General features: G+C 41.3%; 5 protein-coding genes across 7 annotated transcripts in view; 1 reads left to right on the top strand and 4 right to left on the bottom strand.

The window, feature by feature from the left end:
• The window catches only part of LOC124263182, a 26430-nt gene extending 1319 nt beyond the window's left edge, over window positions 1-25111 (bottom strand). The window contains exon 1 of the mRNA XM_046697755.1: window positions 24613-25111. Within this exon, the coding sequence (XP_046553711.1) occupies window positions 24613-25111 (499 nt within the window). The remainder of the gene's footprint in view (window positions 1-24612) is intronic.
• Window positions 25112-26488: 1377 nt separating this feature from the next.
• LOC124263148 (tRNA wybutosine-synthesizing protein 5-like) lies at window positions 26489-56188 on the bottom strand. The gene is given in 11 exon segments (XM_046697710.1): window positions 26489-26807; window positions 34556-34627; window positions 36082-36159; window positions 37168-37234; window positions 39401-39577; window positions 39781-39873; window positions 48582-48631; window positions 54891-54998; window positions 55000-55017; window positions 55258-55324; window positions 55553-56188. Coding segments are annotated over 11 exon segments (1284 nt in total). The 5' UTR covers window positions 55993-56188; the 3' UTR covers window positions 26489-26693.
• Window positions 56189-56719: 531 nt separating this feature from the next.
• On the top strand, window positions 56720-63848 carry LOC124263179 (heterogeneous nuclear ribonucleoprotein R-like). Of its 2 annotated transcripts, XM_046697751.1 has the most exons (12): window positions 56720-56845; window positions 57604-57786; window positions 57976-58199; window positions 58408-58515; window positions 59021-59197; window positions 59525-59660; window positions 59853-60061; window positions 60287-60460; window positions 60949-61064; window positions 61685-61791; window positions 62098-62204; window positions 62719-63848. In XM_046697751.1, the coding sequence occupies exons 2-12, from the start codon at window positions 57606-57608 to the stop codon at window positions 63034-63036; spliced, it is 1857 nt and encodes a 618-aa protein (XP_046553707.1). In that variant the 5' UTR covers window positions 56720-56845; window positions 57604-57605; the 3' UTR covers window positions 63037-63848. The 2 variants fall into 2 exon arrangements, with proteins under 2 accessions (XP_046553707.1, XP_046553708.1); XM_046697752.1 differs by lacking the exon at window positions 62098-62204.
• A 12009-nt stretch (window positions 63849-75857) lies between these two features.
• On the bottom strand, window positions 75858-88530 carry LOC124263162 (cornifelin homolog). Of its 2 annotated transcripts, none has more exons than XM_046697732.1 (5): window positions 88482-88530; window positions 82807-82854; window positions 81949-82036; window positions 77996-78135; window positions 75858-76008 (listed from the first exon to the last, which is right to left on the bottom strand). In XM_046697732.1, the coding sequence occupies exons 2-5, from the start codon at window positions 82834-82836 to the stop codon at window positions 75904-75906; spliced, it is 363 nt and encodes a 120-aa protein (XP_046553688.1). In that variant the 5' UTR covers window positions 82837-82854; window positions 88482-88530; the 3' UTR covers window positions 75858-75903. The 2 variants fall into 2 exon arrangements, with proteins under 2 accessions (XP_046553688.1, XP_046553689.1); XM_046697733.1 differs by having other exon boundaries at window positions 88478-88523.
• A 25298-nt stretch (window positions 88531-113828) lies between these two features.
• LOC124263144 (cornifelin homolog) lies at window positions 113829-137438 on the bottom strand. The gene is made up of 5 exons (XM_046697700.1): window positions 137336-137438; window positions 119256-119303; window positions 117561-117681; window positions 116260-116399; window positions 113829-115879 (listed from the first exon to the last, which is right to left on the bottom strand). Exons 2-5 carry the CDS (start codon window positions 119283-119285, stop codon window positions 115775-115777), a joined length of 396 nt encoding a protein of 131 aa, XP_046553656.1. The 5' UTR covers window positions 119286-119303; window positions 137336-137438; the 3' UTR covers window positions 113829-115774.
• Window positions 137439-144179: the final 6741 nt, after the last annotated feature.

Below are 144179 nucleotides of genomic sequence, written 5' to 3'. Positions count from 1 at the left end.
CAAGTTCATCTACTCGTAGTTAAATATGTATTTGAATCATGACCAAAAGGATTTTGCATGACACAACTTGTAACATAACGATTTCCTCCACGGAAGCGAGGTGGGGTCGAAGTGACAATACTACCCGATAAATTTCTTGCTACATTCACGTGGTTAAGTCCACTCACCAGTATGTAGATACTAGTCAATGTACGTCTTTATATTTGGTCTTATAATCCTAATTAGTTTATTATCATACTTGTATGCATTTTGAAACTTAATAAAAAGCAGGCGATCTGCTGATACTTATAGTGAATTTATAACAGGACTGTAATATCTAGACATTTTATAGTTTGCCAATGTGAATCATAATTCGCACACACGCCCTAGTGTATGTTGTCTGTCGCATTACACTTCACGGTGAAAACAATGATTCTGTTGAATGCTACGCCGCGACAAATGAATAAAAACAAAATGCAAATATTACAATTAAAACAGATTGAAGTTATAGGAACAATGTCAGGCTATTACCTTGTTCGAGGAATGTATCCATCAATATCCACAAAAATGAGTGATATGCCATTCATCTGCAGCTGTTCCAAGAGATGTGTCTTTTAACAGTCTAATATACGAAAAAGTGATATATCGTTTCAGGTACATGTATTTCACATTGGTGTATAGTCTCATTGGTCACCCAAGATAGCACACCTGGCAACTAATTGCATAATGTCCACCATTCTTTAAAAAAAAGGTAATTTAGTTAGCCAATAATGAGCAATCAATCAATGTATTGGCGATTAATCCTTTGAAAGAAGGACGTTGTTTTTACACAGACACGACAGAGTGTATTCAGTATAGATTAGTAAATCTACATACATAAACACTACCTTTTGACAAATCCGCTGTGCAAGATAAAAATAATTAATCAATCAGCATGTTATCGGTTAATCCTTTGATCGATGTTTATAATGTAATTACTCCAGACACAAGAAATGCCAAATGGGAACCTTTGTCGAGTAATCTAAGTGGAGTTATTATACCTGTCATTAACTGACCATCAAGTGAATGATGACAAATAACATGTATAGGTTTATACCACCTAACACGGGTTACAACAAGGGAGTATTAATTGCTGTATTGCATGTGAAAACTTATGGGACGACACTGTTTTGAGAATATGAACAGAACTTCATTGTTGCATAAGAAATACATATAAGCATTTGCAGTGTGCTAAAACTGTATGTACCTATTTACCTAAGTAAATTTTCAGATTCTTTTAGCAATGGCAAAGTAGGGTTATTTAGTTTACGGATTCAAATAAATCAAATGTCAATTTTTAATATCATACGTATTAGACATCATATTTTTACATGACATGATTAAATATCGAGGTAAAAAACACAGAAATGGGTCAATTTGAATCAGTCATTATACCATCCAGGCATTAGAAAACTTGAAAAAAGCCCACACTACTTTGATACTTTATTACAATCAGACAAGAACTACTAGGGATATTTTCAAATAACTGCATCTGATGGGCATCCACCCTTCTTAATGTCGCTGTTTAGGTTGAAGAAATTAAGTAACTGTGATTAGCGAGGCTGACCACCCTTTTCACTATCTCTAGCGTCTGGCTCGAACAAATAAGGCCTAACGACACCAAGTGATTTTGACAGAATCATCTATGAAGACAAGTTGTAACTCGGAAACTCGGCAAAGCAGGAGACAACATTAAATGACAGTAGATTGTGAGAACATATAGCTTTCATTTTTCACAACAGTTGTCACGATTTCAGGTTTCTACAAACCTGCATCGGCCCCCATAGCCATACCTGACATGACGTCACAGAGACTCGCCGCTCCGATTGGTTGACATTTCGTTCGCGGGTGAGAATTGTACACTGTTGTCAAAAAGGTCGATGTATATTAATTAAAGATCGAAATGAGTAGTTTTAATGACGGGGTTTCATTTATAACGATGCCAATTAGTGATTTATGTATTTGCACCCCCTAGAGTATATGTGATCTTTAATAGAAACAATGTTTGACAATAAATGACACTGCCACCAAACAAGAGAGCGAACTCTGTTAGAACCGAACACCAAATTATTCATATTAATCTCCCTTGGGGGTGAGAGTTTGGGTGGGGACTTCGGATTCAGTGTCTTTATGTGTAATTTGGGTTCAGATTTAGAAGGAACAGCAAGTAACGTTTTTCGGTAAAGCCATTCGAACATTTATCGTTATTGTCATTCCTTGTAAGACATGACTGTACGGGGACTTGGCCGCTAAATTGCTCAGAATTGCAAGGAAAGTTATACTTTGTAAAGCCATTATATCTGAGCATTATACCTGATTGGGGCATTTTATAACGAAGTTGTTGATTTCATTCTGAGTTTTTATGACTACAATGGCACAGTCAATACAGAACTGACGTGTTTAGCCATTCTAATAACGCACATTCCACAGATATGTGTCCAACTACATTAATTCTGAAACCTTTAGACAGAAAATTTCGTTTTTCCCCGACAACAAATTGCGTGTTGGGACAAGTTGATTGAAAAGTATTTTTTTTCCAAATTCAATTTGTGTATTCTCCTTTTGCGTGAGAGGGGCAGTGACCGCGTTGTGGATATTGCACGTCCTTGACATCCAAGTGAGAGTCCTGTTTGTTACTGGACTGAACTGAACTTTTACTTCAACTCAGGCCGCAGACAGCGGCATATGAGGTTACATATGTGTTAAATTAAATATATCCATATAGTTATATACAATATAATGAATACAGATGAATAAATAATACATGATATATATATGCAAATGGATTGCATAAAGATACAAGTGAATATATAATTCATATACATGTAGAAATATTTAGATGGAGTACTGCGTGGACGAATTTGCGTGGTTCTTGTGGACCTCTTTTGGGTCATTCTGGAGCCTCTTTACATGCTCCGTGCATGTGGTCCACGTATTGCATAAAGATACAAGTGAATATGTAATTCATATACATGTAGAAATATTTAGATAGAAAGCCGAAAAGCTATGAAATCAGAGGGGTACACAAAGTCCGCAGTCTAGACTACCAGTTGTCCGACATCCATCCTTGTGGAAGCCGCGGTGGCTGAGCGGTCTAGGCGTCTGACTTCGTGTGCTGGCGATTAGGTACCCTCCTCTGAGGGTGTGGGTTCGAATCCCGGATGGGACTCAACCACCCAAAAAGTACTAGAATCTGTACTTTACTGAGAAGGTGTAATCGCAAATATAACATATGTTACATTTCACCACTTTCTAAAATGGCATTGTGTATTTTCATAGCTTTCGGCCGCGGGAGCCGTGCCAATTAACGCTTATCAGAGGGGTACACAAAGTCCGCAGTCTAGACAACCAGCTGTCCGACTTCCATTTCTGTGGAAGCCGCGGTGGCTGAGCGGTCTTGGCGTCTGACTTCGTGTGCTGGCGATTAGGTGCCTGACTCTGAGGGTGTGGAATCGAATCCCGGAAGGGACTCAACCCCCCCAAAAGTACTAGAATCTGTACTTTACTGAGAAGGTGTAATCGCAAATATAACATATGATAAATAATACTGATAAACATTCTGTAATAAGGAAGTAGACATTGCCAACAGCTGGTACCTGAAGTTAATTAGTTGTGGGAATTATGAACCAGGTGAATATACGCTGATAGATCTATGAACTAGGTGAATATACGCTGATAGATCTATGAACTAGGTGAGGATAGGCTGTTGTAACTGTGAACTAGGTAAGTATAGGCTGCTGGAGCTGTGAACGAGGTTAATGTGGACTGCTGGAGCTGTGAACTAGGTGAATGTGGACTGCTGGAGCTGCGAACGAGGTGAATGTGGACTGCTGGATCTGCCAACGAGGTGAATGTGGACTGCTGCATATGCGAACGAGGTGAATGTGGACTGTTGGATCTGCCAACGAGGTGAATGTGGACTGCTGGATCTGTGAACTAGGTGAATGTGGACAACTGGATCTGTGAATGAGGTGAATGTGGACTGCTGGATCTGTGAATGAGGTGAATGTGAACGGCTGGATCTGTGAATGAGGTGAATGTGGACTGCTGGATCTGTGAACAAGGTGAATGTGGACTGCTGGATCTGTGAATGAGGTGAATGTGGACAACTGGAGCTGTGAACTAGGTGAATGTGGACTGCTGGATCTGCCAACGAGGTGAATGTGGACTGCTGGATCTGCGAACGAGGTGAAGTATGAACTGCTGGATCTGTGAACATGGTGAATGTGGACTCCTGGAGCTGTGAACAAGGTGAATGTGGACGGCTGGATCTGTGAACAAGGTGAATGTGGACGGCTGGATCTGTGAATGAGGTGAATGTGGACTGTAGGATCTGTTAACTAGGTGAATGTGGACTGCTGGATCTGTGAATGAGGTGAATGTGGACGGCTGGATCTGTGAATGAGGTGAATGTGGACAACTGGATCTGTGAACTAGGTGAATGTGGACTGCTGGATCTGCCAACGAGGTGAATGTGGACGTCTGGATCTGTTAACTAGGTGAATGTGGACGGCTGGATCTGCCAACGAGGTGAATGTGGACGTCTGGAGCTGTTAACTAGGTGAATGTGGACTATTGGATCTGTGAACTAGGTGAATGTGGACAACTGGAGCTGTGAACTAGGTGAATGTGGACGGCTGGATCTGCCAACGAGGTGAATGTGGACTGCTGGATCTGTTAACTAGGTGAATGTGGACAACTGGATCTGTGAACTAGGTGAATGTGGACTGCTGGATCTGTTAACTAGGTGAATGTGGACTGCTGGAGCTGTTAACTAGGTGAATGTGGACGGCTGGATCTGTGAACAAGGTGAATGTGGACTGCTGGATCTGTGAATGATGTGAATGTGGACTGCTGGAGCTGTTAACTAGGTGAATGTGGACTGCTGGATCTGTGAATGAGGTGAATGTGGACAACTGGAGCTGTGAATGAGGTCAATGTGGACTGCTGGATCTGCGAACTAGGTGAATGTGGACTGCTGGAGCTGTTAACTAGGTGAATGTGGACTGCTGGATCTGTGAATGAGGTGAATGTGGACAACTGGAGCTGTGAACTAGGTGAATGTGGACGGCTTGAGCTGTAAACTAGGAGAATGTTGACTGCTGGATCTGTGAACTAGGTGAATGTGGACGGCTGGAGTTGTTAACTAGGTGAATGTGGACGGCTGGAGTTGTTAACTAGGTGAATGTCGACTACTGGATCTGTGAATGAGGTGAATGTGGACAACTGGAGCAGTGAACTAGGTGAATGTGGACGGCTGGAGCTGTGAACTAGGTGAATGTGGACTGCTGGATCTGCGAACAAGGTGAATGTGGACTGCTGGATCTGTGAAGTAGGTGAATGTGGACTGCTGGAGCTGTTAACTAGGTGAATGTGGACTGCTGGATCTGTGAATGAGGTGAATGTGGACAACTGGAGCAGTGAACTAGGTGAATGTGGACGGCTGGAGCTGTGAACTTGGTGAATGTGGACTGCTGGATCTGTGAATCAGGTGAATGTGGACAACTGGAGCAGTGAACTAGGTGAATGTGGACGGCTGGAGCTGTGAACTAGGTGAATGTGGACTGCTGGATTTGCGAACAAGGTGAATGTGGACGGCTGGATCTGTGAACTAGGTGAATGTGGACTGCTGGATCTGTGAATGAGGTGAATGTGGACTGCTGGAGCTGTGAACTTGGTGAATGTGGACTGCTGGAGCTGTGAACTTGGTGAGTAGAGGCTGCTGGATCTGAGAAGTGGGTGAGTATAAACTGCTGGAGCTGTCAACCGAGTGAGTACAGGTTGCTGGATCTGAGAAGTGGGCGAGTATAAACTGCTGGATCTGTGAAATGGGTGATTATAAACTGCTGGAACTGTGAAGTGGGTGAGCATAGGCTGCTGGAGCTGTGATGTGGATGAGTATAGGCTGTTGCAACTGTGAAATGGGTGAGTATAGGCTGCTGGATCGGTGAAGTGGGTGAGTATAGGCTGCTGGAACTGTGAAGTGGGTGAGCATAGGCTGCTGGAGCTGTGATGTGGATGAGTATAGGCTGCTGGAGCTGTGAAATGGGTGAGTATAGGCTGCTGGATCGGTGAAGTGGGTGAGTATAGACTGCTGGAACTGTGAAGTGGATGAGTATAGGCTGCTGGAGCTGTGAAGTGGATGAGTATAGACTGCTGGATCTGTGAAGTGGATGAGTATAGGCTGCTGGATCGGTGAAGTGGGTGAGTATATGCTGCTGGATCTGTGAAGTGGATGAGTATAGACTGCTGGAACTGTGAAGTGGATGAGTATAGGCTGCTGGAGCTGTGAAGTAGACAAGTATAGACTGCTGGAACTGTGAAGTGGGTGAGTATAGGCTGCTGGAGCTGTGAAGTGGGTGAATATAGACCACTGGAGCTGTGAAGTGGGTGAGTATAAACTGCTGGAGCTGTGAAGTGGATGAGTATAGGCTGCTGGAGCTGTGAAGTGGATGAGTATAGGCTGCTGGAGCTGTGAACTTGGTGAATGTGGACTGCTGGAGCTGTGAACTTGGTGTGTAGAGGCTGCTGGATCTGAGAAGTGGGCGAGTATAAACTGCTGGATCTGTGAAATGGGTGATTATAAACTGCTGGAACTGTGAAGTGGGTGAGCATAGGCTGCTGGAGCTGTGATGTGGATGAGTATAGGCTGCTGCAACTGTGAAATGGGTGAGTATAGGCTGCTGGATCGGTGAAGTGGGTGAGTATAGACTGCTGGAACTGTGAAGTGGATGAGTATAGGCTGCTGGAGCTGTGAAGTGGATGAGTATAGACTGCTGGATCTGTGAAGTGGATGAGTATAGGCTGCTGGATCGGTGAAGTGGGTGAGTATATGCTGCTGGATCTGTGAAGTGGATGAGTATAGACTGCTGGAACTGTGAAGTGGATGAGTATAGGCTGCTGGAGCTGTGAAATAGACAAGTATAGACTGCTGGAACTGTGAAGTGGGTGAGTATAGGCTGCTGGAGCTGTGAAGTGGGTGAATATAGACCACTGGAGCTGTGAAGTGGGTGAGTATAAACTGCTGGAGCTGTGAAGTGGATGAGTATAGGCTGCTGGAGCTGTGAAGTGGATGAGTATAGGCTGCTGGAGCTGTGAAGTGGGAGAATATAGACCGCTGGAGCTGTGAAATGGGTGAGTATAAACTGCTCGAGCTGTGAAGTGGGTGAGTATAGGCTGCTGGATCTGTGAAGTGGATGAGTATAGGCTGCTGGATCTGTGAAGTGGGTGAGTATAGGCTGCTGGATCTGTGAAGTGGATGAGTGTAGGCTGCTGGATCTGTGAAGTGAATGAGTATAGGCTGCTGGAGCTGTGAAGTGGGTGAGTATGGGCTGCTGGAGCTGTGAAGTGGATGAGTATAGGCTGCTGGATCTGTGAAGTGGGTGAGTATAGGCTGCTGGATCTGTGAAGTGGATGAGTGTAGGCTGCTGGATCTGTGAAGTGGGCGAGTATAGGCTGCTGGAGCCGTGAAGTGGGTGAGTATAGGCTGCTGGAGCTGTGAAGTGGATGAGTATAGGCTGCTGGATCTGTGAAGTGGGTGAGTATAGGCTGCTGGATCTGTGAAGTGGATGAGTGTAGGCTGCTGGATCTGTGAAGTGGGCGAGTATAGGCTGCTGGAGCCGTGAAGTGGGTGAGTATAGGCTGCTGGAGCTGTGAAGTGAGGAGTATAGGCTGCTGGAGCTGTGAAGTGGGTGAGTATAGGCTGCTGGAGCTGTGAAGTGGGTGAGTATAGGCTGCTGGAGCTGTGAAGTGGGTGATTATAAACTGCTGGAACTGTGAAGTGGGTGAGCATAGGCTGCTGGAGCTGTGATGTGGATGAGTATAGGCTGCTGCAACTGTGAAATGGGTGAGTATAGGCTGACTGACTGACTGTGTTTGGTTTTACGCCGCTTTTAGCAATATTCCAGCAACATCACTGCGGGGGACACCAGAAATGGGCTTCACACATTGTGCCCATGTGGGGATTCAAACCCGGGTCTTCGGCATGAGTGAAGTGGGTGAGCATAGGCTGCAGGATCTGTGAAATGGGTGAGTATAGGCTGCTGAATCTGTGAAGTGGGTGAGTATAGACTGCTGGAACTGTGGAGTGGATGAGTATAGGCTGCTGGAGCTGTGAAGTGGGTGAGTATAGACTGCTGGAACTGTGAAGTGGATGAGTATAGGCTGCTGGAGCTGTGAAGTGGGTGAGTATAGGCTGCTGGAGCTGTGAAGTGGGTGAGTATAGGCTGCTGGAGCTGTGAAGTGGGTGATTATAAACTGCTGGAACTGTGAAGTGGGTGAGCATAGGCTGCTGGAGCTGTGATGTGGATGAGTATAGGCTGCTGCAACTGTGAAATGGGTGAGTATAGGCTGCTGGATCTGTGAAGTGGGCGAGTATAGGCTGCTGGAGCCGTGAAGTGGGTGAGTATGGGCTGCTGGAGCTGTGAAGTGAGGGAGTATAGGCTGCTGGATTTTTCAACTGGGTGAGTATAGGCTGCTGGAGCTGTGAAATGGGTGAGCATAGGCTGCTGCAGATGTGACGTGGGTGAGTATAGGCTGCTGGAGCTGTGAAGTGGGTGAGTATAGGCTGCTGGAGCTGTGAAATGGGTGAGCATAGGCTGCTGGAGCTGTGAAGTGGGTGAGTGTAGGCTGCTGCAACTGTGAAATGGGTGATTATAAACTGCTGGAACTGTGAAGTGGGTGAGTATAGACTGCTGGAGCTGCGAAGTGGGTGAGTATAGGCTGCTGGAGCTGTGAAGTGGGTGAGTATAGACTGCTGCAACTGTTAAATTGGTGATTATAAACTGCTGGAACTGTGAACAGGGTGACTCACTGACCGACTGAGTTTGGTTTTACGCCCCTTTTAGCAATATTCCAGCAACATCACTGAGGGGGACACCAGAAATGGGTTTCACACATTGTGCCCATGTGGGGATTCGAACCCGGATCTTCGGCGTGAGTGAAGTGGGTGAGCATAGGCTGCTGGATCTGTGAAGTGGGTGAGTATAGGCTGCTGGATCTGTGAAGTGGGTGAGTATAGGCTGCTGGAGCTGTGATGTGGATGAGTATAGACTGCTGGACCTGTGAAGTGGATGAGTATAGACTGCTGGAACTGTGAAGTGGATGAGTATAGGCTGCTGGAGCTGTGAAGTGGGTGAGTATAGCCTGCTGAAGCCGTGAAGTGGGTGAGTATAAGCTGTTGGAGCTGTGAAGTGGATGAGTATAGGCTGCTGGAGCTGTGAAATGGGTGAGCATAGGCTGCTGGAGCTGTGAAGTGGATGAGTATAGGCTGCTGGAGCTGTGAAGTGGGTGAGTATAGGCTGCTGGAGCTGTGAAGTGGGTGAGTATAGACTGCTGGAGCTGTGAAATTGGTGAGCATAGGCTGTTGGAGATGTGAAGTGGGTTAGTATAGGCTGCTGCAACTGTGAAATTGGTGATTATAAACTGCTGGAGCAGTGAAGTAGGTGAGTATAGGCTGCTGGAGCCGTGAAATGGGTGAGTTTAGGCTGCTGGAGCAGTGAAGTTGACGAGTATAGGCTGCTGGATCTCTGAAGTAGGTGAGTATAGGCTGCTGGAGCTGTGAAATGGGTGAGCATAGGCTGCTGGATCTGTGAAGTGGGTGAGTATAGGCTGCTGGATCTGTGAAGTGGGTGAGTACAGGCTGCTGGAGCTGTGAAATGGGTGAGCATAGGCTGCTGGAGCTGTGAAGTGGGTGAGTGTAGGCTGCTGCAACTGTGAAATGGGTGATTATAAACTGCTGGAACTGTGAGGTGGGTGAGCATAGGCTGCTGGAGCTGTGATGTGGATGAGTATAGGCTGCTGCAACTGTGAAATGGGTGAGTATAGACTGCTGGAGCTGTGAAGTGGGTGAGTATAGGCTGCTGGAGCTGTGAAGTGGGTGAGTATAGACTACTGCAACTGTTAAATTGGTGATTATAAACTGCTGGAACTGTGAAGTGGGTGACTGACTGACTGACTGAGTTTGGTTTTACGCCGCTTTTAGCAATATTCCAGCAACATCACTGCGGGGGACACCAGAAATGGGCTTCACACATTGTGCCCATGTGGGGATTCGAACCCGGGTCTTCGGCGTGAGTGAAGTGGGTGAGTCTAGGCTGCTGGATCTGTGAAGTGGGTGAATATAGCCTGCTGGATCTGTGAAGTGGCTGAGTATAGGCTGCTGGAGCTGTGAAGTGGATGAGTATAGACTGCTGGAACTGTGAAGTGGATGAGTATAGGCTGCTGGATCCGTGAAGTGGATGAGCATAGGCTGCTGGATCTGTGAAGTGGATGAGTATAGGCTGCTGGATCTGTGAAGTGGATGAGTATAGGCTGCTGGATCTGTGAAGTGGGTTAATATAGGCTGCTGGATCTGTGAAGCGGGTGAGTATAGGCTGCTAGATCTGTGAAGTGGGTGAGTATAGGCTGCTGGAGCTGTCAAATGGGTGAGCATAGGCTGCTGGAGCTCTGAAGTGGGTGAGTATAGGCTGCTGGATCTGTGAAGTGGGTGAGTATAGGCTGCTTGAGCTGTGACATGGGTGAGCATAGGCTGCTGGAGCTGTAAAGTGGGTGAGTGTAGGCTGCTCCAACTGTGAAATGGTTGATTATAAACTGCTGGAACTGTGAAGTGGGTGAGCATAGGCTGCTGGAGCTGTGATGTGGATGAGTATAGGCTGCTCCAACTGTGAAATGGTTGATTATAAACTGCTGGAACTGTGAAGTGGGTGAGCATAGGCTGCTGGAGCTGTAAAGTGGGTGAGTGTAGGCTGCTCCAACTGTGAAATGGTTGATTATAAACTGCTGGAGCTGTGAAGTGGGTGAGCATAGGCTGCTGGAGCTGTGATGTGGATGAGTATAGGCTGCTCCAACTGTGAAGTGGGTGAGTATGGACTGCTGGAGCTGTGAAGTGGGTGAGCATAGGCTGCTGGAGCTGTGATGTGGATGAGTATAGGCTGCTGGAGCTGTGAAGTGGGTGAGTATAGACTCTTGGAGCTGTGAAGTGGGTGAGTACAGGCTGCTGGAGCTGTGAAGTGGGTGAGTATAGGCTGCTGGAGCTGTGAAGTGGATGAGTATAGGCTGCTGGATCTGTGAAGTGAATGAGTATAGGCTACTGGAGCTGTGAAGTGGGTGAGTATGGACTGCTGGAGCTGTGAAGTGGGTGAGTATAGGCTGCTGGAGCTGTGATGTGGATGAGTATAGGCTGCTGGAGCTGTGAAGTGGGTGAGTATAGACTCTTGGAGCTGTGAAGTGGGTGAGTACAGGCTGCTGGAGCTGTGAAGTGGGTGAGTATAGGCTGCTGGAGCTGTGAAGTGGATGAGTATAGGCTGCTGGATCTGTGAAGTGAATGAGTATAGGCTACTGGAGCTGTGAAGTGGGTGAGTATGGACTGCTGGAGCTGTGAAGTGGGTGAGCATAGGCTGCTGGAGCTGTGATGTGGATGAGTATAGGCTGCTGGAGCTGTGAAGTGGGTGAGTATAGACTCTTGGAGCTGTGAAGTGGGTGAGTACAGGCTGCTGGAGCTGTGAAGTGGGTGAGTATAGGCTGCTGGAGCTGTGAAGTGGATGAGTATAGGCTGCTGGATCTGTGAAGTGAATGAGTATAGGCTACTGGAGCTGTGAAGTGGATGAGTATAGGCTGCTGGATCTGTGAAGTGAATGAGTATAGGCTGCTGGATCGGTGAAGTGGGTGAGTATAGACTGCTGGAGCTGTGAAGTGGGTGAGCATAGGCTGCTGGAGCTGTGATGTGGATGAGTATAGGCTGCTGGAGCTGTGAAGTGGGTGAGTATAGACTCTTGGAGCTGTGAAGTGGGTGAGTACAGGCTGCTGGAGCTGTGAAGTGGGTGAGTATAGGCTGCTGGAGCTGTGAAGTGGATGAGTATAGGCTGCTGGATCTGTGAAGTGAATGAGTATAGGCTACTGGAGCTGTGAAGTGGGTGAGTATGGACTGCTGGAGCTGTGGAGTGGATGAGTATAGGCTGCTGGATCTGTGAAGTGAATGAGTATAGGCTGCTGGAGCTGTGAAGTGGGTGAGTATAGACTGCTGGAACTGTTAAATTGGTGATTATAAACTGCTGGAACTGTGAAGTGGGTGACTGACTGACTGACTGAGTTTGGTTTTACGCCTCTTTTAGCAATATTCCAACAACATCACTGAGGGGGACACCAGAAATGGGCTTCACACATTGTGCCCATGTGGGGATTCGAACCCGGGTCTTCGGCATGAGTGAAGTGGGTGAGCATAGGCTGCTGGATCTGTGAAGTGGGTGAGTATAGACTGTTGGATCTGTCAAGTGGGTCAGTATAGGCTGTTGGAGCTGTGAAGTGGATGAGTATAGGCTGCTGGAACTGTGAAGTGGATGAGTATAGACTGCTGGAACTGTGAAGTGGATGAGTATAGGCTGCTGGAGCTGTGAAGTGGGTGAGTATAGACGGCTGGAACTGTGAAGTGGATGAGTATAGGCTGCTGGAGCTGTGAAGTAGGTGAGCATAGACTGCTGGAACTGTGAAGTGGATCAGTATAGGCTGCTGGAGCTGTGAAGTGGATGAGTATAGACTGCTGGAACTGTGAAGTGGATGAGTATAGGCTGCTGGATTCGTGAAGTGGGTGAGTATAGGCTGCTGGAGCTGTGAAGTGGATGAGTATAGACTGCTGGATCTGTGAAGTGGGTGAGTATAGGCTGCTGGAGCTGTGAATTGGGTGAGCATAGGCTGCTGGAGCTGTGAAGTGGGTGAGTATAGGCTGCTGGATCTGTGAAGTGGGAGAGTATAAACTGCTGGAGCTGTGAAATGGGTGAGCATAGGCTGCAGGAGCTGTGAAGTGGGTGAGTATAGGCTGCTGCAACTGTGAAATGGGTGATTATAAACTGCTGGAACTGTGAAGTGGGTGAGCATAGGCTGCTGGAGCTGTGAAGTGGGTGAGTATAGTCTGCTGGATCTGTGATGTGGGTGAGTATAGGCTGCTGGAGCTGTGAAATTGGTGAGCATAGGCTGCTGGAGCTGTGAAGTGGGTGAGTGTAGGCTGCTGCAACTGTGAAATGGGTGATTATAAACTGCTGGAACTGTGAGGTGGGTGAGCATAGGCTACTGGAGCTGTGATGTGGATGAGTATAGGCTGCTGCAACTGTGAAATGGGTGAGTATAGACTGCTGGAGCTGTGAAGTTGGTGAGTATAGACTGCTGGAGCTGTGAAGTGGGTGAGTATAGGCTGCTGGAGCTGTGAAGTGGGTGAGTATAGACTGCTGCAACTGTTAAATGGGTTATTATAAACTGCTGGAACTGTGAAGTGGGTGACTGACTGACTTACTGAGTTTGGTTTTTCGCCGCTTTTAGCAATATTCCAGCAACATCACTGCGGGGGACACCAGAAATGGGCTTCACACATTGTGCCCATGTGGGGATTCGAACCCGGGTCTTCGGCGTGAGTTAAGTGGGTGAGCATAGGCTGCTGGATCTGTGAAGTGGGTGAGTATAGGCTGCTGGAGCTGTGAAGTGGATGAGTATAGACTGCTGGAACTCTGAAGTGGATGAGTATAGGCTGCTGGAGCTGTGAAGTGGATGAGCATAGACTGCTCAAACTGTGAAGTGGATGAGTATAGGCTGCTGGATCTGTGAAGTGGATGAGTATAGACTGCTGGAACTGTGAAGTGGATGAGTATAGGCTGCTGGATCCGTGAAGTGGGTGAGTATAAGCTGCTGGATCTGTGAAGTGGATGAGTATAGACTGCTGGAACTGTGAAGTGGGTGAGTATAGGCTGCTGGATCCGTGAAGTGGGTGAGTATAGACTGCTGCAACTTTGAAGTGGGTGAGTATAAACTGCTGGAGCTGTGAAGTGGGTGAGTATAAGCTGCTGGATCTGTGAAATGGGTGAGTATAAACTGCTGGAGCTGTGAAGTGGGTGAGTATACGCTGCTGGACCTGTGAAGTGGGTGAGTATAGGTTGCCGGAGCTGTGAAGTGGGTGAGTATAAACTGCTGGAGCTGTGAAGTGGGTGAATATAAGCTGCTGGACCTGTGAAGTGGGTGAGTATAGGTTGCCGGAGCTGTGAGGTGGGTGAGTATAAGCTGCTGGATCTGTGAAATGGGTGAGTATAAACTGCTGGAGCTGCAAAATGGGAGAGTATAAACTGCCGGAGCTGTGAGGCGTGAGTATAAACTACTGGAGCTGAGAAGTGGGTAAGTATAAACTGTTGGAGCTGTGAAGTGGGTGAGTATAAACTGTTGGAGCTGTGAAGTGGATGAGTATAAACTGCTTGAGCTGTGAACCGGGTGAGTATAGACTGCTGCAACTGTGAAATGGGTGAGTATAAATTGCTGGAGCTGTGAAGTGGATGAGTATAGGCTGCTGGATCTGTGAAGTGGGTGAATATAGATCGCTGGAGCTGTGAAATGGGTGAGTATAAACTGCTGGAGCAGTGAAGTGGATGAGTATAGGCTGCTGGAGCTGTGAAGTGGATGAGTATAGGCTGCTGGAGCTGTGAAGTGGATGAGTATAGGCTGCTGGATCTGTGAAGTGGATGAGTATAGGCTGCTGGATCTGTGAAGTGGATGAATATAGGCTGCTGGATCTGTGAAGTGGATGAGTATAGGCTGCTGGAGCTGTGAAGTGGATGAGTATAGGCTGCTGGATCTGTGAAGTGGGTGAGTATAGGTTGCTTGATCTGTGAAGTGGATGAGTATAGGCTGTTGGAGCTGTGAAGTGGGTGAGTATAGGCTGCTGGAGCTGTGGAGTGGTTCAGTATAGGCTGCTGGATCTGAGAGTGGATGAGTATAGGCTGCTGGATCTGTGAAGTGGGTGAGTATAGGCTGTTGGAGCTGGGAAGTGGATGAGTATAGGCTGCTGGAGCTGTGAAATGGGTGAGCATAGGCTGCTGGAGCTGTGAGAGTGGATGAGTATAGGCTGCTGGAGCTGTGAAGTGGGCGAGTATAGGCTGCTGGAGCTGTGAAGTGGGTGAGTATAGGCTGCTGGAGCTGTGAAGTGGGTGAGTATAGGCTGCTGGAGCTGTGAAGTAGGTGAGTATAGGCTGCTGGAGCTGTGAAGTGGGTGATGAGTATAGGCTGCTGGAGCTGTGAAGTGGATGAGTATAGGCTGCTGGAGCTGTGGAACTGGGATGAGTATAGGCTGCTGGAGCTGTGAAATGGGATGAGTATAGGCTGCTGGAGCTGTGAAGTGGATGAGTATAGGCTGCTGGAGCTGTGAAGTGGGATGAGTATAGGCTGCTGGAGCTGTGAAGTGGGTGAGTATAGGCTGCTGGAGCTGTGAAGTGAGTGAGTATAGGCTGCTGGAGCTGTGAAAGGGGATGAGTATATAGGCTGCTGGAGCTGTGAAGTGGGTGAGTATAGGCTGCTGGAGCTGTGATGTGGATGAGTATAGACTGCTGGAGCTGTGAAGTGGGTTAGCATAGGCTGCTGGAGCTGTGATGTGGATGAGTATAGACTGCTGGAGCTGTGAAGTGGATGAGTATAGGCTGCTGGTGCTGTGAAATGGGTGAGTATAGGCTGCTGGAGCTGTGAAGTGGGTGAGTATAGGCTGCTGGAGCTGTGAAGTGGGTGAGTATAGGCTGCTGGATCTGTGAAATGGCTAGCATAGGCTGCTGGAGCCGTGAAGTGGGTGAGTATAGGCTGTTGGAGCTGGGAACTGGATGAGTATAGGCTACTGGAGCTGTGAAATGGGTGAGCATAGGCTGCTGGAGCTGTGAAGTGGATGAGTATAAGCTGCTGGATCTGTGAAGTGGGTGAGTATAGGCTGCTGGATCTGAGAGTGGATGAGTATAGGCTGCTGGATCTGTGAAGTGGGTGAGTATAGGCTGTTGGAGCTGGGAAGTGGATGAGTATAGGCTGCTGGAGCTGTGAAATGGGTGAGCATAGGCTGCTGGAGCTGTGAAGTGGGTGAGTATAGGCTGCTGGAGCTGTGAAGTGGGTGAGTATAGGCTGTTGGAGCTGGGAAGTGGATGAGTATAGGCTACTGGAGCTGTGAAATGGGTGAGCATAGGCTGCTGGAGCTTTGAAGTGGCTGAGTATAGGCTGCTGGAGCTGTGAAGTGGGTGAGTATAGGCTGCTGGAGCTGTGAAGTGGGTGAGTATAGGCTGCTGGATCTGAGAGTGGATGAGTATAGGCTGCTGGATCTGTGAAGTGGGTGAGTATAGGCTGTTGGAGCTGGGAAGTGGATGAGTATAGGCTGCTGGAGCTGTGAAATGGGTGAGCATAGGCTCCTGGAGATGTGAAGTGGATGAGTATAGACTGCTGGAACTGTGAAGTGGGCGAGTATAGGCTGCTGGAGCTGTGAAGTGGGTGAGTATAGGCTGCTGGAGCTATGAAGTGGGTGAGTATAGGCTGCTGGAGCCGTGAAATGGGTGAGTATAGGCTGCTGGATCTGTGAAGTGGGCGAGTATAGGCTGCTGGAGCTGTGAAGTGGGTGAGTATAGGCTGCTGGATGTTTGAAATGGGTGAGTATAGGCTGCTGGAGCTGTGAAATGGGTGAGGATAGGCTGCTGGAGCTGTGAAGTGGGTGAGTATAGGCTGCTGGATCTGTGAAGTGGGTGAGTATAGACTGCTGGAGCTGTGAAGTGGGTGAGTATAGGCTGCTGGAGCTGTGAAGTGGGTGAGTATAGACTGCTGCAACTGTTAAATGGGTGATTATAAACTGCTGGAACTGTGAAGTGGGTGACTGACTGACTGACTGAGTTTGGTTTTACGCCGCTTTTAGCAATATTCCAGCAACATCACTGCGGGGGACACCAGAAATGGGCTTCACACATTGAGCCCATGTGGGGATTCGAACCCGGGTCTTCGGCGTGAGTGAAGTGGGTGATCATAGGCTGCTGGAGATGTGAAGTGGGTTAGCATAGGCTACTGGAGCTGTGAAGTGGATGAGTATAGGCTGCTGGAGCTGTGAAGTGGGTGAGTATAGACTGCTGGAGCTGTGAAGTGGATGAGTATAGGCTGCTGGAGCTGTGACGTTGGTGAGTATAGGCTGCTGGATTTGTGAAGTGGGAGAGTATAGGCTGCTGGAGCTGTGAAGTGGGTGAGTATAGGCTGCTGGAGCTGTGAAGTGGACAAGTATAGACTGCTGGAAGTGTGAAGTGAATGAGTATAGACTGCTGGAAGTTTGAAGTGGATGAGTATAGACTGCTGGAGCTGTGAAGTGGATGAGTATAGACCGCTAGAACTGTGAAGTGGATGAGTATAGGCTGCTGGAGCTGTGAAGTGGGTGAGTATAGACTGCTGGAGCTGTGAAGTGGGCGAGTATAGGCTGCAGGAGCTGTGAAGTGGGTGAGTATAGACTGCTGGAGCTGTGAAGTGGACGAGTACGGGCTGCTGGAGCTGTGAACCGGGTGAGTATAGGGATTATGACGTTACTAGTCACATTGTTATACCACTCAGTCCTCAATGGACACGGTCAGGGATGAGGTGAGGTGAGGTGAAATTGGGTTTAACGTCATGCTTGAGAATATTTCGCTCATATGACGACGTGCATGCGTGTGTATGCGTATGTGCGGCTGCTTGTACTAGCCCAGACTTAAGCTGGTTTTATAGTGCTAGCCCACTGAGATACCATGCCGCAGTGAAGCATGAATACCCCACTCAGACACATTATACTGACTCCGAGCCGACCAGTCCTTGTTGTACCCATTAATGCTGAGCGCCAGGCAGGGACCAACAAGTACCATATTTTAATGTCTTTTGGTATGACGCGGTCGGGGATTGAACCCGCGACCTTCCGCTCTCTGGGTGGACGCTCTAACCACTACACCACGGAGGCGGTCCGTCAGGGATGATGACATTACTAGTCACATTGTTGTAATCACTTAGTCCTCATTGGACACGGTCACTGATGATGACGTTACTAGTCACATTGTTATACCACTCAGTCCTCATTGGACACGGTGACGGATGATGACGTTACTAGTCATATTGTTATACCACTCAGTCCTCATTGGACACTGTCAGGGATGATGACGTTACTAGTCACATTGTTGTAACACTTAGTCCTCATTGGACACGGTCACTGATGATGACGTTACTAGTCACATTGTTGTAATCACTTAGTCCTCATGTTTTACATGGGTAAATGTCTGTCATCTGTTGTCTGGGTCTGTACAAGACAATTATATCCTATATTACATAAGGAAGGGTATAAGTGAAAACATTACTCTATTATGGGTGTGACAGTATATCATTATATCACTAGGATATGTAGGGAATTATACTTGTCCTTAGTGTTATGAAAGATCCTAACCATGATGCTTCTTGTGTCAGCTCAACGTGATTGTATTCCTTACAAATTTAAACAACTGACTGACTGAGTTTTAGTTTTACGCCGCTTTTAGCAATATTCCAGCAACATCACGGTGGGGGACACCAGAAATGGGCTTCACGCATTGTACCCATGTGCGGATTCGAACCAGGGTCTTTGGCGTGACGAGCCAACGCTTTAACCATTAGGCTACCCCACCGCCCCACAATTTAAACAAAGAAACATTGAACATATGAATTTATTAAAAATCATGTATAAATTACATTTTGTAGTTTCTTCGACTTGGTACTCTATGTACAAAAAATACAAATGCAAACAGAATAATTTGTCCTTCAAATGGTCACTTTAAGTAGAAGCAGTAAATATTTCAAAAAATCCATGAAATCATTGTGTTGTTCTTTTCAGTTCATCCATGAGAATCAAGGTCCATATTTCCATGTTCAGAATTCTCTCAAATATTGTGTTTAGGTTATGAAACCCACCTTGACCTTGTGGCAATGGCATGAAATAACAACTGGAGATGCTTAACCAAAGTTCCTGACATTACCGATAACAACATTTGTTTGTCATAAACAACTAGAATGTGTTTTTACTCATTACAAAACATGTGTCTGTCCTCTTCTTATTTCTGATAAATTTGACCAAGTCGTTACAATAAATGTGTTTACAAATACAAAAAAACAGTGATGGCAAAAAACTCCATTACAGATTCTTAATGCCAACATAATGGACACAGAACACATGAAAAAAAAGTCTGTTGACTGTATTTGAGAATGGACACCATATTCAAAATATGGAAAATAATATAAACATTCCTAAGGTAATATCTAGTACTTATTTTATGACTCATATGACTACATATCAGAAAAACCATTTAGAACTCCTTTTTCTACTTCATTGGTTTTGCGCATAAATATTCACTAGCTTGTCAGTTAAAAGAAGCGAAAATTGTTTCCATGAAAAAGAAGGAAATAAAACGAAGAAACATTTCAGTATGTTAAAAGACACCAAGTAAGTTGGCTGTCAATGCATATAACAAGAGAAGAAATGGGCTTTTACAGATAATGTTACATGTAACATGGAATGAAAGTTGGAAGCTTAATTTGCCAAGAAAAATGGATTAAGACAAACACAGAAACACAGGCACTGTGTGCTCAAAGAAGTTTCAGGTTTCCGTTTCTGTTCACAGTTACCATCACACACATAAAGGTTCAGCCTAATGAAGCATGTGAACAAAACGTGTGAACTTTTGTGAGGTGAGGTGGGGTAACATTGGGTTTTACGTCGTGCTTTTGAATATTTCGCTCATATGACGACGTGCATGCATGTGTATGTGCGGCTGCTTGTGCTAGCCCAGACTTAAGCGGTTGAACTTTTTGTGAAATTTCTGAGTACATGTATAACAACATGACTGTTACATGAAACATTGCATCCTAAGAAACAAATACATTCAAACATTTAGCTTCTGGAAGTTTCAAGGAAATGATATTTTAAAGCCACAATTTCATTTTGAAACAATGTAATAAAATGGCAAAAAACTGTAAAAGTCAAATGAAGATCAAAATGTACATTATATCAAAAAACAAACACTGTTGACACACTCTCCACATTTCCAGACATAAATGGTATCACAAAATGACAGCTGAGCTGAATATAAGGAAAACCAAAATGTAGCCTCTTGAAGCAACTGTGGTGCCATCATGGGTGGGAAAGAGCCTGTCATGATGGATTTTCCTAAGTACAGTGGTGTCAGAGAAGAAAGACAACAGATCACAGCGACAAAATAAGCAACGACATAGCTGACCCAACTTCACTCCCATGACCAAAAACGTAGAATGTGGTGGAAAAGCATTAATGTCTATTTTAAACTATTATCTCTTAAAGCCTTACTCCATTTGTTCGCTGCTTGACATAGTATTTAATATCTTAGCTTTACATGGCAATAAAGCAATACTTCCAAAAGTATTTGGCATAAATGTGTTTGAGCTGCTAGCCTCACTGACAAAAGGTAAATGTGTGATCAGTTTTTAGAAACGTTTTTTGTTGCTTGTTTATTTGTTGCTTGTTGCTTGTTAATTTGTTTGTTGTATAAGGCAATATTCCAGCTATATTGCAGTGGTCTGGAAATAATCAAATCTGGACCAGACAGTCCAGTGATCAACAGTATGAGCATTGATCTACCCAAATAAGATACCATGACGTGTCAACCAAGTCAGTGAGCCTGACCATCCCCATACCCATGTCTTAACAGGACATATAATGAAAGGTAAATTACTGTAATGATGTTATAATAGTTTTTTTGTATATTATGTTAGATTTTGACTTTAAGCTTCAGAAAGCCATCTTCATTTTTTCACTAATAAGTATCAACATATTTTTCATCTTCAAAACGACGAGAATTGCGAGGTTTTGAGTTGTCACAAGACAATAAAAACAATACGATCACTGTTACCTATACCTTTGATTACATCCTTTAGTCCTTCAAACGTAAGGACAATAATGACAGCCAGGTGAAGAAATGACATAAGCATTCAAAAACATTCATGTAAATCCATTCCAAATTAACCTATTTGTGTAGATAAAAATCACAACAAAAAATAGCAAAACCAAATAAGAATAACACTCATCTGAAAACAGTTCCTTCTCCTGACAATAAAACAGAGAGCTTCATACAGAGTTTCCAATATCTGATTGGACAGAGACAATACATAAGTCTAATGCCAACAGCCATGTCCAATGATATCTTTTTCAAGCTTTTCTGACATTTCCAACAGAGGTTTTACAACCCTACTCTGTTTTAATGACAAGAGTGGAGACAATGTATTAGTGCAGGGTTACATGAGGGCACTTCATTGTAGAGGGACCAGCGTGGCTCAATCGGAACACTTGTCCTTGTGCCTCCAGCATAAACAGTTCAAGTCACATGCTTCTACCTTATGTATGTCTTTTTGTGGTATGAACAACACTTCTATTTCATACAAAATTATTCATTTGTATCTACGAGTCTTGGCTTCATGGTGGTGGTTGAGGGGTGGGAGTGGGTGTCTAAATTTTAACAAAATGCATTTCATTTTAAAACCTTTGACCATCAGTTCAACCTTCTTGCTCTAAAACAGTGAATAGTTTGGGTTCTGTCTAACTACTATCTGAAATTAACAAACTGAAAAGGCCCTTATCCTAAGTAAACAATTACAAAGTTAGACATTTCAATTATCATACATCACAGATTCCATCAAAAATTAACAACAAGTGTAATAAATATTCCACAATTTGTCTAAATGTCCAACTTTAAGCATGAGATCAATAAAATCAACCATTTCCCCACAGCACACAATCTAGAACTAACCTGAATACAATCCTTTACATAACTCATGGAATAACAGATAGAACACACAGGAAGCTGCACCAATCATGAATACAACAGAGATAAATATGTAATATATACCCTCCCAATACACACAGGTGCCAAGCACTAGCAACATGAACAATATATTTGAACAGAGTGAAAATTCATTTAGCACATATTTGCACTGACCCTGCGGGTAACTCAAACACTGGATTTAATCATTGCAGTCGTGCAGGGAATCAAATTTGACATTACTTCTTTGAGTGGCATTTAGAAGCTGGGATGATGAACAGGAACAATTAATTATGGATGGACAACTTCTTTATTGCAATTAACGGATGCGACGTTTCAGTGTGGATGCTAATACAGTTATCAAGCAAGTGATGATAACTTGCTTGGTAACAGCGTTAGAATCTACACTGAAATGTCATCATCACTTGATTGATAATGGTGTTAGCATCTACACCAAACTGATGTATCCATTGCAATAAAGAAGTTGTCTATCCATAAAAAATCGTTTGTTCAAATTTGACATGGGCAAAAAATGAACCACTAGGCAGCTTCACCGCCTGTTTCCCCATCTGTTCTGTCTGATGTGTCATACCTGTATTCAGCACTTTGTAATCAAAACTTTGTTCAAAACTTTTCTCTTAATACCCTAATTTGGCACAAAAATATATTAAGATGAAAAATAATACCACATAAATGTCATCAAGGAACACAATGAGAAGACAAACTGTATGTATGACTTCAGACTATACAGTAATTCGTTGACCACAAATTTTCGGCATTGAGTTTCCTGATAGACAGTCATGGTTATATCAATGACTGTGTGTGCTCCATTGTTCAATGGCTACAATGTTGTTACATATTTACCAACACTATCACATATACACAAGATATTATCACATGATGGATATATCACAGCATGTGTCCTGTCGTAAACTCCTTGTGTCCATGAGATGTATAATCAGTGTAGGATCACATCAAAACAATACAGCAGAATTGTAACAATTAACAAAAATATGACTTGAATTACCCTGACCTGTGTTTGGTTGCAGTGAGAAATCTCTATTGCATTAACAGATAATAAAACCAATCTGTCTCTAAACACCATGAAGGAGCTGACCTGACAGGCACAAATCAGTTCAAGCAAATGTTCAACAACTCAGTCATTAAGGCTTTTTTACCCTCTAGTGTAAACTCAAATTCAGTTTACACCACGCAAGTGTTTATGTCTTTCAGTGTATCAGTTAAACCCTGTTTATTCAAGAGACATTTATTCACAATTTCTATTATCTTGCATTCATCAATATAACACAAAACTAAATTGTGCAAACATGTAAATTTATGACCAGTGTGATCTTGTATATTACCAGCAAACCAGGTGAAAGAGGTGGATTAACTTACTAATGTAATAGGTTTCATGTTCTGCTCTGACAAAACTGTCTCATGCCTGCCCTGTATTTATCACAGCTGACATATACAGCAGAAACTTGTGATGCATGAGGCATAAGGACCTATTTCAGTGACTCCAGCAAGACTAGGTACCAACCTAGGCATCATAGGATGTTCATACAACTGACAACAGCACACATATCACAGAACAAAGATGTCTCTCCTGATGACGCAGTCACATGATGTTTAAGTTGACGTCGGCAAAACGACATCACTAATGAGTTTAGAATAACACCACGTTGAACTGATTTCACTTACAATGTGATGTGTCAGCGAGTTGTGGGAGGACAGTCTGGAGGGAAGTAAGCCTGTTATGGACCTCTGAGGAACCCCTCCACTGTAAGCTACCTTGATCTGTATTCACATATATCAGGGCCTAATAGGAGCAAAGCCCAGATTGTGGCAGGTTGTAGACTTTCAGTACTTGAAACCCACAAAACTGAGGTATTTCGCATACAAACCAAGCAGCATTGTCACCCTCAGACTTACACTCAGATCCACCAACTGGTCTCCTGATCCAGATTCCTCTTTACTACTCTCTGTTCATGCCTCCATCTCTTAACAAGCACATAATTCATCTCGCTTATGACAGCATTTTGATTGGACGTCTATATATATATACTATTCACACTTTTGCTAAGGATCAAATCATGGATTCAACAGAAAACTATGATGTGGGGTCAAATTGGATTTAAATATCTAAGCTTATTGTAAGCATGGATCCTAGATTTCAGTGTGTCATTGCATCTTGTGGATCCCATACCTGCTATTGACAGGTGTTGTTTACTTGTCAATGACTCTTTCCATGATTTGCAAAATGGTTGATTGGTGCCACGAAAACCATTTTTATGGTTACTCATGTATCAAATGCATAAGGTTAGATTAAAGTGACTGTTTGCCTAAAGAGGGGTTACCATATTATTATTTATCCAGTTTTAAATGGATACAATTTTAAATTATGAATCTACGTTTAAGTAAAGTTGTGAATTTTTGTGATCCTTAGCAAAGTGTGAGTAGTATAGTATCATGCCATTTGAATCTGATTCAGGATGACTGACTGACTGAGTTTGGTTTTACGCCGCTTTTAGCAATATTTCAGCAACATCACGGCGGGGGACACCAGAAATGGGCTTCACACATAGTACCCATGTGGGGATTCGAACCCGGGTCTTCGGCGTGAGGAGCCAACGCTTTAACCACTAGGCTACCCCACCGCCCCTGATTCAGGATGAAGCTGCATCAGCAAAGGGGTTCAGTGTATTTAGAATGGACATGTATTACACTGGATAAGGATGTACCCTCTCCATTGTAGCACTACAAAAATACCAGATTCAACAAACAGGTGAACTCTCAACATGCCGTACATTGCTTACATAACATGCTCTCCATTGCCAGTTCTAATTACACTCTGTTTAGAATGCATTGAGCAGGACATAAACAAGAATGTCACAGAACAAAAATAACTATAAAACTCTCCTGACAATGAAGACATACTGGAACCAGATCTGTTAACTGTAGCCTCACCATCTGTCTCACGGTCTGTGTTACCATCTCTCACCATCTGCCTCACGGTCTGTCTCACCATCTGTCTCACTGTCTGCCTCACCATCTGTCTCACTGTCTGCCTCACCATCTGTGTTACCATCTCTCTCATCATCTGTCTCACTGTCTGCCTCACCATCTGTCTCACTGTCTGCCTCACCATCTGCCTCACGGTCTGCCTCACCATCTGTCTCACTGTCTGCCTCACCATCTGTGTTACCATCTCTCTCATCATGTCTCACTGTCTGCCTCACCATCTGTCTCACTGTCTGCCTCACCATCTGCCTCACTGTCTGCCTCACCATCTGTGTTACCATCTCTCTCATCATCTGTCTCACTGTCTGCCTCACCATCTGTCTCACTGTCTGCCTCACCATCTGCCTCACGGTCTGTCTCACTGTCTGCCTCACCATCTGTCTCACTGTCTGCCTCACCATCTGTGTTACCATCTCTCTCATCATCTGTCTCACTGTCTGCCTCACCATCTGTTTTACCGTCAGGCCTTGTTTCGCCATTGGTCTTGGTAACAAAGTTTCACAAATTACATCATAAGGTATTGTGATGTAATTTGTAAAGTATGTGGGGCTGAATTCTAAAGGTAGGTCAACATGAGAGTTATCACAAATTTCACCTGGGGTACAGAATCACATTTTGGGGGGAAAATATGGAACAAACAAATATGAGGATAAATAACATATAAAATAGAACCAATGGAAATATCTTGATCATCTGGCCAGCAACCTGCTGCACATCAATACCTAACAGCTGTGTTTGGAGACGAGTTGACATTCAGTTTTGCACACAAGTATTTGGAATGACAAAAACCAGGACTGCATTAACAAATTGCTTTTTATCTCTCAGCATTGACCAAAAACTAAGCTGCATATATACCAGACAAATTAGACAGTTACGTGTATGATATAACATTTACAGTTCAGTAGCAATCACTAATGTTTACAGAAGCCACCATGACAGACTGTATTCAGTTTCTTGTCACCCGTGTGAATACTGTTTCCACAAGCTTGGAAGTCCATCCTACTCAAATTGGACAGGGAAAACTTGAATTGTGAAAAATATATATGTAGGAGACTTTCATACACTTTCCATGAATACAGACTGGAATGCCATATGACACGTCTCAGGTACATGTCCTTTTCCACATAACATACAATAAACATACCGTCATTTTCTCTTCACTTTGGGTAACATTCCACCCATCTTCATCTACCAGATGAAATAACTTAAACAGCAAAACAACTGAAAATTTGTACAATTTACTATCATAACTCCAAACTAGTCATCACAATAAAGTTTAAGACATCATCCAATATATGTTCCAACCAGGAAACCAAGGAAACACGCTCACTTGCCTGATTAAACCACACACTTACTTTGGCATGGCGAACATTCTGTCTACATAGTTTGCTTCACAGAACTGTCAGCCTGATACAGGTGTATTCCATGTAAGCAGTACCGGTATCATAAACAAAGTTGTGGTTATTAAACACCATGGCCATTTAAGATAATAAGACCTTCATCAGCAGATGTTTGATCAACTGACAGTACAGCCTCTCATACCAGTCTAATACAGCCAAAGGAAGCATAAAGCATTTTATGAGAGCTTCAATCAATATGCAACATTAATAGATTAGGCAGCAGCCGCGTAAAGCATCTAATTGGAATTGAAAAATACACAGACGAGTAAGACAGGTATGTGGGTTTGAAAGACACACTCGACAAACTCGATCATTCTCCCAATAGAAAGGCATTCTGTCATTATGAGATCACATTACTATAATAATTTATTCATCATTTTAATGTCCATAATGCATAGTGTTTAAAACCCTTTCCCATAATTCTCTAAGATTTGCTCATAAACCCTCCAACACTACTTCACATTAGGATGGTATATTAAGTTTCATAGTTGTCATACTGGGATCAAATATTTTCAACAGTAAATACCTAAAAAGACATTTTTTTAGGTCACTGAATTATTTCATACAGACACTCCAGTCTAGTGTGACTGAATGTTGGACATGGTCCATTGTGTATGTATCCAGGTGTAGATGACTATTGAGGACTTCGGGTGTACAGGATTCACAGCTCATCATGGAAGTCCTCTGGGTCGGTGACCAAGTCCTCATCCTCCCCGTCCTCTCTGCCAAACAGTTGCTGCACTTCTGCTATGTACGTCTGAGCATCCCACCAAGCCTGAAACACAGACACAGTCTCAGGACACACTAGGGACAGTGTCAGTCTGAGAGTTTTACATTGCTGTTACATCACATCATGTCAGCATGGTGTATATTTTCTAGTTGTAACATTGCCAGAGTTAAGTGCCCCTTAAACTATCCGACATCTTCACCGGTCTTTTGAATGGCCTGATCAAATTTGTGTGACACAAAGAGACAGATGTCTATATACAAAATGTCGAAGAACATTAATTTCATCAAATTCACATAAAAACGAGATTTGGCCCACCACACGACTCTGACTGATCTAATTTGATTCTCATTATGGGTGTTATATAGCCATTGGACATTCATTAAATCGTGACCCAGTTACACGTATCGATGTCTGCTCACACTCAAACACAGCTAGCAACACACTCACACTAACATGTCATTACAATGTTCACAAAAATCAGTCAAGAGTTGACATTCAGTTAAGAAAAGGGCAGCCAGTCACATAACTGATTGAATGATGTTTATGATAGTAATATTGATAGATCATAAATATATCATGGTGATAAGGACTTTTCTCCTAGTCCTAGCAACCTAGGGTTCGACATCATGAGCACTGATGCTTGATATCTGAGTACTGTGTCAAGGATGCTTGGTATCTGGATACTATAGGCAAGGGTGCTTGAAATCTGGGTACTGTGTCAAGGATGCTTGACATCTAGGTACTATGTCAAGGATGCTTGACATCTAGGTACTGTGTCAAGGATGCTGGATATCTAGGTACTATGTCAAGGATGCTTGATATCGGGTACTGTGTCAAGGATGCTTGATATCTGGGTACTGTGGGCAAAGTTGCTGGATATCTGGGTAGTATGGACAAGGATGCTTGATGTCAAGGATGCTTGATATCTGGGTAGTATGTCAAGGATGCTTGATATCTGGGTAGTATGGACAAGGATGCTTGATATCTGGGTATTGTGGGTACTGTGTCAAGGATGCTTGATATCTGGGTAGTATGTCAAGGATGCTTGATATCTGGGTAGTATGGACAAGGATGCTTGATATCTGAGTAGTATGGACAAGGATGCTTCATATCTGAGTAGTATGGACAAGGATGCTTGATATCTGAGTAGTATGGACAAGGATGCTTGATATCTGGGTAGTATGGACAAGGATGCTTCATGTCTGAGTAGTATGGACAAGGATGCTTGATATCTGAGTAGTATGGACAAGGATGCTTCATATCTGAGTAGTATGGACAAGGATGCTTGATATCTGAGTAGTATGGACAAGGATGCTTGATATCTGGGTATTGTGTCAAGGGTGCTTGATATCTGAGTAGTATGGACAAGGATGCTTGATATCTGGGTATTGTGTCAAAGATGCTTGATACCTGGGCACTGTGTCAAGGATGCTTGATATCTGGGTAGTATGGACAAGGATGCTTGATATCTGAGTAGTATGGACAAGGATGCTTGATATCTGAGTAGTATGGACAAGGATGCTTGATATCTGAGTAGTATGGACAAGGATGCTTGATATCTGAGTAGTATGGACAAGGATGCTTGATATCTGGGTATTGTGTCAAGGGTGCTTGGTATCTGAGTAGTATGGACAAGGATGCTTGATATCTGAGTAGTATGGACAAGGATGCTTGATATCTGAGTAGTATGGACAAGGATGCTTGATATCTGAGTAGTATGGACAAGGATGCTTGATATCTGAGTAGTATGGACAAGGATGCTTGATATCTGAGTAGTATGGACAAGGATGCTTGATATCTGAGTAGTATGGACAAGGATGCTTGATATCTGAGTAGTATGGACAAGGATGCTTCATATCTGAGTAGTATGGACAAAGGATGCTTGATATCTGAGTAGTATGGACAAGGATGCTTCATATCTGAGTAGTATGGACAAGGATGCTTGATATCTGAGTAGTATGGACAAGGATGCTTCATATCTGAGTAGTATGGACAAGGATGCTTGATATCTGAGTAGTATGGACAAGGATGCTTCATATCTGAGTAGTATGGACAAGGATGCTTGATATCTGAGTAGTATGGACAAGGATGCTTAATATCTGGGTATTGTGTCAAAGATGCTTGATACCTTGGCACTGTGTCAAGGATGCTTGATATCTGGGTAGTATGGACAAGGATGCTTGATATCTGGGTAGTATGGACAAGGATGCTTGATATCTGGGTATTGTGTCAAGGGTGCTTGATATCTGAGTAGTATGGACAAGGATGCTTGATATCTGAGTAGTATGGACAAGGATGCTTGATATCTGAGTAGTATGGACAAGGATGCTTGATACCTGGGCACTGAGTCAAAGATGCTTGATATCTGGGTAGTATGGACAAGGATGCTTGATATCTTGGTACTGTGTCAAGGATGCTGGATATCTAGGTACTATATCAAGGATCTTTGATATCAGGGTACTGTGTCAAGGATGCTTGATATCTGGGTACTGTGGGCAAGGATGCTTGGTATCTGGGTAGTATGTCAAGGGTGCTTGATATCTGGGTAGTATGGACAAGGATGCTTGATAACTGAGTAGTATGGACAAGGATGCTTGATATCTGAGTAGTATGGACAAGGATGCTTGATATCTGAGTAGTATGGACAAGGATGCTTGATATCTGAGTAGTATGGACAAGGATGCTTGATATCTGAGTAGTATGGACAAGGATGCTTGATATCTGAGTAGTATGGACAAGGATGCTTGATATCTGAGTAGTATGGACAAGGATGCTTCATATCTGAGTAGTATGGACAAGGATGCTTGATATCTGAGTAGTATGGACAAGGATGCTTCATATCTGAGTAGTATGGACAAGGATGCTTGATATCTGAGTAGTATGGACAAGGATGCTTCATATCTGAGTAGTATGGACAAGGATGCTTGATATCTGAGTAGTATGGACAAGGATGCTTCATATCTGAGTAGTATGGACAAGGATGCTTGATATCTGAGTAGTATGGACAAGGATGCTTAATATCTGGGTATTGTGTCAAAGATGCTTGATACCTTGGCACTGTGTCAAGGATGCTTGATATCTGGGTAGTATGGACAAGGATGCTTGATATCTGGGTAGTATGGACAAGGATGCTTGATATCTGGGTATTGTGTCAAGGGTGCTTGATATCTGAGTAGTATGGACAAGGATGCTTGATATCTGAGTAGTATGGACAAGGATGCTTGATATCTGAGTAGTATGGACAAGGATACTTGATACCTGGGCACTGAGTCAAAGATGCTTGATATCTGGGTAGTATGGACAAGGATGCTTGATATCTTGGTACTGTGTCAAAGGATGCTGGATATCTAGGTACTATATCAAGGATCTTTGATATCAGGGTACTGTGTCAAGGATGCTTGATATCCTGGGTACTGTGGGCAAGGATGCTTGGTATCTGGGTAGTATGTCAAGGGTGCTTGATATCTGGGTAGTATGGACAAGGATGCTTGATAACTGAGTAGTATGGACAAGGATGCTTGATATCTGAGTAGTATGGACAAGGATGCTTGATATCTGAGTAGTATGGACAAGCATGCTTCATATCTGGGTAGTATGGACAAGGATGCTTGATATCTGAGTAGTATGGACAAGGATGCTTGATATCTGGGTATTGTGTCAAGGATGCTTGATACCTGGGTACTGTGTCAAGGATGCTTGATATCTGGGTAGTATGGACAAGGATGCTTGATATCTTGGTATTGTGTCAATGATGCTTGATATCTGGGTAGTATGGACAAGGATGCTTGATATCTTGGTACTGTGTCAAGGATGCTGGATATCTAGGTACTATATCAAGGATCTTTGATATCAGGGTACTGTGTCAAGGATGCTTGATATCTGGGTACTGTGGGCAAGGATGCTTGGTATCTGGGTAGTATGTCAAGGGTGCTTGATATCTGGGTAGTATGGACAAGGATGCTTGATAACTGAGTAGTATGGACAAGGATGCTTGATATCTGAGTAGTATGGACAAGGATGCTTGATATCTGAGTAGTATGGACAAGGATGCTTGATATCTGAGTAGTATGGACAAGGATGCTTGATATCTGAGTAGTATGGACAAGGATGCTTGATATCTGAGTAGTATGGACAAGGATGCTTGATATCTGAGTAGTATGGACAAGGATGCTTCATATCTGAGTAGTATGGACAAGGATGCTTGATATCTGAGTAGTATGGACAAGGATGCTTCATATCTGAGTAGTATGGACAAGGATGCTTGATATCTGAGTAGTATGGACAAGGATGCTTGATATCTGAGTAGTATGGACAAGGATGCTTGATATCTGAGTAGTATGGACAAGGATGCTTCATATCTGAGTAGTATGGACAAGGATGCTTGATATCTGAGTAGTATGGACAAGGATGCTTAATATCTGGGTATTGTGTCAAAGATGCTTGATACCTTGGCACTGTGTCAAGGATGCTTGATATCTGGGTAGTATGGACAAGGATGCTTGATATCTGGGTAGTATGGACAAGGATGCTTGATATCTGGGTATTGTGTCAAGGGTGCTTGATATCTGAGTAGTATGGACAAGGATGCTTGATATCTGAGTAGTATGGACAAGGATGCTTGATATCTGAGTAGTATGGACAAGGATGCTTGATACCTGGGCACTGAGTCAAAGATGCTTGATATCTGGGTAGTATGGACAAGGATGCTTGATATCTTGGTACTGTGTCAAGGATGCTGGATATCTAGGTACTATATCAAGGATCTTTGATATCAGGGTACTGTGTCAAGGATGCTTGATATCTGGGTACTGTGGGCAAGGATGCTTGGTATCTGGGTAGTATGTCAAGGGTGCTTGATATCTGGGTAGTATGGACAAGGATGCTTGATAACTGAGTAGTATGGACAAGGATGCTTGATATCTGAGTAGTATGGACAAGGATGCTTGATATCTGAGTAGTATGGACAAGCATGCTTCATATCTGGGTAGTATGGACAAGGATGCTTGATATCTGAGTAGTATGGACAAGGATGCTTGATATCTGGGTATTGTGTCAAGGATGCTTGATACCTGGGTACTGTGTCAAGGATGCTTGATATCTGGGTAGTATGGACAAGGATGCTTGATATCTTGGTATTGTGTCAATGATGCTTGATATCTGGGTAGTATGGACAAGGATGCTTGATATCTTGGTACTGTGTCAAGGATGCTTGATATCTAGGTACTATATCAAGGATCTTTGATATCAGGGTACTGTGTCAAGGATGCTTGATATCTGGGTACTGTGGGCAATGATGCTTGATATCTGGGTAGTATGTCAAGGGTGCTTGATATCTGGGTAGTATGGACAAGGATGCTTGATATCTGAGTAGTATGGACAAGGATGCTTCATATCTGAGTAGTATGGACAAGGATGCTTGATATCTGAGTAGTATGGACAAGCATGCTTGATATCTGGGTAGTATGGACAAGGATGCTAGATATCTGAGTAGTATGGACAAGGATGCTTGATATCTGGGTATTGTGTCAAGGATGCTTGATACCTGGGTACTGTGTCAAGGATGCTTGATATCTGGGTAGTATGGACAAGGATGCTTGATATCTTGGTATTGTGTCAAGGATGCTTGATATCTGGGTAGTATGGACAAGGATGCTTGATATCTGGGTAGTATCGTCAAGAATGCTTGATATCAGAGTAGTATGGACAGGGATGCTTGATATCTGGGTACAGTGGGCAAAGGATGCTTGATATCTAGTTACTGGGCAGGGATGCTTGATATCTGGTTACTGTGGGCAAGGATGCTTGATATCTGGGTATTGTGGGCAAGGATGCTTGATATCTGGGTATTGTGGGCAAGGGATGCTTTGTATCAAGTTACTGTGGGCAAAGGATGATTGACATCTAGTTACTGTGGGCAAAGGATGATTGATATCTAGTTACAATGGGCAAAGGATGATTGATATCTGGTCACCGTGGGCAAAGGATGCTTGATATCTGGTTACCATGGGCAAAGGATTCTTGATATCTAGTTACTGTGGGCAAAGGATGATTGATATCTGGTTAGCATTGGCAAAAGATGATTGATATCAAGTTACTGTGGGCAAAGGATGATTGATATCTAGTTACCGTGGGCAAAGGATGATTGATATCAAGTAACTGTGGGCAACGGATGATTGATATCTGGTTATCATGGGCAAAGGATGATTGATATCTGGTTACCATGGGCAAAGGATGATTGATATCTGGTTTGCATCGGCAGAGGATGATTGATATCTGGTTACCATGGGCAAAGGATGATTGATATCTGGGTATTGTGGGCAAGGATGATTGATATCTGGTTACCATGGGCAAAGGATGATTGATATCTGGTTACCATGGGCAGAGAATGCTTGATAAATGGTTACGATGGGCAAAGGATGATTGATATCTTGTTACCACTGGCAAAGGATGATTGGTATCTGGTTACCATGGGCAAAGGATGATTGATATCTGGGTATTGTGGGCAAGGATGATTGATATCTGGTTACCATGGGCAAAGGATGATTGGTATCTGGTTACCATGGGCAAAGATGATTCATATCTGGTTACCATTGGCAAAGGATGATTCGTATCTGGGTATTGTGGGCAAGGATGATTGATATCTGGTTACCATGGGCAAAGGATGATTGATATCTGGGTATTGTGGGCAAAGGATGATTGATATCTGGTTACCATGGGCAAAGGATGTTTGATATCTGGTTACCATGGGCAAAGGATGATTGATATCTGGTTGATATCTAGTTACTGTGGGCAAAGGATGATTGGTATCTGGTTACCATGGGCAAAGGATGATTGGTATCTGGTTACCATGGGCAAAGGATGATTGATATCTGGTTACCATGGGCAAAGGATGATTGATATCTGGGTATTGTGGGCAAGGATGATTGATATCTGGTTACCGTTGGCAAAGGATGATTGATATCTGGGTATTGTGGGCAAGGATGATTGATATCTGGTTACCATGGGCAAAGGATGATTGCTATCTGGTTACCATGGGAAAGGATTATTGGTATCTGGTTACCATGGGCAAAGGATGATTGATATCTGGGTATTGTGGTCAAGGATGATTGATATCTGGGTATTGTGGGCAAAGGATGATTGATATCTGGTTACCATGGGCAAAGGATGTTTGATATCTGGTTACCATGGGCAAAGGATGATTGATATCTGGTTGATATCTAGTTACTGAGGGCAAAGGATGATTGGTATCTGGTTACCATGGGCAAAGGATGATTGGTATCTGGTTGATATCTAGTTACTGTGGGCAAAGGATGATTGGTATCTGGTTACCATGGGCAAAGGATGATTGATATCTAGTTACCATGGGTAAAGGATGATATCTGGTTGATATCTGGTTACTGTGGGCAAAGGATGCCTGATATATTGTTACTGTGGGCAAAGCATGCCTGATTTCTGGTTACTGTGGACAAAGGATGATTGATATCTAGTTACTGTGGGCAAAGGATGATTGATTTCTAGTTACTGTGGACAAGGTCATACATTCTAAAACCCTTCATTACTGTAGTAGCTGAAGGCAACATTCTGCACCAGGGAAGCTATCATTGTCCAGTAATTTATGACATCTACAGACTTACAACTGTTTTCCATAACATTCACAAAATCTCATACATGCAGTGTGAAAGGAATGGAGATTTGATCTTAAGAGCGTCTTAAGAGACATGACTTTTTCAACATAGACTTAACTGTTAGCATGGTTTAAATGTTAACTTCTTTTATACCATTTTGTTACCCACCTGCTCTGGAACTGTTATCAGGTCCTGAGTGTTGATTAAACCATCGGCATCAACGTCCAAAGTTCTGAAGAACTGGAATATACAGTCATTCATGAGTTGGTACCACTTCCAGGTCATCAAACACTGGGAGCAGGAAGCAAGTAGGTTGGGTTTATGTTTGCTGCTAGGAACAAAATGTCTGCCTGTGTCTTTTGCCAACAGACAGGAGGGTGAGGTGGTTTTCGGTTTAATATTCAAGGCTATTGATAGTCCATGGACAAGTTCCACAATGAAATCTTTGTTCTAAGTCAACCATAACTCCTATATTTGAACACAGTCACAATGCTGGGGTCTAAATATCAATGCCAACACTGAACATTGAAAATAATGCAAAGAGACAGCATCATGCCAGAAGACTCAAGCTTTTGATTGTTATTCTATTCAAATAATAGAATGTCAGCTTATTCCGAAGGGATGCAGGTCCCGGACATTTACCACTGTGAGGAATACCGTGAGTGTGTGACAAACACATGAGGCAAAGCTGCGACTCAAACCCATCATCACAGAACAGTGAAAACAATCCTCTTTTGACATCTGAGCCACTGATGCCCTCTCAATATCTTGAGTGTTTTGAATACTATACACTTATTTCAAAATTTTCATTGTGCTCATTGGAATTCCTGCTTTCAGATTGGCTGAAATTTTGAAGTGTTATTGCATTTATTTCCCTAAAAAAGTAAAAAATGAAGCCACACCCACAAATACGGGAATCTTTCTCAACTACAGTCGAGGGAATTCCCTTTCTGTTTACTTGTATCATTTGTGAACAGGACATTTTAGCTATGGTCAAACATATTCAGGATCGCTTAAGCCACCTTTCAATTCACCTTTCAATTTTTCTCCATGTACATGTGTCCAGGTTATATTCCTGAGTCACATTTTCTCAGCTGTGTCTACCCGTTCTAAAAAAATTCAATGCTTGAATTTTACGGTTACTGACCATCTCATTGAAAGACCAGTCTCCTTCCTGCCATATTTGTTTGTACTTGTTACAGTGTAACTATAATAGTTCTTCTTGCCTGTTTATGTGATTGACAGCTCCTGTGAACTTCCTTTTGAGGCTACTGACTTTGTGGGCATGTCATACCATGTGCAGAATTTAAAAAATCCCCTGATACATGTAACGCCTGCATGTAATCCTTCAGCTGAAATGTTTATCAATCTCGTAATTTCAGTCTGCTTTGATTTATATAATTGTTTTTGTGAAACTATTGCAGATATCATTCATTGTTTAATTCAATTCTCAGGATTTAGTGTGTACTTTGTTTACTAATACAATTTAAAACTCAATTAACTGAAAAAAATGCACAGTCAATCCTTGAGTGAATTGTATTTCATATACATCACATCATGAGACTTGTGAGAAGGACTTTCATTTCCTTGAGAGAAGTTGGAGGATAAACAAGACTTTCCTTAGAACAGTCAAACTTACCACCTAGAAAAAGACATATTTAGAGCAAAGATTGGCCAGGTGCCATCATTCCTACCTCGTCCATTAGTTCATTGTAGACGCTTTCAATTTTTGCCTTGGACTCTTCATTAGGAATAGTCTGTATCATTTCTGCCTGTAGGAAGAAACAACATTCTTTCATGTGTTTTAACACACAAGATCATTAGAACAAATCCACCAACAAATCCTAAACATCTGAATTCTGCAGAAAGTCCTACAAGAGTGATCCGTGGAACTTTATGAGAGTATTGATATCTGATCTGTCTGTCCAAGTATAAGGTTAGTTACTTAGCTATGAACTCAGTACCATGGAATAGAGACTGAGAAGGCCAACACATGTTTTAGCGGGTGTCCCGCCATCTTTAGCAAGGGACTCTCTATGCCTACCACAAATACATCCAATTCTAAAAATCCCTCCCAAATACTTCGAACAGCCAAAAGACGCAATTTGACAAACTCGTCTTTGTATGTGTAAAGTGCCATAAAGGACACCAGTCAGTTTCAGGCATATCATCCAGACACAACACACCACATGTGAACAGCAAACACTTGAGATACAGGTCTTTGTGCTTGCATATGTGAGTTTAGTTTTACGCCGCGACTCAGCAATATTCCAGCTATATGGCAGCGGCCTGTAAATGTGACCAGACAATCCAGTGATCAACAGCATGAGCATCGAATCCCATAAATCAGCAAACAGATCCCGCTAGTTGAAATACATAGGTCTTACGACAAACATGGGTTACTGAAGACCAATTCCTAACCCGGGACCTTCACGGGTATGTGCTTGCAAGGTGTAGTGAAAGAATCAACATTAGTTTTAGAGATGCACCAACAAGCTGATTCCTATATCCCCACCCTCCCTTATAGTATACTGAAGCTATCATGGCATATTTCCTTTCTGATACTATAATGCTCAAACATTGATTTGAAATTTCAAAATGTAGTCGTTAAGGCTTCAATAGTGTGGTACTGATGTTGCAATCTTCATGAACTGTCATCTCCAGTAGATCAAAGGTTGGTATCAAATTCTTTAATCAAAAAGTCCTCAGACATAACGATTGAAATTTCAAATGATCCTTCACACTAATACAATGATGCTGAGTAAGGTATTCATACTAACAGCAAATATGTTCTTGAAACCATCCAGATCTATGCTTCTAACAGCTACTGTATTGATGAGATGGTCTCTGCAAAATACACAAGCAGAACAGTTCATTGCGTATCCATGACAACATAAGGGAAGTTTAATTCACTTTCCAGCTCCATAATGCTCTCAAAACAGCTTATCTCGGGTATCAAAATAGCCAAATATATATATTCATATTCAATGAGTGCGAAGTTTAGTTTTTCTGCTGCTGCAATATTCCAGCAATATCATGGCGGAGACACCAGAAATGGGCTTCATCTTCATATGGAGAATCAGACCTGGGTTTATGGGGTGAGAAGCGAATACTTTAACCACAGCTCTACCCCACCACACTTAAATTCAATGATGTAATGGCAAGAATTCATGGATTTGAAGAAAAAATGTACATGAAACACTTTCTGGTTTCATGTCTCTAGGCTACGCATCATCAACATTTCCTCTTTGATAATGCGATAATATATTGAAAATTCTACCATGACATTTAAGTATGTTCGTTTTTGATTGGCTGTTACTAGAAAAATTAGAAGTGAAAAATTTTCAATAACCACTTCTGAGAGCCGGTTCACTGCACGTAGGAATATTTTGCACTCATTAACCCTTACAAAGGTAAACAACACTATGCAAGGGTAATGAGTGCATATTTAAAACGCGTTTTATTCATGGTGCATATGTCATGGTAGAATAGAGATAATCCTATTAGGAGATATAGTTGGTCCGCTGCTAAATGTTTCATTTAAAACCTTTTTAAAAGTGATAAAACTGTAAACACAAAATGTAAACAATCAATAGGATTATCTCCTATTTAATTTCAAATATATTGTGAATCTAAGACAAAATAATGTACCCTCTACTATACTATGCAGTAAATCTGAATCTGTCAGCAATCAGGAAAACCTATGTCAAAAGTGTGGAGTAAGGGACCGTTCATAATTTATGGTGGTGGCGGGGGTGGGGTGAGGAGCATGATGATGATTTTTATGGAGAAGCATGTACAATGTGAATGACCCCCTAAAATTTATGTACAAAGTGACACACACACACACACACACACACGCATGACATGTACAAAATCAATGACCCCTCCCCCTTCCCATATTTTCAAAGCATAATTTTAAAATATTTTATGTACAAAATTGATGACCCCCAACCCCGAACATGGGTACAAAATTGATGACCCCCTACCTCCCAAGAACAAAATGGGTGACACACACCGCCTGCATTCACCTTTACACACACACACACACACACACACACACACACACACACACACACACACACACACACACACACACACACACACATTAAAATCATCATCACCCCCACTCGTCATAAATAATGAAAGGTCCCTAAAGACAGGAGAGGTCATCAGTTAGTTGCTGACATTCTCACACTACGGGTCTTATACAATGATTACCTGACTATATGGGAACAATTGTGTTTTGTCAAGAACACACAAGAGAAACATTTGTGGAGCTCATTTACACAACCTCAGGCACCATATTCTGATATTCTATTATGATGCCAAGCCCATTTCCTACCACGGATTCATTATCACCCAGATTTGAATGATACAACAAATAAAATTACATCTGGAGCCAAAGAAATTCTGTGCAAAGTTAAAGAGAGTCACCTCTAGAGCTGGGACGATTCATCGATACATCACGATACATTTAAGTTTGATACAGCTATCGTATCGTCGACTGGTGTATCGATGCCAAACGATACATGACTTTTTTTCAAAACAGTATTATCTTAAACATGTTAAAGTAGTTATTTAGAGAAACATACGCAAGTATGACAGAGTTACTTGTTTGCTTATTACAATAGTGTTATTGTTATACACAAATACCTTGAAATAAATAATTTTAACTCTTAATACTGTGTCATTCTTTCAAGGTTATGTATCGTGATACGTATCGCATCGCAGGTAAAATATCGCGATACTTATCGTATCGTGACATAGTGTATCGTCCCAGCCCTAGTCACCTCCAAAACAAAGATGTGTTGCCGATTGTTACTATGTATGTATCAAAAAAGATTTAGTGAGTATATAGTTTTACATCGCTTTCAGTAATATTCCAGAAATATCACGGCTGAGAACACCAGAATTGGGCTTCATACACTGAGCCTGTGTAAACAGAAATAAACACCAAACTTTCCAGGGAGCTGGACATACCAAATGTCTGGACCCAAGTCAGGTACTTACTTGATGGAGCCAATGTTGGACATGGTGGAGTCCATTCCATGCTGCTTGACGCTGTTAAGCTTGATGCTGTGGTCACAGGAGGTTCCGCAGGTGTCCAGGTCGGTACTCCTGGCACTGTAGTGGTCCCACCAGATATTGACAGCTAGGTTGCTGCCGAATGACCGTACCTGATGAAACCTGCCAACAACAGATGGGAGTCAACTGCATTAGTTGTTTTGTGGATAGAAAGTCTGCCCAGACAGCAGAAGGTTGGTGATTCAGTTACCGACCACATCATACCAAAATCTGAAGGTTAAATAGCGGGACAGTCCCTGCTATCTGTAGTTACATAGTGGAATGGTACCTACCATCTGTAGGTTACATAGTGGAAGGGTACCTACCATCTGTACGGGATAAAGAGACAGTCACCAGCCACCATGTTCACATGGAAGAACTCCACCTCAGCCATGCCGGGAAACTTGGTGTAATCAACCCTGAAGCACATCAACACAACATCAGTTAATTCATACATCTGATCTAGTAATGTTTTATGTTCATTTCCCAGACACCAAATCAAGTGTACATCATAAAATATACACATGCAGCAAATATTATCATGGCATCCTCAGTTGTCAGTGTATCAATATTTATCATACAATGGATAGTGTTCTCGGCAGGATAAAGCCAACGGATATTTTCGGTATCCGTCGGGGTCATATACGGATATCGATGCAAATTAGAGAGGTCATATGCAAATTTTAGGGACTACTTTCACAGTGTAAACAAACATGGCATCAATGGTCGGCGGTCGTGTCCGGGATTGACAGCCGTGGTTACGGGACTGTCAGTGCTTTGATCCCAGAAAATTCATGTCTGGTTATGATAGATGGAGTAGATTACAAAGTGAAGATAGAAATTCATAGGTTTACAAAGATACCAACATCAACCGCCTGTCAGTGTTAGCGAGAGAACGGCACTAGGAACCCAGATGCACAATGCCACGAGAACATTAAAGTGTATTTGTTGTTCAAAAGGTTAACTCAAGGTTTCTGAGTTCCACGCTGAAGTTTGTTGTTATTTTCAAACGTAGTTTCTAAGATTTGTTGACAACAATACGTGCTTTAACATAACAACTGACAGGAACTAGATGATGTAACGCAGTCAAATGAGTGATCAGTAGAAAATTGCGTCATCGAGCTTGTGACGTCATTATTACTGCACGCATATTTGTGACGCCATAGATATGTGGACACATTCCACGGAGTTTAGTTTCATGATTTGTGGCAAATGAAAACGATTTTTTAAATTATAAAGTAAGAATGACATTGTATGATAAAATGAAGATCACACTGTCGTGTGTTTTGATGGTTATATCTGCATCATGAATAAACACTATGTATTCAGCTTGCCAAGGCTCACTAAATACAATGTTTATTCCTAATGCAGGATATTAACCATCCCAAACACACCTCAGCTGATAACCTATATATCTTCCAGGACATGTATATGCTGGACACAATGCCCGTCCTCCATGCAGAGAGGTATCGGATCAAGTAAAAGACTTGACATATGAAAATATCATTCAATGCCATTTCTTACCTTTTTACCTATGTAACTATATTCAGAGTGAGTGAGTTTAGTTATACACCACACTTAAAGGTCACATGCAACCAAAAATCAAACATAATTAAAACACAATTATCACTTCTTCATGACATATAATATGCATTGCTGATTATGAAAAACAAATAAACAAAATTATAAGCATATAATGTCGCAAATCAAAAGTGCAATATTTTGTACTTGGGTTTACCTCCCTCGAAGCGAAGCAGCGGGATACGAACCCAGTCAGAGCGGGTGGGTGTGCACTCAAGTGTAACGGCTGGTTCATTAGCAGATGCACGCCTTCATGGCTCATTGTGTGTGTATATATAGAAAGTTGGGTTTTGTAAATACATGCTCATTTTTGTGTATAACATTTTGCAATCAACAGACATCATAACATGTCATGTGTTCAAGTATCACACCTGCCTGTCTGTGTAATTACATAATGTGACAGAGACCGAACTTCGGGCCATAAATCAATGCGTTTTGTTTATGGTGTATAGCCTGATTGGTGTTAAGTTCAAATTGCATGTGGTCAGTGATGCGCAGTTGTGTATTGAATATTGTCATTAGCAGACAGGCAGGCAGACACACAGGTGTCAATAAAACAAGACATTGAGTTTTGTCTGTGACAGCGACATATCTATATCACAGTTAGAAATTCTGTCAACTCTAAATAATGACATTGCTTTTAAGTATCGAACTGAGAAAGTGACTTCGGTAAGAAGAGCGTGTGGTGAAATAGACAAATGAAATTATATAAACAGTTTATTTACTGTCATAACATACAAAAGCTTCGCCCTGTGAGATATCAACAAAACATTATGAAAATAGCTCACACCAAAGCCTTCACCCGGTATTCACCAGACAGCCGGCTTCCAAGTTGCGCGAACCTATTTCACTCGCATGCGTGCTATGGCGCCAGCCAGCTGTTGAAACCATTATTCCCCAGAAAAGTCTGGGGAAAATTAGTGAAAACGTTTGAACTCCGATTTGTAGCGGTTTTCATCATCGCGTTATTATTTTTCAACTTTATAAGTTGAATTTGCATTTTGACGCTTTGTTTCGGTAAGTCCATGCGAAAGGTATCAGAATCTGCAAAGTTGTGTTTTCGTTGCATGTGACCTTTAAATGGATTAGTATACATCCACTGTACCTGATGGACTTGGATGTGTTTGAACGAGCTGGGCAATCCCCAAGCTGCCTGTACTAAGTTTGTCTTCCAGTGGTATGTCTTTTCAAGGGTATGATGGGTCAGGTGGCCATTTCTGGCGGAGCAAGGAGACTGACATTTTCAGTACAGAGTGAATATTTTATTGGACAAATATTGTTTCAGGACATCCATTTCTACATAACTTTGTCTTAAAACCTGGGGCCAAATTTTATATACTACATAACTTTGTCTTACAACCTGGGGCAGGAAAATCTGGGGGACAAAAATGTAAATTTGTCTAGAAGTTTTATTTGTTAAAAAATTGTTACGTTGTTCAATTGAGATGCATTTTAACATTGTATACTGAGATTGCATTCAATACAACAATATATAACTTAGCATTTAAACCTCTTTTTTACTTGCTCCTATTGTTAATGACACACAAGTGATCTCTATAGAGCCAGAACAAAATTTTATTAACAGTTACTAGTTATATATATTAACAGAACTTCAAAAAAAGGTTTAATTCTGAATTCATGACTCTTCCTCTAAATTGGAATTTTCAATGACTTCTGCTACAGCCATGTGGTCTAACATCAGTGTTTGATCTCATATTTATATCCTCTATGCAAAATGTGCAGGATCGCGGGGTGTTAGACCCTATTTGCAGTGTCCGATATATGTTGATATCAAATCTGTTAGACCCAGGTGTGATACATTTAAACGTAAAATATATGATTATCAACATATGGACGTTAATGGTATGATTTCTGATATCAATAATCTTGACACTAATGACTTATTCTTAAACAACCATGTGGATGACATAGCAAATAAATTAACGACTATAATAAGGAATACTTGTGACAAGAATATCCCAAATAAAATTGTTACTATTCGACCATCTGATCCACTTTGGATGAATAACGAAACTAGATCGCTAATAATGCAGCGCCAATAGACATCATCAGCTCGCTAAGAGGAAAAATTCTGTTACCCGTTGGGCTCAATTCAGACAAAGTAGAAATAGAGTAATCTCGCTATCCGAAAAGTGAAAAGAGCTGCATGCAAATAAACTAGATGAAACGATAAATCGATCCACTACGGACAAATGTTGGTGGAAATTAGTCAATAATTATGTGAAGAGAAATAAAACAACTATAATTTTCCCCGTTGATTTTCAATGATGTCGTAGTTTAAGATTTACAAGATATAACTGATTCTCTAAATGATTATTTCACTCGGCAATCGCGCAGTAGAAATCTGGATTCAACACCCCCAATATCAATATAAAGACAATCAATAGTCTATCAGAAATTAATCTTATTAACAGTGAAGTATATGATATCTTAATGAGTGTTAATACTGTGAAAGCAACCGCCCCTGACGGCATTGGAAATAGAATTCTTAAATTAATGCTGTCAGTATTTCACCCCTTTAACGGGACTTTTAATCTATCACTTCAACAACGCAGCGTATTCCGGCAGTTTGAAAGAAGCAAAAGCGTTATACCGATTCACAAAAGGGAAGTGTAAATGATTGTACAAATTACAGACCAGTAGCCTTAACTTGTTGTGTATCTAAAATATTTGAGCGATGTATATTCAAACATGTTTTCAACTATCTCAGAGGCAATAACATCTTATCCAATTTACAGTCAGGTTTCATCCCAGGGACTCTTGCGTGAATCAGTTGACATATTTGTATAATTTCATAGCCAAGGCAATGGACCTAAGGTAACGAAATACGTGCAGTATTTTGGCGATATCAGCAAAGCTTTTGATCGAAAGTATGGCACAAAGGTGTCTCGTGCATAAGCTAAAATCATGTGGAATCGATGGTTCACTATTACAATGGTTTAAAAGTTATTTAGAATATCGATCCCAGCATGTAGTCATAAATGGTTATAGTTCTAATATTAAACCGGTAAAAGCTGAAGTCCCCGCAGGGTTCTGTTCTAGGACCACTTCTGTTTTTGGTCTACATAAATGATATTGTTGAAGGCATTGACAATAATATACGATTATTTGCAGATGATACTTCTATCTATGTAATAATAGATGACCCTTACGTAGCAGCGTTTAGTCTGAATAATGATCTACTAAAAATAGCAAACTGGGCAAAAACCTGGAAAATCGATTTCAACCCATCTAAAACTAAAACAGTCTTATTCAGTAGGAAACCAAATTCAAATCCTCATCCAAGCTTGTTTTTCAACGACGTTCGAATTGAAGAAACTTCGGAGCCATAAACATTTAGGTATAACTCTTCAAAACGATTGTACATGGATATACATATAAACGATATCGTTAAGAGAGTCAGCCCCATGATAAATTGCTTAAGAAGCCTTAAATATCGACTAACGAGAAACACGCTGAATCAGTATGTATATCGCCGTTTATACTTCGATCTTTGACTACTGTAGCCATATTTATGACAATTGTACCAAAACTCAAGCAACAATCTTGGAAAACATGCACTTAGGCGCCGTTAAATGCGATATGTGGAGCTGTTCGCGGCACCAGTCACTGCGATAAAATCTACGTTGAAACATCCTCTGTTTCTCTTCGCGAAAGAAGAATAGCTAAACTAATCACATTTTTCAAAATGTATCATAACAGATTACCCCACTATCTAAACGAACTCGTCCCCTCCCTTCGCCTCTCAAGTCAGTAACTATCCTCACGTAACGCATCGCATTTGCAAACTATTGCCTGCCGTACTGCTCTATATGATAATTCATTTCTACCGGACGCTGTAAGTTTATGGAATGCTTTACCGCAAAATATTAAATCTCTTACAGACATCAATGATTTTAAATCTGCTTTAAGTCATAGAGCTAAAGACATTCATTTCGATCCAAATATAGGTTCAAGAGTTTGTCAAATCCTCCACTGTCGCTTAAGGTTAGGATGTAGCAATCTCAACGCTGACAAACACAACAGACATATATCAGAGAGAGCAGATTGTTTGTGTGGCCACCCTAATGAAGATGCACGCCATCTATTTATAATTGAAACTAGTTTGAGCAAGCTGAGCTACATTTATGCAGCCTGAATTCTAAAAGTCAAACCAATTTGCATGAAAATAACATTCCAGTCACATTAAATGAACAGATATTTATCAGAAAAACATCAAAGAAAAAGTACAACCACGCCCCATAATCCTCCTCACATTTAATCATCTGTATTTGCCAAGGTAAGCCTGAAGTACACTCTCTCCTGTCACAAAGGAGATCTATTACAGCCAACACTAGCAGGTATTATCTGACACCATACCTATTACCCTTCTACATTACTTGAACATTAGTGAACAGGAAATGCCTCTACACGCCCCATTGACCTCCTGCTCCTGAACAATAATTACCCAATCCCAGGCCACAGTATTGCGTAACAACGCCAATTGCCCCTTTCTACAACACAAAGGAATAACCCCCATGCTCATGTAGCCGGCCATACAGAACACATCAATGTAGCCTGTACCCCAAGGACATGCACCATCCAGGCAGAACTGCTTACAGTGCCTTGGTATACTTGTTACATTATGTCATTCAGCAATTACTCTATTGAAGTACAGAATGCGAGATGCATAACCACAAACAAGGTTGTGGAATACCATGTCAGGTTTAGAATGTCAGACTGGGTGATGATCTTGGTGGTACAGTACTAGTAAATATTGAAACATTTAGAAACCTGAAACTCAGGAGTTTTTCGTCTTGACTTAATGCGTCAGACATTACTTTAGCAAGTACGAACACAAAGTAAAACAAAGAGTCAAATTTTGCATATTAGCTAAATAGGAATAAGAAAAGTTTTTTCTTTTATCAAACGTTAAACACAAAATCTGTTGTGTGTGGTGTGCAGTTGAATATATCAAGACATAGTATATGCACATTGGTACTTGATACAGGGAAATTACATTGATCCGAGTCTTGTTTTGTTTTAAATTTTAGTGAATAGTAAAACAGAGCTCCAGATAAGATTTAGCTCCGACACTGAATCTTTCTTATTATGAATGTTGTGGTGTTTCATTTTCCGCAGTTTGTTATATGTGAAGTATATCACCTAAGTACTTGTCAATGAGTAGAGGTATGTTCTGCCTCATACCTCAAACCCTGTTGAAATCAGTGATACAGGGATACATAACACTTGTCTGGAAAATAGCATATAGATCCAAGTTAAAATATAAACTTGTTTTAAACTTTTATGTGATCTAACATTTTGAATCGTGGTGAATTGGTAATTTTCAATGCGTAAAAAATTTTCTATGCTCCTTGAATAGTAAAAGGCACCACTTGACTACCTCACCTCTTTCATATATATTTTCACAAATGAAGACCCTGTAGTCTAGGAGATATAGTGTGGACAAACACATCAATACAAACATTGTCTTTCATACCTGTTACCATGGATATAGACAAAAATTTAAATTTAAAAAACTCCCTAAATAGCAAAATGTACCTATAATTATCCTGTTCTTGTATGCAAAGTGTCATGAGGGAATACATAAATATTAGTTTCAGCAGAGACTAGACATTGACATCTTGACAAAAGAATGATTACCAACGAACTGACAGACAGACAAGCTGATTACTATATTCCTCAGTATAACATACCAAGAGGATAAAACTGAATTGGCTGAAAAACAATCCTTTCATCAAATAGCTGCTGAACTAAAGGCTTCAATGAGCAAGATATTCTAAATGCCAAAGACACAGAATGGGGTCATGTTCGGGGCAAAGTCTCACAGTGCAACATGATCGGAGTCCTTTGGAACTGTTGGTTGGATGGATTGACATGGATGCAAGTTTTCCAAAAAACAGTCTGGTTAGATAATTAGATAAGCAAATCAATTCAGATTCTGAACATATTCTTGATTAAAAAGTCAAATATTCCCAATCAAAAGTTAAGTAATGAAAAGAGTGTGCGAGTTAAGTTTTATGCCCATGTAGGGAATCGAAGCAGGTCTTTGGGCTGACCAGCAAACGCTTTAACCACTAGGCTACCCCACCGCCCCAATAATGAAAAGAACACTATAAATATAAATGATCAGTTAGGGAGGGATTAAGCAAGCGTTTGAGGCTGCTTTTAGGAATATTGCAGCAATATCACGGTGGGGTACACCAGGTATGGGCTTCACACATTGTACTCAAGTGGGGAATAAACACGGGTTTTAGAGTGCAGACACGTTAACAGAGCTACAGACAACTTTTGGGGTCATTGAGTTATGTACTCGCTTGTGTTCATCTCAATTGGGTAACCTAATTTTCCTTTCAGTATCCAAATAGATTTTATCCACCTCACTCAAACTCAATTGGGTATTTTGCCATTTTTCATTAATTGTAAAAATGTAATAAAGTTTAAATGTTACTTATATTGGATGTGTAATATGAGAAACGATAAGAAAGACTGCAAGTTGCCAAGTTCATGTGTTAAAATAGAACCTCTGAATATGTTTCAGTTATTTTATCTATGCACTGGTACGCAAGTGAAGTTTTGACATTTTGTGTGTACGCATGTAACATCAAATTTATTGAGTATTTACAAAACCTCAAGTGTACTTGTACGCAATAGACTTAATAAGAATTGAGTTTTCACATAAATATTTGCTAATTTATGCAGATACGCAGCTTATCTGTACCTCTGCATTAATCACAAAGCTGCCCCACCACATCAAGTCTAACTCCAAGTGTGTGAGTTGCCATCTATGCTATGTTAAACAACATGAAGGAACCATGTAAAAGTTCATACACTGTGATTAAAAGATCCACTTGGAATCATGATCTCCATATTTAACTAGGTTTATCAATGAATCTACCCTAGAAATGTTTCAGGTGACCTGGCCACACACACAACTCAAATGTAAAGCTTGAAGCTACCTTCAAGAAACCCAGATTCTAAATTCAGTGTTTTTGGCATGCTGCCACTGAAGGGGAGGTGAAATTGGGTTTATTGTTGTGCTTGAGAATATTTCGCTCATATGACATGCATGCGTGTATGTGTGTGCCTGCTTGTACTAGCCCAGACTTAAGCTGGTTTTATAGTGCAAGCCCACTGAGATACCATGCCGCAGTGAAGCATGATTACCCCACTCAGACACATTATACTGACTCCGAGCCGACCAGTCCTTGTTGTACCCATTAATGCAGAGTGCCAGGCAGGGACCAACAAGTACCATATTTTAACGTCTTTTGGTATGACGCTGGTGGGGATTGAACCCGCGACCTTCCGCTCTCCAGGCGGATGCTCTAACCACTACACCACGTAGGCAGTTGCAGCTACTGGAGCTATTGTGACAAACAAATTTGAAATAAGACCATCCCTTCTCAACAAGCCAATAGTATTAAAGATTATTAAATAGTAACTGTGATAAAACCTTTCTGATCCAATCTGAACCTGGAACAAGCATTTTCTTTATTGCGGCCTGAAGTGAAGAGTAACAAACCTGTCAACGTCCATGCTGGAGTACAGGCCTTCTGGATGATCAAGATCTACCTGAGAAAAGACAGCAAGGAGCATGATAATATTCAGCCTTCAGCATGAAAATAATATTCAGCCTTCATATTATTATTCACTGTTCCAGCTGGTAAAATTATACGAGACTGAAAATAGATGTAGCTAGCTTTACCTAACAAATGTTGAACCCCACCCCAGTGTAAAACTACTGAAAAACGTCCTATGCTAAAACTATCCAGTTGTCTCCCCTTACACATATTAATTGAGATTATCAAAAGACTTTTCAAAGAAGATCAGTTGTTTAATATGCTACTCTTTATTACATGACATTGAGAAATGTGAATATGTGAAGACATTTCAAACATCTGACTGTAACACAGTAAATGAAACTTGGCAAATTGCCCAAACAGGCCATCGCATCAAATAATTGTGCCCTTTCAGTATTCAAACAGGAAATTCCTTCAGCCATTTTACTTTCCCATAAGGATGTCGTAACACTCACTTTATCTGATAAGTATAAAAACTCATATTTAGAGTCATGAATACTCCCAGATATCAAAGGCTATGGGATGCTCGGCTCCTGACACCAAACGCCGCCATGAACCAGACAGATATACTGCATCCTGGCCTCATGCAAATTAAGACCAGACACAAATATTTGGGTCCTGGGGCAAGTCAGCTGTTTGAACCATAGTCATCAAAGTCATGCATTGTTTGGTACATATAACTAAAATATTTACTCCTTGGAGCGATTACACTGCAGGTTACATGTGTCAGTGGAGGACTTTCTTCAGTCTGACATCGAAAGCTCCATCTATGATGGGTATGGGTTGAGTATGTAAGAATTAGCTAAACTAATTAGTAGCCAACTGAAGCATGCCCAATGTGGCCCCTTAAGCCCCCAAAACCCATTTAAACCCTGGACTTAAAAAACAATTATCTCAGGTAAACCCATGGTGTATGACCAGTTCCACAGCTTCCTGGGGAATGTATGTGTACAGTTGTAGCTGCTATGAACAAAGATACAAGATACAAGATACAACATGACAACATGAAAAACATTCTCTGGCCATACAAGTTATTACAGAGGTTGTTGATCAAATAATTTAAGTCATTGTTGTATACATTGTGGAAAGTAAGATTACTATTTAGATTTGTGAACTTTTCAACATGTTGAATGTTTTGAGACATGATGGGCATTATACACTACTTGAGAGAAGTATTTATAAGGACATGGAGTCATCTGATACAACCATGTCCAAGTATAATTCACATGTATAGATGTCTTCCAAACTATCAGGGTGTATGAAACATACTTCAAGACAACATGCCAAGTACTTGTGTTTTTAGTCTGTCGTACAGACCCTGAAGCAAATATATCCAAGAAAGCCCACGCAAGTCTAGAAAATGTGGCAAGTCTAGATTTCCTCAGTCTGAAAATGAAGAAAGTCTCAGGGCTCCTTTTCATTATATATTTTTCTTTTTACTATGAACTTTTTTCAGTAAAATATGTTCATTTCAGAGACTAGTTGTTAGTCTACTGTGTTTTCAGCTCGAACGTCTTTTATACCTCAAAGTATTGCAGTTTTAAGCAAATGTTGAATGTCCAGTTATCATCTTATTCATTTAATTATTTTTAAGCACATGTTTATCTCTTTTTATGTTTTTAGTAATCTCATATTTTATGTTGTTATTCGTTTGTCAAGCTCTGTGATCCAAAACTAATTCCATTCAAGGAAATAAAGTATTGTCTCTGTCTGTAGCCCTTTTTAAATTTATTCAGGTGTATTTGTGGAATTTATTTTTGAAACATATCACACACACATGCCTATTTTAGAAGTTACTGTGTGTTTACTTGTTGTCATTGTAGCACTTATCATCATATTGTTAATTGCAACTTTGCTTCATTTATTTATGAACACATGCTTATTTATCTATGAACACATGAGTTGTTAAATATTTTAGTTTACTTGTAACCATCACAATTTTGGAATTGTTATGTTGCTGGGGTGGTATTTATATAAGCATAAAAATGCTTGTTTATCAACCAAGGTTTCTGAAAATAAATATGTTTAAACCAGTTACTGTTGGTTTAAAACAACTGCCACAGCAATGCAGAAACATCTAGTTTTTTATCAATGCATTTTATAGTTTTTCACAGCTGTTTTCAGATGAGATAAAACCGTGGGGTCAAAGGCGAAACAATGATACTTGAGGTTACCTGAAACACAAGTATTTTACTGTCAGACACTGCTTTAGCAAGTACACACACGATATAACTAAAACACTGTCCTCACAATGACATGGTCACTTACAATCTGTCAGAGAAGAATAGCTATGCTCAGTTTGCTTTTCAAAGGCAAGTTAATGATACTATATTTTACAGTATTTTATAGTGAGTGAGTTTAGTTTCATACCACACTCAGCAATATTCCAGCAATATGGCGGCGGTCTGTAAATAATCCAGACTGGACCAGACAAACCAGTGATCAACAGCATGAGCATCGACCTGCGCAATTGGGAACCGATGACATGTGTCAACCAAGCCAGTGAGCTTGACCACCCGATCCCGTTAGTCACCTCTTACTACAAGCATGGGTCACTGAAGGATCATTCTAACCCGGACCTTCAGGGGTCACAGTATTTTATACTCAGGGCTCCAGATTATTTTCAACATCACAAGTATGAACTCCTTATTTTTTCAATATAGGAGTACTGGAAAAACTTACATTTAGAGTTTAGAGTACTGAATGGAATTTAATGGAGTGTGGCTATGATAAGACGAATAAGTGATACTAGTAGTAGTTCGTTCATTATTCGTAAAGCAATTTCATTAATTGACTGTTTACAAGTTGTCGAGGCACAGCTGTGTTTCTGAAAGAAAATTGTAATTTGTTTGTGCCACCATGTTAAACTGAGATGATTCGCTGCGGTACAGTTTCTTTCACAACTGAGATTCCCAAAACACAACAAGGGAAACCCAATGTGTCGTAATCAAGTAAATTCAAAGATGGGACACTGATTGAAATCAGATTGATATGTTACAGATATATAAATCATTCTAAGACCGTACACCATTGCTGTGGTGCGTAATATAACATATGTTGATCTGTTTCTAGAAGGCATTGTTTATTCATAAATTTTAACAGAGTGGAATACTTGGGTGATTTCTGATATGACAAGTGACAGGTGCCTCAAGGTAAGACAGATGACTATAATTAAATACCCCAGATACTGTATTGTGCCAGTAACATCACAGACATGTAGCTTTCGACACAATCAACAGAAGAATGTCCACAGATTTCACCAGTTCCACCTAGGCTAGTCCTGCTTTCTCCACACTTCAGCAACATTAACAGCAGAAGCTTCATTCTCATATATGATAGGCATCACTAGTAAATGTTCTAAACAGTGTGTGTCTGAAGCAGAAATTGCTCTCTGCACAATGAGATGCTTTTGGTTTAAACATATTTTATTCTATTCAAGAATAAAGAAAAGGATTGGCAAACAAGCCTAAATGGCTTATATTAATGCCGCTCCATAATACATGTGAAGGTTCACATTTGTGCATAATACATATTTATAGTGGTTATAACAAGTTATCTCTGAATAATAACAATCATGGATATGAGATGCTTTTAGTTGGTAGGATGCTTCAAATGGTTAATGAATTAATTTACATTATGTGTCACGTCTTCATCAAGGCTACATCACATGTCCATAAGCTTATTTAGAGTTGTAACTTGTTTTAACTGAGGTGATACGTTCTAGAATTAGAACTTCAACAAATCAAAACGCTATGGTGTGAAACTGTATTTGCAGTTAACTTGCCATTTCATTACTGGGCCTACACTGAATGTCACTAAAAGGAAACATTTAGTTTTCCTCAATCTCTTTAAGAAAGTCGTCAAAACAATCCTAACAGATTCATACATATCTGCCACTTGTAACAGTATTGTTTCATGCACATAGCAAACAAATGTATTTCCCTGAAGGGTAACACTTATTTTCATATTATTAATGATAAATATTATCAGAGTGAGCTGGGGTTTTGACAACAATCTAGTTTGTATATCTCATAGTACCTGAACTACATTATTTTCCTTTCTACTCAGCCTTTCTACAATGCTAAAGCCCTAAATGAAGCAAGTCTAGTTTTCCTCAGAATCTTCCATCTCACTTGGTCTCCTTTTCAGTTTAAAGGGAATTATTTGTTTCTATCAAAATTATATGTATTCAGCGAGTAAGCATTAGTTTCCAATCCAGTATATTTCAACACTTTAACCACTCAGGCTACCTTACATGCATCAGTGAGTTTGTTTTCAGGCATTTAGACATTTTCATGATTTAATCAGTTTTGACAGATCATTGCTCTATATTATAATCACTTTTACAAAATATCACAAGGATTTGTTGGATTTGTTGAAAACATTGCATGCTAAAAGAAACATGCATTATTTCACTATGGAGAAATTGACACCTGGAAATGTGCAACATGACATACACCTGTCAATAAGCTTTCAAATTCCTGGGTCTCAGTTTTACACCCAGGAAACTGACATAAATATATATTGAACTAATTAGCCAGCCTCTGAATGCCACATGTACACCCAATTGTTCAGGAGACAGGCTTTGTAAGGCAGGCTTAATGGAAGTTATTAGCAAGGTGTTAATTGCTTGCAGGCCTTGACAGCTTGTTGTTACACAACCAGGGAACAAAGGAGACAGGTTCTTTGTGTGTGGACTCTAGCAGAGGATCATCCTTTCCCTAATTACACGCCTTAAAACTGTTTCCTGTTACGGATCCCATATATATACCGAGGAAATTCCCACTCTTTATTTTTGGCCAGCATGTCCTCATTTTGACTGAAGTATCTAAGCGTTAGTAAATAGGTAGGTGAAGTTTTGTCTTTAACCAGTATATTTTTAAAAAGATTTTAAAATATTCTCATAGCGGATAAATGTTATGCTAAAAATTGTTGCATTCATTCAGATTCTTTTGTTTAAAAAACCCCAAGCAATGCCTTTGTAATGCTGCAATTATTGACTTCAAATTCCTGTCATGAACTACTGCCATGGTACTCTCTATGACTTACTGCAATGGTACTAGGCGTTATGGAGTGCTACTGTCTCTGACTTGATGCAGTGGAACAATAGTAGTCAATCATTGTATGCAGTTCTGCTATCTATGCCTTGTATAAACAATGTTTTTGTTCAGTGCTGGTTTCTATGACTTGACACAATGGTATAAACAATGATTTTGTGCAGTGCTGGTTTCTATGACCTGACACAAAGTATGATCAACAAATGTATGCAGTGCTGCTAATCTATGGTATGAATGAAATGCCATCGTCTATGACTTGATGCAATATTACTATCCAAAGTATTATCAGTGGGGCGATGGGATAGCCCAGTGGTTAAAGCTTTCGCTTGTCACGCCAAAGACCCGGGTTCAATTCCCTATATGGGCACAATGTGTGAAGCCTATTTCTGGAGTCCCCCTGCCATGATATTGCTGGAATATTGCTAAAAGCGTCATAAAGCTAAACTCAATCAATCAATTATGAGTGACTTGACCCAGTGGTAAATTATGACTTGTGCTATGGCACTATCCATGACTTAATGATACTGTTTATGATTTAATTTAAAAGTATTGTGAGTTATTTTTGAAATGCCAACATTTTCACAAGTTACTTGGGGGAAAGGGTAAGGTATTTAGCTGATATCTTATAGTGTTTAACTCCCCACATGTGAAACTACACGTGACCCTCTGAGTATCCACAAAGGTCAAACAATGACTAAGGACAAAGAACAAAGAACAAAGTGATGTACAACAATGAATTAACTATGAAGGACAAGCCCCCACTAATTACACCCTCTGGCTATATTAATTCATTCAGAATGACACGTGTATACATATTACATGACAGGTGCTAATTGCTTCTGTGTGAACTGGAAGTTAACAATGGCGCACTTTGGGGGGCTTAGAAAATTATATGTAATTGATCTGTATAATTACCATTGTGAATGGCTCAGAAAAAAAGATAATTCAAAATTTGTGTTGGTAATGTCAAGTTACACATGTGTTTAAACACTTCTGTTTAGATGTATTTTTGTGGGCATACAATGTTAGAAAAATGTGGAGGCTCATGGGGTTGTTCAGTTTTGCTCATAAGAATTTCACTATTCTAAACATTAAGCTTGACGAAAATATGGACTCAACTTATTACTTTGAACCAAAATCTATCAAATCAAAGGGTTATAGTGTCAGTATAAAGGTGTTTAGTACTCTCCCCACCTTGTCTCTGTACTTGTTGGTATCCACCATTATGAACGTCTTGTTTCCACGATAGAGACAGTTGATGTTGTCTACAGCATCAGCATGGACTACAGACTTAGTTCCCCCCACTGCTGAACCACATCATCTATATAAAAATATATAAAATGCTTCATCAAATGTGTACTACATTACTCATCACTGATCATAAATTACCGAAAATTTGATTTAAGAAAATATATATGTTGGAAATACATCTTTAGTTAAAAGTCAATACTAAACTTGACAATATGCCCAGTTCATAAGTTACATTTTTGGGATTTGCTAAAGTAACATTTAAAATGGCATGTGCACATTTTTTGTGTTTTCACTTGGAAATCTGACATACCGCAGTGACCACACTTTCTTCCATTAACTGAGTACACTGGACTGCACATGGGAACACCAAGTCACCCCTGGAAATACACATTTACAATTTACAATACAATGAGAAAAATGTTTCATTTTCTCTGGGTCCAGAGTTCTTACAGATTACTATATAATTGCTGATTGTTGCCTCACATCCTTTGACAATTAATGAATTGCAAAAGATACAAGCTAAGTGACTCACTTTTTGACAAATTTTACAACTAAAAGCAGATGTTGAAGATACATATAACATGAAAATAAACACAGAACTGTACCCAAGATACTCTGGGACACCATCGACCATGTAGTGTTCAGTTTTGTTGTAAATCTTTATAAAATCTTGAAACTTCATATCTTCAGTATTTTGATCTCTGCTCTCTTTCTTTATTGTTTCAAGATGAACGGTACTGTCTTCCGGTAAATCAAGCGACAGAAAATAATCGTCTGTCCACAAAGTGAAAGCAGGCGATAACTTTGCAGCTCCTGTCATCTTTAGTGGTTTAGACCCAAAAACATAGTCTGTCAAAAACGCCCTTTGGTCAGGAAAACCATCGACTGTATCAATCTGTCTACTTGGACGACCTGATCCAAACGGTTTCAGATGCCCCGGCTCACTTGTCAAATCCTTAGCAGATTGTTTACCATTTTCTGGGGTTTCCAAAATAACAGTCCCTAACATAAAGCTGACAATGGTAACAATATGTGAACATTTCATGGTCGACACAACAACTAAGCCACGTCAATAGGATTTCATGTCACGATTTAGCTGTCTCTAAAATAACGGATCTTCCTCTTAGCCCTAAAGTCTTTTCGCAAACAAATCCAAGGCTGAACTTCACTGCAGCCCACATGGAGCTTACATATTCCTAACGACAAACCATATACCATATCTGTTGTTAAAATCATCTGCATTCTTAAATGTTAAAACATCGTCAAAAATTCTATCGCACTACAGTGAAATCATAAGTTGAATATATTAATATATAACTATTGCTTGAACTGTGTGTATGCTTCAACATACAAAGTAAAAGTTTAAAATAATAAACTTCAACATACAAAGTTAAAAGCAGCGTCAGTCAATCGATCATTACAGTTATAGGGTATGATATTGTATGACTGTTATTTTGGTGGCATGCTCATATATTCTTTCTTTATAATAAATGTTTTCACACTCAACTATTATACTTAACATATATCAACCATCAAGCCTAATATCTCAATATAAATAGCCACTAAGAAAGTAGTACACAGTTAAATTTGCATATGACACTGAAACCGGTTGACTGAACTGGAATGATGTACAAAATACTACGATTGATTTTTAAATTACGACCCAAAAAATATTTTTCAGAAGGCACTATACTTAATTATGCCATATGAAATGTTAATGTTCAGGAAAACATAAAAATATGATAAATATGTAACCTGTCGGCAAAGAAGAGGCCCCCGACGATATGTCACGTGACCTCTCCGCCATTTATCCTTTTTCTACCTTGGCCAACAAATCTCTACCAGTAAATTTTGAAAGGTCTTACTGCGGTAGAGGAGTTTTCTTAAAGCTCTGCGAGGTAAGAATTTATTGCTTAGGTTACCTGGAACCATTTTGTGTATTTTTGCTTGCATTTAAGTAATAATTGCCTGCTGAAAACGTTTTTCAAACATGAGCCTTCGCTTGACTCTTCTCTCGCCACCTTCATGGCCATGGTGTGCGCGGTGAAAGACAAAGGGATTTCTTTGTCCTGGTTGTTTGTTGTCTCTGATGTGGGTGACAGTGGATTTTGAGTGTCCGAATTTGCAAACCTAAGCGTTTGCAATCTGTCCTGGACCTCGCATACACGTTGAGTGTTTCATCTCTGTTGTGCGTCAGTTGATTTTGCTATTTGCAAACACGTGGTCTCTCCGCGTGGGCATGGCTGCCGCCGACCCACGCTGATCAGTCTTCGAAGTAGGTCAACAGGATACGGTCGGGTTTTTTCTTCGGTCTTGGGTATTGACAATCGATAATGGAGTATATTGTGTATTCATGAGTGGTAATGTGAGAAGTACGTCAATATGAGTCTCATTTTGTGGAATTATTTGTACATTTCTCCAGGACAGTTCAAAAAGATTCTTTGTTCAACAGTGATGTGCCCTGTCAATGTGTGCGTTGCCTTTTCATGAACAGTAATTATGATTGTCAAACAAGGTTATTTTACTGATAGGCATAAAACACATTTCTGAAGATGGTAGTATGGATCAAATTGTTTTAATGTTTCAGCATAATTTTCATCCGACCTGCTTATTAATTAAATAGAAGTGATTGAATGTTTTTCTTTCTTCTTTGCAGTAATGACCACAAACGGTGAGGAGCAAATGGACCAAATGACAGAAGACAAATTATTAGCCGAAGACGAAAAAGACGACCAAATGGATTTTGAAATTAACGGCAGAGCGGAGGACTTGCAAAAATTAACTGACTATGGAATTGACAGAAAAGTGTCTGAAGAATTGGTCAAAATTTATTTAACAGGTATGGGAAAATAGCCAACTTTTGACTTAGGTGCCAGACAGCCTCATTCTAGTGAGATCACACAATACTGCTGAAATAATGCTAAAGTATATTATCTGTTGTAATTGAAGTATTTGGGTGTAGCATTACTTATCACATACAGTAAGTATTTGTTGAACAGCCATGTTAATGTTGCAAAATTCATTTCAGGAAAACTCACCCCATCTGATCTAGATGAACGCGCACTAGACGCGCTTAAAGAATTCAACGCCACTGATGCAATAGAGGTCTTGAAACAGTTTTGTGACAGCAACTTAGAACATGTGGGCAATAAAAGTGCATTTTTGTGTGGACAAATGAAAACGTACCGCCAGAAGAGCAAACAAGGCGGTGCTGCAACACAAGCCAAGGGCCCAGATGAAGCCAAGCTGAAAGTGAGCTATTGTTGAAACTAATGTGAAGTCATTTGTGACCTTTGGTTCGTTGTCTTCTTGGACAAAATTATGAATATAAGTCTTAATCGATTCTGAAAGGCAGAAACCTTTAAACTTGGTTTTTTTTTCATATTTCTGACATTATAGACACTTCTTTGACAAAAGAAATTGGTGATTCCTAATGTATTTGTGTAATTCTCTATTTCAGGAAATTTTAGATAGAACTGGATATTCATTGGATGTCACTACGGGTCAGAGAAAATATGGAGGACCTCCACCAAATGAGGACGATGTACAGCCAGGTCCAGGTCACGAGGTTTGTTTTTGACTAATCCGAATTACCTCAATTGTTCTTAGGGCTACTTTTACTTCTAGACTAAGAATTAAACAGCCAAGTGGTATGACCTTTCTGACAGTAAGTTGACATCCAGGTTTAGCAAGCGGAGTACCGCAATTTCAGTTTCGTATTTATAGTTTTGTAAAACCGGCATTCCTAGCTCTGGGCGGTGGGGTAGCCTAGTGGTTAAAGCGTTTGCTCGTCACACCGGGTTCAAATCCCCACGTGGGTACAATGTGTATAGCCCATTTCTGGTGTTCCCCGCCGTGATATTGCTGGAATATTGCTAAAAGCGGCACAGACACCAAACTCATTCACTCCTAGCTCTGTAGATGTACTGCTTCTGGTAATGGAGGGATAGGCACATCTAGAGCCACATGAATGTATAAAATGATATTTGAAAAACCTCATTAAATTTATGGTCTCACTTCAAGTTTACCCTGTTTCTCTTTTTAAAATTAAATATCATTGTTCATTGTTTCAGGTCTTTGTTGGCAAAATTCCAAAAGATCTGTTTGAAGATGAACTTATTCCATTGTTCGAGAAGTGCGGAAGGATCTGGGATCTCCGACTAATGATGGATCCCCTGACAGGCCTTAACAGGGGATACTGCTTTGTCACATTCTGTGACAAAGTGGGGGCACAAGAAGCTGTCAAGCAGGTACATGTTTTGTGGAATACATTGCAAAAATATTGTTAATTAACATTGCAATTATTCTCTCTCCACAAAATAAATTTATATCTTAAGTCCCCAAAGGGCAAACAATGTGTTGATTTATTGTTGTTGTAAATCGCTGTAATAAAGTTACATTGGATTTTCCCTTGTGCTGGTAATTTAAGGCAGAAATGTTTCCGTACGCTTTTGCACAGGCAGAGGTGATCTTGTCATTGTACCCCAAATGCATGGGTCATGGTTTGCCTGGTGCACACTTTTGCTGTTTACACGAACTGAGGAATCATTAATGCTGATTATCTCTTGCTATTTCAGCTGGACAACTATGAAATCAGAAAGGGCAAGACGTTGAAAGTTAACATCTCAATTGCCAACCTGAGGTTATTCGTAGGAAACATTCCCAAAAATAAAACAAAGGAGGAAATCCGAGAAGAATTTGGGAAAAGAACAGGTTAGTTAAAATAAGCCATTGGAACACTGCATCATGATTGAACTAAGTAACACATGAAACTAACCATCCCTTCAGCCTTTGTTCTTAAAATAAGTTCAGATTGTGCAAGTATGGGCTATCTCTGTATTTCTTTTGAAATCAATAAATGACATTCATGTCCATTGTCTTCACGCTGTATACTCTTTCTTTTAGAGGGTCTCACAGATGTCATCGTGTATGGATCAGCGGACAACCAGAAACTGAAAAACAGAGGATTCTCATTCCTGGAATATGACAGCCACAAATCTGCTTCCACTGCCAAAAGGAAACTGGGAAGTGGTCGTGTTAAAGTCTGGGGTTGTGATATTATTGTTGACTGGGCTGATCCTCAGGAAGAGCCAGATGATGAGACAATGCTTAAGGTAAGCTTGTTACTACAAATGATACTATGATCCTCTATGAAATGTTACTTCTCAAAGCAAGAGTTGCATTGGCAACAGGGAATTAATGTCAAATCATTGATGTGAATGTGATAAATCTGGTATTACACCTAGTAAATGGTCGGGGAAGATACTTTCTGGTTACTCATGAGTGTTTAAGATTAGTTCATTTTCCCTACTCTGTTTAACTTTGAAATCTTGTTTCAGGTTAAAGTGCTATATGTTCGCAACTTGACTGCGGATGTAACAGAAGAAATACTTAAGGAAAAGTTTGAAGCCTTCGGCAAAGTTGAACGAGTGAAGAAAATCAAGGACTACGGATTTGTTCACTTTGAAGATAGGGATCATGCAGTCAAAGCAATGGATACTCTTAACAATACAGTAAGATTAAATGTTTTTGTGTTTAGCAACTAAGGTTAAAGAATTACAGAACATTGGCAATATTACAACCATACAGCAAATGTTTATTTTCTTGATAAGCAGGCAGACTGGTGTTTCATCACTTCCACACTGAATAATCTCAAAATATGTACTTACTGTTCAGTTGAGCAAAGCTAGAAGTCTTTGGCTCATAATGCAGTTTGATAAGCACCACAGAAGAAAGGCCATTTTGAACTGTAGGTTGTAAATGGTTATAAATGTCTGTGGAGAGAAATGTTGTACCGCTTTCTACACATTCTTTGTGGGTGTTTAGATTGAATATGCAACTACACAGCTGAAAATGCTCCTGGATCTTGGCATCATCTGTCGTTAATACTGGAATGTACTGAAAGATTGAAAAAGGCCTAAGTAGGGTTGTGCACAAATAACTGCTTTCACATATCTGTGATTTATGGATATGAAAAACAGAAAATAATTATTCTTTACAGAAAGTCGGGGGCATGGATATCGACATTTCTTTGGCCAAACCTCCATCAGAGAACAAGAAGAAAGAACAAAGGAAGAGGGACAATGAACGACGACAATACATGAGAGGCTTTATGGGGTACGAATTTGCTTTCTCAGTTCCATTTAGATTATTTTGACACACACGTTGTTTTACACTTGTAAGTACCTCCAATACATAACACATGGAGTATCAGGGATAAGTTCTGTGTACAATGCGCGCGTGCACACATCAAACATCATACATCACTGATAACAACTATTGTGGAGAACAACTTCCCGTAATGCCATGTGTTCTGCCCCTTGCCACTTCCTTGCCTGATTAATATTTTCAACGGTTGAACTGATATCCCAAAGTATCATGAATACACACTTTTAAACACCAATAGACATTATTGTGAGAGTTGGAAGCCAGTAAAAAGTAAATGAAAGACCTAAGATGGGGTGTCTTCCACCTCTCAAATCTATATTTACTGTGAAGTTAACAAGACATATTTTGCATGCAGCAGGTTGACAAGTACCACAGAAGACAGCCCATCTTAAGCTGACTGCTTTCTGGTGGAAATAAAAATCTGTGAAGAGAATTGTTGTATCGCTTTCTACACATTCCTTGTGGGTGTTTGGATTGAATGTACAACTACAGATACATGGATGTTATGTATGCTTTTTTCCCAATCCCTTTTTTCCTAGTACCATAGCTATGATTGTGTTTCCCCTCAGATATGACGACTTCTGGGGCCCCCCAGCTGGCGGGAGAATGCCCCCTCCCAGTGGGCCCCCGCGAAGAGGTGGCTTTCGGCCACCACCTCCACAAGGAAGATATGGAGGTAAGCATCTACATGTGTATGTCCTTCCTTAGTTGTTCCTGTATCCTCTTTGGCTCACTTCAATTGTATGGTCCTCGAAGGAACTGGTGACGTTTTGGCTGTCAAAATTGCTTGCTTTGGAAAGTTTGTGCGGTATTGTAGATGTAGTTGCATTCAAAAATGGCAGTTACAAAATTTTGTTTTTTGGCTTTTGACTGTTTTGAGTAGTAAAATTTTGTTTTGTTTGGGCGGAACCCTGTTTGAGTTGATGAGGTAGCTATGTGGTGTAGTAAATCGTAACAAAGCTCTGTGTGGGACTTGTTTCAGATCCCTACTATGAAGATTATGGTTGGTTTGACTACGATGACTACTATGGAGGCTATGGTCCCCCAGTCCCCCGAGGCCGTGGGCGTGGCGGCCCCCCTCCCCCAATGGTTAGTAAAACCTGTTCTATCATCCTTACTGCCTTTACTCGCGAGTATCACAGTATCAGTTCCAGATCTATATCAAAGTTGTAGAACTGGCGTTCCCTAGCTGTGTATATTAAAGATGTGACGCTATGCTACTTCCCCTAATGGAGGGAATAGCACGATTCATATCAACAAAAGTAAAAAGGCAGTGAAAATCAAAATTTCAAAAATTTGCCAGAATTGGCAACCAAAAAGGAAAAGCTATCGAAAGTACCAAAAAAAATGTAACTGCCTACATTTTGGCCCAAAATTTGAAAAGAAAACCTGAACCTTCAAAATTTCACCTTCAAAATTTCAAAGAGGGAGCACACATACATGTTAGGTTCGTGTATATTTATATAGATATGTTCATATGTAGAGATCATTAAGAATTAATCGGTAATAACTTTAAAGTTCTATTTAATGGAGTTCAATATCTTTTATTAAAATTCTTATAGTATGTAAGGTTGATGGTCTACAAGTATGTTTTGCTTTTCAGGCTATCCGTGGGCGTGGGGCCCCGCCCCGAGGCCCTTCCCGAGGTGGGCCAGGGGTGCGGGGAGGCCCTGGGCGTGGCGCCCGTGGCCGAGGCGTGGTAGGCCCCAGGGGCAGAGGAAACGCCCAACCGAAGCAGTTGAGAGGGGGAAAGAGGAAAGCAGGGATGGAGTTGCACGTGGGACAATCAAAGAGGAGGAATCTGGATAGCTGGGGTAACCAGCCTATCCCTCAACAGCCCTTAGATCAGTCTGGATATGGTGGCTACGGTGGAAATGACTCTCAGTGGTACCAGGATTCATACGGTCAAAATTGGGGCTAAATCAAGAGGTCGACCTGCCTTTCATCCTTTGTTCAAACTAAAAACAAAAATTGCTGAGCAAAATTTGAAATTTTTTACTTCTGGCTGTTTCCTCATGGAATATATATGTACATATTCATCCTAACATCCCCACATTTGGAAAGAAGATCGAGCCAAAATTGGAGTTATTTTGTGCAAGAATTGGAACTTTCTCCACCTATTTACCAGCTTGATACATGGATACTTTTCAAAATCATATGGCCTTTCAAAATCTAAAAGGTCTGGCAGCTGTTGTGATTAACAAAATTGCATAAACAGTTACCCATCGGACACACTTGAACATCAATCATGAATCACTTAAAGGTGAAGGAATTCAAATCATGGAATTTCCAAATTGTACTGGAAGCTATTTTACTCATTTGCTGTAATCATTGTCCTTTTGTGCTGGAAGACTTTTGTTTCATTAGTGCATTTATTTTATCATTCGCTGTAAAGAAGTAAGCCTAAATTATGGCAAATGTGTGTATTCATTTGGCTCACAACCAACTTGTCATCAAGTTCATTTCACAAACTTTGTAATATTTCACATTTATCATTGTGGTTTGTAGTGTCTTTTTCTTTTTGGCATTTAACAGCAGCTACTTATGTAATCCAACAACAAAAAATAGTAAAATTGGCGAATAAAGTCATGGTTTTATGTGTAGATGTCGGAATTTCAAAATCTGTCATTTTTTTCCCCCCTCTTCACGCGTGAACAAATTGTTCATAGGAAGAATGTTCACAATGAAATTTTGTAATAAAATTAGGTTTCAAAATTTGAGACCTCAAAACTATGTTGCATTTGGCTGGCTTTGACCAGTTTTTTGGTCCTTTTTGGTGAATGCAGTCAGTCCCTCACAAGTGGTGGACCTCTACAACCATGGCACCGGAGGCACAGGGACTATCAGGTAAATGGCAAGCAGGTGGATAAACAAGAACTTTTCCAAAGTACCAACCAATTGGCAATTTCATAAAAAATCCTTGTTCTTAAATTTGCATAGCTTGTTCGTTCACTGCTATCCCTGTTTTGGTGATTGGTTTGTTTGCCATGACATGCATTCACAGGGTACAGGTAAGCTTTACTGGAGGTATGTACAAAGACTTACTTGAAGTAAGGGGTAGGGTAGCTTAGTGATTAAAGCATTTGCTAGTCACGCCGAAGACCAGGGTTCGATCCCCACATGGGTACAATGTGTGAAGCCCATTTCTGGTGTTCCCTGCTGTGATGTTGCTGGAATATTGCTAAAAGCTGCGTAAAACAACTCGCTCAGATTCTTGGTTCCTTTGGAAAAATAGATACCTGATACATCAAGTCAATCCCCTGCTACTAGGAACATGGATTCCTTGTGTATGCGTAATATGCATAAAGATTTGGGAAAAGCAGTTACTGCTCAAAATCCACTTCCCAAAGCTAAAGATTGTGGTTTCCTTCAAGAATTGGAAACATACTATCCAATAATTACTGAACTTATTATTGCTCAAAAGCAATTTCCCAAAATGTCTGGTAGATTTCATTGGTGCTAGTTTGAATTGGCATCCCCAGATTAAAAGTTTCTATATGTCAATGTTATAATTAACCACCAAATCGTACATGGGCTTGTACCAACAGGGTATTTACTGTAAAGTTCCCGAAGACCATCAGGCATGCAAACCATGCTTGAGTCAGGATTACGTTGTTCAAATTTTGCATGCAAGTGTGTTTTCCAAACTGAAAAAAGTACAAATCAGTCCTTTTACGTGAGATGTTGATGGTCCAATATATAACAGTATGGATATTCCTGAAGGGACAAGCATTTTCTTATTGCAATGATATCACGATGTGCACAATAATACACATGACATAGTTTAATATGCTTAAATCTCTGAAGCCATAGTTTTATATTAAAATAATATGCATCAAAGAAATCACTACTGATCAAAACGTTTGAGTTAGAACAGTATTTGCCTTCATTTTAACAGGTTACGATGATTTCCAATTAACCAACAGGTTACTATAATTCAACCAACCCAAAATAGTAGTTAACAAGTATTGTAAGTATTATGTTACCTGGTCAGTCTTAACAAATAAACTAGGCTATGAAGGTGGGGGAAATCGTTTAATTTTCATTTCAGTCATCACATAGATATGGTTAGAATTGTATTGATATCCTACCCACCAAGATGAAGTGAATGAATATGGACGAGGACTGGCTTTAAACGTACCTAAGTGGATCGTTGCCAGATGGGTTTCATGCCCCACTAAGGTAGTCATAATTTTATGAAATGAGACAGTGGTAATTATACCCGTTTTGACACTGATCTTGGAAATACAAATATTCATGCACGTTAATAGTTAAACGTTTGCCCTACCCACAGTTAACAAGTTTAATATTTCCTAGCAAGAATGGGTATTGTTAAGTATCATGTCGATTTTATGAGAGCTTCAAACTGAAATTTCTTGTCACTGAGAAGAGGGTCGTGTTCGAACTTCATGCAAGATTGTTTCGCGTGAGATTATCCAAGTTTGTAGGTTAAACATTTATGTTTTTGCTTACATTAAGAGCGGATTCGACATGTTGCTATCAAGAGTCTGGGACGATGAAATTCGCTTGTGTGTAATTTCAGTTCCTGAACCCAGAACAGATGTGATAACGAATTAATCATGTTGTGTAAGGGAAGCTTGGTGACATGGAAACTAGAACCATAAAAGGTATTAAATTGAACTGTCATTATGTATGGCACATAAAGTCGAAACCTATTGAACACATATCGGAAGTTATTTCCACCCCCTACTCTTCTGATGGGTGACATCTTTAGAGTTAAGGAGCAACCGTCCCTTTGAGTTGTAGAGGGGACGGGGGGCAGGATTTCAAATATACTACCCATCAAAAGTTTAGACTCACCGAAAGCACTCACCACGTTATGTATGCATATATGGGTACATCAAAGATGAATTTCTCCATCTTGGGTGAACCAACAACCTTATGCAGATGAATCATGCATCAAATTGCTGAAAAGCATGTGCAAATATCATGCATGTCAACAGCTGCGTTTTTGTGTAAAATTTAAGAATTCGCCCATTTTTACTGAGTTTAATCATTTATTGAATTCATTCTTTTCAACGTTACGAATTTGTTTTACAATTCATTTCATATGTAAACAGTGCCTTCGAACAGTATGGAGTACTTTGCAAAATCTAGTTTAGAACAGTTGACTGAAGTAAGTGGCTACATTTACACTGGTGAGTCTAAACTTTTGATGGGTAGTATAGATTGTATTCCATTCTTGCCAACAAGGGTCATAAGAAAACATTGATACTTATTTATATTTGCACGTTCTCATTTTCTTGGGCAAAATAGTTTTGGAGCATTATTAAAGTATGCTGATCCCAAACCAAGTCTTGACGACCCAAGAAAATGGAACGGTTGCTCTCTAAGTACGGGCATGGTCACGTGTTGCCCAAAGGATGGAAAGCTGAATAATACAGCTAAACAAACCATGTCTATTCTTAGTACTTTTGGAAAACAGGGTTTTATGCATCTCGTCCGAAAATACCCCCTGCAAATTCACTCGTCAAAGCGAACATTTACTCCAAACACAGGCGTTCCCTCGCGAAATAGAGCGGGAATGGTTTTGTATTACCCAAAACCTGTCGACCAGCTTGTTTCGATCCTCCGTTGGTACAACCAAACCAGAATTTCTTTTGGGCACAAGGCATAGTTCTCGTGTGACAGATACGTACAATACTGTCTGTTATTTTCTAGATAATGCAAAGACGTGGGACTTGAGCTTGTCCTCGTCAACCCGACGTCGCTGCTGCTGTTGTAACAAGACAATGGCTTAGGCGAGGAGTCCCCGCAGGTGAGTTTATCGCTTATTGGCGTACGCTGGGCGTCATGGAGGAAAGAACTTCGTACCTCATGAGGTCTTATGCAAATTGTATTGACCATGTTCTTACGTTGAAGGCGTTCAAACTGCTGGGGTAAAAGTGGCATTAACACTTTCGAGATAACAACATGACGCCTGGCTCCGCGTGAATGTTTCCTTTGCTTCTTCATCGGTTGTCTTAGCGGTTGTGAATAAACTTGTTACAACATATAATGTGAAGTATCTGTCGTTTCTCTTCAAGGCAGGACGTGCTCAAATATTCGAGGTGACGGTTAATACGTTCTGGTTTGGTTGTCTGTGATAAATTGAGACTGATTCACTTCAACCAACTGGTATGTTTGACCTCGTCTGGTTCTCGATTAAGGGCGCATACGGATTAAGTGTAATATAAATGGCTGGAAGGCAGTGATCATGGAAAGGTCTTTGTGACCTTGACACAAAGGTTCTACAGAAAATATTGGTCTTTATATATTATTTTCATGAAAGCGCTGTGTGATTAAACTACGAACTGGTAACATGCAATGCCTGAATCACTGGTTTTATTTACCTACGGACCAGTGTGCACATGACCATTTTCGCAAACATTGGTTTCTTAGATTGACACATAGTATTATTTCATTAAACTTGAATCAAGATAGCATTCTAAATTTCCGCACAATTCATTGTACCCAATCAAAATCAGTATTGCCCTCCGTTAATCAGACGTCATGTTACCCAACATGAAATACTATGCACAGGAAAATAAGAACTTTGCACATACCCCGGCAGATCGGTCAAAATTGTTCCTTCTTGTATAAAAGGTCGCAAACGGCACCTGTTAAAGCTCTGGCATGATGCTATAGTCCGTTTGACTGCATTTTAGACCGATGAATTGCTCACTTACACACAATCTAATAATTGCAACAAAACCAAATTTTGCACAGTCACATGAAATCGACAGACCAACTCGGACGATTTCTCATAATCACTGCACACGCTTATTGATTACCTGGCTGTTCAGCCAGCAAGTGGTCCTCCCTGGTAATAAATAGCGGAAAGTGACAACAAAATAATGATTGTGAAACAACTTTTTGATTCTGGTGTCCAAAATTACGAGACAAATCAGTTTTGTTGCATATATTAGATTTTGTGTTGAGCAAATATCGGTCTAAAATGCGTTCACACTGACTATACAGGTTACACAAAACCAAATGTTTTCCCATAGACTTCCATAGTAACGTTATGTTCATACAAAATAGCCAGGGCCCCGTTCCTCAAAGCGATCGTAGCGCTACGACTGTCATAAGTCCATGTTAAAGTATGGGGTATACGATCGTGTTAGGGTTACAATCGCTCTGAGGAACTACATATGCACAGTGTGGCCTTAGAGCTTCAATAAAAACACAAAGATTGACTAGGTTAACCAATTCCTTTTCCGAGAAAAGGAAGCTGAAGACGTCGACCCCAGTTCCGCACCAAGTATCACCTACTTGAAAATATTTGTGCACACATTCAGCATAAGTCGTGTTAAAAAGGCAGCGCCAGACATTTAAAAAGTGTGGTCAGTTTTACTGATTACTGGATGGATGTAGCATATCTTACACAATATCACCCAATCACAGCTGTCACATGCCTCCATCAGAACTTAGATACTCGCTCGGGGAGCAACTGTTTTATATTTAGTGTAGTAGAACTACAGTCCTATCCCAGTTGAGGATATCGATGCTACCCTGTCCACTCATTTACAGACTTTTTACCACAGACAAGAAATTCAATTTGATAAGACATTAAAACAAATTTCGGTGTTAATTAGGTACTACAACGCTGCTACGATTTCAAATGGAGCGGTAATATCCTCTAAATCCAGAGGTTGTTTGTTAGACCCATCTCCCCGGTATCAGTATCTTTACATTTTATCAATAGTGATTGGTCAATGGAATCTTCAAATTCAATGACAAACATTTTGACTTAAGTGGAACGCTTTGAAGAACCTACCACGGATGCTAGTCCTTCGTGAATTAATAACAACTCTTTCCTACGCCAGAACAGAACTATATTCCTTAATTTCGGGCTGATATGATCCATGTACAAATGACATACTAACGAACATTACATAATAAAAGAATCGCGCGAAGACGAGGGGGTGGTGGGTTAGCCTAGTGGTTAAAGCGTTCGCTCGTAACGTCAAAGACCCGGGTTCGATTCCCCACGGGCACAATATGTGAAGCCAATTTATGGAGTCTCCCGTCGTGATATTGCTGGAATATTGCTAAAAGCGGCGTAAAACCATACTCGCTCGTGATGACTGGAAGGGTTTGTTGGAGGAATTAACGCATTTCATAATAATACAATATTTCCTTAATCTGCTCCTGAGACCAAGTTAAGTACACTTCAAGAGAGCTTGAAATTTGACCATATTGGGTCAAATTGAGTTAGCCTTTGGCTAATGTTCTTAGCCTTACGTTCTTACTGAAGAATGGACCGACAATATAATGATATTCATCACCAATACCACGCATAAGTACAGTAATGACATTTTCTCTGAGACAGGAACATTATACCACCCACCTCCCAAACTCGATTGGTAGACGGTGGCAGGAATTCTTGGAATGAAACTGTTTATTCACTTGAAAATAATCCGTAATTCGTTGAGCTCGGAGGTTTCGCCCTGATTATTTCCAAATTTCTTATCACCATAAGTTAAGAAGTTGGTAAGTGATAAACGTCCACAAGCTACGTCACTCGATTTCCTCCGATATAACCAGAATATACGGCCCCGTTCCACAAAATATTAGCCCGAAGGTAAATGTAACTTCCCAAACTTAAACAAGGACTTACGGTCGTTTTGTGACCTAACCGAGACCACAGTAAAGGCAACAAAGTTGATGTGTGACATCGTACTCGGGCGGCACGGATCTTTGCTCACAGTATCGATCCGTAGATTTCCGATTATGTACAGGTCGTCATAAGGCAAGAATAGCACCAGACCACCAAAACCGACGAATTCGACCTAAGAGGGGAAACATTCTGTTTACAAACGACCTCCATCCAAGTCTCCAGCCAGTGTCCTGACGTTCATAACTGTTATATACTGGGCGTTTGAGAGGCGACAGTGCTTGGAAGCTTTAACAACCGATTGGCGTTGTGTATTCATAACCGATTGTCGGTTATCAACACATCTTAAAAAACCGCTTCTCAAAGTATACACGTGAGCAATAATCAAGCACCACCAGCTTTTCTTTAGTGCACGAAAACACTTAATATGCTTTCAAAAACATATGCGCATTAAAATGGTAACCAACATATTTTACTCTGATTTAAAAGAAATAAAACTTTGTGTTAACAATTTACTTGGAATCCGAGGAATACACACAATGGTTAATATCATTAGTGACAACAAGTACGGTCACTGTGACTATGAAACCAATTTAATTATCACACATTTCTCAACTTCAGGATTGTTGTGATTGTAAGAATTACCACTGATGACCAGTACCTGACGTAGTAACCTCGCACGGGTCTGCAAGTCTCCTACGGTCAATCAAGCGTCGAATTCTCAGTATCGAAATACACTTCCATTTCTCGTGGAGTACCTGCGTCAGTTCCAGATTCTGAACAGGATACCCAGTAAGAACGTGGCGTCCAAGATAGTCCCAAAGGTTTTCTAGGGCTCCTTGTAATTTTCCAATGGCACTTTTCTGCAAAAGAGCAAGGTCTTGCCTTGTTGTCCTTGAATATCGAACGAAAGGCAAAGGATGAATGCACAATGCCTTCTATAAAGAGGTCAAATGTAACACGTTATATTTGAGATTACACTTTCTCACTAAGGCACATATTTTTGTGCTTTAGTTGAACAATGAAGAATGAATCTCTTCAGTGATATTTTTAAAGGAACAGGTCCCATCCAACCGACAAGCACCCTTTTCCCCGTGTATGTTTGTGTGAACTGATACATGCATCCAGACATTTCATTACAAGGTGGAATACTTTGGGGTACTGTGATGTTGGATGGATCTTGTTACGGTTTACACGTAGTGAATACAGATGATACGTTACTTTGAGCAGGTCGTACATTTTAGATACAAATGTATGCATACGTAGGAAACGGCCAGGGGACACCATAATGGGCTTCAGACAGTGTATATATGTGGGGAATCGAACCCAGCGAACGCTTTAACCACCAGGCTACCCCACCGCCCCCACGTAATGGGATTAGGTCATATGACTACTCTGACTCAAATCACAATAAGATTGGATTGACGTCACCAATGCCACCCCGATGACGTAACCAATACTGTACCCGGGAAGTGATATATGCACAAATGAACAATACAATAATGAACTCTTATATTTCTAACCCCATGGGTAACAAGTAACATTAACAAGACAATCACCAATGACATATCGCTATGTACAATGGAATGGCATTATTGTTTTACAGAACATTGTGACGTCACAATATATCTCTAATCCCGGCCTGTTTGGTTTAATATATCTCTAATCCCGGCCTGTTTGGTTTGCTGAACACTCAAATTGGCAGTTTTTCACAATAGAGGAGAAGACCATGAGTTCTACATTTTTATTAACTTCGAACCGAAAACGATGACCCGGTTTCACTGCTCACGATGCATTGTTTGTTTGTGGGACATCCGGAACAATCTGGTAAACAATGCCATATGCCTATTGATTTTCCGCATCGTGCGGTTAACAACATATGAAACTGGATGAGAATATTGTCATAATCTGAAAGGAACAATGTCCGTCACGACAGCTGTACCAAGTAAGATATCTGATTACTGATTTTATGAAAAGCTCTCGCCAGTTCGTCTCATGCTGGGTCCGGTAAAATTGATATTTACTGTACTGTATAATGAGATGTATCGTATGACGACATGGCCACTCACGTTCCCGCCGCCTACCAAGATGTCAGAAGGACGTGTACCGGAGAGCGAAAGATCGGTCATTCCATCCATGGGCCGAGTCCCACATACATGCAATAAAAGATGATGTTTGACGATACCCTGGCTAGGGAATATAACTACATGTAGATAACCCAACATTAGTAGGTGGAAAAGGTCGCCACAGAAAAGTCAGCACTCGTACACACAGATCCGTACACATAAGACACTACGTGGAACCCAATCTATCCTCTTCTTATCTACCATACATAAGGTAGGATGCTTTAAAGATGGCAACGTCTTAATTATATTATGATGCGACTTTTCAGTATAGATTATATTACTGTTGCCAAGTAACAGTGAATGGGAATTTCACTTGGGATAATAAAGAAATTATCTTAATATATGAATTTATGAACGTCGCATCATGATGTATAAAATGAAAGTTGTCACACACAAAGTACTATATCCTATCTTTCTCGTTACTCATCAACACCTAATGTGCCAATCAAAGAGATAATATACAGAAAGATCTCAGGACATACTGTTCCTGGTCACACGCAAAATACACATCGAAAAATGTTTTGACAGATCTCTCATTTTAAAATTTGAAACTGAATATAAATGAGCATGTTGGAATGTCTAGTAATCGGTCGATATTGTTTGGCGTGATTTCCTTTGAGGTAGATCAAGTACTGTGTACCCCTCAAACAAGGCTACCAACTTACACTTGTCAGTAGGGTATATAAAGATCTAGACTAACAGTTGTTGGACTTTTAAATTTGTGGAAGTCATGGTGTCAATTTGTGGTTTAGACGGCTTTTGTGCGAAATCGATGTTTTTCCTTACTCGGAGGTTCGAATACGTTTAATACGTATTAATAATATCTCCAAGGAGATATCGTTTGATCTGACACAAACAATATCGCCAGTGGAACACAGTTATGGACGATAAAGATACTTATTGTGATATCTTTAAGTTTGAAGAGGAATTTGTATTAAAAAAGCAAAACACAAACACACCTTTTCTTTGGCCAAATATATATGATGAAAGAATCATTGGGTAGTTTCAATCGAAAGTCAGATAAGTGTTTTGTTATTAAAATGTGCTGAATTAGACGAGTCATAAGAGACTTGCCATTATACAACATACGGGATAGTGCAGAGCTAGGTATTGCGCATTTCCAGCCTCTCTTTACCTTGTGGCCCACCACCGTCCTATGAACCTATCCCTAAACGTGCGCAGCTGCTAACAGTCGGTAGACCATGGCTGCACTGTGATCAGACAGCAGGCGCCATATTGTTACTTGAACCATCCCGTGTGTGAAGACGAATTGCCTGCACACCACTGATAGACAGCCATGCATACAAGCCCTTGTAGTTATTAATGTTACCTAATCATGCATTTCGTAAAGTTGTACTAACATCTGCACTTGATGCGAGCTCGTGCAGGCTTTGCTCTTTAAAACACAGACAACGCCCCTCCCTCACAGGCTGAAGTCTTCCAGTTGGGAATATTCTGGTCTGGTCTGTCGGCTAAATATAGATAACCATGGCAACGCTTACATCAAGGGCTGTCATTTTGTATGACCTCGTACTGTTATCGATGCAATGCCAGTTATTTTGGGCTCGTTTCACTGATAACGTCTAATACATTTTGGATCCTACCGTGAGTCACGATATGCTTCATTGTGCTTCATGACTGAACGGGAATCCGCGGATGTTTTGTAATGTGTATAATTATGATGATGTTATAACGCCAGAATGCTTTGTTCGTTTTTCTAAACCTCTGCACATGCCGAAACTGTAAAAAATATCAGCGTGTAAAAAAAGTCGGTTCTTTAACGGACATTCAAATTATCATAAGTATCACACGACTGGACTATGCATGACAGAAACCATTCACCAGTGCATCATGCGTTTGTACGCTACAATACGAGACATGGTAATATTTTTTGTGTCGATACAATATGAACATGCTTTTAAAATTAGCATTGGTTTACTGAAACTCCCCACATCCTATATTTTGTCAGTAAGTTACCATAGCGTTTTACGTTTACTGCTACAACCGCGACAAACATGCGTCTACAACTATCTTTGGGGGCGGTGGGTAGCAATATGTGACCCATTTAGCGTGTCCCCGCCGTGATATTGCTGTAATATTACTAAAAGCGGCATAAAACCAAATACACACGGTGTCTCTAATCACACGTACGCACACACACGCACACACACATCATGTGAATTTTAAGACAGTAAAAAACTGCTCGGCTGGGTCATCATGACTTCAGAATTTCACGACTGTCAAGATAGACCGATTGCCCTCTGATATCATAATGTTTCAAGTGATTTAACCCGCATTGAGTATCGCGAGAACATCCATCGTGACCTTGTATCGCTGCGTCTGTCATGGATCACATATGGCGCTGACATGCGATGATGTATGAGAGATACGGTGGCATTACACCCATCACACAGTGGAGACAGAGGGCAGTACTACTACAAGTATATACACACACCATCCCATGACGCACATCTCTGTATTAGACAATTTATTGATGCTTCTATATATACATACATAACACGGTTCGATGCAGGGAATTGGTGTTGAAATAGGAAGTGTATGTGATAACGCAGACAGAAGGTTTCAGCAGAATGCTGCACTCTGCTATATTCATGAATATTAAATCTGCACACGCTTCAGGGCGGATATCATACTGTATCTTCTTATTACCTCCATTTTCCCATATCCGTCGCGTCGTGACCCTGGCAGAGCCAGATACCAGCTGTGGCTATTAGATCGATATGTAGACGTTATCGATCGACGTTCTGCACAAGTCCGAGCCATGTATTCCGACCTACTGTGGACTGATTAACTTATGGTGTCTACCTTCCACGCATTAGTCACGAAACATGTCGGGCCATTACCGCGCTAGCATTAACGCCTTGATGTAGGCTTTCAGTTGAAATCATGCTCGAAACATTCACTGTAAAGGAGATTATTTTTCTTCATTAAAGAAAATCGCTGAAATCGCTGTCACCCTCCGACCATATTATTTTCACAGCTTTTTTGTCCTTACTTCGCCAAATGGAATCTACTTTGATCGAAAAGTGATAGTGGCCCTGATTGCTTACTTTTCCTAATTCAGACTGTTTTGTTGTTGATAAAATGAAAATTCATGATAAAAATTGGCCCAACGGGATGTCATTATGAAAATGTCGTTCAGCTGTATACAAGAGTCTGGCGTTTAGGGCTACTGTGTCAGTAAGATACAAGCTGGCATTATTGTTGACACATAACCTACTCGTCATAACCAATAGTTTCAGTTTATGGTGGTTACCAGCCAAACGCTCCTGAATCAGTTACAATTTGTGAAAAGTCTAGAAAATTCGATCTGAAATCCTGCAAATATTATACGCATGCGTTAAAACATCCAGAAAACTGAAGCGCACATAAAATCTATGAAACACACACTGCTAGTTTAAGGTCATATGCTCTATCATCAATCGAATGAGTGAGTTTAGTTTTACGCCACGCTCAGCAATATTCCAGCTATATGGCGGCGGTCTGTAAATAATCGAATCTGGACCAGACTATCCAGTGATCAAGAGCATGAGTCAGCGAGCCTGACCACCCGATCCCGTTAGTCGCCTCTTACGACAAGCAAGGGTTGCTGAAGATCAATTCTAACCCAGACCTTCTTGGAATGAAAATGCACTCATTTACAATAGTTTTTAAGATTATCTGAATGCCACATGACTTGACCGTGCTAAATCTGTTTGCACATATGTTACAATGACACGAGGACACACTGTCAAGTTATCTGTAACCTGCACCAGACCGGGGAGGTCGGCTCTCTTCAACCCAGAGTTCCTTGCGGGCAGTACAATAACTTGGTGGAATCCAGTGACATGTGACGATTTGTCACATCTTACCCATTGCATTTAAGATCATCAATAGGCTGTAGCTGGGAACAAAAGGTTATCTACTACTAGTTCTTGGGCTCAGCGTTGCTGTACCCCAAAGGGCATGAATTTTTTAATAAAAATCTACAGTCAATAGGAATTAAAATAACTTTATTTCCAAGCTTCTATATTGTACATAATTAGTTAATCTGCCATTCGCCGGTATACTTGAGCTCACGGGCAAGTTGACAGGCCACACAGGAGCCCAGGAAGGCGGATGTGCAGAAGTCACTCATTATGCTTCCCTGAAACACAGATTAGTCTTCAATTACAGTAGGGCTGTAACGAGTCCACGAGGTGAACATGATGCATATCACGAACATTGGGTAACGGATGTGACTATTAGGTAATGAATACAGGCAATCAGTTGGTGTAGTATTCATTAATGTGTTTATTGAAACAATAACAAAAGACATGTTTTGAACATATCGACAGCATTCATTTATCACCACAGTAACCAATGACAACATTACCTGTTAAATAGAATATATGAAGATGTTAATTATTATCCTGCCTGGCTTGGATATATTCCATTTTTCATATCTCGCTTTGATAAATAACAACCAAAATTGAAGTAAAAGCACTCGTTTTTTTCAAAAAAACTAATTCACGAATATTTAATTAAAGTGATCGCGAATTCGGAGATAAACATCATGTGTTGGCCAATTTCCGGGTGTTATTGGGTATTTGAAGCACGGAATTCATTTGCAACCCAAGTGAATCGTAACAGCCCTAATTCACGTGTAAGTTTTGGATATCCCAAATATCGATATCCGAGCAGTATCATTGCGAACAGTACAGAATCGATTTACTCTCATGAACATGACGATACATGTCGGGACAAAATAGATCATTCATTCTCAAATCATCTCCTCAAATGTATGTTACGATTGGGCCCACTTGTACTAAGCGATCTCAGCTGGATGATGCTCTTAACCTCCCATACTCAAACAAACCCATAGTCTGACGTAAGGCTGACACGCTTTGTACAAGCCAGACCAGGCTTACAACAGCTTCCATCGCTCCTTGGCATTCGTATGTTTGACGACCAAACAGCTTGATTGGGTTTGGATTTACATTTTAGAACATAATTTGTCACAGAAAGTAACGAATCGTCAACCCCACCCAGGTCTTAACGTATATAACACCAAGATTAAATCTTGATCACTCCATTGTTAGACATATGATGTGGGACATGGATAGCTTTCAGACTGAGTATATGTTTTCCACACTCTATGTCATGAACAAATTAACATGAACGATGTTCTGCAATAGTTCTATGTATATCTACTAAGGAATATCGCCATGGAGATGGAAATACTGACGAGTGCCTTAAACAACAAACAAATACACGAAGTAATAAAAATATATACTATCCAAAAGGAAAAAAGAAAAAGAAATGCATAGGCGTTTTGTATTTTATTTATATCTAATAATTACCTACCGTGTCCAAACAATCATCAAAATATGCAACAAAAGTGTTGATAACATGATTTTACACAATTGCACAAGTGAAAAAGATCGACTTTACCTGAAAATATTGATTTTGATGAGATTTCTTACAAGGATTAAAAAGGCATCACCACAACACAACAGAAATCACCTTCCAGTTGAAATTGTGCAGCAAAGAGCATGCATGGCTATAAAAAAGCCAGATTACCTTCGGAAATCGGCATTCGTTTTGAAGGAGTTTCAAGGTCAAATCATAACGCCACGTCTTGCGACATGGAACATCGCCATTAAAAGAATGCACGCTGGAGATTACCAATCTTCTGTTGCCAGGCGTCTGAATGTTAGTCTGAGCACGATGTCACGGCTTACAACTAACTCGTTACAACCAAACAGGCATAACAACCCCCAACCCCCCTGAGAGCCAGGACATTTTTTTTTCCTAGACTGATGCAAAATTTCATTTCCTAAAGTCTATTTGTGGACGTGTTATACATGTTTGAAAATACAACATTTTCGCAACAGATTTCTGGGTTATGCGTTTCTTTTTTGAATAGTATATAATGGCCTATTTCTTTCAAAAAAGGAGAAGTTGTCCCAGAAATAAATGAAAGTAATATTTATGCTTCAGGCTGTTAAAATAAATGACAGCCACAAAATACATTGATGCAACTTATTTTTGAAAACATTTATTGCTCACAAGTCTCTTTAAATAACTCCAGATGCCCCCACCCAGCATGTCAAATGGTCGGTCACGGATGGGTGACTGACGCACAGACTTACCTGAATATTGTGTCTCTCTCTCACAGCTGTTCTCATTGTGACAATGGCGTTAGGAACACAGATAGGAACACAGCAGTTTTCACCCATCTTCGAAGCTATCTGGCACATAAGGCATGTGCCACAAAACGTCCCGCAGAGACCTGTAACCAATAGCCTATACTATACTAAGTGTGGCTTACATGAGTGTAACACATACAGCATGCTGTTAATGAGAGCCTCCTACTTTACACTTGACCTGTAACACCAACAACTTGTAGTCAGTGGAAGTCTTCTACAGACACACAACGACTGCAACACAAACAATATATAGTCAGTGGAAGTCGTCTACAGACACACAACGACTGCAACACAAACAACATATAGTCAGTGGAAGTCTTCTACAGACACACAACGACTGTAACACAAACAACATATAGTCAAAGCAGTGGAAGCCTTCTACAGACGCACAGCAACTGTAACACAAACAACATATAGTCAGTGGAAGTCTTCTACAGACACACAACGACTGTAACACAAACAATATATAGTCAAAGCAGTGGAAGCCTTCTACAGACGCACAGCAACTGTGACACAAACAACATATAGTCAGTGGAAGTCTTCTACAGACACACAGAACCTGAAGCACAAACAACATAGAGTCTATGGAAGCCTTCTACAGACACACAACGACTGTAACACAAACAACATATAGTCAGTGGAAGCCTTCTACAAACACTCAACCACTGTAACACAAACAACATATAGTCAAAGCAGTGGAAGCCTTCTACAGACGCACAGCAACTGTGACACAAACAACATATAGTCAGTGGAAGTCTTCTACAGACACACAGAACCTGAAGCACAAACAACATAGAGTCTATGGAAGCCTTCTACAGACACACAACGACTGTAACACAAACAACATATAGTCAGTGGAAGCCTTCTACAAACACTCAACCACTGTAACACAAACAAAATATAGTCAGTGCAGTGGAAGCCGTCTACAGACACACCGCAACTGTAACGCAAACAACATATAGGCAGTGAAAGCCTTCTACAGACACACAACGACTGTAACACAAACAAAATATAGTCAGTGGAAGCCTTCTACAGACACACGACTGTAACACGAACAACATATAGTCAGTGGAAGCCTTCTACAGACACACGACTGTAACACGAACAACATATAGTCAGTGGAAGTCTTCTACAGACACACAACGACTGTAACACAAACAACATATAGTCAGTGGAAGCCTTCTACAGACACACAACGGCTGTAACACAAACAACATATAGTCAGTGGAAGTCTTCTACAGACACACAGAACCTGAAGCACAAACAAAATTTAGTCAGTCGAAGTCTTCTACAGACACACGACGACTGCAACACAAACAACATATAGTCAGTGGAAGCCTTCTTCAGACACACAACGACTGAAAGACAAACAACATATAGTCAGTGGAAGTCTTCTACAGACACACAGAACCTGAGGCACAAACAGCATTTGGGCAGTGGAAGTCTTCTACAGACACACAACTGTAACGCAAACAACATATAGTCAGTGCAGTGGAAGCCGTCTACAGACACACAGCAACTGTAACGCAAACATATAGTCAGTGGAAGTCTTCTACAGACACACAGAACCTGAAGCACAAACAACATTTAGTCAGTGGAAGTCTTCTACAGACACACGACTGTAACACAAACAACATATAGTCAGTGGAAGCCTTCTTCAGACACACAACGACTGAAAGACAAACAACATATAGTCAGTGGAAGTCTTCTACAGACACACAACGGCTGTAACACAAACAACATATAGTCAGTGGAAGTCTTCTACAGACACACAGAACCTGAAGCACAAACAACATTTAGTCAGTGAAAGTCTCTACAGACACACGGCTGCAACACAAACAACATATAGTCAGTGCAGTGGAAGCCTACTACAGACACACAACAACTGTAACACAAACAACATGTAGTCTGTGGAACCCTTCTACAGACACACAACGACTGTAACACAAACAACATTAAGTCAGTGGAAGCCTTCTACAGACACACAACTGTAACTCAAACAACATATAGTCAGTAGCTTCTACAGACGCACAACAACTATGACATAAACAACATTTAGTCTGTGCAGTGGAAGCCTTCTACAGACACACAGCTGTAACACCAACGACATATTGTCAATGCAGTGGAAGCCTTCTTCAGACACACAGCTACTGTAACACAAACAACATATAGTCAGTGCAGTGGAAGCCTTCTAGAGACACACAGCTGAAACACAAACAACATTTAGTCAGTGGAAGTCAACAACAGATACAATGGACCTCGGTCTAAGTAAACTTAGACTCAGTTTTATTCGTTACACTGCTATACTGGGTCTAACAAAACCTCGTGGAAGGTCGCGTCAGGTAACTTTTGAGCGACCTATGACCGCCCAATCAAACGCGAGACGGCCGAACGGATTTAACCAATCAGACAACAGCTACTTTTTAGGATTTCGGCGGGACTTACAAAATGGATTTTCTCTTCCCCGTTCGCCAACACTGATCTCCCAACAAATGAAAATTGCATAAAACACAGATATTTGCCCTGCAGTATATACTCTTTGGGGTTTCTGGTGACATGGCTATCATAGCTAATATTTCAGCAAGCTGACATGCTTGAATACTGACTAAACGCTATTTTCAGCGACTGTTTACTCACTGATGTGGCGTGCCTCACTAGGAACCGATCGTACGGAAAATAGCATTCGGAATCGCTCGGTACAAACTTTTGGAAGGTAAACGTTCAAAAGGTATGTGTGAATGTCAACTTTCGCGATTTGGTAAGCTGTGTTCTGATTGGTCAATTGAAAAGGTTATCTGACGCGACCTTCCACAAGGTTTTGTTAGACTCAGTATAGCAGTGTAACGAATAATACTGAGCCTAAGTTTACTTAGACTGCAATGGACCTGTATCACAAAACACGCATTCAGTCGAAGCCTTCTACAGACTCACACGAATTGAAACAAAAACAATATTTTAGTCAATGGAGGCCTTCTGCCTGCACATTTGTTGCAAATTTCGACTCTGATTGACGAATTATGATATATTAAGGATATATATTCAAATATTTTTAAAATTTTGAATGGAACAAAATGTTTTTGACAAAGATGAGCATATAGTAGTTTAAATACATATTCAAGGCTACTTACCAATTACAATTTTTCATTATGCAATTCAAAAACAATGTAGTCATACTTAAGCAAAGCACATTGTGTCAGGAACTAGACCGGAAGCGTGAAGTTTGACCGTGGCAAAAGGAGAGTTATCGCCCCTCGGATAAGTTATCCGACATGGAACTTTTGAACCGATCTTAGGGGGAAATTGTGTGTTATGTTACCTCGCACATAAATGTCGCTTTCTGATTGGCTGAGCGCTCTTCTATTAATTTCAATGTACCCCGCTTACAAGCGAGTAACATTTCAATGTACCCCGCTGTCAATGGCAACTCTATTGGTACTTCGTGGTAGTAATTCTTTATCTCGAATAACATTAAATTACGTACGATGTACGGAAATTACCGATATTTTGCGAATGCAAATCGATGGAAGGGAGATAACTCTAAATCTGTTTTTCTTGTCAGCAAAATCCAGCGATGGCTATAAAAAAAAAATTGTACCAGTACTTCAAAGAATTCAAAATTAACATTAAGGTGTTCGGTAAGATAAATACGTTGTTCACTGGTCCCTCAGGGCCCATGGGTTGATGTACCCTCGATGTTTGTTTATAAACATAAACAAACATCGAGGGTACATCAACCCATGCCCCACTAGTGACCAGTGAACAACTTATAATGTACCCAATCCACAGCCTACACACCCATCTGGGCTGTTCACCACACAACATATAACAACCGCTGACAACGCATATTGTTTCCCTTATTCATGCCAATTATAGACTAAACTCAATTCGTAACCTACATAAACCCATGTCCTCAAAGCAGCCGAACAGTTTTGATGACCACAGCCTCTTCTGGGGGACTAGTGCTGGTTGACCGAGCGCACCAGGCTGAAATCATCCAAAATTTATGGAAATTGAAGCTCACATAACTGGTTCTGTCCCCGTATTCTGTGAATAGCAGTGCGTGATTTTTTATTCTTTGTATTCATGTATTTAGAACAAAAATAGTAGTGATATTTTTTATACTTAAGACCACGTAGTTCTGACATGGATCTTCACGTGTCTAATTCAATGTTAAAATATGATAGTAAAGAACGTCTCGGTAATAAGACCGCTTTGTGGATCGGCACCTAACCCAACTAGTGATTGATATTACGAGCACCGATCCATGTCTTCGAGATATCAACAAATTCAAGAAACAAACATAGATGGTGATGATACAGTCTAATAGTGGTTCTGTTTACAGTGAAGATAATGATGACTTGTGGTTTAACGTCGGCTTCAGGCTGTGTCTATTTCCCCGACGGTAAACCTACAATGTACGTCTTTACTCCTGTCTCCCACCTTCATATCTCACATGGGCTATAACCCATGAAGATCCGGGTTAGAATTGGTCTTCAGCAACCCAAGCTTGTCGTAAGAGGCGGCAAACGGGATTGGGTGGCCAGGCTCGCTGACTTCGTTGACACATGTAATCGTATCGCAATTGCGTAGATCGATGCTCATGCTGTTGATCACCCTATTTTCTGGTCCAGACTCGAATATTTACAGAGCGCCGCCATATATCTAGCCTGGAATATTGCTGAGTGCGGCGTTAAACAGCAAACAAACAACCTTTACCCCTGAGCCCCACCCCGACCCCCACCCCCATATCTCACCTGGACTATAACCGTTTGTCCCTGTGCCATGGTGAAGCTGATTTACTGCTGAAATGAAAAATAACAACATTTTTTGTAAGTTAGTGATTTGTGTTAAACGCCTATGAGAACAATACATAGCAACATATCGACTTGATGAGAGAAAGCCCATAATTAGACTGTCCAACATTACAAGTGTACAAACATTGGAATGGAAAGGTCCCTACTGTAAGTCGTATTTCCAGTGGAACCCCGCTTATCCGGACACCAGATATTCGGGAAAATATTTACGGCTACCGGACACAAACAGTCGATGGGCGGGTAGCATGGCGTTATTGGTTATAAAAAAATGTTCATGATATGTCTTGAGATATATTTGTAATCTATTGCAAACGAAAATGTTGAAAAAACAATGGTTTAATATTGTTTACATAAATTCTGCAAAAAAGTGAGCGACCGAACGTTATTTACACCAACTACTGATGCTTAAAAGGAACGTTAGTTGACAGAGAATGTCAATAACATTTCAGCAGATTTATCAAAGCGTACTGTTGTTACCATGGAGTCCAGTGTTCACGAATAGCATCTGACCCTCTGACAAATCCGGAAGATTCGCCAACGGTCCGACAGAAGTCTACAACCCGCCAGCCCCAGTGTCTGACTGTAAATTTCACAATGACTTTCACTGAAGTTGTTATATGTGACATGTGACTCTTTTTTGCTGTTTATAAATCTTATGTTTGTTAATAATTTCAATGCCAATTATAAGAAATGTTAAATCTGAAATGTGTCAGACAGACATCTGAAACTTACAGGACCCAGTGTCCTGTTACTGGGTCAGACAGACATTTGAAACTTACAGGACCCAGTGTCCTGTTACTGAGTCAGACAGAAATCTGAAACTTACAGGACCCAGTGTCCTGTTACTGAACACTGGGAGTCCCTGCCAAAGGAATCTTCTTGGACAAAACTAAACTGAAAAAATGTACTCACAACTTTGGAAAATATTCACGTCGGAAAATATTACGATTGACTGAAATTGCAGATTGAAAACCATAGTATGGCATATTGAGAAATGGCGGCGGTGTTAGCAACAGTGCATCATGTACGTGTTATGTAAAGACACCGTACTCAGGGGCGGGTACAGCTTTGTGAGAAGGGGGTGGGGTGGGGGTGGTGGTGTTTGCACACTATTGAGAAAGGGGTACACACTTCATTTTCACAAGAGTTTCAATGGTCATTTAATAAACTTTCAGGACAAGGGAGGGTGCGACACACACACACACACACACACACCCTATACACAAAAATCGAACGGAAGACTTTGGAGAAAAATTTGATTTTAGCGGGAATTCAGTACGTTATTTAAGTAAAACATACTTTAAACTTTCACTATTGCTGAAAAGTCGTTGGAACAAAAATATAAAATACATTGATTCATTATGAACTGATATATAGATCTATATATAAGTTTGTCAAGTTTATCGTTTGGTTCACTAATAACAACAACTATCCTGCCCTTCTGTCTATCATGCGTGTTTCCAAGAACTTCAAGTTGTTGACGAAATGAAAGAAGTGTGCTTTTTATAGATGTTTGAAAAACTTAATCATTCCTGACTCGTAATTAAGATTTAAGCAGTAAATACTGGGAACATGTTTCAATGATATTTAATTATTTCATCCGTAAGAAATGGAAATATATCCATCGAGATTGGTACCCCATGGAATTGATCGGGAGTATATACTGATTATATTATCGAAAACAATGAGAGTGAATCGCAAAATGCTTGTGACAAAGGCCACCTCGCCAATCATTGTAAATTATGGTTATGTACATAAAAAGTCATAAACAAATTCAACGGACAAGACAATTCCTTTAAGAGTTTGTGCATATACATTTAATGAAATATAGAAATCATTTTCATTAATTACTATTGTCAGTTTTACTTATAAAGTTAAATAAAATCGCTGTTTATTAATCTGTTCGTATGAAATTGCAATTATTGAACATCATAAGAACTATGTTGCAGTTATGCCTACGTTTCATCTTTTTACACTTTTGTAAAGGTTGAAAATATGGTGGACTTCGCTAAACGTGTCAATGGAGCACCTTTAGAATACAGCACCACAACTTCTCGTGAGGACGATCTCTGCCGTAGGTCACGTGTCATTAAGACAAGCAACCAGTTTGTGAGAACCCGTCGGACGCGAACCCGCGACCTTCGGATTGTTAGCTCGACAGCTAACCGACTGAGCTACGTCCACACTGTTGCAGAATGTGCAAATTTATCGAGTCATTCCTGTGACGTCACGGAAATGAACGGAAAGAGTGGAATAGGTCACGGACAATTACGAATGCTACGGGTAGACTTGGTGTCTCGTGATTTTATTCTCCGGACAATTGCCGAATGGATCCGATGCCATTTGGCACACTCGTCCCATTCCGTAATCTACAAATTAACGTGTGGCGTGGAATGAGCCGATATGCCTCAAACTGAAAAGGGTTGTTGACGTCAGGCGTCAGACGTAGATTTCACGGTGCATGCATGAATGACGCGCTTTTATATAAATCGGTGATTTTGTGACAGAAAAGTGATGTAGGGAACACTGTAAGGATAATGTGGATCGCACTAAGGAACGAGGGACACATGAGCATGTGTAGTGACGGCACGAGGGTGAGTTAGCCTTCGAATCATTACTTTACAAAATTTATGTTGCGTGTGAAAGAGGCTTGAGTGCAAATTCCAGACCAATTTCCATTAGCCCAAAATGTCTACATTAACCCATTTCATAATGTACTTTCGACGTTTTTGGTTTCCCGTTTTTGTGTGAAATAAAAGTATTAAAATGCAAAAAGGAAAAACAACAAATGGTACTCACGTATTACACCGGTCATGTACCTGCTATATTGGATTAGGTCCCTAACCCTAACCCTAACCCTAACCCTAACCCTAAACCCTAAACCCTCAGCCCTAACCCTAACCCTAACCACTTGAAATAATCCTAATAAATAGAATGCATTGACCGAACCACCGGACATGTACCTACTATATATTGCATTAGGTCCCCAACCCCAACCCTAACCCTAAACCCTAAACCCTAACCTAACCCTAACCCTAACCCTAGTCCTAGTCCTAGTCCTAGTCCTAGCCCCTAGCCCTAGCCCTAACCCCATCCCTTGAATTAATCCTAATAAATAGAATGCATTGACCGAACCGGCGCAAACACGACTGACGTGTCTAGTGTAATGCATTATTACCGCTTCGAAAATAAAATACTAATAAAACACTTTTCTATGTAATGGTGCAAATTACTGAATGACAAATATATATATGTAAATTTAAAATTAAAAAAATACAAAATACACAAAACATAACACCTCAGCAGCCCGTAATACAAATAAATATGAGCGTATTAGTGAAAAAGAAAATATTTTCAAACTGGTGCTTGCAAAATATTGCGCATCCGCCGGTATACAACTACTGGAAACTCTCAACATCGTTGGGCTTATGCAATGACATAGCTCGTAGAGATGAAACACCAGTGAGCGGAGCTTATACGCACTCGCTGAGCCAGACAACCGTGTTGCCATGCAGGCGTCATAAGGCATTGTTTCAATTTCTTATGTGACTATTCAAATAAGCAAAATCTTTCAAAAGATGAAGGAAATAATGTATAGCCTATATCCACATATGATTTGATCTCGAACAAGGCTAAATGTTGACAACAAAATTATTTTTGTGAAATATCCGAACGATACGCAAAATATACATTATACTGACTGACTGACTGTGTTTGGTTTTACAGCGCTTTTAGCAATATTCCAGCTACATCACGACGGGGGAACACCAGAAATGTGCTTCACACATTGTACCCATGTGGGGATTCGAACCCGGGTTTTCGGCGTGACGAGCCAACGCTTTAACCACTAGGCTACCCCACCGCCCCTATACATTATAATACTGAAAGTATAATCGGCGGGATATGGTGATTGTGTTTACCCTTATTCAACCGACCTTCACCTTAAGAAAATGACCAAATATGTACAACAATGTTGACGTATGACATCATTAGCAATTTCTTACAAAATGGCGGTTTCGCTGAAAAGGGTACGTAGGATTTGGAGAGGACTCTTCCTTGATTCAGGGATTATTTGTACATAAATATGTGATGTAAATATTCAGAATGATTTTGACTACCTGTGTATTGTTATATGTTTTTATTGGTATCATTGTAACAGAAGAAGCCAGAAATGCCGAGAATTACCGTTGTCGTTCTGCGTGATTTTGCGTCAGTCATGGCGTCACGCTGGGTCGACTAAATTTCGAATAAACATATCAAAACATATCACATTACAGTATTGTATCTTTTTTTAATTTGCTATTCTAGCTACGATACTCTTTCCATACATATTCTTCACGTATTGAACCTATGCATGCTACAAATAGACGAGTGGGTGTCTGAAAATTTGACAAAATGCTACACAGTGTAAAGTCTGAATTTGTCTTTGTTTACATTTCAAACAAGGACTGTCTTTCGAGCACAGCGTTCGTTTTCACATCCAGTATGTTTCGTTTCATTTCATCTAGACACTTGGTATTGGTGACAAAGACCAGTTGTTTTTTTATTCTAAAATGTATGAGGAATTCAGCGATGCATTTGTCGCACTGAATGTGACATTTTGGTGATGCGTCTCACATTCCGGCCTTCGCGAAACGACTTTATAAATACTATCTAAGATCGCGGAAAACACACTTCGGCGTTCGTGTTAATGCATTTTCGAAAACATCCCAACGGATTCTTGGTTTCTCAGCAACGGTTCAGAGTTAATTAGTGATTTCATGAAACTGATATAAGTGATCATTAATATACTATTTTCTTTTTTTAATTCAATACTTATCCGAATTTTACATTTTAAAAACACACACCAAATAACGGTGTGAATCGCGATTTCGTAATGTGTAAAAAAAGGCGACATTTACGATAAAGCCTATTTTGCAAGGCCATTTTCAGCACTTAAGGTTTCTCTAAGATAAAAATGAAAGGTATGAAGAAACAGGAAATTCCCCACAGAATATCTATAGAATTTTATTGGACTTGAGGGTTGAAGTGAGGAAGGACATGTAATGGCCCTCTGGCGGTTAGGGACTAATGGTACAAAGGAGAGCATACCCAAAATAATTATACAAATCGCAAAACACAGTGTTATCAAATACATTAAAAGTGAAGCCGAGACCAAAACCAGCGAAGTACCCCAAAATTTTAGACTGGTAGATCTACCCTGCTCATAGTCCCTAACGACTGAACTACCCCAAAGTGATAGAACTGTCTCCAGTGGCAACTCGTTTGGCATTCGATCGTTGAGATTAATAGTTTTCAGGGCCTACTAATGTGAAGGGAATGGTGTCCGAGAGATAGCCATTTTGGTGCTTCCCGATAGCAGGAATACCCTACCCAGTTAATTATCTCCCTCATATATGTATTTGTCCTGGAAATGTACTGAAAAAAAAGTATTCAACGCGTCCAACGTCTTCCAGGTTGAGTCACAGCACATTGGCCCTATCATGAACAATATCCAGAAAATTGACGGTTATATGTGGGCCCTAGATGTTAATTACCCGGGAGTAATGTTTGAACGGCTGGACCTGTGTTACTCAAAACAATATACTCTAACATAATGGCTTTCGCTTACCTACCGGCAAGTCGTAACTACAAATGGCGTTTGTGATGACGTCGCTGTAATGTGACGTCACTATAATGTGACGTCACAGGCACGCGCATTGCGTCTCAACGACATAGTAGACTCTGGCATATCCTGGCGAGTTGACTGGTGTCAAACATATTTGAGCGTTTTGAGTGATGGAATAGTATTTGACACACTGCACTTGTAAACATAATAATATGCTAGGCCTACCTTTAGAATACAGCACCACAAACTTTAAAAATACGTCATAATACCCTTTTACGTAATCTAATGGCATTTTGTTCGAAAGCTCGTTCTCGAAACAATGCCCTATGGCGCCGAACACGGTTGTCTAGCTCTGCGAGTGCGTATAAGCTCCGCTCACTGGTGTTTCATCTCTACAAGCTATGTCATTGCATAAGCCCAACGATGTTGAGAGTTTCCAGTAGTTGTATACCGGCGGATGCGCAAGTTTTTACAAGCACCAGTTTGAAATATTTTTCCTTTTTTTCACTAATACGCTCATATTTATTTGTATTACGGGGTGCTGAGGTGTTATGTTTGGACTTATGTTTTGTGTATTATTGTATTTTGTATTTTTTAAATTTAGCGAGAATGCGTTACACCGGTCTATATTATATATATTCGATTATTCGCAATTTTGGTCAATGTAATTATTTAAATTATGTAAATATATTTTATATTTCGGTTTCTAAGTAACTATTAAGTCTAAATGATTTACCAATGTGAACTGACATACATATTTCATTCAGTAATTTGCACCATTAAATAGAAACGTTTTTTATTAGTATTTTATTTTTCGAAGTGGTAAAAATGCATTACACTGGACACGTCAGTCATGTTTGTGCCGGTTCGGTCAATGCATTCTATTTATTAGGATAATTTCAATGGGTTAGGTACGTTAGGGTTAGGGTTAGGGCTGAGGGGTTAGGGGTTAGGGGTTAGGGACCTAATCCAATATAGTAGGTACATGTCCGGTGTAATACGTGAGTACCATTTGTTGTTTTTCCTTTTGCATTTATTTACTGCCGGTTCGGTCAATGCATTCTATTTATTAGGATTATTTCAAGGGGTCAGGGTTAGGGTTAGGGCTGAAGGTTTAGGGGTTAGGGTTAGGGACCTAATCCAATATAGTTGGTCCGGTGTAATACGTGAGTACCATTTGATGTTTTTCCTTTTTGCATTTTATACTTTTTTTCACACAAAACGGGAAACCAAAAACGTCGAAAGTACATTATGAAATGGTTTAATGTAGAAATTTTGGGCTAATGGAAATTGGCCTGGAATTTGCACTCAAGCCTCTTTCACACGCAACATAAATTTTGTTTAGTAATGATTCGAAGGCTAACTCACCCTCGTGCCGTCACTACACATGCTCATGTCTCCCTTGTTCCTTAGTGCGATCCACATTATCCTTACAGTGTTCCCTACATCACTTTTCGGCCTACCTTTAGAATACAGCACCACAAACTTTAAAAATACGTCATAATACCCTTTTACGTAATGTAATGTGATTTTGTTCGAAAGCACGTTCTTGAAACAATGCCCAATGACGCCTGCATGGCAACACGGTTGTCTGGCTCAGCGAGTGCGTATAAGCTCCGCTCACTGATGTTTCATCTCTACGAGCTATGTCATTGCATACGCCCAACGATGTTGAGAGTTTCCAGTAGTTGTATACCGGCGGATGCGCAATATTTTGCAAGCACCAGTTTGAAATATTTTTCTTTTTTCACTAATACGCACATATTTATTTGTATTACGGGCTGCTGAGGTGTTATGTTTTGTGTATTTTGTATTTTGTATTTTGTTTTAATTTACATATATATTTTTGTCATTCAGTAATTTGCACCATTACATAGAAAAGTGTTTTATTAGAATTTTATTTTTCGAAGCGGTAATAATGCATTACACTAGACACGTTAGTCGTGTTTGTGCCGGTTCGGTCAATGCATTCTATTTATTAGGATTAATTCAAGGGATTGGGGTTAGGGCTAGGACTAGGGTTAAGGTTAGAGCTTAGGGCTTAGGGTTTAGGGTTGGGGTTGATATAGTAGGTACATGTCCGGTGGTTCGGTCAATGCATTCTATTTATTAGGATTATTTCAAGGGGTTAGGGTTAGGGTTAGGGCTGAGGGTTTAGGGGTTAGGGTTAGGGTTAGGGACCTAATCCAATATAGCAGGTACATGTCCGGTGTAAAACGTGAGTACCATTTGTTGTTTTTCCTTTTTGCATTTTAACACTTTTTTTTCACACAAAAACGGGAAACCAAAAACGTCGAAAGTACATTATGAAATGGGTTTATGTAGAAATTTTGGGCTAATGAAAATTGGCCTGGAATTTGCACTCAAGCTTCTTTCACACGCAACATAAATTTTGTAAAGTAATGAGTCGAAGGCTTACTCACCCTCGTGCCGTCACTACACATGCTCATGTGTCCCTCGTTCCTTAGTGCGATCCACATTATCCTTACAGTGTTCCCTACATCACGTTTCTGTCACAAAATCACCGATTTATATAAAAGTGCGTCATTCATGCATGCACCGTGAAATCTACGTCTGACGCCTGACGTCAACAACCCTTTTCAGTTTGAGGCATATCGGCTCATTCCACGCCACACGTTAATTTGTAGATTACGGAATGGGACGAGTGTGCCAAATGGCATCGGATCCATTCGGCAATTGTCCGTAGAATAAAATCACGAGACACCAAGTCTACCCGTAACCTTCGTAATTGTCCGTGACCTATTCGACTCTTTCCGTTCATTTCCGTGACGTCACAGGAATGACTCGATAAATTTGCACAGCGTGCAACAGTGTGGACGTAGCTCAGTCGGTTAGCTGTCGGGCTAACAATCCGAAGGTCGCGGGTTCGCGTCCGACGGGTTCTCACAAACTGGTTGCTTGTCTTAATGACACGTGACCTACGGCAGGGATCGTCCTCACGAGAAGTTGTGGTGCTGTATTCTAAAGGTGCTCCACTTTTCTGTCACAAAATCACCGATTTATATAAAAGCGCGTCATTCATGCATGCACCGTGAAATCTACGTCTGACGCCTGACGTCAACAACTCTTTTCAGTTTGAGGCATATCGGCTCATTCCACGCCACACGTTATCTTGCAGATTACGGAATGGGACGAGTGTGCCAAATGGCATCGGATCCATTCGGCAATTGTCCGTAGATTAAAATCACGAGACACCAAGAATACCCGTAACCTTCGTAATTGTCCGTGACCTATTCGACTCTTTCCGTTCATTTCCGTGACGTCACAGGAATGACTCGATAAATTTGCACATTTTGCAATAGTGTGGACGTAGCTCAGTCGGTTAGCTGTCGAGCTAACAATCCGAAGGTCGCGGGTTCGCGTCCGACGGGTTCCCACAAACTGGTTGCTTGTCTTAATGACACGGGACCTACGGCAGAGATCATCCTTACGAGAAGTTGTGGTGCTGTATATTCTAAAGGTGCTCCGGGGGTAATATCATGAGTTCTTTTCAATTTGCCCATACTAGACAAACTTACAAAATACACGAAATTTGTTACACCGAAGCCGGGAAACAAACGTAAAACATTTTCCCAGCCATGGGTCTAGCGCTACGTTGCGCTGCGCTCGGGCAACACACCACTCGTCCCTGGCGGGTGACGTCACGCACTAGATGACGTCACGACATCTATAAGTACAAGCGCTACCTCAATGCAACATCCTCAATGTCCAAACCATAACCTGCTACCCTACCACTCCTAAAGGCCCGTCCTTGTTAGAACGTTGCTCAACACTCGGAAAATAAATTTCCCAATGTGGGGAAGGAGGGTGGGAATTATGATATTACTCGTAAGTATTTAATAAAAACAGGAAATACTATGGAATTCCTCCTTTTTATTACAATACTTACTCCTAATATCATGAGACTTTGTCATAGCGGACGGAGGGAACCGAGCCTCGTCCTGACAAGTGGCCAATACAAAGGAGAGGTATTATAAAGCGACCGAGGTCAGGTCGACCCTTGACATTGCCACCCACGCGGGGGCGGGTCAGCCCCACCTGGTAGGAGTTGCCTCCCCTAGACCATAGGAAACTTCAGTGCACAATAAATAGAGAAAGAAGATTTACTCACCCTTGGCTTGTAAATCTTCAAGATGATCGGTCTGGCCGTTACCATGACTTCCACCCCATTAAGGGTATACAAATGTTTTCTTCTCCAATCCCCGTTAAGGGAAAAATGACATTTATGGCACTATAAGAAGCACAATGTTATTGGTACCCAAAAAAGCACCCCATATAACATACTATAAACACACTAACTCTGCAACTACTGCGCAACATACTAAATATTGCGGGAGAACAAATATTCCAAAATCACAGAAATATCGGCATCTTAATTAACAGTGAGATACATTCTGTGCTACTGCGAGGGGAAGACGTCTACACTCGTTTCGCTGTGTAGCAACGTGTCTGATGGGGAAGGTTGTCTCCAGTAAGCCGCCCCCATAATTGCCTCTAAAGAGATCGAGGAGGGCAATGCCAGTGAGGCCGAGATAGCCCTTAATTCGTATGAATTCACACTACTATTGGTCAGCAGATCGGATTTACCGGCCTGACCATAGGCTACCCTGACAGTGCTCGTAATCCACTTTGAGAAGGAGGCTGCCGCAAATTCTCTACCTTCAGTTGTGTAGGAAATAAACAACCTTCTCTGTGTAGTCCGTAGGAGTTTAACCCTGTGGATATACCACTGAAGGGTCCTTCACACTTATTTCGAATTGACAGGAATCAAGGAGACACAACCAGAATTTGTTTTTCCAAAATTCGAACCGCTTTCGGGAGAGAATGTCTAAATAAACAATTTTTTCAAGCTTTGTAAGAATGCTGTTGGAATACTTAGAACGCACTTCGAACCTGCCTCGAATGATTCTTACTCATTCCAAATGTACATATAACTAGATCACGAATGCAGCTCGAATGAATCGGAAAACCGTAGGAATAATTAGAATGCCGTTAGAATACACGAAGAATACTAAAGTATTTCGATTGCGGCGTGAATAGCACTCGAATTTCAGTTGGAACGTACCTCGAATGCTGTACGAATTTACATAGAATGCATTCAGAACCTTTTTGGAATAACCCACGAATATGGATCGAATGTTAAAGAATTAAAACAGAATGCAGCTCGAATATTTCAAATGTCCTTCAATTTCACTAAGAATGTAACACGAATGTCCGGAATGCATCAAGAATGCTGCCGAAATGTTCGACGACGGGTTATAAAAACCTGTTGAATCTGGACTATTCATCAGTCTCTGCCCAACTCCCATAGGGTATGGATCCCCTGGACCATGTTGCATTGCTCCAGACTGTTTTCCTCCAGCAAGACTTGATTGAAAAAGATGTGGAAGAGCCAAGGAGAGGACCCAGGAGATTCCAGACCAGACCATGGCTGACAGAGGAAAGGGGGAGGCTGTATGGACACTACACAATACTGATGGAGGAGCTCAGAGTTGAGGACACGCATTCATTCTTCAACTACCTTAGGTGAGGTGAGGTGAGGTGAAATTGGGTGTAACGTCGTGCTTGAGAATTTTTCGTTCATATGACGACGTGCATGCGTGTGTATGTGTATGTGCGGCTGCTTGTACTAGCCCAGACTGAAGCTGGTTTTATAGTGCTAGCCCACTGAGATACCATGCCGCAGTGAAGCATGAATACCCCACTCAGACACATTATACTGACTCCGAGCCGACCAGTCCTTGTTGTACCCATTAATGCCGAGCGCCAGGCAGGGACCAACACGTACCATATTTTAACGTCTTTTGGTATGACGCGGTCGGGGATCGAACCCACGACCTTCCGCTCTCCGGGCGGACGCTCTAACCACTACACCACAGAGGCGGTCTCAACTACTAGTACCTTAGGATGGAGCCTGCCATGTTTGATGAGTTGGTGCAGAAAGTCGGATCAAGAATACAGAAGCAGGATACACATATGATAAAGGCGCTACCTCCAGGCTTGAAGCTAGCCATCACATTGAGGTTCCTGGCTTCAAGTGATAGGTACCCCAGCATCATATACAGCTTCCGCGTGGCAAGGAACGCAATCAGCCTGATCATCCCAGAAGTATGTAAGGTCATTGTAGAGGAATACAAGGATGAGGTTATCATCTGCCCTACCACTCCGGAAGAATGGACACCCATTGAACAGGTATTCAGAAACAGGTGGAATATTCCTATGAGCCTAGATGGCAAACATGTGAGCATTAGGAAACCTGCCAAGAGCGGGTCATTGTACCACAACTACAAGGGCTTCTCTGTGGTCCAAATTGCCCTTTGTTGATGGGAATCACACGTTCCTGTGTGTGGACGTTGGTGCTTACGGAAGTATGTCTGATGCTGAGATCTTTAACGAGTGCGAGCTCAAGGATTGTCTGGAAGACGGGAGCATAGGATTTCCTGATCCGTTCCCCTTACCCCGATATGACGAGCGTATGTCATGCTTATTTTGGGAGGTGATGCCTTTGGAATAAGGGCCTTCTGGATGAAACCGTATGGTCACAGGGCTCTCCAGAGAGACGAGAGAATCTACAACTACAGGATCAGCAGGGGCCGACGGGTAGTGGAAAATGCATTTGGAATCATGGCCCAGAGTTGGCAAATCCTCCTCAACACCATGCTGCCAAGGCCTTCCGTTGTGAAGGACATCATTAAATGGTGTGTCTGCCTGCACAACTTGATCAGGACTCGTTATCCTAATCTCCACAATGGTATGGTGCACGCGTGGATGAGGAAGATGAGCAGCAAAACGTGGTGGCAGGAGGCTGGAGACAACTTGCGCAGCTTGAAGATGTGAATGGTATCTGACGTTTCAGTGACAGGTGGCTACGTTTTTATGCGATTCTGATGATGGCGGTGTTCTGATGACGCCTGGGCTCCTTTGAAGAGCATTCGGGACGTTCTGACTGTATTCAAGGTGTATTCGATGTGCGTTCGAGCTGTATTCCAAGTGCAATCGAAATATTCCGATACATTTGAAGAATATTCCACCTAAATTTCACACGCAATCGAAGTACATTCGAGGCGCATTCGGGACATTCTTGCAGGATTTGCCCTCACGATTCTCCCTCGAATACGTTCAGAATGCTTAGAATGCAGTAAGAATACTTAGTATGCAGTTAGCTTGCCTTGTCGATTCTCCCTCGAATACGTTCAGAATGCAGTTAGAATGCACTTCAAATGCTGATCGATATTGTTCCGCTTCGAATGTACCTCGAAAGTTTTGAACATGTTCAAAACATTCGGACATGTTACAAGAATTGACACGAATAGTTGGAATGCATTCGGAATGGAGTAAGAAGTTTTAGAATGCAGTTCGAATTTCCAGGAATCTCCAGGAATTTTCATTCCGACAGCATTCTGGCTCATTCCGCTTCAAGTGTGAAGGGGGTATAAAGGGCACATACAGGATAAACTAAGCGGTTCGAATCCTCTTTCTCCAAGGTACTGGAGAGAGAAGGGATTTAATAGGAGCTAAGCACTCATGTGTTTTCTGAGTTTGTAAGCTAACAAGTCATCCTGCCAACGTAAACTTCAGAAATCTACAGCGTGTAACTCACTACGGCGACACGCTGTAGCCAAACCCGCGAGGAAAGCTGTTTTGTAAGAAACAAGCCGTAACTCTCCATTGGCTCGAACAGGGCTTCTTCAAAGCTTGGAGAACTAACAATACATCCCATTCAGGAGTCAACTGTCTCGACACCGCAGACGCAGACATTGACGTCATTAGGTCTCTCAGAACTGGATCCCCCGAGAACTCGGGACCCCCGCTTTGGCGTATTGTGGTACAAATCGCGAAGCAGTAAGACTTGATAGTGCGAGCTGTAAGGTGTGAATTCACCTGCAGGTGATTTAGGAACTCGGCTAAGTCTCCTGTTGTGACTTTGTCCAATCCACCCAGCACTGTCAGTGTGACTGATATAGGCTCTAAGTTGACGAGCGCCTGGACTTAGCGATGCGTTTGGCAACTGCTTCAGAAATACCTCGCGTCTGGAGGGAGTCTTTGACAGTTTCCAGGCCTGTAGGTCTAACACTGTCGGGTTCTCGTGGCATAACCTCGACAGGTTGCACTAACAGATCGAACCGGCATGGAAGCGCTATCAGTGGGGCCACTAGGCACTCGAACAGCATGGGAAACCACGGTTGAGCAGGCTATCTCGGAGCTCTGAGAGTGAGATGTGAACTTTCCTTTCGTGCTTTCCTTATCACCCGATCTAGTATCGGGGGTGGAGGAAAGCCATAGGCGACCAGACCTGTTCAATCTAACGTGAGCTCATCGTGTGCCCATGCTAAGGGGTCCGGCACCGGGGACACAAACAGGCGGAGTCTGTGATTCAACCGTGTGGCAAACAGATCCACATGGGGAGTCTCCAAAGCAGAGAATACCCCTTTCACCTCCGACTGGTGTAGAGTCCATTCTGTCTGAACCACCCTGCCCTTCCTGCTCAGGGCGTCGGCCACTACATTTATCTTCTCCTGAATGTGCTGAGCTATTAAGTGACCCTTCAGGTCTCTCATTTTGTTGAGAACCATGAGAACCATGAGTGTTCTTTGACAGAGTTCGGGAGAGCGTGTTCCCCCCTCCTTGTTTATGTACGCTGCAACGGTCGTGTTGTCGGTGCGAAGGAGGGTCACTTTGTTCGCCAAGTTGGGTTTGAAAACTCCACTGCCCGGTTGACCGCTTCCATCTCCAAAACATTGACGTGGAGATGGCGAAGGTGCTGTTCCCACTGACCACATGAGCTCCCCAACCTATCTCGCAGGCGTCTGTGAACAATGACTGCGATGGTGTCGATGGGTGTAACGGCATGGTCTGAGACAGGGAGTCTTGTGCTAACAATTGACTTATGGACGAGTTGAACCACGTCCCTAGGTGAACGGGTGGTCCCACTTGGAGGCTAGCATCAACTATAGCTCTCTTTTTGCCAGTTTCGCCCAGGGCAGAATGCTTGAAAATGATTCCATCTGACCTAGGAGAGAGTCAATCTCTCTCGGAAAGGCGAAAGTCTTCTTGCACAACTTGTGTGCTAACGTGACAAAAGCATTCAGACCGTGATCTGCGGGAGACACAGTGGCTTCTGCTAGGTCGAATTTCACCCCGAGAAAGGGACTAGTTCCGATTTCTTGAAATTTATTACAAATACTAGTTTCACAAATAGTTCCTGAATCTGCTGACTCAGTGAAGCACAGATGAGATTCGACCTGGCAGGACTCTGAGAATCGTCCAGATAAGCGTGGAACCTGAGACCCAGGCAGTGGAGCCTTGTCACCACTGGTTTCTTAACTCAGGTGAACACGTAGGGGGGCTGAGCTCAGTCCGAACGGAACTCGTACACGCAATCCTCGAACACAGATCAGAGGTATTTTCTCGACGTTTTGTGAATAGGAATGTGAAGATATTGAAATAGCCCAGTCGCCTTGATTTAGAGAGGTTCTTATGGAAGTGAGAGTTTCCATTTTGAACGCCTCTACTAGCGTGTACTTGTTCAGGTGAGACAGGTCTAATACTGGCTTCCAGTCTCCTTTTCTTTTGGGGACTATGAACAGTCGGGAATATAATCCCAGACCGGGGTTCGGGAGGGGAACGATCGCCCCTTTTCCGAGAAACTCCCTTATCATCTGTCATAACGACGACAATTGATTTTTGTCCCGTGGGAGTGCAGACGGAGGAGGGTGGCTGTCAGTGGTGGGTACGGGACGCCGTGAAACTGAATGCAATACCCGACCCTTAGTACGGAATGTACCCAAGGATCGAATGTCTCCTCTTCCCAAGCTGGTAGGAAGTGTTACAACCTGCCAGCTATAGGGAATTCTGCCCCTGATACGGAGGCCTGAGTGGGTACCGGCTCCCTGTGGAGCTCTGGCGACCTGTCTCTTGAGGGGAGAGAGTCAGTAACGGCCTGTGGTCTTCGCCCTTGAGTGGCTTTGCTGGTGGACTGCTTCGTCCACCTTTTCCGGATCGGACGGTGTTGTTTGGCACCCGTCAGACCGGAAGCGGCGGAAGTTTGGGGAGGAGGCACAGTCAACTTCCCCCAGGACAGCACGTCGTCTTTCCGCCTATCCACCAGAGGTGCTGACTCTTAATGGGGGCACACCTAAACTGCGCTCTTGTCTGCTCGTCGTAAGAGCAAGCAGCCAAGGACACATCCCATCTCGTTAGCAGGAGACCTGCCATGAGGCGCCCTTGCAAGCATGACAGATGAAACAACGCTGTCAGAGCCGACGTCATCCACACTTGCAAGGGAGGCGAGTTCGCCCCCGAGTCTCTAGGTAGGACCAGAAAGGTCCCGCCAAGGAGCCAGAATAGATGAGAGAGCACCCAAAGGAGTGGCGTCACATATCCTCCCAGCTCCTCAGGTTTTCAGAAGCTATCAGCAATTTAGGTGGGTTAGCTGCGGGAAACCTTGAAAGGAATTCGAGGGGCACGGGGGGAGATGCAAGGGAGAATGACTCCGACCCCTCCGGAGCAAAGGAAGAATAGGTGGCAGGGCCGGGTGGGCACTTTACCCGTCTTCATACACCTACTGTCCACTTGCAGGTCTGAATTTCCCGATCCTCGGATCAGGTTGTTCAATTCTGTCCACGCCTCATCCAGGTCCCTAGAGAAGGGTAGGGAGAGGGAGGAAGTAGGCGACCGTGTTCCCGGACTCACCTGCGTGGGAGTCAAGAAAGACGTGGCCTCCTGCCGTCCAAGCTACCGAAGGATTTCCCGTCTGGTCGCACCGACTGGAGAAAATCCTTCAGAGAGAGGATGGTCTTCGTGAAGGATAAATCCCCCACAGCGCTCCCCTCTCCCGCTTCCGTGGAAGTGGATGGACCCCTAGGGACAGTCATGTTAGACCCGATGGGTCCTTCCCGACTGCCCTGGATGGTAGAGGAGGGCCCCACCCTAGGGTGAGACTCCACGGAAGAAGAGTCATCCGGGTCCGAGTCTACGTCCATGGGACGATGCCCGTCCCCTTGGGACGATCCTTACGGGACAGTCAGGGCCTGCACGGTCGCGGCACCCGTATCCTGTCTAACGACCCGACAAATTCTCTTGGAATTAAGGAGGCCTGGGGGAAGCTTCCGGTGGTCGCTACCCCACTCGACACGTTTTACCGACCCCTTCAGTAGGGGGACCGCGTAGAGAGCACAGGACCTGCTCCAGAAGTAAACTTTGCCTCTGGATGGCCTGCCACATCTCTGCGGCAGCGGAACTGTCCTGGATGGGATCCGGGGCAGTCACACCCTGGCCGGGACCCACTGCCGGGACCTGACCCGTAGCCAGGTCGGTACATGCGACCGAAGGATCAGTGTCCTGTTTGGACAACCCGACCCCAAGCCCGTCGGTCCTGTAGGGACTTTCGGGTTCGCCCGTAATGGGTGTGGCCGAAAGTATATCGTTCTGGGCCGTTGACTCCAGACCCAGGGGCTCCGTCAAAGACGGGACCCGGAAACTCGGGCCGACCTCAACCCCAACGGGGGAGGCCAGATACGGGTACGTCGGGAACGTCAGAGACGTCCGGAACGAACCCGGAGGTCCCGGGCAGTGGGGAGGTGGCACTGAGGGCCCCTACACCCGCCACCATGTCGGAGAAGGAACGATGGTCCGTCGCCGATGAAGAGGAGCTCCCGTTAGAGAGACGGCGTTCAGAAAGTCGCTGGGAACAAAGTTCCCGTTTCCGGGCCGCTTTCCGAATCCGTCTCTCCAATTGCGTCCACTGCTCCGGTGTTCAGTCCTTGCACACAGCACAAGGCGACGACCGAGAGCAGAGGCGGCATGCTAAGTATAAGGAATGCGGATCATCTGCCTTGAGATTAATTCCGCACCCCCGAGCTTCCATGCCCAAACATTTAAGAGAAGTACGTGACATATCACCGAAGTGCTCCGTAGCAGCCAAAATTGAAAAGAGGATGTTGCATGGGTAGCGCTTGTACTTATGGATGTCGTGACGTCATCTAGCGCGTGACGTCACCCGTCACGGACGAGTGGTGTGTTGCCCCGAGTGCAGCGCTAGACCCATGACTAGGAAAATCTTTTACGTTTGTTTCCCGGCTTCAGGGTAACAAACTTCGTGTGTTTTGTAAGTTTGGCTAGTATGGGCAACTTGAAAAAGAGTAAGTAAATTGATTAGGAGTAAGTATTGTAATAAAAACATTCTCTCTGTAACTTTGTGGTTTGAAATGTCTGCAAAACTTATGCTGTTGCCAATCAATAAACTTAAACCAAAACGGTAAAACTGATGAACAATAAGTAATGATTAGCAGTATTCTTAATGTTAAGTTTATGTAAGTAAACATTACATGGAACAATAGAGAGTAAAATTTTAAAATGGAGTTGTTTGAATTTATTTTCTAGCGGTAAACTCATAATAGGTCTCCATTTGTCTTTTGCAACTTCGGGTGATGTCTTAACTAATTTCTGTTGCAATAAATTGTACCAAAATTTAGATTTTATAAGCTTCTCATTTTATAAGCTTCTTCACTGGAATGCTGTCAATAAAGGGGTACTCTGGTAGCGTGGGTTAGGGGGAATTATTGTTGTATACATTTTTCCCTACAAATCTCTTAACAGCATTTATGGTATTTTGTATTATCTCTTTTAGAAGTCAAAATGTTAAATTTGAGGTTTAAGCTAGATTGGGATAAAACGGCGCCGTGTTCATCAACTAACTTTGTTTATTACATAATTTTTTTTTGTTATTCCATATAACAGCATTATATAAATCCTCATCTTCTTTGGAAAACACCTCCTGCCAATACTGTAAAACCTTCTCATAAAATGTGGGCAATCTGAACTTCAATTTTTTCACATTAAAATCGCATTTTTAGTAAATATTGCAAGGAATCCAATTTATTAAATATGTTTTCAATAATTATCTTCCAAAAGTTCTTTTTCTTAAAATATCTAGAAATCCATACAAATTTAAGTGATTTATCCATTAACAATAAGTCTAAAGATTTTGTCCCCTCTTCATTCTTATCTTTTGACATCTGTTTTCTTGAAACCTTCTCTGATGAGCTGTTCCATATGAACTTAAATAACCTTCTGTTAACCTTTTTCAAGCGCTCTTGAGGGATTATTAAAGAATTTAATGGATAAATAAGCCTGGAAATTCCCTATGATTTTGTTAATAAAGTTCTACCATAAATAGTTAAGTTTCGAAGTCTCCAGTTGTCAAGGCGTTTTAATAGTTTATCCACTTTTGAATTTACGTTACTGTCGTAATCTATTATGCCATGCTTATTTAAAACTATACCTAAATCTTTAAATTGTTCAACCTTCCTAAGCCCATCTATCTCGGTAGAATGTTTTTCTTCCCAATCTTAACTGATGGCCATAACGACCGATTTATTCACATTGATTTTTAATCCTGTAAATTGAGTTTGGTATTTATAAAACTTTATAGCATTGCATACCAATGATGTATTTTTAAGTATGGGTGCAGAATCGTCAGCAAAATATATTCCTTTCATGATTTCATTATTGATTTTGAGACCCTCTACTTTGTTTTAAACTACGGAATTTACTGTTTATCATCTGTGCTTAAGATAAAAATTAACGGACTCATGGGACACCCTTGTTTTACACACGTAGAAATCCTATAATAGTTTGTAGTTCGTTTATTATTAGTGACACAAGAATGTTTCATTGAGACAGACTTTTATCATTTTTATCATACGATCTGGAAATCCAAACTCTTGTAACGCTGTTTCAATAGCCTCATGTTTTACAGAATCAAAGGCTTTTTTCAAAATCTAAAAATAATAGATATGCTTTATCTTCATAAACTTCTAAGAGATCTACCAAAAACCTAATATTTTCGTGAATGACTCCGTTTTGCATAAATCCTGTCTGTGATTTGTTGATTAGATAATCAATTACAGTTTTAAGCCTGTTAGCGATGGCTTTTGTGAAGATGTTATAATCTACATTCAGCACCGTTATAGGTCTATAATTACGTATATTAAGAGGATCTTTATCTTTCTTGTGTAACAATATCACCGTGCCCCTTCTTTGGGACACTGGAAGCATACCTTTATCCATTGAGTGGTTTAACGCTGACATGTAGTGAACTTTAAGTTTATCCCAAAATTTCTTGTAAAATTCACAAGGTAGTCCATCACTGCCCGGCGACTTGTTTGATTTCATACTGTTTGGAGATGATTTTAATTCATTTTCAGATATTTCTTTTTCAAAATATGTCTATCGTTGCCGTCTACTTTTTGGGAGTTTTTTAGCGAAAAAAAATACTAATATCTTTACTAGTTGCTGTACTCGTAGATTTACTCATATTTTAATAGTAAACAAAGATCTCTCTAAGTATTTTTTCCTCTTTTACTAAAGAGCCATCATTTCTGTTTAAGGATGATATAACACTTTCTTTTGCCTATCTCTTTCTAAGTTATAAAAATACCAAAGGGAATTTATCAAACAGCTAGAAGTAATAAATCGTAGTTCTTATAAATACAAAATGATAATGTTAACCACTTTTGACTGTATGTTACAGTAAAAATCGTTAAGCTTCTATTCAATGCATGTCGAATGAAGCTATGTCTGATAAACGACCGTGGTGCCCTGACCACGTGGCATACGTGTTAATAAAGAGTGGGGGAAAAACATATTTGAGCGCAGGGTATCTGTGTGCAGTTCTCATCCCATTTCAAGGACCCTGGATTATCATTCAAGTCTTTTTACACTTCTGAGGATGGACAGATAATTTGATTTTGGCGATGTATCAATTTCTGTTATCTACACAGCGTCTGGATCCAAGACACAACATGACGCCGAAGTAATGTGAGTTGACATGTGGTCAAGTAGGCTATAGATTATATGCCGCGTTCAACATGAGACGTCGTGTATGGTTCACTGTACTAGTTTGGGCTTACGACAGTTTTACACAGGTAGTTAAAAATGGAATGTTCTATGTCGCTTTTTTATGTATTTTACGTTATGGACTAAAATTCAGCTGAAATTCAATTCAATTGCATTGAAAATCTGTATAATCGCGTATTTAGTTCATTTAATTGTGGAATAAAAGAGTGAGTGAGTGTGTTTGGTTTTACGCCACACTCAGCAATATTCCAGCTATATGCTGGCGGTCTGGAATAAAAGAAAAACAAAACGTTTCATATGATATAGTGTCTTAACATATTTCAGTCTAACAACTTTCTATTAGTGAGTGAGTGAGTGAGTTTGTTTTTACGCTGCTTTTAGCAATATTCCAGCAATATCACGGCGGGGGACACCAGAAATGGGCTTCACACATTGTACCTATGTGTGGAATCGAACCCGGGTCTTCGGTGTGACGAGCCAATGCTTTAACCATTAGGCTACCCCACTGCCCAACAACATTCTATTAAGATATAATCGTATGGTTAAGGATGTATTTTACGTTATGGCTTTTAAGGCAAAATGGAGAATATTAACACACGTCAACTCATACTGTGGGTTGGTTAGGTGCTAATGATGCCAGCAAGTGAAGAAATCTGCAAAGATATGCCAAATATATCAGTTGTCTACCACCTAGCATCGTCATTGTATTTAAGAAATAAAGTTCGCTCTAAAAAAGTTTTTTGCCCTGAACTATTATAATTAAAGCACGAGGACGGTAGTCCGAGTCTTTGATGTTATAATAGTTCAGGGCAAACTATACTTTATTAATAAACACATGAGTTTTAATAGAAGTATAGTTTGCCCTGAACTATTATAATTAAAGCACGAGGACGGTAGTCCGAGTGCTTTGATGTTATAATAGTTCAGGGCAAAACTATACTTTATTACAAAACACATTGGGGTAGAGCGAACTTTACATCTTTTCTAAGATGCTAAATGTAATACTTTCTAAGGATAATTACGATTAATTTAAGGCAGAAAACAAATGACGGTGTCGGTGACCTAAATTAAGAATCCTCGCACAGGGCTAACTGGTGCGCTGTTCTATTGATGTGTCTGCCCCCCTACGTTAAGACGAACGTTACCAGAAAAAAACAAATGATAACAGTTTGATGACGGTTTACGTTCGGATTAAATATCTTCTCTGAATTATTTTAATTACATCTGTCATTAACGTAAACCTATGGGGCAATATCAACGTCGCATTTCTTCTACCAACGTAAGTTTAGATCAGTACATCCAGATGAAGCGGAGTAGTCAAGCGACATTCCACGATTGCATTGTGGGAATGTAAACATTGCGAACGTTAACCGTGTGGCTGAAAACTTGTGAGTCGAATTGAGACATTTTAACCGTCGGAAAACATAAACGTAATGTTTCCACCAGTGATGTTAGCTGCGTGAAGCAACTGCAAAGCAAGAAACGGGATGCAACGGAGTAGTTTACTGTAGGAGGCCGTACGAGGCGATGACAACTGACATGCATCGTGACGTCACTTACATTGTGACGTAATGTAAAAATAATTCGATTACGAGGGGGCACACTAGAATGGCGCAGTGACGGGAAACGTCATTCAATTGTTACGTCATCAAAAAACTAGACCTTTATTGTCTCATAATGTTTTTTTTTCGATTGTTCTAACAGCTAAGCATCTTAGAATTTACATTATGTAATTTACGTTATGTTTATTACGCTGTATATTTATTGTCCACACATGATCAGCTATATACATTAAATTGTCAAATATAGGTTGCAACATACATACACTAGACGCCAAAAGAAACGTTACCCTCCTACACTTATGAATTACTGAAAAACTATCACATATATTTTAGAAGGTTTTAGTTAGAAATCTTAACAACATAGCTTTATGCAAATCACGAAAAGAAATTCTCAAATGCATTCATATTTGGGTGAAATGCATCTTTTTCAGAAGAGTTAAATTGTCCTATATTTGTCCATGCCGAAATAAACCAATAATAGTGATTTTGATGTCCAAAAGAAAGGGTGAAATAAAATTCTGCTTTGGGACAATGATAAACCATTTAAAGTCACCATGTTTCAACTATTGAAACAAGAAACAACTGTGTAATATTGTAAAATAATAATTGCTATGATTTCAGTCTTTTAAAATATTTTCTGCTGATTTGCATTTCTGAAAACAAGTAAAACGTGTCTTTGATACTGTGAAAAAATGTTTGGGAACATCTACAAATATCTTTGTTAACATTTTTGCTTGCAAAGTAACATTTTTCCATTTCCATTTTACACATAGCAATATCAATCGCCAAAACGCAGCAATATTCAAACAGTATTTGCATCCATTTCACATGCAGAATGATTCTATAGAGTTTAAAGAGAGCCTAGAAGACATGATCTGATACACAAGTACGAGAAATATGCCACGATTAACAGCCGAAGGGAGAGAAAGAGCCATTGGGATGGTGCAGATGGGGTCGACATACAATGCTGTTGCCAACGCCCACGGATGCCACCATCACTGTTATAAGACTTATTCAGGGCTTCAGACAGACTGGGGTCACCGTAGACAGGCCAAGAAGTGGATGTCCACGCATCACAACCCCAGCTGAAGATAGGTACTTCCGTCATAAGGAAGCAGGGTAACGATTCTTTTGGTGTTTAGTGTAGGTGGGTTAGCTCACTTAATTGTCAATACGATAGTACCATACAATGCTCACGTGATGGACGATGGTATAACGTAATATGAACCTGTACATTTGAGGAAATCTTCAAGCTGTGTAAACGTTACATTTGCAGTTTGCCGTTACCGACAATGAGTGTTATCGGTAGGAAGTTACAAGATAGTCGTGTGTAAGGCTAAATGTTTCTTCCGCGAACATAAATGTTTTTCATTTGTAAAATACAGTCAGACCTACTTCCATCCTTATTAGGTATTATACTACAGACGATGTTTTAGGACAGTGATTTACATTTTTTAGATTCTATAAATGAATACAATTTGAAAAGTTTACACATTTAATTGTTTAAACTGCAGCTTTCAATTATATACAAAAATCATAAATTACAACTTTGGGACAATGATAACAAGAAATTAGGTTTGAACTGGATGTTAACAAATTATAAACGTGGTTTACAAATACGTGACCTTTGCACCATGCAAGTTACAAACTCTTATTCCACCTTTCGATTTTGTCGAAATACATCATATTTGCAACTGTTCACACTTACCTTGAGAATGAGTGTTCGTTGCACGGTTACAATGTGGAACGGCCTTATAATCTATTTTTATAGACTACGCAAATATGCAAAGGGACTCATATAAGGCGGCTGAAAAACAGCGTTTCCCCTATAATACCTTTAACTGACATGTTTTGCGGTGATTATTAGTTTAGAACAGCATCGTTCATATAATCTCCAAGTGCAACACGATTGGAGATGACGGGGGAAAAAGCTATGAAAAATCGTTACCATTGTTATATTGTCACTGCATTTCCTACGTCGGGACACGAGGCAGTGTTAGACCCGGGTAATATAGCATCGATGAAATAATGAAAACTCACTTGATATATAAGCCCTTGTTATTTCCAACGACAATTCCTCAACTATTGTTATTGCTGCATTCAAATCTAACAAATAACTATCATACTACCACTGGCCTCAATGTAATACACTTGGAGATACGCTACATCTGCAGCCAACACCGGACATCCTCTGACAGGCTTATCGCCAATGTACAATTTTATTGCATCCGTGACTTTATTGATAATTGAAGAAATACCGTGCAGAATTTAAACTATGGTTATAACTATAAATATTACGTTTTGATAACTAAATTTTCAAAGTGTGTACTTAATGTATCGTACATCTATCATCCAAGTACTTAGTCGGTTGCCGCAGAGATACCAGTCATCATAGATAGGAATAAAAGGTTTACCCATAATAATCTACCCCGTATTAAATGTGTCCATCAGTCTGGGCTATATATGTTATAATTTATTGATCCATTTCCAAAGTTTGATACAATTTCAGGGATCGATATAGTGCTGAATGTGCGTGCCATGGCAGTGAAATATTGAAATGGCTCGGATGAAATATTTTCAATGTGCCCTGGCGGCACGACTAAAACTATATAAATAACACACACACACCATGATTCTTTTAATGGAACATTTGAGCACCTTAAATCACTCCAAAGCTGTTTTTGCACCTCATCAAACTGTTTGTCCATATTGAATACCAGTGAGCATAGCAGGAAAGCCGTTTTGGATGTGGGTTAGTTTGTGGGCCCTGATCTAATGAAGCTGAACTATACTGGCAGTCATGACAGTGTTCAGGATATCCAGCACTCAAGGTTCCTGGTTAGACTAACGCTTGGTCTCTGAATATATAATATAATGTACATGGTAACAAATAATCCCATTTACAGTGACAAGCAGCCCCAAAATGGGAAAATCAGAACCCAAGGGAATCTACATGCACTTGCTTCATTAAGGGTTGGTCAGAAGGGTAAATAATGCCGTTCAGGGACTGTCAGACAGACTAGTTTACAGGTTTACATGATGTTTACTGACTTATTAACAATATATTGAAATGACATCATTGTTCTTATGTTTTAAGGTTAACTGGATCATTATATGATATAGGTATCTTCTTGTTTTGGTAACAATATGTTGACAATATATTTTCCCTTTCAGGCATCTTCTACCTTGCTTTACCTGTATATCCTGATTGTCATTCAACAGTACTCCAAGGCAACAGTGGCATTATGTCTGTTAATTTTATTTTTTTTAAGTTTCTTTGTTCAAAATTGTAGCATCTGTACATAATATTCTTTTGTTCAGTTTAAGCATTGCTATACAATAGTTGTATTATTAGATTCAGTTGACAGTCCAGAAATTGCTCATGTAATTTACATCATATACATGATATCTTCAGGTTTGCTCAATATTACTCGCTCACTCACATCATATACATGATATCTTCAGGTTTGCTCAATATTACTCGCTCACTCACATCATGTACATGATATCTTCAGGTTTGCTCACTATTACTGCTCACTCACATCATATACATGATATCTTCTGGTTTGCTCAATATTACTCACTCACATCATATACATGATATCTTCAGGTTTGCTCAATATTACTCGCTCACTCACATCCTATACATGATATCTTCAGGTTTGCTCAATATTACTCGCTCACTCACATCATATACATGATATCTTCAGGTTTGCTCACTATTACTCGCTCACTCACATCATATACATGATATCTTCAGGTTTGCTCAATATTACTCGCTCACTCACATCACATACATGATATCTTCAGGTTTGCTCAATATTACTCGCTCACTCACATCATATACATTATATCTTCAGGTTTGCTCAATATTACTCGCTCTCATCATATACATGATATCTTCAGGCTTGCTCAATATTACTCGCTCACTCACATCATATACATTATATCTTCAGGTTTGCTCAATATTACTCGCTCACTCACATCATATACATGATATCTTCAGGTTTGCTCAATATTACTCGCTCACTCACATCATATACATGATATCTTCAGGTTTGCTCGCTATTACTCGCTCACTCACATCATATACATGATATCTTCAGGTTTGCTCAATATTACTCGCTCACTCACATCACATACATGATATCTTCAGGTTTGCTCACTATTACTCGCTCACTCACATCATATACATTATATCTTCAGGTTTGCTCAATATTACTCGCTCTCATCATATACATGATATCTTCAGGCTTGCTCAATATTACTCGCTCACTCACATCATATACATTATATCTTCAGGTTTGCTCACTATTACTCGCTCACTTACATCATATACATGATATCTTCAGGTTTGCTCAATATTACTCACTCACATACATGTACATGATATCTTCAGGGTTGCTCAATATTACTCGCTCACTCACATCCTATACATGATATCTTCAGGTTTGCTTACTATTACTCGCTCACTCACATCCTATGCATGATATCTTCAGGTTTGCTCAATATAACTCGCTCACTCACATCAAATACATGATATCTTCAGGTTTGCTCAATATTACTCGCTCACTCACATCATGTACATGATATCTTCAGGTTTGCTCAATATAACTCGCTCACTCACATCACATACATGATATCTTCAGGTTTGCTCACTATTACTCGCTCACTCATATCATATACATGATATCTTCAGGTTTGCTGAATATTACTCGCTCACTCACATCCTATACATGATATCTTCAGGTTTGCTCGCTATTACTGCTCACTCACATCCTATACATGATATCTTCAGGTTTGCTCACTATTACTCGCTCACTCACATCATATACATGATATCTTCAGGTTTGCTGAATATTACTCGCTCACTCACATCATATACATGATATCTTCAGGTTTGCTGAATATTACTCGCTCACTCACATCATATACATGATATCTTCAGGTTTGCTCACTATTACTGCTCACCATATCATATACATGATATCTTCAGGTTTGCTGAATATTACTCACTCACCATCCCATACATGATATCTTCAGGTTTGCTCGCTATTACTCGCTCACCTCACATCCTATACATGATATCTTCAGGTTTGCTCACTATTACTCGCTCACTCACATCATATACATGATATCTTCAGGTTTGCTGAATATTACTCGCTCACTCACATCATATACATGATATCTTCAGGTTTGCTGAATATTACTCGCTCACTCACATCCTATACATGATATCTTCAGGTTTGCTCACTATTACTCGCTCACTCACATCATATACATGATATCTTCAGGTTTGCTCACTATTACTCGCTCACTCACATCCTATACATGATATCTTCAGGTTTGCTCAATATTACTCGCTCACTCACATCATATACATGATATCTTCAGGTTTGCTCAATATCACTCACTCACATCATATACAGGATATCTTCAGGGTTGCTCAATATTACTCGATCACTCAGTCAGAAAGATCACTTTATTTATGATCAACCATGAAATTACAAAAGAGGGTTATATGAATACTTTGATCTACAAAAAAAAATCTCTACAAAATTCACACACACACACACACACACACACACACACACACACACACACACACACACACACACACACACACACACACACACACACACACACACACACACACACACACACACACACACGAACCGGCTTTTGCGAATGAACGTTCGCCAAATGTCTTTGTTCGTGTGGATGGTACCTCCACGAAATCCTGTGAACCAGACCGTAAGGATCTGGGTGGGTAGTGTTTTTTAAGAAGATTTGAGAGGTAGCTGGGGGCATGTCCATTGACACACTTGAACACTAACAACAGTTTTCTGTAGTGGATCCTGTATCTGACTGCCAACCAGTGTAGACTGTGGAGTACAGGAGTGATGTGGTGGCGGGTTATCTCCCTTGCTGCAGTGTTCTGCACACGTTGAAGCTAGCCAAGCAGATGTTCAGATGTTCCAAACAGCAGCGAGTTACAGTAATCAAGTCTCGACGTGATGAAGACTTGGATAAGAGCTGAGGTGGTTTTGACATCGAGCTACCTCCTGATGATGATCATGTTGTGAATAGGGAAGTACACACGCTTGCAGACGCTATTGATATTCCATGTTATGGCACGGTTATCTCCCATTTGACAGACACCCATTTGACAGACACTGAACTAGAAGGTTAATTAGGGTAACACCTACGGGCATAATGGAACAGTCCACTGTCTAGTGGGTGAGCCTGAAACAGGTTCGTTACTGAGAAGTTTGATTGTGGGTAAATAGAACTTTGTTGTGATTAAATGATTTCTTTTCTCAAAATTGATTTTACTATCAATTACTTTCGAATATAAAAATAGGTTTGTCACTGGGAGGTTTGATGGTGTTTATTGATAGAAAAGACCCCTCCCAATAATAGCATATGTACAACAGAAGTTAACTGACTGACTGACTGACTGAGTTTGGTTTTACGCCGCTTTTAGCAATATTCCAGCAACATCGCGGCGGGGGACACCAGAAATGGGCTTCACACATTGTGCCCATGTGGGGATTCGAATCCGGGTCTTCGGCGTGACGAGCCAACGCTTTAACCATTAGGCTACCCCACCGCCCCAGAAGTTAACTGAGTAATTGAGACACCTGTATTGCCATGTAAGATACGATTGATACCAATCGGTGTTCTAATTTCAACAATACTTTCTAAAGATTGCAACAGTTTATGTCTTTGAGTGGTATACAATGGACATTCAAGGAGGTAATGAAAAACATTCTCACATCCACATTGACATGTTGCGTCATATTTTAAATATTTATTCTAAGTAAATCGTAACTAAGTGCACTCGTCATATATCTTAATATTGTGTGCAAAACATATAACTTCTTTATTCCATATCAATAATATTTAGGTTCACATTTGTCTTTATTTGATTTATATGATACAACAGTGTCGCAATTTCTAATAGCTAAGCTAATGTTTTCAATATGATGATGCCGACTCCCGTTAGACTAGAAGGTTAAACCGAAATGTTTATGAAAATAATAACCTGTTAATAAATAACCTGTTTTTATATTGCAGCAATAAAAATTCAAATTACTGTCTTTTCGTGCATCTTTCAAAATAAATAATATAGCTTTAGTTTGTTCCTGTATTTTTATTTGGACTATTCCATTATAATGTGTAGGTAACAGGTAGTAAATAAGCTGTTCACTGAACCGTAAATGTTGTTGTTTTAAGGTGTCTGCGAACTGGCTGTCTGCGTAATGGGAGGACACCTATGGCACGAGTGGAATATCACACAGATTTCGGGCTTCCTCGCTTACATAGATCACACAATTACCAATGCGGAACTCTGGAAGGGAGAGAAAAAATTTACTTCGTTTGGAACAAAATACTAGAAGCTCTGTTTTTTAATCATTCAGTTTCAGGAAGTTAGAAGTCATCCATGACTTGATGCTACCGATGCACTGCTGAACTGACTCAAATGTGAGATCGACTGATGACTTGTCCAGTGGTTTAAATGCCATTTGTAAACCTGTGTGTCATCAGCATACAAGTGCAGGCCCAGCTTGTAAGATCTCACAACAGCACCAAGAGAGGAAGTGTAAATTGTGAAGAGGAGAGCACCTAGTACGGATCCTTGTGGGACTCCATATGTAAGGTCCTTCACAGGAGCTTGTAACGCTAAAAACTGCCATCAAGTTATGTACTGTCATGAGTGCATTATGTTCATACATTTATTTATACAAAATTCTTTCTTTACTGCTGATATATATTTTTTCGGCAAAGATAATTAAAACATTTATTTAATCTACTTTTGTGCGCTGGCCTGGTTCAATGTAGTCTGAAAATTGTTTTTAGCTGTGTTGTGCAAGGTAGCGCTTTACTGCACTGCTACAATGTGGCCCGGCCTTAATAATCTATTCTATAGACTACACAAATATGCAAAGGGACCCATATAGTTCATTGTAGAAAAGGGTCGCCAAGTTTCAATGCCGTTCACACTTGCTGAATTAAAGTAATATCATTAAGTACAATTTTTGTAATGAGTTGACATAGAGTGGACGTTGTTTAAAAGCATGTCTTTATTTTCGAAATCAAGACTCTTGAGGAATATATGTAGGATAACAAGATGAAAATATGCTTGGAATGTTAGTTTATTATAAATGAGAAAATTGCATGAAAATATGCCCGGTCATGTAATGTGTGAACAGTGCAGTGATACAAGTTAGATGTCATTACAACAACCTTCGTTCAAAAACTATAATGCACGCATCGCCAAATATCTCACTCAAACGGACATGACGAAATGAAATCCCACTAGTGTATGCGACGGTCATGTATGCATATATTATTAGAAAATGCGCACGTAAAATGTTTCTTTGAAGTGTAGGATTTATTGAAAGGGTATTAACTGATGTTCGTGCTTTTTATCTTTCTTCGGAAGCCCCTTTTCAAACGTATTTTGTTTAGATGGCGAGTTTGTCGCAGAAGACGTTGATTGTTTTACGTATTAATTCACGAGGGCTGGAGGCTTACGTAATAACCTAGGCACTGTTATGACATGGCACTGAGAATGTGATATAACATCCATAGACATATTTAGCATGACGGTATAATGGAGAACTATATACGAAAATAGTAATATCAACAAGAACATCCTCTATGTAACACTATATATAACATGATATAACAGCAGAATACAATGTGTTATACGATACTGTAAAACAGGTACTAAACACTATGTATATGATACTGTAAAACATGTACTAAACACCATGATATACAAATTTCGTTTTTCATATAATTCAGGGCTATATCCCCTTCCAGTACCCACAACACTGCCCTGTCCGCCATGTATTACACGCTCTGTACTATCCAAGTGTTGAGTACAACGGACAACGGAAACATGTACATCCTGGTGTTTTATGTTTTCGATGAAGATACACACGTAGAGAGAGCAAATATTGATATTTAAAAACGTGATAGTATTAATTTGAAATTACAAAGGAGTGGTTGTGATGGTAAGTATGTCAGCATGACGTTTATAAATGCACAGCATTTGCCGATTCCATTCCTTAAGAGATGGCCCAACAGTGTCACCGATTCCATTCCTTAAGAGATGGCCCAACAGTGTCACCGATTCCATTCCTTAAGAGATGGCCCAACAGTGTCACCGATTCCATTCCTTAAGAGATGGCCCAACAGTGTCACCGATTCCATTCCTTAAGAGATGGCCCAAAAGTGTCACCGATTCCATTCCTTAAGAGATGGCCCAACAATGTCACCGATTCCATTCCTTAAGAGATGGCCCAACAGTGTCACCGATTCCATTCCTTAAGAGATGGCCCAACAGTGTCACCGATTCCATTCCTTAAGAGATGGCCCAACAGTGTCACCGATTCCATTCCTTAAGAGATGGCCCAACAGTGTCACCGATTCCATTCCTTAAGAGATGGCTCAACAGTCTCACCGATTCCATTCCTTAAGAGATGGCTCAACAGTCTCACCGATTCCATTCCTTAAGAGATGGCCCAACAGTGTCACCGATTCCATTCCTTAAGAGATGGCCCAACAGTGTCACCGATTCCATTCCTTAAGAGATGGCCCAACAGTGTCACCGATTCCATTCCTTAAGAGATGGCCCAACAGTGTCACCGATTCCATTCCTTAAGAGATGGCCCAACAATGTCACCGATTCCATTCCTTAAGAGATGGCCCAAAAGTGTCACCGATTCCATTCCTTAAGAGATGACCCGACAGTGTCACCGATTCCATTCCTTAAGAGATGGCCCAACAGTGTCACCGATTCCATTCCTTAAGAGATGGCCCAACAGTGTCACCGATTCCATTCCTTAAGAGATGGCCCAACAGTATCACCGATTCCATTCCTTAAGAGATGGCCCAACAGTGTCACCGATTCCATTCCTTAAGAGATGGCCCAACAGTGTCACCGATTCCATTCCTTAAGAGATGGCCCAACAGTATCACCGATTCCATTCCTTAAGAGATGGCCCAACAGTGTCACCGATTCCATTCCTTAAGAGATGGCCCAACAGTGTCACCGATTCCATTCCTTAAGAGATGGCCCAACAGTGTCACCGATTCCATTCCTTAAGAGATGGCCCAACAGTGTCACCGATTCCATTCCTTAAGAGATGGCCCAACAGTGTCACCGATTCCATTCCTTAAGAGATGGCCCAACAGTGTCACCGATTCCATTCCTTAAGAGATGGCCCAACAGTGTCACCGATTCCATTCCTTAAGAGATGGCCCAACAGTGTCACCGATTCCATTCCTTAAGAGATGGCCCAACAGTGTCACCGATTCCATTCCTTAAGAGATGGCCCAACAGTATCACCGATTCCATTCCTTAAGAGATGACCCAACAGTGTCACAGTGACCAAGGGCAAGGGGAAACTGTCTCACGAAAGGCGAAAGTTGTTAGGACAATGTCGCTTGAGCCATTTCTGGGTTTAAAGTTTCCAAGGCACTACAAAGCTGGAAGGTCGTCATCGGTATGCCGATTTGTGCATTATAAACCATACCCTGAGTACAAAGAACTATCAGTGAGTTGAACGGTGGCAATAGTGGCCATGCTTGTTTTATGGTAGTTTCTTGACAACTGCTGTGAGGATTACACAGAAACAGGTAAAATAGAACGTATGCTACAGGTGGAAATATACTCTTTATAATACAGCCTTAAGCTGCTGCTGCTGCTGCTGCTACTTTGCAACTATAAAATTGAATATGAAGCATCGGTTATATCGGCACGAGCAAGTTCAGGCTTTAACTAAGGCCTCCACATCGGTAAGGATAACCGGGGTGACTGCATGACGTCTCGTGTTGTCCACATTTAGTTGAGCTGCCATTCCCCGGTGTGTTTCAGCTCACGTGCCAGCTGACAGAGCACACATGCTCCACAGAAGGACGACATACAACAGTCGTTAAGCATCCCGCCCTGAAACAAAAACGTAAAAGTATTCCTAAGTTGCCTGTTGCTGTTCTCTCTTCTTGTGGCCAGATGACCGCAGTTTCTACCGCAGAATCTTCCCTTTAACTAAAACGTATAATTCGGGCTGAATCCCTGTCCAGAACCCATTGTGGCTACTTGCGTTGCCTTGCGTTAATGCCATGTATTTGTTTAGAACTCGGAAATACAACATACTCATAGAGACTATGAAATATATCTAAACATTATTTAGCTTTACAGCAGATTAGGAACTGTCAACTTGATAAACGTGTTACAGGCCCAGCCACGTACAGTAAGGTCAGAAACCAAAACTCAGAGAGGTTCCAGGGAAAAGTACTAAAACTGTTCACGGGGAAGGATGTGCTCACATGAATATGGTGTCTCTCCCGCATGCCTGTTCTCATGGTGATGATGGCCCCTGGGACACAGACAGGCACACAGCAGTGTTCACCCATCTTCATGGCCACCTGGCACTCGAGGCACAGGCTGCAGAACGTGCCACACAAACCTGGAACATACACCACGTGGTCACTCGATGCGTCAATGATGTACTTTATCAGACACGAAACATGTATATCCTTACCCATATATATTTTCTCATCCTGACATCGCAGGACTCCCATCGTAACACCATACATATTCACTAGATGTCGCAGGACTCCCATCGTAATACCATACATATTCACTAGACATCGCAGGACTCCCATCGTAACACCATACATATTCATTAGACATCGCAGGACTCCCATCGTAACACCATACATATTCACTAGACATCGCAAGACTCCCATCGTAACACCATACATATTCACTAGACATCGCAGGACTCCCATCGTAAAACCATACATATTCACTAGACATCGCAAGACTGCCATCGTAACACAATACGTATTTCATGAGAAATCGCACGACCTCCATCGTAACACAATACGTATCTCATTAGACATCGCACGACCTCCATCGTAACACAATACCTATTTCATTAGATCTCGCAGGACTCCCATCGTAACGCAATACGTATTCCATTAGACCTCGTAGGACTCTCATCGTAAAACAGTGCATATTTCATAAGCCATCATTACCTAAACTTTATTCCACTAGACCCGCGTGTAAACTGTACCATTACCCAATATCTATTCCACTAGACCCACGTGTAAACTGTATTATTACCCCATATGTATTCCACTAGACCCACATGGAAACTGTATTATTACCAATATGTATTCCACTAGACCCACGTGGAAACTGTATTATTACCCCATATGTATTCCACTAGACCCACATGGAAACTGTACCATTATTACCAATATGTATTCCACTAGACCCACGTGGAAACTGTACCATCACCCAATATGTATTCCACTAGACCCACGTGGAAACTGTACCATTACCCCGTGCCCATATGTATTCCACTAGACCCACGTCGAAACTGTACCATTACCCAATATGTATTCCACTAGACCCACGTGGAAACTGTACCATTACCCCGTGCCCATATGTATTCCACTAGACCCACGTGTAAACTGTTCCATCACCCAATATGTATTCCACTAGACCCACGTGGAAACTGTACCTTTACCCCGTGCCCATATGTATTCCACTAGACAGTGCATGGCTTACGTATAAAGTATTCAGACATTAAGCAATGAACATAAAGACTACCACATACATGTTCCTATGTCGTCAAAGCAGCCGAAAAGTCCAGATGACCAGTCTCTGGTCTGCTTCACCTGTGACGTGCTAGTCATGACGACGGTGGTGTGGCCGGTCGTGTGGCCATGGACGTACGGCTAAAACAAACATATATATACATTATTTATATATAAACGTATATATATATTATATATATATATATATATATATATACCATATATATTATTTTATTTTTTCTTTTCTTATATAAACGTATACCTCCTCGATCAGGCGGGCAGCTAATTGGCTAGCACCTTGGAGTTGATGGAGTTCTTTCTAATGTGTATCCTATATAAATGGGTTTTATATTTGACTGTCAAGAATTGGATATCACTAGCGTCTTTTGGTGACGAGTATGACTCAATCTCTTGGCAACGGTGACGTATAAGCAACGTATGTCCCCATATGCTTTGAGATGACTTCAACTTTACAGAGGTCAGTTTTGTCTTCATGTTCAGCAACCGTCTACCTTTCCACATACACTCGAGCTTGCGTCTTTCCCAAAAATTTAAAAGGGCGTCATATGACTCTTGCTCAAATAGTTGTATGATCATGAATAATGTGGACGTGGGTTTTGTTGCACTTATTTCATATATTGTATTGGTTTGTTGTTTAACGCTGCACTCGGCAATATTCCAGCTACATGACGGCGGACTGTAAATAATCGAGTCTGGGCCAGACAATCCAGTGATCAACAGCATGAGCATCGATCTACACAATTGGGATACGATGTGTCAACCAAGTCAGCGAGCCTGACCACCTGATCCCGCTAGTCGCCCTTTATGACAAGCACGGGTTGTTGAACACCAATTCTAACTCGGATCTTCGCGAGTCATGAAAAAGAGGTGCATGTCTCTGTGTCAATGTACACTACGGATGTATCGAACTCCTGGGATTAGGTGTAATATATACTCTTTATTCGTTTCAAAAGAACTTAGAGTTCGTGATACACGAAATTAGTGATAGAATATTAGTGATTTGCGACTATTCATTGTATCCAACATTTTGTGACATTTTCTTACAAACGACTATTCGTGATTTCCAACTATTTCTGATATCTGACTCTTTCTGAATACCCAACTAATCGTAATATCCCACTATTTATGTTTCAGTCTCTCTTTCTCTGATATTCATCGTGATATACGATACCTACTTGTTTTCGAATATTCAGTTAAAATCATTCTGAAATAACTTGGTTGAAAGGACACCTGACATCTTGGTAATAGGTTTCACATGTTTGCTTGTTTGCTAAAAATCATATTGAGTCATAACTGTCTTTATTTGCATTAGATTTAATTTTTGCGGGGATTTATGTACGAGACTGGCATACGGCCAAGCTATCACTATACACCATTGACTGGTAGCGTTCCCACACCTTTAAAAGGAACCCTCCACATGGCTTATACATTCAAAGCGGTTTAGTAATTAATACGTTTTACGACAGTACATTGCATACAATATCAAAGTACTAACATATGACTAACATAATTTCCCCCCTCTCTTTTCCCGTGATCATTTATTTCAAATACTGTACTGGAACAGTTCACTCAAATCTGTCATTGTGTACATGACATTGCACGTATCGGGTGGTCGTGCCTGCCTGAATGCAAGCCGGGACATCGGCCATGACACGCCCATCCTGCCTCTCCCTTCCTGTCCATCTATGACTCACCTGGGCGGTCACCGGGTATCCTTGCGACATGGTCAAGTTGATTCACAACTGAAACAAAAAAGTGATATCTGTATTTTGTACTTAAATACACGTATGTGAACATCATTTGTCGAAATCCTAATATATCCTCTATTAGCTTCGGGTAAGGCTTTGAAATAAGAGCCAGTCTCTAACAAGGGTCATAAGTTCACTACGCAAAGCCTTCTCGTCACACTTCCGGAAAGGACAAAGGGATGTGGACTGTTCACTGATTCGGGGAGCTATTTACTCTCTACAGACCCGTGAAGGTCCGGGTTAGAATATGGATCTTCAGTAACCCATCCTTGTCATAAGAGGCGACTAACAGGATCGGGTGGTCAGGCTCGCTTACTTGGTTGACACATGTCATCGGTTCCCAATTGCGCAGATCGATGCTCATGTTTGTGATCACTGGATTGTCTGGTCGAGACTCGATTATTTACAGACCGCCGCCATATAGCAGGAATATTGCTGAGTGCGGCGTAAAACTAAACTCACTCACTCACTTCAATCTACAGCGCTATTCCTATTGTTAATCCAGGACCTAATGTTTGCTGGGTGTGTAAACTGAGGTGTCGCCAACAACAGATTTGTACAGACTACTGAAGCGAAGACTGAAGTGGTGGGATAACATATTATAATACCAGATCAGGTTCTACCGGTTCTGACGTGCACTGATTCCCATGAGGGTGTCACGTCTATATCTTCGTTCAGGAAGACGGGAGAGTAAAGGAATAGGGCTGGGGTGACAAATGAGTAATTCAATAAGAAAACGCGCCCTCGCCATCTCGCTTAGTAAACAGATGTTGATACATGCAAATGCGTGCGAGCGAGTGTGCGTGCGCGCACGTGTGTTTGTGCGGCATTGATGACGTGGATATGGGGTCCACAACCAGTTCACAACAGTAGAATGGCCTTGTACCAGAACTGAGCAAGTCCACGGGAACACTTAGAATGTGCTCCGTGCATTGTACCATCTGGCACGGGCCAAACTCCTTGTAGCCGTTTCCTCTATAACTCATAAAACCTTCTTTGGTGCAAATTCTCAAACTTTGAAGCAGAGTATATGGCCGAGTGTTGGGACAGGGAATAAGGACGCGATGTGTTCACACACTTATAGCTCGCGCTGACGTCCGCTGGGCTGCATGTTTCCGGTGGAAGTAGTTAGGCCAAGAGGACCTTATATGTGTTTCACGGAGGCCGGCAGATCTTTCCTTCATCTCACACGCGAAGAAGTAATTACAAGGAAAACTGTCAACATAAACCAATAAAACCTGCATCTAAACCAGTCAAGCGAATAATATGGCCTGCATATATCTAAGTAAGTTATTCGTTACCTGAAACGCGATGAAATATTTTGGCCTCAGACATCACACAAACAGCATACTGCACGGGGAGGTGAGAATGTAAAATGAATGTACACTGATCCTTCAACCGAATCTTGGATTCTGTAATTAGCTTTATCAGTATAGTCCATGTTATACTGTGTATCAAAGGTAAAGTGACGTTCAAAAGAAAGTACACACCTGACGATTTGGTAAAATATTTTCTTAAAAACAGCGTTAAAATTAGAAATGTGTTTTGATTGTGACTTACAAGTCACAAACATTGTGTACGTCTTGCAATAACACCAGATATCGTACCCAATTACAACGTTGCTAGCCATACATTTGTTTATTTGGGAGTAGTCTCAATACACCAGGTGTGTCCTTTCTTTTATACGTCAGTACAGAACTGCTATTACGAGTATTATAGGCACAAGAAGTATTTGTATTGCAAGTATCATGAGTATTATAAGTGTAATAATTATTATACAGACAGACAGACACTTTATTCGGTAATATACGGCCTTATGGCCTTATGGCCCTTTTTACAGTTAATGTCACGTGAGCACAAATTGAAATAGTTATCTAGCAATAAATATATGTTTTAACAATGTTGCAACTGCATGTATAACAAGAGGATTGTGAGAGTTTAATAAATTTACCATTAACATAATAAATTATGGACATGTTTAATGTGTGGAAGATATTTCTCTCTCAAATCTTTATATTTATCACAAACTAATAATACATGGAATTCATCTTCAATAAAACCCAATTTACAGTTTGCACATTTAATTAGGTCAATATCGTCTTGTTTATACCTTCTGGAAAAATTGACATTAAAATTGTGTAGGGAAAGTCTAAATTTACACTTTGCTCTTATCAAATCCTTATTTTCTAATGATGTTAAATACTTCTCTGGTTCTATAGCTGACTTAATCGAATTATAATGACATAAAAAGGATGAAGATGAAATACTATTGTGCCAGGTTTGATAATACATATCTTGTAATCTTTGTTTTAATGAAAATAGAAATAACTCTTCATCACCAAAGTCTTGCGCAATCCAAACAAAAGAATACCCACAAGTAAACAGCAAAGATCTAACATTTCAAACCCAGTTACAACTGGTCTTACCATTATCATACAGAGTTTTTAATAAATTATACCATTGATAAGGATATCGTTGTCGTTCCATCTTTAGTAATTTACACCAATATTTAACCACTCTAACTTGGCTGAGAATAGAAAGAGGATAACGCCCTGAATCGCCTAAAATGGCCTTATTTGAAGCAAAATTCCCAACCCGTAAAAGGCATTTAAAATAAGATGATTGGACTTTCTCTATTGCCTCTTTATATTTTGTGCCCCATCTCTCTGCCCCATATAACAAAATCGGCGCAATTTTACCATCAAAAATAGAACATGCTGTGGAAAACGGAACATTTACAAGTTTTTTGAAAAATGTATAAACTGGAATGACAGCTTTAGAGGCTTGACATGCTAATTGTTTACAAGATACTGACCATGACAATCTAGAAGATATAACTAATCCTAAATACTTATAATATGTCTTAATTTCTAAAGGAACATTGTCATATGCCCAGTGTTCATGCTTAGCAATTTTACCTACATTTCTGAATACAATGACATTTGTTTTTTGTAAGTTGACTTCTAAACCCCATTTCTTACAAAAGGAAGACAGTACATTTAATTGTTTCTGCAGGCCATTAACAGTATATGAAAACATGACAACATCATCAGCAAAAAGAAGTAACATTAAATCAACAATATCCTGTGTCATAAATACACCATAACTACACTCTTTATATACTTCTGTTACAAGTTCATTTATGAAGAAGACAAATAAAGCTGGGCTTAATATGCAAAATATGTAAAATATTTTCTTAAAAACAGCGTTAAAATTAGAAACGTGTTTTGATTGTGACTTACAAGTCACAAACATTGTGTACGTGTTGCAATAACACCAGATATCGTACCCAATTACAACGTTGCTAGCCGTACATTTGTTTATTTGGGAGTAGTCTCAATACACCAGGTGTGTACTTTCTTTTATACGTCAGTACAGAACTGCTATTACGAGTATTATAGGCACAAGAAGTAGTTGTATTGCAAGTATCATGAGTATTATAAGTGTAATAATTATTATAAATGACATTAGGACTACAAGTATCTTCAGTGTTATAGTATTACTGGTATTGTATATATATCTTTAGTCTGTCGTACAGACCCTGAAGCAAATATATCCAAGAAAGCCCACGCAAGTCTAGAAAATGTGGCAAGTCTAGATTTCCACAGCTTCAGGAAATGAAGAAAGTCTCAGGGCTCCTTTTCATTATATATTTTTTTTTTTACTATGAACTTTTTTCAGTAAAATATGTTAATTTCAGAGACTAGTTGTTAGTCTTATATATGTTTAGTATTACAAGTATCATAAATATAACTATCATTAGTGTTACAAGTATAAGTAATTATATTACTATGATATTATAGTACCACAAGTAATACACGTATCCCAAGTAGTGTTGGTAGGATGCACGTACATATTTATGCGTGTGTACAATGTGCATATGTAAATAAGCACAGATCAGTTTGTATGCTTGTTGCTGTTGCGGTTGCTGGTCAAATGCTGTTTGGGGTATGCCGTTAGCCATGTACCGCGACAACGTGGTCAATGGGCATGAAGAACAAAGAGAGGTCAGTGCGCCAACGACTGTGTTGAGGGTTTCGACGATCCGAATCTCCTTGACAGTGGACTCGTGAAGAATTTATCTTCAGTAACCCATGTTTGTCGTAAGAGACGACTAACGGGATAAGGTGGTCAGGCTCGCTGACTTGGTTGACACATGTCATCGTATCCTGATAGCGTTGATCGATGGTCATGCTGTTGATCACTGGATTGTCTGGTCCAGACTCGATTATTTGCAGCAAGCCGCCATATAACTGGGATATTGGAATAGTTCGGCGTTAAACAATAAATCAACCTTGACAGGGACCCTTTACCGATAGCTTAAGTGTATCTCTATAGAGATGTCCCATCCACGAACCTCTTAGCGTACCCGTCACCTGAACATGACAATCCTTTATACACTAATGCATATATCACCCATACATCACTATCAGTCAGTCTATTGGCTGTAGAAGGTAGTCCCAATAATCATTTAACTATCTCAGTGCGCAGATATTATGGTTGGTTCAGTTTAATCACGAGAAGACTATGTTTATACTGTTTAGTCAAAACAATACTTGACTTTTGCATGATCACAATCAATTGGAGCTAGCGTGTGAATTATCTCAATCCAATCCAGATTGACAAGTCTATAAGATATGTTTATCAGAGCAGTCACGCTTGGCGTATATTATCTTCAACGAAGCATACGACTCCATGGATAATACCTTCTTGTTCACTATATACCACAAACGTATAGGTATTGCAACACACAGCGTCGGGTGATTCAAAAACATAAAAGGCCCGTCTGCCACGTAGTATGAGAAAATTGGCTGAAAGGGAAAACACCCTAAACATAACCGCTGAAGCGGGGAGTCAGAATTCATCATAACATAAAAAATGGACATTAGACACTGAAAATTTTAAACAACTCAAAGCGTCCCCGTGTTTTATTGGAACATCAAAGACTTTCGAAAGATGTTAGCATTATTTAATACTTCCAAAAATCCCACTAGGTGACCAGCATGGGGATCTAGGAGGCCATTCAATCCCAGAATCCCACTAGGTGACCAGCATGGGGAACTAGGAAGCCATTCAATCCCAGAATCCCACTAGGTGAGAGAGGTTTGGGGAACTAGGAATCCATTCAATCCCAGAATCCCACTAGGTGACCAGCATGGGGAACTAGGAAGCCATTCAATCCCAGAATCCCACTAGGTGAGAGAGCTTGGGGAACTAGGAATCCATTCAATCCCAGAATCCCACTAGTATGCCCAGCATGGGGATCTAGGAGGCCATTCAATCCCAGAATCCCACTAGGTGACCAGCATGGGGAACTAGGAGGCCATTCAATCCCAGAATCCCACTAGGTGACCAGCATGGGGATCTAGGAGGCCATTCAATCCCAGAATCCCACTAGGTGAGAGAGGTTTGGGGAACTAGGAATCCATTCAATCCCAGAATCCCACTAGTATACCAGCATGGGGATCTAGGAGGCCATTCAATCCCAGAATCCCACTAGTTTACCAGCATAGGGAACTAGGAAGCCATTCAATCCCAGAATCCCACTAGGTGACCAGCATGGGGAACTAGGAAGCCATTCAATCCCAGAATCCCACTAGTATACCAGCATGGGGATCTAGGAGGCCATTCAATCCCAGAATCCCACTAGGTGACCAGCATGGGGAACTAGGAAGCCATTCAATCCCAGAATCCCACTAGGTGAGAAGCATGTGGAACGAGAAAGTCATTCAATCCCAGAATCTCACTAGGTGACCAGCATGGGGAACTAGGAAGCCATTCAATCCCAGAATCCCACTAGGTGACCAGCATGGGGAACTAGGAAGCCATTCAATCCCAGAATCCCACTAGTATACCAGCATGGGGATCTAGGAGGCCATTCAATCCCAGAATCCCACTAGGTGACCAGCATGGGGAACTAGGAAGCCATTCAATCCCAGAATCCCACTAGGTGAGAAGCATGGGAACTAGGAGGCCATTCAATCCCAGAATCCCACTAGGCATGGGGAACTAGGAAGCCATTCAATCCCAGAATCCCACTAGGTGAGAAGCATGGGGAACTAGGAAGCCATTCAATCCTAGAATCCCACTAGGTGAGAAGCATGGGAACTAGGAAGCCATTCAATCCCAGAATCCCACTAGGTGACCAGCATGGGGAACTAGGAAGCCATTCAATCCCAGAATCCCACTAGGTGAGAAGCATGGGGAACTAGGAGGTCATTCAATCCTAGAATCCCACTAGGTGACCAGCATGGGGAACTAGGAGGCCATTCAATCCTAGAATCCCACTAGGTGAGAGAGGTTTGGGGAACTAGGAATCCATTCAATCCCAGAATCTCACTAGGTGACCAGCATGGCTAGGAGGCCATGGGGAATCCCACTAGGTGAGGCCATTCAATCCCAGAATCTCACTAGGTGACCCATGGGGAACTAGGGAGGCCATTCAATCCTAGAATCCCACTAGGTGAGAAGCATGTGGAACTAGGAGGCATTCAATCCTAGAATCCCACTAGTCCAGCATGGGGATCTAGGAGGCCATTCAATCCTAGAATCCCACTAGGTGAGAGAGGTTTGGGGAACTAGGAATCCATTCAATCCCAGAATCCCACTAGGTGACCAGCATGGGGATCTAGGAGGCCATTCAATCCCAGAATCCCACTAGGTGAGAAGCATGTGTTAACGAGAAAGTCATTCAATCCCAGAATCTCACTAGGTGACCAGCATGGGGAACTAGGAGGCCATTCAATCCTAGAATCCCACTAGGTGAGAAGCATGTGGAACTAGGAAGCCATTCAATCCTAGAATCTCACTAGGTGACCAGCATGGGGAACTAGGAAGCCATTCAATCCCAGAATCCCACTAGGTGACCAGCATGGGGAACTAGGAAGCCATTCAATCCCAGAATCCCACTAGGTGACCAGCATGGGGAACTAGGAAGCCATTCAATCCTAGAATCCCACTAGGTGACCAGCATGGGGAGCTAGGAAGCCATTCAATCCCAGAATCCCACTAGTATACCAGCATGGGGAACTAGGAGGCCATTCAATCCCAGAATCTCACTAGGTGACCAGCATGGGGAACTAGGAATCCATTCAATCCCAGAATCCCACTAGGTGACCAGCATGGGGAACTAGGAGGCCATTCAATCCCAGAATCCCACTAGGTGACCAGCATGGGGAACTAGGAGGCCATTCAATCCCAGAATCTCACTAGGTGACCAGCATGGGGATCTAGGAGGCCATTCAATCCCAGAATCCCACTAGGTGAGAAGCATGTGGAACGAGAAAGTCATTCAATCCCAGAATCTCACTAGGTGACCAGCATGGGGAACTAGGAGGCCATTCAATCCTAGAATCCCACTAGGTGAGAAGCATGTGGAACTAGGAGGTCATTCAATCCTAGAATCCCACTAGTATACCAGCATGGGGATCTAGAGGCCATTCAATCCCAGAATCCCACTAGGTGAGAGAGGTTTGGGGAACTAGGAATCCATTCAATCCCAGAATCCCACTAGGTGACCAGCATGGGGATCTAGGAGGCCATTCAATCCAGAATCCCACTAGGTGAGAAGCATGTGGAACGAGAAAGTCATTCAATCCCAGAATCTCACTAGGTGACCAGCATGGGGAACTAGGAGGCCATTCAATCCTAGAATCCCACTAGGTGAGAAGCATGTGGAACGAGAAAGCCATTCAATCCCAGAATCTCACTAGGTGACCAGCATGGGGAACTAAGAAGCCATTCAATCCCAGAATCCCACTAGGTGACCAGCATGGGGAACTAGGAAGCCATTCAATCCCAGAATCCTACTAGGTGACCAGCATTGGGAACTAGGAAGCCATTCAAATCCAGATTCCAACTAGGTGACCAGCATGGGGAGCTAGGAAGCCATTCAATCCCAGAATCCCACTAGTATACCAGCATGGGGAACTAGGAGGCCATTCAATCCCAGAATCTCACTAGGTGACCAGCATGGGGAACTAGGAATCCATTCAATCCCAGAATCCCACTAGTATACCAGCATGGGGAACTAGGAGGCCATTCAATCCCAGAATCCCACTAGTATACCAGCATGGGGAACTAGGAGGCCATTCAATCCCAGAATCCCACTAGTATACCAGCATGGGGATCTAGGAGGCCATTCAATCCCAGAATCCCACTAGGTGACCAGCATGGGGAACTAGGAAGCCATTCAATCCCAGAATCCCACTAGGTGAGAGAGGTTTGGGGAACTAGGAATCCATTCAATCCCAGAATCCCACTAGTATACCAGCATGGGGATCTAGGAGGCCATTCAATCCCAGAATCCCACTAGGTGACCAGCATGGGGAACTAGGAAGCCATTCAATCCCAGAATCCCACTAGGTGACCAGCATTGGGAACAAGGAAGCCATTCAAATCCAGAATCCCACTAGGTGACCAGCATGGGGAGCTAGGAAGCCATTCAATCCCAGAATCCCACTAGGTGAGAAGCATGGGGAACTAGGAAGCCATTCAATCCCAGAATCCCACTAGGTGACCAGCATGGGGAACTAGGAAGCCATTCAATCCCAGAATCCCACTAGGTGAGAAGCATGGGGAACTAGGAGGTCATTCAATCCTAGAATCCCACTAGTATACCAGCATGGGGATCTAGGAGGCCATTCAATCCTAGAATCCCACTAGGTGAGAGAGGTTTGGGGAACTAGGAATCCATTCAATCAGAATCCCACTCTAGGAAGCCATTCAGAATCCCACTAGGTGACCAGCATGGGGAACTAGGAAGCCATTCAATCCCAGAATCCCACTAGGTGACCAGCATTGGGAGCTAGGAAGCCATTCAAATCCAGAATCCCACTAGGTGACCAGCATGGGGAGCTAGGAAGCCATTCAATCCCAGAATCCCACTAGGTTACCAGCATGGGGAACTAGGAAGCCATTCAATCCCAGAATCCCACTAGGTTACCAGCATGGGGAACTAGGAAGCCATTCAATCCCAGAATCCCACTAGGTGACCAGTATGAGGAACTAGGAGGCCCTTCAATCCTAGAATCCCACTAGGTGATCAGCATGGGGAGACTAGGAAGCCATTCAATCCTAGAATCCCACTAGGTGACCAGCATTGGGAACTAGGAAGCCATTCAATCCCAGAATCCCACTAGGTGACCAGCATTGGGAACTAGGAAGCCATTCAATCCCAGAATCCCACTAGGTGACCAGCATTGGGAACTAGGAAGCCATTCAATCCCAGAATCCCACTAGGTGACCAGCATGGGGAACTAGGAAGCCATTCAATCCCAGAATCCCACTAGGTGACCAGCATGGGGAACTAGGAAGCCATTCAATCCCAGAATCCCAATAGGTGACCAGCATGGGGAACTAGGAGGCCATTCAATCCTAGAATCCCACTAGGTGATCAGCATGGGGAGACTAGGAAGCCATTCAATCCCAGAATCCCACTAGGTGACCAGCATTGGGAACTAGGAAGCCATTCAATCCCAGAATCCCACTAGGTGACCAGCATGGGGAACTAGAAAGCCATTCAATCCCAGAATCCCACTAGGTGACCAGCATGGGGAACTAGGAAGCCATTCAATCCCAGAATCCCACTAGGTGACCAGCATGGGGAACTAGGAAGCCATTCAATCCCAGAATCCCACTAGGTGACCAGTATGAGGTATTAAGGATCCATTCGATCCTGCATGCCGCTAGGTGACAAGTATTGGTACTGGGTACTATGAGGTCGTGGAATCAGTACTGTACATACAATTAGAGACTTTATCACTGACATGTTTACCCTCAAAGTTTTCCTCAATTACAGCTTCCTCATATCGCCGTGGCCCGGAACACTCCAGGCTCCCCGACAGGCGCACCATCCAAATATATTTTTACCAACTCTTGCAATCTCATTTATCCAAAATGGTCGAAGGGTACCGGTGTTTGTTTCACTCTGTCATTAAAGTACTGTTTTCTGGCAACAAACTCCGTGAGTTCCATTTTAACATGCATTGGTCAGTTAACCTTTCAAGGTCCACTCGGCTTATTCCGTGACAGCTGAATAATGCCTCGGGCAGCACCGGATTATACCGCATACAGATTTGTCCCAACGCGTACAGTTCGTACAACAAGACTGTCAATTTTGATACAGGCTTTAATAGAAACTTGGCATGCATTTTACTATCTACACAAATGTCACGGCTGCCGCCAGATTGTTATGTAATGGGATAGTTATCTTAACTATCGTGTGTCCAAATCCGATATGGATTCCACACAATGCCAGCCGAGATAATGAGATGGTACTGAGATGAGCGGAATGGATCAGTGTACAATTTCGCGAGAGCCTCTGCACGATCCAAGTGATTGCACGTTCCTGCGGTTATGGCCTACAACGAATCTGGGGCGGTGGGGTAGCCTAATGGTTAAAGCGTCGGCTCGTCACGCTGACGATCCGGGTTCGAATCCCCACATGGGCACAATATGTGAAGCCCATTTATGGTGTCCCCCGCCGTGATATTGCTGGAATATTGCTAAAAGCGGCGTAAAACCCAACTCACTCACTCACTCACTACAACGAATCTATGTTGATGTATGGAATGGAGGCAATTTAGCGTTGAGATTGAGTGTGACGAATAGCCTTTGAAAGTACGTGAAACCGACTTGAACGTCAGTCCAAACATACCATACAACAGGTGACCTCCTGACATCGGCGCCTCTGTGAAAGTTAGCTCACAACATTTTAAGTCCATTATAATATTTTTCTATAAAACTATGTTATTACGAATACCTACTTGTGGGAAATGAGAGTACATTGGAAATTAGATTTTACAAACCTTATCAAAATGATACTAGACAGAAAACAGACGTCGATAAACTGAAAATATAAGGTCCAAAACAGAATCGGTTATCATTGAATAATAATTTGGTCTGTGTTTAATTTTTCGTCGCTATTAAACTCAGGTGTACTTCTTTATAGCGGGCAGCGCACATATTGTCGTATAGTCCTTATAATTATCGTAATGGCAAGGCGTAACAATGATAATGAAACAAATAGTGTCTTCGGTGATGAAATTATTTATGTGATTACGGTACGTAGTCTCTCCATAACATCCGGACAACCCACACACATGGACAGAGCACAGGGAGGGTCAGCTTTCTGAACTTCCATCCTCTGACTCATCTTTACAACAAATCACGACCATATAAGTCTAGAAGCGTAATCATGATTGACAAGCACATGAGTAGCAGGTTGTACAAACACGGGTACCCTCTACAGTTGAATCCCCCTCAGGAATGCCTTTACTTTCTGGTGCTGTCAGGCCACTTGGATATAGAATATGACGCGGGATTTCAACATCACTTCAAGTATTTAGGTCAGGACATGGTAGTATTCATATTATACAGTTTCCGGGAATGTTAGATTATAAGTAATGGCCCTAAACATGTGGAAGGTAAAACATTCCTTCAATGACAAAATCTTTTATTCATTTTCGGGTTGACTCGTTCCCTGTCAATATGGTTGGAGGTATGTGCCTATGAAAACGTTGGTTCGAGTTTATATGCTTGTGTAAAATGTTTACTTTCAAATATTTGACGTGGGTCAGTAGTCCGATGAGGCAAGTATTCCACTGTCTCGAAGATATTAGTCCACTCTAGATACTCACAGTTTGAAATATATGTTTAATATACAATAAATGCTACACCACTATATAGCACCACTACATACTAGTGTTGGGAATTGGTTGAAATCTCACAATCGATGATTGCTTCATTACCAACGAACAATCATCGAAAAATATTGGTTAGCGTCATTTTTCAGATTTTCCTATCCAGGTTGTTACTGCAGAAAAGTATAACATGATGCAACTTGTTACTTTAAAGTGATGACTAATATATCATGAACATAAACTTCCTGGAGTCCTAGAGAAATATTCAGTCATGACTTTTCAGTTAGTGAAGTGAGTTTTGTAAGAAATAAACATGTTTCCAGGCCCTGACAACTTATGTTCCATTGTCAAGTATTTCAAAGACTAAAACAGTAATTCCAAAATCGTTTATGTTCGATTATGAGAAAATGTGATCGATTGCTTGGTCGTTTGGTCACTGCGACCAATCTTCGATTATTTCAATTAATCGGAACACCACTACTACATACAGAATTTCAAACGTCATATTTGCTTTCATATTCACATGCGTCATATTTGCTTTCTCTTCCAAACCACTGTTACATCTATTAAGTGGAATGAGTGAGTAAACAGGGTTCAACGCCGCTTTGAACAGGCATCTCACAGCGTGTCAGTTTGTTGTGGGAAGAAAGTACTAAAAGCTACATTTCGTAGACGTGTACAACTTTACAAGTCAAAACATTTATTACACACCAGTCTCGTTTCTTGTTGACTGGGTTCCGTCCTATTGCGCAACTTAGCACAATAGCCAGTCCTGAATTTTGTGACCAACTCATTCAACTGGATATATAAATATTAATTAGTATTATTTGATACATCTAATCACTTGTATATTGCAACACTACGTTAATTCTGATCCTTGCAAACACGTCGTGCAGCGTGCTCTGTCGTACAGCGTGCTCTGACAAACGGAAATCGTGGAAATCTCAAAACGAGGCTCGGCCGCTAGAAACGTTTGGCGGTCTGGTACGGACTTGGTATTATATCAATCAGATTGTACGTTACAGAAATACACTGAATACGCGCAAACAACACATAACAGGCGTAACCAGTGAGCAAGATGCATTGTGAATTAATTTACGACCTCATCAAACAGTGACGTCTTAGTTAAGGTCATGCTGCTTAAACCTCGCCATAAATGAAAGAAATACGATTTTTTTTAAAGTTTAAAATTAAAATTCATTGTAAATACCATTTTCTTCTGTAACAAGGGGAGGGGGCGCAGAGGGATAGCCTAGTGGTTAAAGCGTTCGCTCGTCAGGCCGAAGACCCGGGTTCGATTCCCCACATGGGCACACTATATGAAGCCCTATTCCGGTGTCCCCCGCCGTGGTATTGCTGGAATATTGCTAAAAGCGGCGTAAAACCATATTCACTCACGCAGTAATTCACTCACTCACTCACTCACTGATATTTAAAGGAACTGAAATTTGTATATTATGGATGTGACAAGCAATAAGCAAAATGTTTATTATGTATAAAATATATGTTTCCAATTATAGTTTCCCATGGAATTGGGGATTTTTTAATAAATGTTGCTTTCATATTACATAGATATATATAAATATATACAATATATGATATCATTGGTTAATATAGATCATAGGTTGTTAAGGCTATATTTATTTGCAGCTGTTGTAAACATTTTCAGATATTTTTTATAAGCTTAGTTCGTACTCTATTTAGTGCTTCTTCCATAAAATGAACGGTCTTAGTTTTTGTAATTATTATTACGCATGCGCAAATCCTGTGTGAATATTCTGGTAAATACACACGTGCCTTCCTGTCATTTTGGAAGTTATAATGTTGACAGTAAAAGCTAACAGTCTGAGGAGATTTTGCTGGAAGTAAAACAGTTAATTATTCTAAATGTATATTATCAGCCTTGTTTCACTAAGTGATACCAGGTAAAGGCTAAAACAAATCAGCGCAACAGTAGACTGTAAATGACCAATCTCCTATTGCACTTCATCTAAATATCCATTATATGGAAAACTAACGTATCTGACATATTTTTAGTACAGGTATACCATGAAAAATATTCGGGAAGATTTACTTTGTTTTTGTGCACTTTCTTTCCAAAGAAAATCTTGCTAAAATATACATAACATACAAATGAGATGAAAGTTACTTTCCTGACAGTAGGTCGGCATAGGAATTGTTTTGTGAATTGCTCGACCTGGGGTCACTCATGTTTGTAATGTAACAATATATTTAGGAGCAAATGTTATCATTTGATGAAAGGGAACTGGGCAGTGGTCACATTTGTCCATTTTTCTGTTAAATTACGTGGAAATTATACCTAAATATAGTTTCCCGGTGTGTCACGTCAAGCAGCCCGGGTCTGCAGGGGTTTGGTTGACGTGCAAGTATAACACGGTGTTCGTATTCATGAAACACCCGATGTATTGTATGGAATTTGGGTCAGTACGCACTGAGGAGCAGGCATAAAGAAATAGTTAATGAATACGTTTTTGTTGCTCCCCACAGCGTTCTATATTTCAGTTGTCCGCTATTCATTGTTCAACCCTTGTTCAACCCTTGTCCAGCATGTTTCGCAAGACTTCTGAATGATTTCCCACACAGAATGAGTATAGGAAAAACTCATGAATTATTTACAGTAAATGTTGTCCTCAAACGTCTAAAAATAGAAGTATCTCAGATATCAAGTGCCACTGCAAGAATGTTTTATGAAGCAACACTCACTGTCTAGCCTCTCAGATCTATTTTAAAATCTATCTCTCTACCAGCAATCAAAACTCATCCGTGTTATCATCCACTCCATTCTCATCAACACAAGCCCCTACCCCGCCTTTGTGCCTCCACATATACACCTAGATGCTGACATTTTAACCGTTGGTGACAAATCTTTCAAACATTCAGAACAAGAAGTCATGTCCCATGTTCCCAAAGATCCGGGTTGGAATTGGTCAACAGCAAACCATTCTTGTCGTAAGAGGCGGCTAACGGGATCGGGTGGTTAGGCCCGCTGACCTCGTATGTCATCGTATCCCAGTTGCATGGATTGGTGCTCATGCTGGTGATCACTGGGTTGTCTGGTCCAGACTCGATTATTTACAGACCGCCGCGATATAGCTGGAATATTGCTGAGTGCGGCGTAAAACAACCAACCAACCAACCAGCCCATGTTGCCAGTGCTCTCAAACAAGAAATAGAAACACAACCCGTTGTCAGTTATACACACCACTCCCACAAGTTGCGGCCACTGCTCAGAGTACATACGAGGACATGGGTGGCATAGTGGTTCAAGTGCTCAGTGACCATTCCGATGACACAGGTTCGATTCTATACATGTGTAAACACAGCCTCCCAATTTGGGCCATTGTATGGGATGCTGTGAGGGTGATGTTGCTGAGGGCTCCAATTCTGTTTGCTGTCAATCATTTTGTACAATAAACTGATGTATGGATTAGACACTAGTTTTATCGGCGTCTTCCCGGAATGCCGGCACCTTTTGTTTTAGTCGGGTAAAGCATGCTAATTGGATGACAATGAGGGATTATGGGGGACATCTCCTAACCCTACGTGAGCGAAATTCAGAAAGTGAGCGAGAGATCAAAGTGTATTCTTAGTCTTGAGTGAGCGAATTTCAATTTTTCATGATGGTGTATTGGAATAAATGAGTAAACACAACTTACTGTTAGATATATATAAGATCGTCATACTGTTACTCTAGCATACCACGATGGCGAGCTAGTGTTCAAGTTAATGTACGATTTATTACGAACAGAAGAGGTGGTGGAAGTTTAGTCATGGGTGGTTACAAATTCCGCATCAAAAGTAGACGACAACATAGCACCCATTGGACATGCTCAACACCAGACTGCACCGTAACTGTCAACACGAAATATGATCTTGTCACCAAGCCAGGTCAGTGTCACAACCATCCTGTATATGATACCAAAATCGCCGTAGAAAGTTTTCTTTCTAATATCAAGGAGATAGTAAGACAAGACGCCACACCTGTCACACAGATTTACAGAGAAGAAGTTGGACGTAAGTAGGAAATTTAATGTTTATTTAAAAAACGGATTTTAGCTGATTTAACTAATAGTGCTTGTAACAAGAGCGGATTAGTTCAGCATGCCTAATATGCCAGTGTTCTGGGAACAAACCGTTTTATCACAGATCGGATCAAGTAAGATCACGGAGCTTGCTTCCAATCCAATTAATTGCCTTCAGAAAATAAAATATATTTGAGTGAAGACGCTTGTCACAACATAAACGCCGCCGGTAATGGCTTATTGATGTCAAGGACAGCTGTAGCAGCTGCATCACCTGTTACTTCTGTGTGGTTGGTGATGGGTAAATAACGCTGGAATGTGTGATATGATAGTCATACCTGACTGGGGCTCAGCAATGGAGGCTCATTCCAACTAGATGACATCATCCACAGAACATCGGAGGCTGGGTGGTTGAAAGGCTTCTGTTGATATTGGGGGTGGGGGTGGGGGAAAAAATAACTTTATGTATAGCATGCTAGTGACGTACTGATTGTGGGCGAATATGCCAGTAGAAACACACAGTTATAGAGCACAATATCTGAATCTTATCAGTAGTCAAAACTAACCATGTTTCCTCTAACTTTATGTATAGCATGCTAGTGATGTACTGATTGTGGGCGAATATGCCAGTACAAACACACAGTTATAGAGCAAAATATCTGAATCTTATCAGCAGTCACAACTAACCATGTTTCCTCTATATCGAAGTCACCACACCTGTAGGTATCTTTGCTACTTCTATTTCGAAGTCACCATACCTGTAGGTATCTTTGCTACTTCTATTTCGAAGTCACCACACCTGTAGGTATCTATGCCTATTGAAGCCTAGTGGTGAAAGTGTTCACTCTTTACGCTGAAGGCCCGGGTTCGATTCCCTTCATAGGCACAATGTGTGAAGCCCATTTCTGGTGTCCCCCGCCGTGATATTTCTGTACTATTGCTAAAAGCGGCGTAAAACTAAACACACTCACTCTGTTTCGCAGTCCCCACACCGGCGTGCACCTATGCTAGTTCTACATCGACGTCAACACGCCTACGTATAAGTCGCAACTGTTTTTGTTAATCAATACACATAGCCACGCTACAGCGCCATCGGTTGGTTCTGAATGAGGTCATCACAATATGACACTGACACAGCTGATAAACATCCATTCCCTGTAGTGGAGCGATGTATAAGGTTACAGAATACACACTCGTCATGGGAATCCACAGCTGTTACAGGAACCATCAAGTCTCCCAACTATTAGGGCCGAAAAGGAATCTTATTGATAAGAATGAGATGTATGTAGGGGTGATTGTTTTAGTAAAAACATGATCTGGGGTCTGTTGTGTGAGGCTACATGAACATCGTTACATCAGAGACCATATAATAATATTATATGGTCTCTGGTTACATGGACATTGCTTATCAGTAACCGACTGGCTAAACTGACAGGAAGATGACAATAGAATGGTTCCGTTGTAAACTTGTGATGGTAGAAAATGTAGAACACTCTAAGCACCAATCAAGAGATCGGTAGTGGAGGGGGTGCAAGGGTTCTTGGGTAAATATATTTTTAATGAAACCTAACTATTATGTGGCAGTAGTTTCTTTAACAATGCAAATTGTTAAGCGATTTTTCCACGAGCGAGTTTGGATTGTAAGTGCACTCCTCCCCTTTCAGCCACATGAGGCGGTGTTGGCGACCTGTATACGACCGAGACTCCCTCCCACTCAATCACAAGACGGTTCTGGCTACGTTACTCCCTACTCACCATGCCCCTACAAGTGTAACACAGATAAGGGCAACTTTTATGGATGAACATCTTCTATATTCATGTGATGCGACGTTTCCATACAGAACACCTGAATATAAGTGTTGTTCATACATAAAGGTTGTCCTTATCTGATTCTCAAACTTCTAGAAATGACACTCAAAGAAGTATGAGTCTTTTACAGTAATTTAACTTGAAAATTTTAGGATCTATGATATTCCCTTTAACTTTACAATAAGATATGACAATTTGAGGAAACGCCTCATTTTTCTCATTTTTAGGACATGCTGCGGCATGAAAGGAAACATTTCCCCCGCTGTGATGACCAAATTTACTCTCGTTCTGGTAAACCAAATATCTAACCCTTGAACTTGATCCATGAAGCCATCCATCCCTAGTACATGTGGGTACCACGGATGGAAGGGCGACATAGCTCTGGGTTCGTGTTCCGGTAGGTGTGTCTCTTCAAAACGGGACACAAACACATTAATAGCGTTAAGATACGTTGTTGTGACATTTAACTATAGATGTTCTATATTAACGACTGTATTTCTTGTTACTGACTAGACAAAATGCTAGGACTTACTTGGAGAAGGGAAACAGGTCCGCTCATCAAGGTCCCGGCAATTCAAGTGTCTCACAGTTCAGCGACAAATGCTAGCCTTACCGTACTATATCGTGTAAATGTACCTAGTGCATTATTTGCGTGGCGTCGCGCGTACACTGGTGTCGGTTACTCTGGGTTTTGTCTACACGTTAATATACGCTTGTATTTTCGTGCGCATAATTGTGTTAGCTAGTGTGTGATATGTGTTAATATTTTTTTTACGCTACGTTAGCATTTCAGTAGAATAGCGTTTAGTCTCTGAATATATATAATTTGGATAGTAACAAATAAACCCTTTAAATTGAAAAGGAGCCCCAGTGCGATTGGAAATTCAGAAACCTGAGGAAAAATAGACTTGCTTCATTTAGGGCTTTAGTATTGCAGGGAGGACAAGGCAGTAGGGAAAATCATGTGGTTCAGGGCCCGTGAGACCGACGAGTACTTCGGCTATATCAGCTGTATTTGTAGGCCTGGTTGAACAAAGCGAGTGCGTCAGTGTGTAACATAAATGTGTGCATCCCTACGTTCCACATCACTCATCAGTGAACGTATACCGCGACAAAGCACTGAAGTAGGACCAAATAGGTCTATTTCAATAACAGGGGCGTTTTACAATAAACGCCTTGGTGAAAATGTTTGTATACTAGCTGAGACACAAAGGACTGATAAAAGGCCGCCTTCATTACAGTACATAAACTAAAAACACCACAAATACGTGTGTGTGTGTGTGTGTGAGAGAGAGAGAGAGAGAGAGAGAGAGAGAGAGAGAGAGAGAGAGAGAGAGAGAGAGAGAGAGAGAGAGAGATAGAGAAGCAGTTAAGACGAGGATGTCAAAATGTCAGACACAATTGTCGTGACGACAGATCGAAGTGGTCGAATATGGCCGATCATTGTAAGGTGATTCTAAATATGTCACATATGGATACTGTTTGTTTTGTTCAGACTTTAAGGCGCGGCCTATAGGTAATCGAATCTGGCCCAGATAATCTAAATAGCACCACAGGTAAATTGATTGATTGCTGCAGATTGTCAGTGTTAGGTCTAGGCTCGGGTCGGTAGAGTGTCCATTTCTTTGTTCACCATAGTTGGTGGAAGTGAGAATATTCGTGCACGAGCATGACGTTTCCAATGTTTGTATTGACTGTATATAGACTCGCAACGATCGCAATCAACCCTTCTGCTTGGGAATTCTTAGTCGTCATGTCGCCGTCATGATGTCGGCCTCTCTTCTAACAGAAGTTTCTTACACCATGTCATATTCACATTAAAAACATAATTGAGGATAACTGTACCAAATACCTGTTTTGTGCTTCAGACCAGTCTCCTGTCAGAGTGGAAACCATTTTGAGCAATTGCTGCGTCCTAATTCAGCTCGTCACGCCGAAGGCCCAGGTTCGAGTCCCCACATGGGTACAATGTGTGAAGCCCATTTCTGGTGTCGCCCGCCGTGATATTGCTGGAATATTGCTTAAAGCGACGTAAAACTAAACTCACTCACTGAAGGCCAGTTCCGAGCGTCACAGTGGACGATAGGTGTGGTATTGCTGGAATATTGATAAAACCCAACTCACTCACTAACTCACTCACTAATTCAGCCCGGAGAGCGGAATGTCAGCGGTTCGATCCCCTGGTCGCGTCCTACCGAAACACTTTAATAGATGGTACTTGTCGTTACCCTGCATGGAGGTGATAAACGCAACGCTATAACGCTGTACTCTTTAACCGTATCTTGACGGTACTACGTCCTCTTCCTGCTAACGTTTCAGCTGCGATAAGAAAGAGGTACACATGGGATCTGCTGTGTCTAAAAAAAATGTTGACATTGTTGTCCGCCGCATCGTTCAACCATGAAAAACGCAAATGCTGATCGCCCTATAGCACGACAGACATGCCATTGTAGATCGATCTGGACAGGTTAAAGAGTGCTACATGTTTAATATAGCCAGAATGAAAAACAGAACCAGTGGTTATGACCTATTTGACACGGGGCTCATTGGTGTGCTTTGAATCTTACGTTTGCAGTGTGTCGGCGACATTTTCAGCATTGTATCTTTTTGATGACCGTTGTAATGGTTTGACCAAACCCAGTTTTTAAGGGTTTCCTTTCTCTTGCAGACCGCGACAGTGCCTCGTTGTGTGTGAGCTATAGTGCATGCATGGCGTTGTACGCGTTTCACGACGAGGCTGTGATCGTAGCCGTGTGTTTGCATCTGTGATCTAACTTTGCTGTGACTGTACACGTGTTCATTCATTGAGGTATAGGACTGTGTAGGGGCGGTGGGGTAGCTTAGCGGTTAAAGCGTCCGCTCGCCACGCTGTTCAGAGCCGGGTTCGAGTCCCCACATGGGTACAATGTGTGAAGCCCAGTTCTGGTGTTCCCCGCCGAGGTATTGCTGGAATGTTGCTAAAAGCGGCGTAAAACCATACTCACTCACTCTGACTGTGTAATGACTGAGGTAGTGAATGTTGTGTTTTACTGACGGGAACACCCAAGGCCTATGTTGTGTTTTACTGACGGGAACACCCAGGGCCTGTGTTGTGTTTTACTGAAGGGAACACCCAGGGCCTATGTTGTGTTTTACTGACGTGAACACCCAGGGCCTATGTTGAGTTTTACTGACGTGAACACCCAGGGCCTATGTTGTGTTTTACTGACAGGAACACCAATACAAGTGACGGATACAGTGACCAACACTAGTGACGGACACAGTGACAAATACAAGTGACGGACACAGTGACCAATACAAGTGACGGACACAGTGACCAATACAAGTGACGGACACAGTGACCAATACAAGTGACGGACACAGTGACCAATACAAGTGACGGACACAGTGACCAATACTAGTGACGGACAATACTAGTGTGACGGACACATACAACGGACACAGTGACCAATACTAGTGACGGATACAGTGACCAATACTAGTGACGGACACAGTGACCAATACAAGTGACGGACACAGTGACCAATACAAGTGACGGATACAGTGACCAATACAAGTGACGGATACAGTGACCAATACAAGTGACGGATACAGTGACCAATACAAGTGACGGATACAGTGACCAATACAAGTGACGGATACAGTGACCAATACAAGTGATACAGAGAGCAATAATCCTCCTGTGGTTCAGTCTCACCCCGTCATTTATCAGCAATCAGGTCATCTATGCATTGGTACACAGTGAAGCCGGGATCTAATCGGGTGGTCAAGGCTCGCTGACTTGGTTGATACATGTTTAAAAATATTTCTATGATGTATTTTGACCCGCTTTTAGTTATATAGGCCTATAATGTATTTTGACCCCCTTTTAGTTATATAGGCCTATAATCTCATAAGCCTGTTAAGGCTGGATGTAAACTGTATATGTAAAATGTTATGTGTTTATTGTACATGTACTTTATATTTTGTTTACATACATGTGGCACTTAAATACACTATGTTTGCCTGTCTGTCTGTCATCGTATCCTAGTTGTGTAGATCGACGCTAGTGATGTCAAGGGCTGGATTTACTGACGGCTGTCATAAAGCTGGAATATTGTAACTACGGTTCGTGTAGTATAAACTTATGCATATGGGAAGCTCAGCACAACAGCTGGAGGAGCGACTAGATTGTGTCCTGAACGGCTGACTATAGTTCCTTCATCACACAAAGGTAAATGGTGAACTGTTTTATAGGACACCTGGTTTCCATGACAACACAGTTGACGATTGTGCAATTTAACCCTGTGCTTGCGAAAGTGGATGACTGCTTGCATACAACTTTAGCTGAACATTTTCTATATTGTGGGCGGCCTTTAGCCATGATTCTCAATGTGCGAGACCGGGATTATGTCCATACAGCCAGTAAGCGGCTATTTTATAGAGTCGGTGTCGCTACCGACCCTGTAGTTGTAGGTCGGGTTTGCGTGGGGATCCTGACTTCTCGGCCCATCGGGTGTGATGTTTTTCGTAACATGAGCATCGATTGCCATACGTACGGCATTTTTTCAACACCTCGGCGAACAAATAGGTCATGCAAATATATACAGTACAATTTGTAGTTATTGAAATCCTAAACATTCTCCTTACAATAAACGTACGCTGGCGTTCGGAACATGGCGTTTTACGAATAGAGCATCTGGCTAACTAGTTTAGGGATATTCAGGTTTTTGATTATACCGATTTGGGTTATGTTTGTATACAACAGAAACCACTTGACCGTGTCAGGCTATGTTGTGACGATCTGATCCCGCCCGGATAACGTGTACGTCCCGAGAGGACATGCGTCCAAGATATTCAGGTATTTCAATGAGATATTTCGCCAAGAGATTCCCTAAGGGGCTTTCAGGTATCATTACTAGAGAGTACTGAATGATGGATGTTATTACCTATGGAATCCTATAAGGGTCATATCGCGTTGTCGGACGGTGGCGGTTCACGTTTAGAAACACAATCAAATTGTCAAAACTAACCAAAGCGCGACAATGCGACAATCACAATTAGGCCATTTGGCCATCGCTTTGTCTCGCTGTAGCAATTTTTTTATATATATCTCCTATTTTCTAAAGGGTTGACATCGTCAACGAGTGTGACATCGTCAACGAGTGTGACAACGTCAGTGTGTGTGTGACAACGTCAGTGAGACAAGATCCATCTATAATTCCATAATTGCCTCATGGGGATCTAAGTCGTTCCGTCAGCTGGTTCGCGACACGCACAATGACATTCCTGTGATCATGTGGATAAAGGAATAATGGTTCATATCATTCATCAGCCAACATTCTCATCACATGAGTGTCGAAATAATCTCGGGAAGTAAACTTTGTTCAAGCGTTTGACAATGAGTGAAAACGTGTTGCAGCAGGAAATGGAAATTGTACCACATATCCTAAACGAAGGGTAGGTACATCAGTGTTTGATTTTCAAATCGAACAGTTAGTTTATCCATGGCTTCACATCTGAACCTGAGCACTAGTACAGTACCTGAATTATAGAATAGACACTTTGCTGTGACGACACTTGAGTTCTAAAAACAGCACTTGGCTCAAACGACATCTGAGTGCTATACTTAAATACATTTAAGTTCAAAACAAACGCTTGACTCATGGAATATTTGAGTTCTGAAATAAACACTTACTTTATACAATATGAAGTCTGAAACAGCACTTGGCTAATAAAGTATTTCATTTCTTAAATGAAGTGTTTACACTTGGCGTATTTAGCGTACGGGGTTTAAAACATATCGACAGTACCTGAGTTGTTCTGAGACAAACACTTGACTTAGATATTTACTTTCAAACAAAGCAGTTGGTTCATGCAATATTTGATAACTGAACCGAACGAGTTGAAATATGATGATATTGTCATAGAAAGTGGTCACAAAGTACCAACGTCTAACTGCCGCTACTATGTCTACAACTGGCTGTCAAGATTCACCGTTATTTAGGGGATCGAGTGAGAACAGGGTCCCGTTACGTCATGCTTGTCGGGCCGAGGTAAATGAGGATCACGTGGCCATGTATTTTGACAGGATTGTCGCTGTTGGCGGCGGTCAGTAAATAATCGAGTCTGGACCAGACAATCCAGTGATCAACACCATGAGCATCGATCTGCGCAATTGGGAACCGATGACATGTGTCAACCAAGTAAGCGAGCCTGACCACCCGATCCTTTTAGTCAAGCATGGGTTACTGAAGATCAATATTCTAACCCGGATCTTCACGGGTACCAGACTACTATGGGAGAGGAGGCCTTCTACTTCCAAAATTGTATAGTTCCTCCCTTCATACTTAACAAAGGTGGATGTCTTGATGCACTGACTACACTCCACTCAAACAGTTTTCCTGACTGAGTCACTGCAAAACCAACTTGAGAAATTTAAATGACATGCCACCATTGTCAAACGTCTCCCAGGTTTAAAGGCAACAACATTACCGAACATGTTACGGCCCTTCCAAAGCATGCAAATCTGTTGCAACATTGTGAAGTCACCCCAACTCTATTAAACGTTTAGTCGTAATGCATCGCCCAAACCATTTGTCATGGTAAACCATGCTGTTGATTCACATTGCCTCACAAACTCGGTGAATTGACTCTAACACGAGTTCACTTCACTATGACAATATAAGCTCATACTTCTACCATGTACAAACAACATTAACAACCAAGTCATGTAAACAACCTTTATAACCTGCAAACACCAATATTCAAATGACACTCACTTAGAGACGTGTCTCGTACTTGACAGAGCACCAACCTCAACATGTGACACAAATTGAAAAGTTTGGGACTGACTACTGTAGTTCACCGTCGGGGTAGTATGGTCGTGCACGTTGACATGGTTGTCCCCAGGGGGTGGGCGATGAGGGTGGAGGGGGAGGGTGCGTGCAAAACCAGTGCCACACCTTTCCCTCGTTAGCTGTGGTATTGTCCGGGTCAAAACGAGTCATAACTTCCTGGAAAGTCCATCCACGGGCTTGATGCGCGAGCACGTACAGACAGTACACACCACACATAGAGCTGAACCAAGCCTGGACGGGACGAGGATTCCACCTCTGTAACCGCCATCCTATTACAGATATGGCAGCGTGAACATCCGGGTGCTGGTGGGAGGGGTCAAGGCCGTAGCTGTCAAAGTACAGGACGACGCCTGGGGACGGTCGGTACAGACACACCCAGTGGCCCCCCGGGCGGTCGCTGGGGTCGGTGTTGACGATGTAGGCCTTGGGAAACTCACTCTGCACGGCATGTTCCTGTTCACTAAGCATCTCAGATGAGAACTCATCTCTGGCAAATGTACCTTGATACAGCGATTGGAGCAACGGGTCGCCCTCGAC

Source organism: Haliotis rubra, unplaced genomic scaffold (genome assembly GCF_003918875.1).
Source record: "Haliotis rubra isolate DU_JTF1 unplaced genomic scaffold, ASM391887v1 Scf87, whole genome shotgun sequence".
Lineage (NCBI taxonomy): Eukaryota > Metazoa > Mollusca > Gastropoda > Lepetellida > Haliotidae > Haliotis > Haliotis rubra.
This window is presented reverse-complemented; position numbering and strand designations above follow the sequence as displayed.

Bases quoted from the DNA above. Each gene is read 5' to 3' on its own strand.
- LOC124263179 (XM_046697751.1), top strand. From the start codon at position 57,606: ATGACCACAAACGGTGAGGAGCAAATGGACCAAATGACAGAAGACAAA. The intron at 60,461-60,948 runs GTAAGATTAAAT...TATTCTTTACAG, and splicing joins TGGATACTCTTAACAATACA to AAAGTCGGGGGCATGGATAT. The intron at 61,792-62,097 runs GTAAGCATCTAC...GACTTGTTTCAG, and splicing joins TCCACAAGGAAGATATGGAG to ATCCCTACTATGAAGATTAT.
- LOC124263162 (XM_046697732.1), bottom strand. From the start codon at position 82,836: ATGGCACAGGGACAAACGGTTATAGTCCAG. The intron at 82,037-82,806 runs GTGAGATATGGG...GGATGATTTCAG, and splicing joins GACAAACGGTTATAGTCCAG to CCTGGTGCGCTCGGTCAACC. The intron at 76,009-77,995 runs GTAAGTCTGTGC...TCTGTGTTTCAG, and splicing joins GAGAGAGACACAATATTCAG to GGAAGCATAATGAGTGACTT.
- LOC124263144 (XM_046697700.1), bottom strand. From the start codon at position 119,285: ATGTCGCAAGGATACCCGGTGACCGCCCAG. The intron at 117,682-119,255 runs GTGAGTCATAGA...TGTTTGTTTTAG, and splicing joins GATACCCGGTGACCGCCCAG to CCGTACGTCCATGGCCACAC. The intron at 115,880-116,259 runs GTGAGCACATCC...TTTTTGTTTCAG, and splicing joins GGGAGAGACACCATATTCAT to GGCGGGATGCTTAACGACTG.